General features: G+C 40.0%; 1 protein-coding gene across 1 annotated transcript; it reads left to right on the top strand.

Moving 5' to 3' along the window:
* Nucleotides 1-77,487: 77,487 nt before the first annotated feature.
* On the top strand, nt 77,488-136,950 carry GABRA2 (gamma-aminobutyric acid type A receptor subunit alpha2; the record flags this gene model as incomplete). Its single annotated transcript, XM_082482352.1, has 9 exons — nt 77,488-77,558; nt 80,111-80,226; nt 105,369-105,436; nt 117,240-117,460; nt 119,807-119,889; nt 122,907-123,050; nt 123,834-123,986; nt 132,111-132,313; nt 136,642-136,950. The coding sequence occupies 9 exons, from the start codon at nt 77,488-77,490 to the stop codon at nt 136,948-136,950; spliced, it is 1,368 nt and encodes a 455-aa protein (XP_082338478.1).
* Between the last annotated feature and the right edge of the window lie 7,229 nt (nt 136,951-144,179).

Genomic DNA, 144,179 nt, shown 5'->3' with positions numbered 1-144,179 from the left:
ACCTCCACCACCTCCGCTGCTTCTTTGCCAAGTGGGCGGCAGCACCCGTTCGCAGCCCAGAAGCCCAAGCTCTGAGCTACGCGTTTCCACACCGCTTTTAGTATCGACACTTTCCTCTCCCTTCCCAAAAGGTGGTGTAAATTTTCAGCCCACAGAACATTTTCAACCGGACATGACAGAAGGGTGGAGATCTCCAAGTTAGGAAATTGCTCCTGGTTTTATAGGTGGCTGGTGAGAAGGGAGAGATTCAGTGCTCCCTCCGACAGAAAGTCTGTAGCTTCTGAGCTCTAGACTTTTACCTCCTGTTTGGCTTACTGGTCGCCCAGTACAATATGAGATAGCTCAGACATCCCATAAGGGTGGGCTGCTTCTTTCTCCATATACACGAAACCAGGTTTCATGAGTTTTCCTGCTCAGTAATGATTTGTTCTCCACTTGCAGCTTTTAGGATCAGATGCCATTATACTAAAGCAAATACAAAGCCTATGTTTAAACTAGTAACTTCTCGGCCAGGTTTAACTCAGAGTGAATTTTCTGATAACTTGTTTTCTGAAGCCATGGAAACGTTCAGCTCAGATGAGCATAACAGTGAACAAGTATCAGCAGCAATGACGGCAGGGTCAGGGAAAGCCTTGGGAAACATGGATTTCACAGCATAAAATCAGAACATACAAGGGGAAGAAAAGAAAAAGCGTTCACCTCTGAAAAGAGGCTATAATGGGATAAAATCAAATTTAAATGGAAATTTTGATGATTGAGAACTGGGCATGAGCCTGTTTTGGAGGAGAAAGGAAAATGAAGATGTTTCACATGAGGCACTGTAAAGGTGGCAGAGCTTTATTAAAGATCAGTTTTAGAGAAAGCTGCTCTTGAATTTCAGCAGTGTAACTACTGAGGCTATGACAATGATGGAATACTTTAAAATATATGGGAACATTCACAGGTGCACAGTTCCTAACTGGGTAACAGTAAATGCTATACTATCCAAAGTAGAAGCATATGCACTGTTTACCTGCACAGGCATGGTTTTTTTTTTTTAATAATTATATACATATATGAAAATGTAATATGCATTTACGTATGCATATGATATGCATTTTTGACTAAGCCACTGACCTGCACAGGTGCACCAGGCACCCAAGCTAAGGAAAAAAAAGCGAGTTCAAATCCAAGATGGGAGGAATGCAGAATCTGCCGTTTCATTCTTTGCCTGAGGCCATTTGAACCACCCTGTGTAGGGTCCCCATTTGGGGGGCTCTGTGCTGGGACTGTACTCACAAAACCCCACTGAACATGTGTGTGCCATGAAGGTTAACTCTCCGTCTTCATCAAAGGGTGTGACTGGGAATTAAATGAGTACATAGAACCATAATGTTCTTACACAGCAAGAAAAGGAGTCATCATCCCCCAAGCACATGAAGATTTTATCATTTTGGTTCTACTTTAATGCTCTATTTGTCTGGAATCTGACTTGGCTTCAGGCACATGTTTCTGTGATACTTTCTGTATTAAAAGGTTTGCCTCATTTCACACATTAAAAAAATGGAAAATAATTTTAGGTCACATGTCCTTCCTTAGCTTTACTTACAGTTTATTTTTAGAGTTTATTTGGTACGATGTGATCTAAAACATACGCTGTTTTGCCCCATGATATAAAATGTTTAATTAGTTTTGTAACTATCTAATGAGATTTGAAGCAAGGAAAGATTTTCAGCAGTCTTCTCTTCTCCTTTACAGAAAGAAAATGAAAAAAGATTTGTAGAAAACATTCAAATCATCATGTATCTAGAAAGCATATCTTAGAGAGGTTCAGAAATGCTAAAATATGAAGAAACAGACAAAGCTGTGTAACATATGTAACATATATGTAACATATCACATCACAGGGTAAAATATAAAAAGAATAACTGCAAACTGGCAGGTAACAAGAGAAAAATGTTAAAGTATGAAAGGCAGTATTCCTACCAGTCCAGGGTGAACTTCATTAACACTAAAACTGTAAGAGATGTACGAATAGAAAATAATAATGATGTGAAGAAGACAGCCTATAAGCTATCTTTTTAGCAAATGTAAAATTATTAAGATTTTAGAAATAAGAATGAACAAACTATGTAACAGTTCAACATGAATTATGTAGCCTTTCTGATAGTAACGGATTAATAAAAATGCACATTAACATTACGCATTATGCATTAATATTAGCATTTATGTATTATGTTTAAGATGCTTATAAACTAGGTAATAAAGACGTTTGAGCATCAAGTATCCTAGGGTTTTAGTAAAGTCAAGCCCTGCTTTCCAAGATACTTCCAGATACCAGGTTTTCAGCTGGTGTTCCTGGTAATATCTGTGATATCAAATCAGCATAAGCTTTTTAAGGCAAGTAACAAGATGAACTCTGTTAACTGCAATGAGTCGTACAGGAAGTGTACATCACAAAACCAATATATATGTGCACGTAAACGAAATAATTTTACAGATTAAATAGTAAGAATAAAACCGTCTTGTTTAAGGATTTATATTGAGGGATGAGTCAACTTGTTCAGATAAACATTAAACTTGTTTAAATGTACGTTTATATAAATACCTAATTTGAATTATCTGATGCATTTAATGTTCAAATGTGTGTCTTAAAGTGAGCCAGGAGGCCCCCTGGACACCTGAGAGAGCTATAGTCTCCTACATTTGTATATACCATCATGATGCGTGATAAGAGGTATGAGGTGTATACACACTAAGTTTATTTCCTCCAGGTGCAGTCCCTTGTTTAAAACTGCCTCAGGAACCTCTTTTCTTTATGGTCGGAAATATAGGCATGCCCATCCTATTTTCTTCCCCCTGAACTGTACTAAAATGGTTATAATTTGACTTTATATAATTGCACCACAGTATCAAGTTAAACTTGTTTAACTAAACCTGTTACATTCCTAGTAATACCCTTTCAGAGTGATAACTGGAGGTAATAATACCTCCTGATCATAAACTCATAATCACAGTCATAACTTTGACTTTTAAAATAAACGCGATCGGCAATGCAGTGTTGAAGCACGGTGTTGTTTATCTTGCCGTATATAGCTGCAAATTTTACCTATGACCAATGTGCACAACTAGACTACAACTGTTACATCCACACCCGATCGAAACAGAGCTTCTCACAGTAGATTTGTCTTTCCACCGCCCTGAAACATTCACCCTACCATGTACTTGTGTGCTTCATTCGCATTCACCAGTGTAGCAAACTGCTTATTGTCTTTTCCAGTGGGATTCAAAGCATGGCACATATAGTGAGCCATGGCAGGGGTGAAGATTATTTCCAGCAGAGGAGAACTCAATGTATTAGTGGTTCAGACTTTCACTGTTATTTGCTCGTGGAAAGTAAAAGCCCTACTTCAACTCTAAATAACTGAAAGCCGAAAAACCAGTGGTTAAATGGTGCTTGCAGTTCTTGTTTTGACACGTTCTGCATCACATTCCCTTCCACAAGCAACAACGTTTAGATTGCCTTAAAAAGATAAACTAGAAAGCACCTCTAATTATTTCTTTTGCTCCTAGATCTTGCCTAGTACTGCAACAATCATAGAGACTGAGATGTGTATTTGTTAATTAACAGCTTAACGAGCTACTCTCTCAGAAAGTTAATTAGGTCAGTGTTCTGGGTTACAGCCGTGATTTTTAAAACAAAAAACCAAAACCCATTGACAAATCTCTTTCTTGGGATTTCTTTGGGTAGATGTTAGATGATGATGTCAGGTTCAGTGCTGTGCGCTTTTGTTAATGATGGCATTGGATCAATGGGGACACTAACAATTACAAACTTATCGGAGGCAAGAAATCAGCTGACCTGATGCTTGCAACTGTAATTAAACTGAGCCCTGTGGCTAACAAGAAAATTGTGATAAACACAGCAAGAAATTGTTCATTGTCTGTTGTGTCCTCTTCTTTTTGACATTAATATTTGCAGAAGAAAACAGTCATGAAAATCTTCTGTCACGTTCACAATTACAAAGCATTACAACCATTATCATAACGAGAAGGCTGAGGTTTGGGTTGGGCAAATTGACTGGGGGTGGGGGTGGGTGGGATAGTTGGTAATTAGCCTTATCTGCCTCTGATCAAAATAAAATTATCTTTCACTGCTAATCTGTTAATGACTTCTGCCTTTACCTGCTGCCCAGTAGCTTTTGACTTGTTCTGCTGCTGCAGTCTGACGGGTGAGTGATTATGCAGGTTAGTATTTTACATTGCTTTGAAACTTTACTTAATATCTTAAAACCAGATTTACCCAGGTGAGTGCTTAGGGAGAAGTGTTGTTCCCATTTTAATGAAGGAGGCTGTTAGATAACTGCAGACTACCCAGGCTGGGACCTTTGCTTAGGTTTATTTTTAGGATGTCTTGAAAGCTAGTCACGGCCTTGTAGTCTTAGTAATTCTTAGTTTGATTGTTAGGCGGTGTACTTGAATTATTCCATGGCTATCATGACGAAATTTGTCCCGGTAATACATTGAATAATCCAGGTCTGAGCATTAGGCTTGTTGGTATTACCAGCAGTGAGCTATTGAGAGGAGCGAACGTGTTCGTTCAGCCTTTGTGAAAGTGAAGATGCTTCGACAGTGAGCTCTGACTGAAAAAAAAAAACCAACCCGCTGGGGTGATTTTTAGGCTCGCGGTTTCAGCAGCTCGCTTGTGGTGCTGTGTCCTTTGTCCTTAGCTAACAATGACAACTGCTTAATGCCCTGTGCCTCCTGCTTTGCTCTCCGAGCCCCAGGACCTGTGCCTGAGCCTGCGGACCCCCGTGGGCACTGCCTCCCTCTCTCCTTCGCCTGTGCTGAGCGATGGTAGCTGCCTGCTCAGGTCAGGCCTTCAGAAAGCGTGCTCCCATGTCTCTCCAGGCTTGTCTCGGTATTTTTGGCTTGGTGTGCTGAGCTAGCCCTCTTATCTCGGAGGCGCTTTAAAGTAAATTGTATTCCTGTGCAAGGTAGCTGCAAAATCTCTGCAAGTCTCTCTTGTGCGTGCGTGTGTGTTGAGTATGCTGAAAACCTGCGTGAAATACAATTTTGCCTTATTAGGAGTGAGCCTTGATCTGTTCCTATTACCAGACACTGCAAATCCGTGTGGTCTTGATGTCACAGTTTTCTGACAAAAACAACAAAAGACATTTTCAGCTCCTTTGTTCTTTGCTGAAAAAATTTAAACACTTTATCTGAAAATATTCTAGTGTATGACTACTAAGAAAATCAACTGTGACAAGAAAGGTCTTAGATATGAGTGAACAATGACTAGAAGCACTGAAGTCTTTTAATTATTTATTTTGCAAGTAATAGGGTTTACTTGTAAAAGGGGTATGAGCAGCATAACATTTATCATAAACCTCATGGGACTATTAATAAGGCAGATTTCCTTACTGGATTTAGAGATAAATATGTTCTTTTTATCTGTTTGTTTTATACATGTGATACAATGAATGACGGTAAATGCAACAGACTCTTTATGTTTAGCTCAGATTGCTTGTATCATCATATTAACATAGTTTTCTAGTGATGGAGGATGCTTATAGTATAATGTTTTCCCTAACCACAATTTCTCCAGCACAATTCTCTGCACTTATCTTACTGAAAAGGACATTAAAAAAAAAAAAATTATTAAAGCTATTTACGAAGGCAGTCACTGCCATTGTCAACTGGCCTGGCAAGATGTCTTCATCACCAAATTGGCTATTAAGAAAGTTAAAGCTATTATTTCTTGCCAGACTTCCCTAATCTTCTAGAATTCCTCTGGAAAGTTTTAGGAGAGATTCCTGAGAGGCTTCAGTGACAATATCCTGCAGCCACAGGATGAATCCTGTTCTTTAATCTTGCTCTTTAATACACTTTAGAGTTTTATTAAAGTCACTGGTATGTGCTGTTACCAATTTAGTTCACCCCTTCTACCCTGGCCAACAGTTTGCTGTTTTTCCCCTCCCTTCCTTAGAGAATCTGCAATATCCTAGAAAAAAACATCTGCTGGGTCAAACCTATTTGAGGATGTGAAACAAAAACAAAACCCAAAACTGCCCGGCAATGAGAAAAAAGAGGCCATCATTTTTTAGTGTGGTTGAATGGTGATTTGATCATAGCTGATGCATACCTGTGTTGGGAAGAGTTTTCAGTCAGCAGAAAAACACATGAGGAAAAGGCAATAGTTTTAATCCGAAGCTGAGCAAAACTTAAATTTGAAACAATGTCAGTGGGCCCATTTGTGGCCCTATGGTTGTCGTTCAAAGGGATATGATAGGCCCCATAGCAATTACTAGGTGACATACAGTGGCCTATTTATGCTACTGTATGTCATTACAGAGGCTTATGACATCCTGAGTGTGAAATTCTATTGAAATTAAGAAATAACACCATAAGTTCCTGAATTGAATACAAACATTATTTTATGCTGGGCTTGCGCTGTTCCATGGATAAACAAATGTTGAAATTATGCTATATTTTAAGAGTTTAGCAATTGTTATATGGCAAAAGTAGAGCAGTCTGTAAAATAAAACCATTTCTGTCATAATTGTGCTTTGTTTTCCTTAAACATTTTGACAGTGTAATTTTTCTGCTAAGTGTCAATGTCCAGGAAAAAAAAAAAAATCTGTTTGCTGATCTTTTTAGTTCTAGGGTTTAATGTGATGTTAATAATCATGCCCACAACTTGCATAGATTTAGCAAAGGCATGAATCACAGCGCAATTATATCTTAGTGAATTGAAGAATTTGTAAGCGAGCCAAAGTACTTAGCAGTTCCTGCTGTAAAAGTAGTATAAGAATATAGTGTTTCCAGATGCAGTTCTATTACAAGCTGCACCAAGAGAAGTCAAGGGGAAATTTTCATATTTTTGTGTGAAACCGAAGAAGCTGTTAAAGCGAGAGTGGTCTTAGTAGCCACGACGTAGTTTACATGGAGGCGAGAACAATAGAAGTGGGATCATTAAACACAGAAGTCCAGGAAACGCTTCTCTAAAACTACCCTGTAGTGATGTCCATTCATACTTTGTGAGGCATAATAAAAAATTTTAAAAATTAACAGTTGAAGGCTGCTTTATCCAGATTGCGCAGTAATTAATGGTTGCCCCAGCTCGCTAGGGTCTGGCTCTTTACTGATGAAGGAAGATCTACTGCCTTCAAGGGCTGGCAGTGATCTGGGAGCTCGTGCAGGCTCCTGACCCGCTGGCGGGAGTGGGGAAAGGCCTGGCAGAGGAGGGGTGGGGAGATGCTGCAATATGCTTTACTTTTACTACAAAAAGTTTACTTGCAAGTATTGTGTGGTTGTTTGGTGTGGGGTGTGTTTGTGTGTGTGTGTTTTTTTTTTTTTTTTTTTTTTTAAGCTTTCTAACTGCTATGCCAGGTAGGATGCTTAAAGATTCCTTAAATCGGTTTAATCAAAATCAGCTTTCGCCTGATTCCTCAGAGTCACGTTTTTAGATTAGAATTTAAGTTTTAAACTGTACTCGCTTTGCCATATGCTAAAAAATTGAAATGCTCTGTTTCTCCCACTCTAACTTCCTTTTATCTGAAAATTGTGGGAAACAAGGTTGAAGAACCTGGGGAGGCTGTCCAGTCTGGCGCAGCTGAAATAATTTGGCCAGTGCTTTCCATCTAACTGATGAGTTCCACTCCGGCCTTCCAGGTTAAAGAGGGGAAGGGAGTTTGCCCTGTGCCTCTGTTGCTGGGTCCCGTGGCTCTGGCCTGGGGAGTGAAACAGGGAAACTCTGATCTAGCCAATTCCTCTGCCCCAAGCAGGACCAATTATGTACAAATATTTCCTGACAGATGTTTGTGTGATGTCCTCTCAAAAACTGCTAGTGATGGAGATTTCTCTGCTCCCATTAGGAAATCTCTATCGCAATGCTTAATGCTGGAAATACTTCTCCCTTGATCTCTAGCCCAAATCTCCCTACGTGCAATTTAAGTCTGTTATTCCTTGGCCTTCCTGCAATGGACACGGAAACCAGAATAATCTCTTCTCCTTACAAGGAGCTTTTGTGTATTAGAAGACTGCTCAGTCTCTCTCTAGCTTTCTCCTCTCCAAACCAAGTAGCTGCAATTCATTCAGACCTTCCCTATAGGACGTTTCGTAGCCCTCTGATTATTCTTATTGTCTTCTGCTGGGTTCTCTCCAACTGATCCATGGATTTCTTGAAGCTGGTACACCGTGGGATGCAGTGCTACTGATGCAGGACCAGTGCTGAGCAGAATAGGTTGGATGCTTTGCATACAATGCCCCCCCCCCCCCTTTTCTTTTTTTTTTTTTAATATATATATATATAGGAGCACAGGGACAGCTTTTCAAGATTGACAGGGTTGAGTGCTGTTAAATTGATCATCTTCCTTCCTCTGTTTGGGCACAAATACAAAATACTCCCCCCCCCCCCCCCCCCCCCGATCGCTTCACAAACTTGTTGAGATTATCTTGAATTCTCAAGTGTTAGTTAACCCCCCCCCCCCCCCCCCCCAAACTTCAATAGAATCAAGCTGAAAATGTCAACCTTTTATACCTGTTGAGTTAAAATAATATAGAACCTGCCTTCCCGTATGGTTACAGACCGAGTAGTCAAAAGGACTGATATCTGCATACCATAGTTATGTGTGGTGGAGGCAAAAACCTATACCACCGTTAACCACCTTTATCATAGAATCGTAGAATCATTTAGGTTAGAAAAGACTTTTAAGAGCGAGTCCAAGCATAAACCTAATACTGCCAAGTCCTGTACAATTGCTCCTGCACAGCTGTACTTTAGTAAAACCCCTCTAATATCAGAACATAATACAAAGGGCATCTTGCAACTCATCCCTCAGATGGTAAATGTTGAAATGTACAGGTACAGAGAAACCAGATGGGGTCAAAATATTTAAAATAGTTCTTAAGCAGATTTGAATAATCTGGACCAAACTGCCATCCTTTTTCATGCAAGTCTTCATTTGTATGTTTGTAAAGTAACTTCTTTTAACTGAGGCAGATGTGACCTTTTCCTGCCTCTTGGCTCTGGACTATTATTTTACTTTGAATGTTTGATAGAACTTTCAGCAGAGTCATATCTTACCTGTCACTTTCTCTTTATGAATGTTCTGTCATGACTTCCTTGAGTTTCCCGCTCTGTTTACTTCTGTCTCTATAATTCATTGCCGTCTTTCCGACATTCTTTCAAATTTCAGGAAGCATCAGCACACTTTCACTCTTTTGTTCAGTGACAGTTTGTCTGCAGCTGAAATCGGATGATGTCTCTTCATCGCTGGCAATATTTCCATTACATTAATCTCTATTGTCACTATTTCTTTTCAGGTAGGCCACTGACAGGAGCAGTGTGAGAAACTGCCACCACTAGGCATTAGCTAATGGCACTTAATATTGACATCGGAAACGATATTCGTTGCATGCCGAGCCAGAGAAATCTGGAGATTTTTCTAAGACTGTAAGTCGTATCCCATACGTCTTGCAGTTTGTTTTGCTGTACGTAACGACAAACAGAATAATCCTTTAATAATATTAGGCTGGCTGGGGATTCTTTCTTTCTGTGCTTAAACTAAGATGACATCAGTATTTTTCCTTCCTTTGTTGCCTAAGAGTTTTCTGGGAGTGGAGCTTCTGTGTTTAAGTTAGCAGAAAAACGTACTCTCTTCTCACCTATGTCATATGTACTACCTGCGAAAGAAGTAAATAAAAAATGTACAGGAGTGGAATGGCTGCAGCGGTGACTTGAAGCTGTCTAAGGACAAATAAATTTAATCAAGGTTTAGCACCTCAGGCCACTTTGTAACAAGGCTTTTTAAAATTTGCACCGCTGAATCCGTAGTTCAGCAGGGCATATGCACTGCTTAGCTGCATCTTACTGGTGTAGGTGGTACATACGGTGTAGATGGTACCTATGTGCTACTAAAGGTAGTCATAAAGGTGGCGTCTTCCAGAGTCCTCTCTGTCTGCTGTTGCCCTGAGCAGCATCGCTGCTGCTGTGGCTGAGCAGCAGTGTACCTTCCATACTCTGAAGGCTCTGTAGGAGCCTCAGGTCACCCCACAGTCTGTCGGAAGTGCCCTCACGGGCATGTACTCTAAGTGCCCAAACACTTCCATGGGCTCAATAAAAGCCTCGAATCCTATGGTAGTGCCTTTCATATTAGTTGTCTTGTCTGCAGATTCCTCCTCCCCCCAAGTCATCCAGTGCTTATTTTAATTGTGATAAACATTAAAAGGTAAGGGGATGGAAAGCAGGCAGAAGTACCTTCCTGGCTCTGCAGGGTTCCTGAAATAATGGCTCTGAGAGGCATGACTTGCCAGCGTTGAATATTTTCCTAGCTCTCAGTCTTAGTTGTTATGATGCAGCCAATGTCTCAATTCAATCTTCCAGGCAAAGTATGCAAAAAAAGGTATCGGATGACCTATATAATTTACAGCAAATGATACCTAAATTGGGTACCAGCGTGAATAGACCCTGGTTTGTAGGCAGGGTATCACTTTTTTTTTTTTTTTCCACAAATTTAATGTCTTGTTTGATAACACAACTCTGAAAGAAAAGCTGTAATTATAATGAAATAAAGTAGGCATGAATGGCATAAACCAGAAATGTAATAGGAATATGTAAAGCAGAAACAGTTGATATTGGTTTTGTTCTTTAAATTCTTCCCAAAGATGTCATAACCCATCAGACTGTGGCCATTTGTCTGATTTGAAAATCTTTCCTTTCAACAGAAAGTGAAATGTTTCCATGGAGATCAGCCAGAGATAGCCAAATGACGAACTTCTTGGCTGTACTTTCAGTTTGGTTTCTATGGTTTCCAGACAAGGAGGGGAGGAAAGTGAAGTTGCTGAGGTTCTCTTTCTTTCTTTTCTTTCCTTGTTTTCCTGCCTGTAAAAGGTTACTGTAAACCAAGTGATGGAATTGAAATCAGTGTTGGCCCACAACAAGCAAAGGCAATCGTTGTCATCTTGGTCCTTGAAAAACCTTGCATAGGTCATATCCTGCAGTTATACATCTGCCCTCGTCCTAGGGCAAAGAAATCACAACGAAGAGGTAAGACTTTCTTAGCATTATGAGCAACATTCTGCGTAGGGAAAATATGTTTATAATGACGAGACTTACCTTGACTGTGCACTACACAATAAGAAAATGGTGACAGGATTGACTGTGAACAGTTCTATTTAAAGGATACAAAAACTGACAATGAAACACTGCATCCTGGAAAGACCTGAAGGCCTTCAGAAAAAGCAATGCTGCAGCTCTTGCTAATAATACTAAACTGGATGGATAAATTTAGGTACTACCGTAGTGAGTGGAGCAGCTCATGGATTTCTGTACAGGGGCAATAGAACTTCATAATGCAAAAATAAAACTGTCATCTTGACATCTAAAGTCTCATCTTTCTTCTCACCCACGACCTCAAAGTTGTTTTTTCTCAAAAGGTGTCACGTGGTTGTTTGGAATTGGTATAAATACCTCCTTTTCATGCTACTTCACTGGATGTTGCACAGACCACATTCCTTCTTCATAGATTCCTCTTCATCCTGCTTCACTGCTTCTTCCTTCCTCAATAACAGTGGGGTCTAAATTTTTTTTTATTATTATTTTTTTTTTTGTAAATACATCAGATACAAACTTATTTCTACTTCTCCTCAGGTTTTTTCAGGGCTAATTCCAGTCTCTCCTATCATCTCTGTCATGTTTCTGGGAAGCTGACTTCTGTCTCTTGCCACTGATTGCATTCTTCTTTGGCTGCCGTCCTTGCAGAGACAAATTTATGATATTGTAGAAAGAGTCATAACTTAAAATAGAGTAAACAAGATGTGATTGTATTGCTACCTGAAACTAGCTCAAGTGAAGCTTGAAGACCTGTGAAGCCTCCTGTATCTGCCCTGTATACATGACTCTGCAAAGTTAATTGCTCACGCTGTCTCCTGGCAAGAAACTGATGAAAAAGGAAGCTGTGTGTATCACACAACTCGCTGTGATGCCTAAAACTTTTCTTAAAAATAATAAAAGTAATACCTAGTTTAACAATCTAAGTTACCCGCTTCCCATTGAAATGTATGGTTAAAGAATTGAAGAAGCTGGCAGTAGTCAAACTTGGTTCTAAAGTTAAAAAAAAATAACAAAAAAGCCTTTATATCAAACATAGGGCACAAGGAATTTAATATATAATGAAAATAAGACTGCAGAATATTAATTATTAATACAGTTAGAAGTAAAACCTCTTCTTTCCAAAAGTCTTTGAAAAGTATTTGAAATCTCTGCGGAAAACAGATGGTTGGTGCTAGCAGAGCAACAGAGAGAGTCCAGGAGGTGTCACCAGGCTGACCCACAGTAACTTGGGGAGGGAGGGCTGCACTACCCTAGACATGTGTAGGGCAATGGAAGGTGACAGGTACTGCTGCTTACAAGCCAATTGATTCCTGGGCACAGCACTCGCTCTTCTGCCGGTGAAATGACATGAAGAGATGGAAAAAAGCCTTGTATGAACTGCACAGGGAAGGGCCATCCCTTCCACATAAGGCAGTCTCTCCTTAAATTATCCTGTGTATCACGATGAGAGCGCAAACAGCAGCAGGAAGATAAAAGAAGCAGTGGGAATCCAGTGTAACGCTGCTCTCAAATACCCTCAGGTGAGATGCAGTCTGCAGAAGCATTACCGGGGAATTATATTGAAATCGGTCTGTGTGGGTATGAGATCTGATTAATACAAGCATTTAAAATATTAATTCATCCTTTACTTCAAGATCACTGTGTGAATGGAATCTTTTCAATAATGGAATTTAATATTGACCTTGTTTAAGTAATAATTAAAATTGTTCACTGATGCCCATTGTAAATTACAAAAAAACAGTTTTCACCTATGTAATTATTTTTAATTGTGTGCGGTACACTAGAACAGAAGTTGTTAGTAGCTTGCAGAATGGTGTCTTGTGTAGAGAAGACTCTCCACGATGGGAAATATTTTCCTGGAGGGTATAGACTCCATGCTGTTTACTGGCGTAGCTTTCTGAAAATACTTTGTGTTGTGTTCATCATTGTCATTACTCTGCTTTCCTTTAGTTATATTGCCTGATAAGAATGATAGGCCATTTTCCTAGTTTTTGTTCATCAAACCAGTATTAGTTGAGATATGGCCCATATGCCATATGGACTCCCTATGGACTGCTCTCCTCTGCAGCATGCTCCTGTTGCCATTGTCTGGCTGCATCTTGGGACTGTCTTCCACCCTTGCATCTCAGCAGGGGTCACAGAGCCAAAATGCTGTAGTGTCAGTCAGAAGCTGCCCTCATTTCATAGAATGATAGAATCATTTAGGTTGTAAAAGATTTTTAAGATCATTGAGTCCAACTGTTAACCTAACACTGTACTAACTAGTCCACCACTAAACTATGTCCCTAAGCCCCACGCTTACCTGTCTTTTAAATACCTCCAGGGAGGGCGATTCCGCTACTTCCCTGGGCAGCCTGTTCCAATGCTTGATAACTCTTTTGGTGAAGAAATTTTTCCTAATATCCAATCTAAACCTTCCCTTGTGCAACCTGAGGCCGTTTCCTCTTGTTCTGTCACTTGTTACCTGTGAGTGGAGACCAACCCCCATCTCTCTACAACCTCCTTTCAAGTAGTTGTAGAGAGTGATAAGGTCTCTCCTCAGCCTCCTTTTCTCCAGGCTGAACAACCCCAGTTGCCTCAGCTGCTCCTCGTAAGACTTGTCCTCCAGACCCCTCACCAGCTTTGTTGCCCTTCTCTGGACACGCTCCAACACCTCAATGTCTTTCTTGTAGTGCGAGGCCCAAAATGGAACGCAGTACTCGAGGTGGGGCCTCACCAGTGCTGAGTACAGGGGGGTGATCGCTGCCCCAGTCCTGATCACCACACCATCCCTGATACAGGCCAGGGTGCCGTTGGCCTTCTTGGCCACCTGGGCACACTGCTGGCTCATATTCAGCAGGCTGTCCACCAACACCCCCAGGTCCCCTTCCACCAGACAGCTTTCCAGTACTCTACAGCATTTCTTCGGCTGTGACCAGTCACATGCCCATCAAGTGGAAAGCCATGCCACTTTTTAACATGTGCCAGATGTGCATCCTGCGGCACCTGTGACCTGCAAGGAGGAACGCAGCCGCTAGCTGTTCTGCCTGCTCCCCCATGCTACAGTCCCATGACTGATGCTGCCACACAGCAAGGATGTGACTGTACTTTGGCGGGGTAGTGGATGTGCAAATAATCGTGACAGGAGAGAGGGATGCATCTTCCAGTGCGGCAGAAATAGATCTATGGCCACCCTCTGGCTGAAAGTGTAGGTGTCGCTTCCCTCCTCTGCACATTTTTGATAAGTTGAAATAAAATTGCACACCATAAATTAACTTCAAAAATCCGTACCTCCTCAGTCATACCTTTCTGCAGTGATCTCTGTTGCTTAGAAAAGGAGAACAAATTAACAAGCATGAGGTTTTTCGCCTCCGCTCGGAGCCCTGGGCTATCTCTCTGTTATCGGAACTTTGCAGGAAAAATATTGGTTTTCACCCTTCCGGGGAAATCTTTCCCACCTAAGCTCATGGCTTTACTTTGCCTCCTTCTAGCTTGGCAGAAAGTGCTCCCCAACCTGAAGCTTTGATAACATACTTCGAGACACCTGCAAAAATACTTATTGAGTTTGGTTTTGCCAATAGTGAAAGCAAGGAAAGAGTTCCGTGGTAAGTCTGAATATTTGGCTTTTATGTAAAAGAATGGAAACAAAAGGCTGCAAGTAAAACGAGACTGATGTCATCTAGCTTAAATTTAAAGACAAGGTGATGTAACTACGTGATTTTGCTTAAAATCCCCAAAGGGCTTCTGAGGGAGAGATTGTGGTCAGGGAAATCAGAAGAGCCCGTAAAGCTGGTGGATGAAAGAGGCCACCATCTGTGGTGAAGGTAGGTTTTCCCCAAAGATAGTTTGTCTTTCTGTATTTCCAGCAACAGAACTTTCTGAGGGGAAGGAAGAAAAAAAAAAAAAACCTACTGGAAGAGCTGTGTGGTGTAATGAGGCACTACTCACCTGTGCAGTACATGTGCTCCCCAACCTTCACCACAAAATGTTAGACCCCTTCACAAATCTAAGCCATCTGTCTCCAGCTCGACTTATCATACCACTTAATAAGGATAGTATGACACTATTGATAAGAAGCCAGAATTTAATGTAGTTTTACCTGCCATTGGCACTTATTGCCCTTTCTGCTTACACATGCAGGAGACTTGGAGAACTTTATTTGGTACAGATGCTCCCGGGTTCACGGCACTATTCATGTTGCTGCTGATATTAGGGCTGATTTTAGGCATTCAGGAGTGATGCTGTAGACTTTGCATTTGATGTCTTAGTCAATATCTGTGTAAGAAACTGCTAATTGCTCCAGAACTTGGCAGACCTTAAGCAGAAGTAATAGGTCTGCTACCGAAAAGCATTAACTTTTTTAAAGTTAATTAAAAGTATTAACTTTTTTCAAAATTACCTCTTTAAAGTATATAGCATGATGCAGGAAATGAAAGGTCTTGAGGCCAATGTTCTGAATCTTTTTAATATTGAAACTGAACAATAAAATTCAAGATTCTTAGAAGTTTTGTCTGAATGCTTCAAAGAAGGTATAGTTTCCTCTTTTACTGGATATCGTCTACTCAGGAAATTATGTAGAAACATCCTTTGTGTGGAAAAAAATTATTAATGGTCTGCTTAAATTGTTTTATAGCTTAAATATTTATATGTACATGCAGTTATATCTAAATATCATAGTAAAAACTGTGTCCTGTGCAATCCTAACACAGCGTCTCTTTTTGTGGGGCAGTAGCAGGGCTCGGGCATATTCATTCCCATTTCTCACATCCTTCAGAGGTCACCAGTTCACTTGCCCAGTTTTGATAACCTGTCCCACCCAGCAAATTTACAACATGTGGGCCTGGAAAGAGATGCTTTTATGTGAAGATTTTTCACTCTAAGGGCGTGAGAACGAAGAAAGGGAGAAATAGAAAGAAAAAAGGAATGGTGCACAAGGGGTGTGTGTGTGAGAGGAAAGGTTATTTTGGAGTAAAGAGATATTCTGAGAACAGAAAAAGTATTATTCTGAGTAGAGGAACTGGCAAAACAGGGAGTTGAAGGCTTGGTCCAGAAAAAAGAGTCAAATTGAGCACAAGAAGGAAGGATGCAGTAGTTTTGAGAGACTCCTGAAAGACTCCTCCTTGCCAGGAAAAAAAAAAGAAAGTTATTTTTAATACACATCCAAATTTTCATGTAATGTAAATTGCATCTTGCTTCTAAACACCCAAACTGGTCAAACTGTGTAGTGGGGCTGTTAGCGAAGTCTCGCCGCCCGTGAGTTACAACCTCCGCAGCCGTTGTTTCGGTGCAGATGACATTCTGACCCGGTTTATCTATTGCTTTCACTGGTTGTTATGCCTCATGTTAGGATTTTAACCCACACCAGTTAAGATACAAGTAAACACAAGTGGAAAACGTATTTTAATTCCTGTTGTTGGTGCGTTCTCAGTGTACTGCAAACATGTCGGGGCGCTTTACTAAAGGGTCATCTCCCTACTTCTGCGCTGCGGAAGAGTAGCCCGAGCTGCTCCTGCGTGAGCCACAGCACATGGCTGCCAACGTCTGATACCTGAACTCTGTTGGAAAGCGCGTCCTGTGTTCCTACCGGGATGGATCTTCCTTCTCCGACGCTCAGGAGAGAAGGAGCTTCTTGCTGCCATCTATCGATAAAGCGGTGGAAGAGACATCCCCTCAGTGTGGCTCACAGCCGCTGCGCCTGCGCCAACACCTTGGCCAGTCTTGTTAATGCTATTTTTTTTTTTTTTTAATGTCTGTTTATAGAGGTAATGAGGTGTTGTTATCCTTACTGACTGAATGAGCGACAAATGAATTTGATGCGGGGTGAGGGAGGCTTCTGCATAACCAAATCTCAGCCGCAGGCTGCTGGCTGTGGGTGTTCAGAAGCCCCGGAGATGTGGAAAGAAGGGAGAAAAAGGGCTCTGGAGCTTTTGCCAGAACGAAACTCATACTAAATTGCAGTAAGCGTTAAAAGAGCTGACAGAGAGATTGTAATGCTTGTAAAGCAATGATTATTAGACAGTTTGAGAGCATGGAAATCCTTTTCCAGGATTGCTGTATTATAAAGGCAGAGGACCACGAAGGCTCACCTGGAGCAAGTGGGCACTGTGTAGGAGTAGGGATACAGCCAGGCGTGAGGCAATGTAACAGGCACTTCTTTGTGACAGCACACCTCCCCGGGAGTTAAGAAGGGATGTGCGAGGATGTGCCGGTGTCTGTAGCTTCACTGACTGTGGATAGTGTGTGTGTGTGGTCTCTGGAAAGCGGGAGTGAACCGTGGGACCAGGGGTCTTTTAATATTGGATATTCACATCAATAGATGGGGAAACTGAGTGAAAAGACTCAGAATGCTTGAGTTGTGGGAGTGTGTGCTTCGGTTTTTGTGCAAACACCTCTGTGATTTATTGGTGTTTAATTCCCTGAATTGATGTCAAACTTATTTTTCTTTTCCATGTAGCTTTTGTTTCACACAATGACTTTCATACATGGGAAGATACTGCCTGCAGGAGGTTTACGACGCTTTTCCTTACATTTCAAGGAGTTGCTACAAGACGTCTCCTATGTGTAAAAGGAATCAACAGATATTTGATACTTAGTATTTTTGCTCACAAACAGCCACTAAGGGTTAAAGTGCCACCAAACTAAGTTCAAAGATGTTATAGAAACAGTATATGTGAATTTCTCGCTATTAAATGAATATTCACGTGAAAATGCTAAAATTAGAAAGAGAATATGGAGTTGCTGAAAGGAAAAATTCTAGCTTTAAAAAAATTAATCTAAAAGTGACACACTGAGTACTTGAGCCAAGTGCAGTTTTCTCTTAAAGAGCTTTTTAATTATTTTTTTAAATGTAATTAAAAGTAATTACAAGATCCTCAGCAACCGCAGTCCACATCTGGCAAGTAAAATATTAATGACATTTTAATTCTTGCACAGGTCATTGGGGTAAAGTAGTATGGATATTGTGCAGATTGTCTTCATTTTGTGTTTGTTATCAATAGATAACGCGCGTAGGAAAAACGCGCTCTCTCAAAAATAACCCAGGGCTCTGTTATTAATTATATCTTATTAGAAATGAAGAGTAAGAGCATTAGTGTCTGCTTATCAGGATCGTATGATTCCTCAAAGGCTGTGATCTTCCCTGCTCCATTGTACCAAGCTCGCTGGCCAAAATGTAGCTGCTGCCGCCCACGGTGAGTAGCCTCACCCATGTGTGTGTGTCTGATTGCACGAGCCCCAGCGTCAGAAATGCTGGCCACCAGGACAAGCACAGCCTTTGAATCGGCCGCGCTGCTCTCATCAACACAAGAGAGTGCTCTTTGGTGAGTTTGGAAGGACACAGTTTTGACAGGGTGACTAGACGTCCAGGCCTTGTGGGCGCTTCAGTGGGTGCCTCAGGTGGTCATTCGCTGGCTGTCCTCACACCTGCAAACTCATACTGCTGGTGGCTTGGCCTGCTCTCCTGCACCAAACATGTGTAGGCGTGACACGTCCTCCTTACCGGGGAACACCTAGGCTGCTTCTGACCAGGTAAAAGGAGCATCTCCTTTCTTGCTGGTGCTCTGAGGCTAGCAGTAGTAAATGGCTCTTGATGGTCTGCCTCTCGCTGTCCATTCACCATCTGCCTCCCCAATTTTCATAGCTCCTTGTTCAAGTGAGTCAGTCCGCAAAGCGTTTCACTTGGGTCCATTTGACTCAAATCAAGGAGAGCAAACAGCTGCTGTACAATAATTAAGAAAGATTAGGTTTTTAAGATTGTTTTTTTCATCAGTCTTTTCATTTAAAGTCTACTACTAAACTCCTTCCTGAAGATGAACTTTTCCTGGAAAGCAGGGAGAGAGAATGACAGAGGGGAAAAAAGAGCATGTGTGTTTTAAAATGTGTTCTAGGGGATGTCAGTGACAACTTGAAGGGTTGGAAACCACACCAGGGAGTACAACAGAATGGGAAGGTTGTGCTGAGAGACCTGAGACCTAGAGAGAGGTTTTGAAAAATAATCATCATAGGAAGAATGTAAAATTGTTTTTTCATGGTACATCTTCCACTGAGCTTGAGAAACATTGTCAAGACCATGACGTTTGATGCTGGCACTATACGTTCTTGCTAATATCTGTATTCCCTTTGTATTTGGTGTGGATGAGATTACTGCAAGAACGCTACGTTCAGTTCTGAAGTCCATAATCTACACACAAAAAAAAGTATTGGAAAAGGTTCAGAGAAGAAACAAAGAGTGAGAGAATGACTAGAAAATAGGCCTTTAATGAGTTCCTGAAGAATCTTAGTCTATTTAACTTATCAAAGGGAAATTTAAGAGCTGAAAAGTCTATTTATAACAGTGAGAAGAAACTTTGATAAGAGATGTTCAGCATCTGACTTGTGAAAGAAGAAATATTCAAACTTGAAATAAGTGAAGATTCTTATTAAAAAGTGACAGGCCATAGTCAGAGTGGAGCAGATTCCTCAGCTCTGGAAGGTCCTGAATGGTGCTTTGACACTTTTCTAATTAGTTTGTGAGTGTGTGTGTGTGTTTTGTGTTTGTTTGGTTTGGCTTTTTTTTTTTTTTCTTATTTTTTTTTACAATTAACATTACCTATCAGTTAGCATTTTCATGTCTGTCTTAAATGTTAAACAAATCTTAACAAGATGGATACTTGTTATTTCAAGATATCAGTGCTGGGAAACAAAATCTTTCTTTCTCAGCACACAGGATCAAAAAGCAAGGTCATACTGCCCTACTGCTGTGTGTTCTCTGCTGGATTTGCAGAAACTTCTGATGGCCTTCGGTGGTCTTCATTTAAAATTTTTTTAGACTAGGGATTATATTGCCTGACCATACAAGCATTATAGATTTACAATACTGGACTCTCTGAAAACTACAGTACTAGAAATTTTACTGATAAACCCACTGAAGGTGGTTTAGATCAGAGAAATACTATTTGACACCGGTGTGTTCATGTTTTTCATTCGGTCTTCATTTATCATTCCAGTTTCTAAGTAGCTCACACATATACGCTGATGATTTCACCTTCCATAAATCCGTGTGACAGGAAGGGGGTGATCAGTGTTGTGTACCAGACTATTCCAGATGAGAACAACTTTGTGCCATGTGAATTTTATCTGAAGTCAATGCAGAGAGCAGAGGACAGGTCATAAAAATGCATATTCAGTGTTGCTAATGCAGTGAAGGTGTAATTGCTTTCACCTCTGGAGTAGGAAAGCTCTTGGAACATCTTTTGAATGTTAACTCTATTCTTAAACCATCTTTTTCTTAGGGTCTTAGGGAACTCTTTTATGTGTTTATCAGAGTAAAGATGTTTCTTTTTTTCCTCTGCGGTGGCCACAACATGGAGCAAGTAAATATAATTCAATTTTGCTTGGAATGGATCTTTATAAAACGAGAGGAAAGACATTCGCTCCGAGAAAAATTCCTGAAACCTAACCAGAAATATTCCATTTTGGTTATTCAGCATTTTTATTTATTCTTCATCTTTCTCAGTTACACGAACTTGAAAATAATTTTTTTTTTTGAAAGTGTGAATTTTTCCCACATTTACAGATGAACTTTGTTCACTGTAACAAAACTCTGGTTTTACTTCTGGTTTACTTTTTAAAAATTATTTATTTGTCAGGCTGTCTATTTTTAAAAACATAGATGTTTCTTAAGCAGTCTTTAACTACAATTAAGAACAACCTGTCAATAATTTATGACTTATTACTCTAGTATATACAACATTTTACCATTTATGTAGCCAAGGCTTCATGCAATTATATGAAGGTATCTGCAGGTAAACCTGTAAAATAAGTGAGATCATTTGATGTTTCAGCAACGACAGAAATTTTCCTATTTCAGTTGAAACATGAGTTATAATGTTTTGAAATGTTTTTAAATGTATCACAAGTGTATTTCTACAGTTAATACTTGATTTTTTTTTGCTTCTTTTTTTTTTTTTTTTTTTTTTTTTTTAGCCAAAAGGATGGATATGAGAAAGCCAGATGACACAGCTTTCAGCGCATAAAATATACCGTAAGCATCACTTCTGTTTCTGTGGTTGCTATTTGTTCAGTATCCTTCTTTTATTCAGGCAGATCCCCTTTGAAAGCATAAGCAGGGGTGTATCTTTTTGACAAGTTATCTCTGTAACTTGCTGCTACCTTTACAAGAGTGATGTGTTCTGTACAGTGAGAAGACACTTTTGTTGGTTTGTACGTGTTTTGACCAAAAAGCGTTAGATTTATAACCGTTTCTAGAATGGTTATAATGGAACTCCATTGTTCCAAATGTTCCATACTTGGTATGATCCAGAGTACCACTTTGTGTACATCCTTATGTTTATTAAACCCCCCCTCCCCCCCCATCCTTGTTTAAAAAAGTACAGGATGAGAAGCAATACAAAATTTACAAAACTTCCTTCCAGAATCACTTGTATTCCTTTAGACTGAGTACATTTGGTCCAGAGCTAAGAGGGTGGGTTCCCTTTTGCTTCCGTTAGTAGAAAATAGATTACATATTAATTTCCTTGATTAGTTTAAATATTTCATGTCACTAAGAAAGCAATCAAAATGTAACCACATGAGCAACTGCTCTGCGAGTGTTATGGCCATGAAATTCGCTGCAAAGTTTCTCACAACAGAATGTGAAGGCAAAATCAGGATGAAAATAATGGGAATTATATGAACAAAATAATCACTTTTGGTATCAATATTGAAGTCTGCTGATTGTTTACTTCCAGAAAATAACATTTTGTATTTACTGTTGACTCCTTGATTACTGTTTATGACCTAAATAGAATATGAAAGACAGAATAAATATTGTCACTTATGACAAACTAAAGGTAAAAGTTTAGCTTAGGAAAACACAATGTCCCTATTTAAGGAGGAAAGTATGAATTATTTAGGTTTTTCCTCACAATTTTTTCCTACTCTGTGCGTATCTGTGTGTGTTTGTGTGACTTCTGGAGCAAATAAAAACACATAAGATTAAGAGAATGATATGTCTCAGACTATTTGAATTATTTTAAGGTTACTAACAGCTGGTAACAGTCCACAGGCACTGGTGAAGCTATTCATGTGCATGGTTATAAAATCAAGTGCATCACTATAAAAATGGATATACTCTTGGTTTTCCGGTTTCATTTCTTGTGGCTAGCTTAAAATTGATGTAAAGGCTCTGAAATATTTCCTGAATTATTATCATGTCACTTGAACGTAATTTAACAGAACTATTAAATGTGATATGAATCAAGCGACTTGCCGCTGGATTTCACTGTTCATAAAATTCATACTTTTTAACTTCTCTTTTTAAAAAAAAGAAAAAAAAAAAGTGTTTTTCAAGTCTTTCTATTCATCTTTTAGAATTTGAACGTTTTTTGCCTTCTCCAAATGCCAATGCTCAGTGTGAGGACTGATAACTTTACATGCCGTCTAAGTATCCCTTCCAAAGCAGATGCCTGTTATGGAAAGGCAATGTTAGGAAGACGCAGATGTACGGGGGCTCTGAGGGAGTTATAACCATTAGCCCCAGGCACGTCTGGCACATGCACTCGCTGTTACCTGATGCGATTTTAGCCACGCAGCAGCTCAAAACAACTTGCCTCCCTTTCACATGCTATGGCTTTGCAACACACTTATACCGCAAAATGAAGTACTTCCTTACATGCCTTAAACAGAGTTGTTTTTCTGCATGGTGGTCCTTCCTTTCATTGCTGCTTTACCCTAGAAAATAGGAGGTGACGCACAAAGATTGAATACGGCAATTTTAGGCAGCCTAATAATCCACTACGGAAGTCAATACAAAGGTTTTTTCTTCTGTTACAGCTATTTATGCTGATAGAGTTGCTTTGGTGGAATATCATCCTTTTATACGTGAATGTCAGATCTGTCTCAGTAATTTCAAAGTCAGCATGTCTGCCAGACAGCAGACATTAAGCACTCCAGAAGTCTGAGAGCAAACTAAGAGAAATGTTCTTTGTATCCTTTCTGATTATAAGGATTAACTGTATGCATCCTTCCCTTTATCTCCTACACTCATACTGCCTTGATGTGCGTTGTACGGATTAGCGAAACAGCGGAGACTCGGAGGAACTGTGCGTTGCTGGTAAGTTTTGGGTGAAACATGTACTGTGGTCTTTGCCGTTGGTATCCCTCCTCTCATTCGTATTGAGGGGAAATGAAGAAGGACTCTGATTGCCTGATGCCAGGTGACACATGTGCTTCGGGACATGTTTTGGTTTGTCTGCCTCTGGGAAAAATAGGGAAAACCCACGTTATGAAACGGCGTGCAGCTTCCATGTAAACACTAGTACAAAGCAGTCCAGAAAGCTGTGAGCACATCTGTGGTGAAACACGCTGCCCTGAGACACTCCTAAACTCTTAAAAAGAGTTGGGGAACGGGAAGTTAGACTGGGTAATGATCCAGTCTGCTTAAAGGAGATCTAGTTATTTATGTTGCATAAATAATGGAAAGCATACGATAAATGCAATAGTATATATAGTTAATGTTAATCATATAGATGGCTGATGAGATTGTTTAAAGGAATAATCAAATATCAGTGTTTACTTTGGTTAAAAACCCCACAAAGATTCTCTGATACATCTGAGGAAAAAAAGATCTTCAGTCAGAGACACAGCTATTATTAAATGTTGATTATAAATAATAAGGCAAGTGGTTCAAGAGCAAAGCCTATTCTGAAGCGGGGTGATAGTTCCATCATGTATGGTAAGTAGATTACCAGTTGTAGCAAAGGGCACAAAACTGGGAAGAGTGGCTGACACGCCAGAAGGCTGTGGCACCTTACAGCGTGACCTGGACAGGCTGGAGAGTTGAGCAGAGAGAAACCTTATGAAATGCAACAAGGGCAAGTGTAGGGTGCTGCACCTGGGGAGGAATAACCCCATGCATCAGTACAGGTTGGGGGCTGACCTCCTAGAGAGCAGCTCTGTGGAAAGGGACCTGGGAGTCCTGGTGGACAACAGAATGACCATGAGCCAGCAATGTGCCCTGGTGGCCAAGAAGGCCAATAGCATCCTGGGGTGCATCAAGAAGGTGGAAGGAGGTCATCCTCCCCCTCTACTCTGCCCTGGTGAGGCTGCATCTGGAGTACTGTGTCCAGTTCTGGGCTCCCTGGTTCAAGAAAGACAGGGATCTGCTGGAGAGGGTCCAGCAAAGGGCTACAAAGATGATTAGGGGATTAGAACATCTCTCCTATGAGGAAAGACTGAGGCACTTGGGTCTTTTTAGTCTAGAGAAAAGAAGATTGAGGGGGGATCTTATTAATGCTTACAAATCACTCCGATATTCAAAAAAAGCAAGAAGGAGGACCCAGGGAACTACAGACCGGTTAGTCTCACCTCTGTCCCTGGGAAGGTAATGGAGCGACTCATTCTGGATGTCATCTCCAAACACGTTGAGGAACAGGAAGTTATTAGAAGTGGTCAACATGGATTTACCAAGGGTAAATCATGCTTGACCAATCTGATAGCTTTCTATGATGTTATAACTGGTTGGCTGGATGAGGGGAAAGTCGTGGATGTCATCTACCTTGACTTTAGCAAGGCTTTTGACACTGTCTCCCATGACATCCTCATTAGGAAGCTGAGGAAGTGTGGGCTAGATGAGGTGACAGTGAGGTGGATTGAGAGTTGGCTGTGGGACAGAACTCAGAGGGTTGTGATCAGCGGCACAGAGTCTAGTTGGAGGCCTGTAACCAGTGGTGTCCCCCAGGGGTCAATACTCGGTCCAATTTTGTTCAATATATTCATTAATGACCTGGATGAGGGGGCAGAGTGTATCCTCAGCAAGTTCGCTGATGATACCAAACTGGGTGGGGTGGCTGACACCCCAGAGGGCCGTGCTGCCATCCAGCGTGACCTGGACAGGCTGGAGAGCTGGGCAGAGAAGAACCTAATGAGGTTCAACAAAAGCAAGTGCAAGGTCCTGCACCTAGGGAGGAAGAATGCAAAGCACTGGTATAGGTTAGGGGCGGACCTGCTGGGAAGTAGCTCTGAGGAGAAGGATCTGGGGGTTGTGGTAGACAGTAAATTGCCCATGAGCCAGCAATGTGCCCTTGTTGCCAAAAAGGCCAATGGAATCCTGGGCTGCATAGGGAAGAGTGTGGCCAGTAGGTCGAGGGAGGTCATTCTCCCCCTCTGCTCTGCACTGGTGAGGCCACAACTGGAATACTGTGTCCAGTTTTGGGCTCCCCAGTTCAAGAGGGACAGGGAACTGCTGGAGCGAGTCCAGCGAAGGGCAACTAAGATGATTAAGGGCTTGGAGCATCTCCCTTATGAGGAAAGGCTGAGGGAGCTGGGACTCTTTAGCCTGGAGAAGAGAAGGCTGAGGGGAGACCTTATTATGGCGTACAAGTATCTAAAGGGTGGGTTGAAGGAGGATGGAGCCAGGCTCTTTTCAATGGTTCCAAGTGACAGGACGAGGGGTAATGGGCACAAGTTAGAACACAGGAAGTTCTGTTCAAGTAGACGGAAAAACTTCTTTACGGTTCAGGTGACAGAGCACTGGCACAGGCTGCCCAGGGAGGTTGTGGAGTCCCCTTCTCTGGAGATTTTCAAGACCCGCCTGGATGCAGTCCTGAGTAATGTGCTCTGGGCAATCCTGCTTTGGCAGGGGAGTTGGACTAGATGGTCTCTAGAGGTCCCTTCCAACTCTGAAACTCCGTGATTCCGTGATTCTGTGAAATACTTAAAGGGAGGGTGCCAGGGGGATGGGAACAGTCTTTTTTCAGTGGTGCCCAGTAACAGGACAAGAGGTAACGGGCACAAACTTGAACAGCGGAAGTTCCACCTAAACATGAGGAGGAACGTCTTTACTTTGAGGGTGGCAGAGCACTGGCACAGGCTGCCCAGAGAGGTTGTGGAGTCTCCCACTCTGGAGACATTCCAAACCCGCTTGGACGCCGTCCTGTGCAACCTACTGTAGGTGACCCTGCTCTGGACTAGATGATTTCCAGAGGTCCCTTCCAACCCTGACCATTCTGTGATTCTGTGTGATTCTGTGAACTGTGAGGCATCATCTGCTAAAATTAAGCCTTTTCAAATCTACAGGTTTTCATAGCATATACGTAGACCTTTTAAAGGGACTTAGCAAGTGGATATTTTTTTATTTATTCCAAACAAGATATCTTTAGCCACAAACCCATAAGGATGCTAAAACAATACAGCTGGTTAATATTAAAAAAACCCCTCCACTAAACAAACAAACAATTCCCCCAAACCCAACATTCAATAATGCCTGTGACCTGACCAAGAAGGAAGGAAAACATACGATTGCTGAGACTATTATCCCAAACTCCAACAATGGGCCTCCAATCCAGAAAGCATTCCCTTCTTCTCCACTCCTATCTCCATCAAAATCCAGGAGATGTCAGCTGAAGTTGGAAACCTCCAGTTTCAAAGAGGCAGGGTCCTTCATATGAGGATAATTTAGTATTTCAAAAGAGTAGCACTGGCAGTATGATACTGCTCCACTTTCTGAAACCTTAAAAAGGAGGTAACATATTTCCTAAAAGTATATTTTTCGTACTGGCTTAGACCATTGCAGCATTTTTTTGACTTTAAAATCTGTGGGTTTATTAATTCTATTTCTTTTTTTTTTTTTTTTTTTGAAGATCCACAGGTAAAACGTGTTTTGCACTCAGCATGTTTTCAACATTTACAGCTACATAACAAAAGCAGTAAGTATACCTGAATCTCCTGCTTCAGTTGAATCTCCAGTGCCAGCTCATTGCCTAGAAGGGTCTGGAATTTAGCCATTTTATTGATTTGTTTATTTATCTGAACCTTCAAAATTTGTTCAGATGACAAATTGAGTAAGGAAGGTTGTATTCATGTTGTTAAATAATACTGAGAAACCTCTGCTTGGTGTCCTTATATGCTCAGGGTCCCAGAAACCATCACAGGCATCTGGGAAGCTGACTTCCTTAGCTTGGGCTGGTGGGGGCTTTGTCTTGAATCTGAAGGTAGTGTGGCTTTTGTAGGTGACTCTTGGAAGTCTTGTTATTTACTTGCCTTAGGCATCGGTCTGTCTTGTTTGTTGCCTGAAAAAGATCTGTTTATTTATTCATCTAAGAAGTGAAAAACTTCTGTGTATTCAAGTGACAGGGCTCAGTATAGGTGTGTCTGCAGGAGATTACCATGATCCATGACAGTGGTTGCCCAAGTTTTGAGCACACATGCATCACTGTAAAGTTTTAGATTTACTTGTACTCTACCACGGAAATCATAAAGAAATGAAGAATTTGTACATTTTGTTGTTTAGTAAGCTGTAGATCAGCAGTGATCTGAAGGCCAGGCTCTAGGCACAGATAATGTGATGGCTTCTTTTTTGTTTAAGCTCTGCAAACGTGGTATGAAATTGGAGTTTTCTTTCTGTCTTATGTTTAGTTGCTTCCATTTTTATTAGTTGGCTGCTTTCTACTCCTATTTCAGTCTTCTTTATTACCCTCCATGCCATTGCAAGGGATTTCTGCATAGATAACCAGACTAAAATTGCTCCTGGTAAGAAAATTTGCTGCTCAAGGACATTCTTTCAAATACTCCTGTTAATATTCTTAGAGAGCAAAGAGAAGTGACTTCCTGAATCAAATTCATTTAATTCCTTGACATTTTGTAGAAAAACAGTACTGAACCACCTTTGATTCTAAGGGCTCAGCTTTTAACTTAGCTGTAGCGTGGGTGGGGGAAGGCATTGAGAAATATTTATTGCCTGAGAGACAAGAAAATATACGAAAAGCTGTGATCTAGTGCAAGAGTAAAGAACATGAATCATGGTGGTTTGTTGTTTCCCCCCCCAGTCTAGTATGAAATAAGAGAAAACAGACAGTCTTATTATTAGAGTCTTTGGATAAACTTCTTCTCGGTGCCAGGCTTCCGCGTAGTTCTGTAAAAGTTACTACGGCTTGAAGAATGTGTGGAAACACTCCATGAGTATTTATGTATCTCATCTGACACAGAATAGAAAGCTACCCCAGAATTACTTCACATCAATTACTGTTTATTGAGACCTTCCCGTTAGAAAAGGTGCATACAAAAAATGGGCTTGTCATGATAACAAAATATTGCCATTTCTCATAACTTTCACTGCTCACTGAAGTAGGAGGTGGTGAGGAGGTTGCATAGCGTCGGGGAGGCTGAAAAGGAGTTACATAGCTGGTTCCAAGCGCAGTCTGCAGTGGACCCACAGCCAAACAATCAAAACCTCCCCGATTGGCACACAGAGAAGGGAGGGAGGAAGAATGGAATCTTGCAAGGACCAGCAGGAGGAAGAGACTTCCCCTGAGGCCTGAGGTGCCCTTGCAGAACTGCTTCAGAGCTCTGTGGAGTGAAGAGGAAAGATGAGTCACATCAGGAGAAATGCTGAAGCTGAGTAAGGCTACCCGATCTGCTCCCCGTGTAACAACCAGAGCAATTAAGAAAAGGCAATGGGTGATCGTAGTAGGTGACTCTTCTGAGAGGTACAGAGGCACCCATTTGCTGACTTGATGCACTCTCTAGAGAGGTGTGCTGCTTACCAGGGGCTTGCATCAGGGATGGCACCAAGAGACTACTAAGCCTTGTACAGTCCACTGACTATTATCCACTGCTGATGTTTCATGTGGGCACCGTTGTTACTGCCAGAAGCAGTCTGAGGATTATCAAGAAGGACTACAGAGCCCTGGAAGTTATAGCAAAGGACTCTGGGGAACAGGTAGTCTTTTCATCAATCCTCCCGGTCAAAGGGAAGGGGTTTGACAGGGCCAATTGAATCTGTTGAGTCAACAAATGGTTACAGGACTGGCGCCACAGCCAAGAGTTTGGATACTTAGACCATGGGACTCACTTTGGGGAATATGGTCTACTGGGGGCTGATGGGATCCATCTGCTAGAAAAGGGGAAGAGCACCTTCCATCTAAGGCTTGAGAATCTTGTGAAGAGGGCTTTAAACTAAAGTTGCTGGGGAAGAGGAACCCCAGTCCTATCAGTTTGATGTCTGTGCCAGCAACAGATGCTGAGAGCCTGCAGAAAGATCACAGGTCAGCAGGAGAGCACCTGGAGTGCAGCACAAAGGAACTGCAACCACTCCAGCCAGTAAGGTAGCTTCATCAGGGGCCCATCTTAAATGCCCCTATGCAAACGCACATTCCATGGGCAATAAACAAGAAGAGACGTGCGCACATGTGCAGGGCTATGATCTCATTGGCATCATGAAGACATGGTGGGATGGCTCCTATGACTTGACTGTTGGAATGGATGGATACAGGCTCTTCAGGAAGGAGAGGCAAGGGAGACAAGGTGGGGGTGTCACCCTCTATGTCAACAACCAGCTGGAGAGAATGGAGCTCTGCCTGGGGATGAATGAGGAGCCAACTAAGAGCTTTTGGGTCAGAATTAAAGGGAGGGCAGGGACAGATGATGTTACAGTGGGGGTCTGCTACAGGCCACCTGACCAGGAAGACCAAGCAGGTGAGGCCTTCTGTAGACAGATAGGAGCAGCCTCACATTCACAAGCACTGGTCTTCATGGGGGGCTTCAACAACCCTGACATCTACTGGAAGGACAACACAGCAGGGCATAAGCAATCCAGGAGGTTCCTGGAATGCATTGATGATAACTTCCTTCTCTAAGCAATAGAGGAGCCAATGAGGAGAGGTGCCATGCTGGATTGTGTTGTGACCAACAATGAGGGGCTGGTGGGGAATGTCACACTCAAGGGCAGCCTTGGCTGCAGTGACCTTGAGATGGTAGAGTTCAAGATCCTTAGGGCAGCGAGGAGGGTGCACAGCAAGCTCACTACCCTGGACTTTAGGAGAGCAGACTTTAATCTCTTCAGAGATCTGCTTGGCAGAGTGCCATGGGATAAAGCCCTGGAGGGAGGAGGAGCCCAAGAAAGTTGGCTAATATTCAAGGATCACCTCATCCTAGCTCAGGAGCGATGCATACCAACAAAGAGGAAGTCAGGCAAAAACACCAGGAGGCCTGCATGGGTGAGCAAGGAGCTCTTGGACAAACTCAAACACAAAAAGGAAGCCTACAGGTGGTGGAATCAAGGACATGTAGCCTGGGAGGAATATGGAGAAACTGTCTGAGCAGCCAGGGATCAGGTTAGGAAAGCTAATGCTGAGATAGAGTTAAATCTGGCCAGGGTTGTCAAGGGCAACAAGAAAAGATTCTACACGTATGTCAGTGATAAAAGGAAGACTAGGGAAAATGGATGGAAGGAAATGGGAGACCTGATTACTTGGGGTATGGACAAAGCTGAGGTACTTAATGACTTTTTTGCCTCAGTCTTCACTGGCAAGTGCTCTAGCCACACCACCCAAGTTGCAGAAGGCAAAGGCAGGGACTGGGAGAATGAGGAACGACCCATTGTAGGAGAAGACCAGGTTCAAGACCATCTGAGGAACCTGAAGGTGCACAAGTCCATGGGACCTGATGACATACATCCGCGGGTCCTGGGGGAACTGGCAGACGAAGTTGCTAAGCCTCTATCCATCATATTTGAGAAGTCATGGCAGTTCAGTGAACTTCCCACCAACTGGAGAAGGGGGAACGTAACCCCCATTTTTAAAAAGGGAAAAAAGGAAGACCTGGGGAACTACAGGCTGGTCAATCTCATCTCTGTGCCTGGCAAGATCATGGAGTGGATCCTACTGAAAACTATGCTAAGGCACATGGAAAATAAAGAGGTGATTGGTGACAGCCAACATGGCTTCACTAAGGGCAAATAATGTCCCCAAAATTTTGTGGTCTTCTATGACAGGGTTACAGCATTGGTGGATAAGGGAAGAGCAACCAACATCATCTACCTGGACTTATGCAAAGCATGTACACTGTCTCTCTGCACAACATCCCTGTGTCTAAATTGGAGAGACATGGATTGGATGGATGGACCACTCGGTGGATGAGGAATTGGCTGGATGGTTCCACTCAAAGAGTTGTGGTCAATGGCTTGATGTCCAAGTGGAAACCAGTGATGAGTGGCGTTCCTCAGGGGTTGGTATTGGGTATGACGCTGTTTAACATCTTTGGTGGTGATGTGGACAGTGGGATTGAGTACACCCTCAGCAAGTTTGCTCATGACAGAAAGCTGTGTGGAGCAGTCAACACGCAGGAGGGAAGGGGTACCATCCAGAGGGACCTGGACAGGCTGGAGAGGTGGGCACATGCAACCTCATGCAGTTCAAAAAGGCCATCTGCAAGGTCCTGCACCTGGGCAATCCCAAGCATAAATACAGGCTGGGCAGAGAATGGTTTGAAAGCAGCCCTAAGAAGGACTTGGGGGTGTTGGTTGATGAGAAGCTCAACATGAGCTGACAATGTGTGCATACAACCTCAGATGCTGTTGGCCTTGTGGGCTGCATGCACAAAAGAAGTGTGGCCAGCAGGTCAAGGGAGGTGATTCTGCCCCTCTACTTCACTCTCGTGAGATCCCACCTGTAGTACTGCATCCTGGATAACCAGGGAGGTCCCAGTTGACTGGAGGTCGGCAAATGTGACACCCATCCACAAGAAGGGCTGGAAGGAGGATACAGGGAACGACAGACAAGTCAGTCTGACCTCGGTGCCTGGGAAGGTCATGGAACAGATCATCCTCGGTGCCATTACATGGCATATGCAGGAGAATAGGGTGATCAGGCCCAGTCAGCATGGGTTTGTGAAAGGCAGGTCATGCCTAACAAACCTGATCTCCTTCTATGATAAGGTGACCCACTTAGTGGATGAGGGAAAAGCTGTGGATATTATCTACCTGGATTTTTGCAAAGCTTTTGACACCGTTTCCCACAGCATTCTCCTGGAGAAACTGGCTGCTCATGACCTGGACAGGTGTACTCTTCACTGGGTAAAAAACTGGCTGGATGGCCATGCCCAGAGAGTGGTGGTGAATGGAGTTAAATCCAGTTGGTGTCTGGTCACCAGTGGTGTCCCCCAGGGTTCAGTGCTGGGGCCTGTTCTCTTTAATATCTTTATCAATGATCTGGATGAGGGGATCGAATGCACCCTCAGTAAATTCGCAGATGACACTAAGCTAGGCGGGCGTGTTGATCTGCTTGAGGGTAGGTTGGCTCTGCAGAGGGATCTGGACAGGCTGGATCGATGGGCCGAGGCCAATGGTATGAAGTTCAACAAGGCCAAGTGCTGGGTCCTGCACTTGGGTCACAACAACCCCATGCAGTGCTACAGACTGGGGGCGGAGTGGCTCAAAAGCTGTCTGGTGGAAAAGGACCTGGGTGTGTTGGTGGACAGCCGGCTGAATATGAGCCAGCAGTGTGCCCAGGTGGCCAAGAAGGCCAATGGCATCCTGACCTGTATCAGGAATAGTGTGGTGAGCCGGACTAGGGAAGTAATCAACCCCCTGTACTCGGCACTGGTGAGGCCTCACCTCGAGTACTGCGTTCAGTTTTGGGCCCCTCACTACAAGAAGGATATTGAGGTGTTGGAGCGTGTCCAGAGAAGGGCTACAAAGCTGGTGGGGGATCTGGAGCTCAAGTCTTATGAGGAATGACTGAGGGAACTGGGGTTGTTCAGCCTGGAGAAGAGGAGGCTGAGGGGAGACCTTATCGCCCTCTACAACTACATGAAAGGAGGCTGTAGAGAGGTGGGGGCTGACCACTTCTCCCTGGTGACAAGTGATAGGACGAGAGGAAATGGGTTTAAGTTATGCCAGGGGAGGTTTAGATTGGATATTAGGAAACATTTTTTCACTGAAAGGGTTATTAAACATTGGAATAGGCTGCCCAGGGAGGTGGTGGATTCGCCATCCCTGGAGGTGCTTAAAAAAAGGGTAGATGTGGTACTTGGGGACATGGTTTAGAAGTGGTTTTTGTCAGGGTAGGTTAGTGGTTGGACTTGATAATCTTAAAGGTGCTTTCCAACCTCAGCAATTCTATGATTCTATGGACCAGTTACAGCAGGTCCAGAGGAGGGCCACAAAGATGATCAGAGGGCTGGAACACCTCTCCTATGAGGACAGACTGAGAGAGTTGGGGTTGTTCAGCCTGGAGAAGAGAAGGCTCTGGGGAGACCTTACAGCAACCTTCCAGTACCTAAAGGAGCCCTACAGGAAAGATGGGGAGGGACATTTTACAAGAACTTATAGTGATAGGATGAGGGGTAATGGTTTTAAACTGGAAGAGGGTAGATTTAGAATAGGTATTAGGAAGAAATTTTTCACTGTGAGGGTGGTGAGGCACTGGCACAGGCTGCCCAGAGAAGCTGTGGATGCCCCATCCCTGGAGGTGTTCAAGGCCAGGCTGGATGGGGCTTTGAGCAGCCTGGTCTGGTGGGAGGTGTCCCTGCAGGGGGGTTGGAACTGGATGATCTTTAAGGTCCGTTCGAACCCAAGCCATTTTATGATTCTAAGTATGTTAAAGTTATGATTTTTCTTTTCTCTTGAAGGTGGTATTTGACATACTAAATTATACAACTGGTCTCTAGATGGTGTGATTAAGTGTTTTGTAAAAATAAGTCTGTCAACTGTTACAAGCTACTTTACCTTGTGTGCTTGATTCAGATATATTTTAATTTAGGTACAGCTAAGTGTAACTGCTCGACTACAGGAACTCTAATTGACTGATGCATGTATTTATATTCCTGGATCACTGATCAAGGGCAGTTAATTACTAAAACCAAAGTCCTTCCTAATTTCAGTTTGAGAGTCTAAAACACGTTGTGACAGCAAGCCCTGGCCTTTGCTCTACCTCAGTGTGCGGCTGCAGCTGTCAGGTTTACAGCTGATGTGCAGGGGTTGGAGACCCCCAGTAAAGACCCACTAACTAGAAAAGAAACACTTTTCAATCATTTTGGAAGAAACCTAACATAGGAGGGTGGCTAGGACTTGTTTGAAACAATTTTTTGACTGTGAAATATACAGCATAATTGATGCTTCAGTGCATGGGCTGGGTTTTTTTTTTTTGGTAATAGTAGATAAAGACATCTTTTATGACATCAATACTACTGCCTGCGAGGCTGATGGGGAGGATACCATTGTGGTATCATATTACCAAAACAGTTATTGTACTGTTTAAATCAGGAGCCTGTATGGTTATAATTCTGATGCAATGATGTTAGTGGTATGAACTTGGTTTTGGGGCTCATAGATGAGTGGAGCCCATTATGCAAATTGGTCATCTTCATGAGGAGACCTCACCTTTGGCAAAATGGTTGCTTCTGTGAACCTCTGCTGAACTTGGGGGAAAATCAGAGTTTTGCTGTACTGAGCTCCTTCAGAAGTTTGCCTTCTACTCTTCACCAGCAGATTTTATTTTAAAGAAAATATCTGTTACAAATGTTTATTTATCTTCTCCATTTTTAAGCACTAAAAAAGGAATTCAGAGGAAAAATACGTTAAACTAAGATTAAGGGTCTGATTAACCTTGGGAAATGCAAGGGTAAGACTCAAACAAACCATTCTCATTTTTGTGCCGAAGTACCGTATCTCATTTAGTGTGCAAGATTTCCTTCCCTGATAGACCATAGCAGCTGCAATAGCAAACCTTTAATGAGGTAAGGACTGCTTTAGCCTTGGCTGGAAACGATTCTTACTTTATGCTCCCCTGCATCAGCTATATCCTTGACACGTATCCTTTCATGTAAGAGAGATTTAGAGAGTAGAATGAAAAAGAACAAACTACAAAATGTACATACTAACAGGACTTTAAATTTCAGCCTCAACTGTTTTGCTAGTATTGTGGTTGATGGAAAGTTACACTTGAGCACTCTCGTTGCAAAAATGGTTTTTGACTAAACAGAATTTTTGTATGAGAAGAGATGCTTTCCCCAGGTGAAGAGACTCACCTACAAAGAACAGCTAAAGAATAAGGCACACAAGTTTTCCTGGAAAAGCTACAGGAGTGTTTCCAACCTTTGACCTAAATATTTGGATTTTTACATTCTCTTCATCCAGCATTTTGGTTATGGCCATGACCTGCAAACTGGATTCATTGGAAAACTTAAGAATGAGATGTAAGAATACATATACAACATCAGAAACTAGGTAGCAATGAATTTCATCAGAAGTGACTGCTGTGCACAACACTTTGTGCGTGGCTCAGAGAGGCTGTTGGAGGGCAGATCAGATTTGATAGCGAAAGGCTGGTAATGCTCTGAGTGACGAAGCTATCCATCGGGAGGATAAAGTTCTAAGTACGTGTATTGGTCTGACTTAATAAATGGTGCCAGACTATGAAACATGCTCCCGCAGGGGCTGTGATTTGTTGCAGATTTCATATTGCTTCAGTACAAATATATGGGGAAATTGGCTCAAGCTTTCCTGATAACTCAGGGCTTGTTCGTCTTGTCAGATGAGTAAGAAAAGTTAGTACCTCCCTGATGTTAAATGGGCTTTGACCAGGCAAGTCAGCTTTGATCCAAAAGCCATTTGAACACCAGAATGGGGCTATGCATAAGCTCAGAGTCTGTTATTTCTGTCTTATCTTCTTTCTCATCTGATATTTTTCTGGGAAGTTTTTTTTACTCTTCTGGCGTTCTTTTGTAGAAAAGCCATCCAGGTGTCTCTGCAAATAACAGGAATTTGTCCCTTAGCAAGAGTTCTATTAAGGACTTTAAAGATACCAAAAGCAGGAGCTGAAATTATGCTTTTGACAGTCAGGAATCATGGAATGGCGCTGTTGATATTGTGAAGACAAATGAAAATGGCCCACTTTTTTGATAATAAGCTTAATATTATATAAGCAATATTCAATGATTACTCAATTAAAGACAAGATTTCAACTTTTTCAGGAAAAAGATTTTTCAGCGAGCGGTATTTGTCCACTATGTATAACTTAAAACTGAAAAGTCACAGAGTATGGAGTCATTCTAGTTGTAGATAAGTGGCATTTATGCTGCACAGACATCTGGAGGTAGACTAATCTAGATGATTTCATGGGACCTCTTTTACTCCTTCATGTTCACAGTGCTTAGATTCTGACAAGCAAAGGAACATTCAATCAGTTGAACGTGAAGCTGAATAAAAAAATATATACTTTTTTTTCAATGCACAGTTAACCTTTATCATGCATTGACCCAAGATATCATTGCAGACAGACGGTAAACAGGAGTCCAAAAAGTCTTAAACTTTTATACATCTCTTCACAATATTTACAGTTGCATTAGAAATGGAAATTATAGAAGGGTTATAATCATTCATGCTTCCACTTGTTTGCAAGATGGGAAGATGAAGTAAAATTTGTTAGTTTCAAATTTTCTTTTTTTAGAAAACCATACTTTGTTCTATGTGAGACAAACGCTCAAGGTCTGTGTGCCAAATTCTGTGCTCCTTAACTGAGCGATGGCTTTTGCCTGACAAAGGCCTGTGGAATTCAGCCCAGTTATGTTTTTTTTTTGTTGTTTTTGTTGTTTTTTTTTTCATGCAGTGCTGAGTGCTGTAAATTAGGATGCAGTAATTCAACTATGCAAGTCCTAAAAAATTCATCTATTTTCATGGGTAGGAAATGATATCTCTCGCCCATCATTAACCAGCAAACAGCCGCTCCCGTTCAGTATTCTAATCACTGCTGAATAGTTTGACACATCTTTAAACAGCCGTTTTAGCGTGTTGGGTTTAAAAGACTGTTGCTGACAGAGCAATTGCACAGCTGGCTGGCTGTACTTTGAGCCCTAATGAATTTGTGGAGTAAATCATGCAAAAATACTGACTTTTAAGGTTAGTCTGGTTTGTGATAGAATGAAGAACGTGTTCCCATAAGTTTAGGAAGACAGAGATTTATATGGCTGCAATAGTAAAACAGTATTAGAGTTCATGGAAAATCTACAAAAAATTTCTGTGATGAATGATTTCAAACAGTCTGTTCTGAATGTTGCTGATTTACACTACTGAAAAGAACAAATTTAGAAGTGTATGTACACTATCCGTAGCACATTCAAGTACTGCATGTGCTAAGTACCAAATTCCACCGAAGACATCAGTGCATTACTTCTTGGTGAGATGCTTCTCATTAAGGTTAACACGCACTGCTGAGAGGAGGATTATTGTTGTGAGAAAACTGTGGACAAGTTGGTTGAGGGAAGAACAGGTTTTTAGCCCACAGCTTATCGTAAAGGGGAAAAAAAAAAGTCAGCCATTTCTTAATGTACTATTTTGTAATAGAATATAAAATCCGCCTTAGGCTTAAATAACTTTATATTTTCCAAAGTATGTAATAGTTTTGATGATTTTAATGTGCTCCCAGCATTTTAGCTAACTAAATTGGTATAATCTTTTTAAATCCCTCAGGGCTATTCCATCAACTTAGTGACTATCCCATGAATCAGTCAGGGAATGTGTGAGAATATACCCAGATTTTGGAACAGAGAGAAGCTCCCACAGTAATTTCAGAAACATCCTGCATATCTTGGGAACTGTTCTTGAGTCTAAACAAAGCCTCACTGCTTTGGGTTGTTTTTTTTTTTTTTTGCAGTCTCATATCATATTTGGATTTGTTTTTTTTTTTTTATTGTGGTGTTGATGACCTAAAAGGAACAGAAATGCAAGGAAGTCTGTTATGGGGATGACATATGTCTCATCGTGCTGAGGGTGGAATGTTGCTGAAATCTGGTTATAAAAGCAGAAAATTGCCCTGGAGGGCTTTAAACAGGTAATACAATAAATATTTTTAAAGTGGAGAAAAAGCAAAAGTTTGTGTTGCACTTGTAAGCTTCTGTAGGAGTACTTTAGCTGTAAGAAAAAAATGTCTCAGCTTCCGTAGTTATTAGTCTGGAGAGAGCTGTCAGTCAACTTGACTCCCTTGAACTACTCACTACAGACCTAATTACAGCGGTTGCCAGTGGTGTTGCCTATACTTTGGGGACATGAAAGAGCTTTGGCTTAGAATTAATCTATAGAGTTTTGTATTTATTTTTTTTTTTCAGAAATATTCCCTCCTTCTGATTTGAGCTTGGTTGAGAGGAAAAAGGAAAACACTGTACGCATACAAATCTGGGGTCAAAGGCCTCCACAAAACTGTAGTCAGCAAACGCCTCTGGAGCTTTCTGTTTGGGGTGCTGTTTCTCCTAGATCTTCCAATATAAAATTAAATTATCTTCCACAAATAGAGCAACTGGCTACTGTGAGAGGTGTAATAAGAGGAGAGTAAGCCAGACAGCAAAGGAGAAATGGAAGTTTCAGGAGTGTCAGGAAAGAGGCTCAAAGTAAGGAGAAAACAAAGAGTACCTCCAGGGCTGGAATATATTTTAGCTATTCAGTTAAATGTTTGGCTTCCTGCTGCTTGAGTTCTCACCAATAACACAAAGTCCCACACTTCTGTTGAAGACTGGAGACTCACCAAGAACCTCTTTTCCTCAGCCTGTTCAGGCGCCCAACCTTCTGCCCGTGGTTCTGGAGCGCAGCAGGCTTGGAAATGCTCCTCTACCCATGGGGGTGCCAAACACATGGCTCTGGATCTCACTTTCGAAACCCGCTCAAAGAGAAAAACAAGCAAGAGACGGGACACTTGTTTTCCTAACTGGCAGTGCAGAGGGCATGAAGGAGTGGTCATTTATGATTAGCTGTCGTAATTATAAAGATTTACTGTAACGGTCACCAAAAGCCTGGTTTTCTTGCTAGAGCAGAAGTTCTCTTTTTTTTTTTTTTTTTTTTTTTTTGTAAGAGAACTCCTGTGTGAGATATTGATGAATTTGGTTAATTTGTCCATACTCTCATGTCCTAATAAATCACTCTGTTATGTTCAGTAGTGTTCATAAAGCAGTGGAATCCTGGGGTGAATGTAGCCAGAGAAATATTAAAGGCATTTCTGAAAGAGCCAAGTATTTCCATTTGAAATGGATGGTCTTCAGTGCCTTGAAGTCCTTTGAGAACACGACTGGGGTGAATATCAGCATCGTTAAGGTGTGAGGCACCTTTGACAAGTGTGGCAAGGAGCAGTCCTAAGATTTTCTAAGCTCACATGGCTAATTTATCAGAAGGTGGGATGACATTGAACAGTACAGCACCTCTCTGTCTGACTTTGCAGGAGAGAGAGTAACCAAAGTGTAGCCCAGGCCTGTATTTACATTCAAATACAAATATTTTCCCTTCATATGTCTTGCTAGTACTTACCAAAAAGACGTATATATTTAATGAACCTGGTCCATAAGTTGTTTGTGTTGATCATCTGTAGGCAAATAAGTCTTTTTGTAGACATATGCAGATTAAACAATAAAAATCACAGCATTGAAGAGTACCTGATGCCAGATAGTTTCATTGTTGGAGTTATATGGGTGTATTAGTACTGATAATTCAGCGTTATTAGCTCTACTTGCATAAAGAGTCATTAGTACTAAGAAGCAATAATTAAAGTACTCAAAGCCTGAATTAGTTTTATTAGGAGAGGAGTAGGAAAATGTATGTAGATGTTAGGAAAATTAATGTAGATGCTGAGAGCTTAATACTTGTAGTAGTGCAGCTCTGCACATCTTGCTGGAAAGAGAGGGCAAACTTGTCCCTAGAGATGGAAAACTCCCTAATAAATCCATTCTTTAAATTTGCCAATGACTATGTAAAGTGAGTGAAGTTAAATCAGTACGAATGTTCCTGCTATTCAGATGAGATAAAGCTCATAACAAAATAAGTTCTTGGCACATAGCTGGCTGAAAAATGTCCAAGAGATTTAGACACATCTTCCTGCATGTAGTAGGATTTAATATCGTGTTCCTAAGTATCTTTTTCTAGTTTATTATTTCATAAAAATACTCTTTTCAACAAGAAAATTAAAATGGTATTTGAGCTTAAAATTATAAGGAGTATTTGTTTTGCGTAAAGACATAATGTTAGAAGAACAATTTTTCTTAGAGAATTTAATAATTATTCCAGGAATATGAGAATCACTTTACAAACAAATGCTTAAGATCCTTAGTTAATTATATACGCCCGAATTTTATACTATAAACCCAACTAAAATACATATGCATTTTTCTAATTTGAAGTTCATCCATGTATCTAAATGGGCATCTATTTTAAACTAAGACAACTCGTGCTTTAATACTTTCAGAAACCTTATTAGTTGACTATGTCAAACTATTGAAAGAATTGGGAGCATAAGTGGAGGTAATGATCCTTGTAAATGACCTTGAATAGTGAAGCCATAAATAGAACGTAAATGCCATTTTCAAAATATGACGTGAAGTTTTATTCTCATTATACAGCATGCGCGTAACTCCCAGAAGAAATGGTTCAAGCAGAGATGATACATTCCCAGCCTATACCAGCCTTACCAGGAAAACAGGATGGGAAATGAATTGTAGTTTCTTCAGCTATAATGTCTTAATTAGATATACGTGACAAACTCGTTTATATGTGGAAAACTTAGAATGCTGACTTGTTCCGCTTATCACTTGAACTGCCAATGCTTCATATTTTCACATTTAATATTTTCACGTAAACTAGTAACATTTTCAATAATCCCTACTGAATCTCTTTAATTGCTATATGGAAGAAAAATAAAAATATTAATTCAGAAAGAACTGATAAAGCACTACTCTTCCATTTGGGTTTGAAATTTACCATCTAGGAACAATGAAATTTGTTTAATGACCATGTAATTGGACTTTGTTCTGGTAACAAACAGTACTTGGCAGGAAAATGCTGCCATTACCCTAGCAATGTGTGGTAGACAAAGGCTGTCCCTTCTTGGCTGCTTTTTGAAGCCCTCAGAAGAGCCATTAAGCAGTAGCTCTTGTTTTTGGTTTTGCTACTAGGTCTATACAAACTCGGGCCGGTGGATATTTCCATGCCCTTTTCTTGGCTGTCTGAAAACCGAAGATGAAATAGAGGCACAGAATTCATTGCAGCAACTGCACAAAACTCGAGGGAACTCAACAGAAGGCTACAAGGGAGGTTGCATGTGAGTATAACATGAATTAGAATAGGAGGATGGGGAACTTTAGTTGTTTTTTTTCTGGAAAGCAAACATGGGAAGGCAGCCTGCTCATGAAATAACTGATGTATAGTCTATAGCAGTAATTTCATGGAAATCAGCAAAAAATGCTGGGTTTTGGTGTCTCGGGTCTTCAAAAATTACTAAAACTTGTGGGAAACAGGGTATTACAATTTTATGTGCTTGTTTCCTTACCAATACTCCACTCTGAACATAGTGGCAGCAGTGTGCTCTTATGCAGCAGGCTTTGATTAGAACTCTGATTCCATCTTCACATAGTCTCCCTCCTATTAATGTGTCAATTCAAGTACTCTTTACTCTTGTCCTACATTTGATTAAAAAAGAAAAAAAAAAAAAGAAACATCTGGGCTACATAATTTTAGAATAGGCTCTATTAGTAATGGTGACCTTGGTTGACCTTATTTTTTGTTTTAGAAACGTGCATGCCATGTAGTTGAGTGAGCTAAAGACCTATTTTCTACGAGAACGCAGAAATGAGAACGTAACATTAGCGAAAGGAGAGTGAGTGTAATCTGAAATCAGTGTGTAACATGCAGTCACAGAAGAAGGCAGGGAGAGCGGGAGGCATGTGTAATCCCACAGTTGTGCCTAGGGACATAGAACCGTAGAATTGCTGAGGTTGGAAGAGACCTTTAAGATCACCAAGTCCAACCATTAACCTACCCTGACAAAAACCACTTCTAAACCATGTCCCTAAGTACCACATCTACCCTTTTTTTAAATACCTCCAGGGATGGCGAATCCACCACCTCCCTGGGCAGCCTATTCCAATGTTTGATAGCCCTTTCAGTGCAAAAATTTTTCCTCATAATGCTATATTCAAAAACTTCTCTGCAAGTAGTTTGGACAGATTATCCTCACTTCCCCACACTTCCCCTCACCTTGCAATACATTGCCCATAGGAAGCGACGTGTAGCTCGGTGTAATGATGAGACTGTAGAGGGGAGAATTCAGATATGTAAAGCGATGTGAGTGTGTGATGATAAGCAAGGTCCTCATGCTTGTGCACAACGAAAACAAGGAACCCCGTGCCTCCAAGCAGAGAGCTCTTGAAAGGATGCTCTATGACAGGGGGAAAGGATGAGCCAAACCTGCACAACTCTGCTGCTCCCACATGGGAAAAGGAGCACTGGAACAAAGAGTCTGCTCTGTCTTTTTATAATTCCTGAATTAGATCCCTGAAATACTGAGCTTCCTATTCCAGGATGCTAAAGATCATAAAAGGTATTTTGTATTCGAATGCAAAGGATTGTTTCCTGATCCCCAGAAAATAAATACTACCCCCAGATATGAAGGTGGGAGGCACATCCTCAGAAGCTGTGAAAAAGATTTTCTCTGAGGATGATTAGAGAGGAACGGTTGAGGGTTTTGGTTTTGTTCTCCTCTTCTAAAGTGTCGAATCAGACTTACAGGGCTTAGAAATAACAGGCAAACATAAAATCCAACACTAATGCCAGGTTCCAACTTTCCTAAATATGCAGCATCTGTTACTGATTGCTATGGTTTGTGGACTTTTCTAGGCAGCAGGCCACCAAAACTTGCTGCTTTACTGACGTGCGGGAGACCTTCAGGCTCTGAAAGAGTTCTGCCTTTTTCCTTTTTGAGTAACTTTACCCTTAGCAAGAAATTAGTTCATTAATAAATGAAGAGGAGGAGTGAATTAATTATGAATTGAAAATGGCAAAGATTGAGATGCCCTGCAAAATTTCTTCGTCATATGTGCACACGCAAATTAGGAAGAAGGTAAGGTCATACAGAAATAACTTCAGGGGAGGAAGAGAGAGCAAGTGAGGAAACACTTGAAGCAGCAGAACCTAGGGGAGCTGCTGCTCCGGAGAATTTATGACGTGCAGTTTTGAGCGGAATACAACCAAATATATGTATTGTGAGGTATTTTTGAGAAGCCCCCAGGGGCAACTTAAGGTGTGCCCTGAGCATGAACTGTTCACTCTCATCGATCTCTCTCTCTCTCTCTCTCTCTCTCTTCCTCTGCCTCTGTACCTGCGCCTCTTGCCTGCTGCTGTAGGATCGTGCACACCAGGCGTTGCCTGCTCGTGACACTGAGGTCCCAAAGCAAGGGAGTGGAAGTGGCACTGGGATCCCAGAGGAAGGGAATGGAAGTGGCTCTGCAGCCAGGAGAAGGAGCAGCAGCCCCTGTCGCTCACTTACAAATGGGAGAAAATACATCTAGCTGTACTGATTTGTGAGTTGGGAGTAGAGGGGAAAGGTGGGAGTGGGGAAGAGAGTCATGGCACTGCCTTACATTTAACTTCTGCTTCTAGAAGCGTAATAGAACAGTAGGGGGAAAAGGTCTCTCTAAACATATACAAAAACTTTGAACAGGAAGTATCGTGATTCTTATAAAAGTTATTTTTTACCAGGCACGTTTTTAATTCTTCTTTTATGTTGAAAGTACAATAGGAAATCAGTGGCTGTTACAGACTGCAGCAGATGAGATGTCTTTGGATTTCATTTCAGAGTTTTATCTCATCCTGTAAAATCAGCTGATAAAAATTAATTCACATTTACTTGAACGAAAGTAGTACTGCTTGTTCCAAAAAAGGGGCTGAAAGACTACCAGATGTAGTAAAAATAACAATATGTCAAACAAGGTAGGAGGTGTTTAATGAGCTACTTTAGGGACTAATAATTTAGCAGCTAAAGTAACATATTTCTTATGGAAAAGGTAAAGCGTATCCATGAGTTTGAAACAGGCAAAGTAAATGGTAGAGAAAACATTGATTTAGAGTCAAAAGACTGGATATACAGGCAAAAACCCCCAAGCATGTCAATGTGGAAAGGTGTCTGTTAAAATGGGTGAAATAATTATGTAGTTACTGTAGACACAGTAAAATATAATTTACCCCTCTGAAGAGTGCCTTTAAAAAGGAATAAAGTGCACAGAGGGGATATTGCATGCAAGAAAACCTGTCCAGAGACAGGCTTCTCTATATATGCAATTTTGGCCTTAGGGATTGTATTATTTATTATGTTAATTCCACAACACTTAGAGAGCTTTTTCCTAGAAGTGGACTGATTTGGAAAAATATCTTTAGGGGAAACTGTGAAGTTCTCCTCCTCTGAACCGTCTCGCCTAAAGATTTCATCATGGAATCTGTCCTTACGCAGTCACAGATGAATCAGACTTTACTGGAGAGCAAATTACCAGATATATAATTGGCTTACAGGTGAAGAAGAGCAACAGAAATAGAAGGAGTGACATATGGAAAAAGATAAAATGGCGTTAAAAAATGCATAGCTTGGCTTCAGAAATTACTTCAGCTGTGATGGGCTTTGACGATAGTTTGCAGCTATTGAAAAAGTGTGAAATAAAAAGGAGGAAAAGAAATTGTGTGATACTTAGAGTATTTTTGTTTACACCAAGATTGAATACAGCCATATGTTTTCTGTAGAGGTGGCTGTACTTTCCTTTCAGCCTATATCCACTAGATTTTTAACCAGACAGCTTGCGCTCTGTGAATAAAGAGGATATACAGACCTAATATTTCACTAGCTCTTTGCCATCCATATCTCTCTCCGGGAAGATCGTCATCTTCATTTCACAGACAGAAAGGCTTCCGGTGTGACCGTAGGAGCATGTACGTACCCCAGTGCAGGCTTGTGTGTCACCTGCGGAGCCCAGCGGAAAGCCATGCCAAGGCTCTCTGAACCATGCTCTACTGGAAGGAGCAGTCTTGCCTAAAGCAGCTTATGGAAGTTTACTCCAGGAGTGTGTGTCAGGGCAGGGAATTGAACCAGATTGGCTTCTCGCGTCTCATGCCAATGATATTGTGTCATCCTTCCATCCTCCTCCTCTTCAGTTTGACGTGCGGTTGTATGTGGGGCTTGGCATGACGGGAAACACTGCTGTGGTGTGAAAGGAATCCTACCCTACGAACAGCAACATCTCTCAATTAAGCATTCGTAAAACAGGAATGGGTAAACAGTTAGTCAGAGGTGGTAAGCGATCCTGTTCCTATGATGATACCTCACTTTCTCTAGTAGGAACACAGATTTTTCAGCACCTGAAAACTGGCCCATTTCCTCGTGAAAGCTGCATTGCAACTATGTGAGGCTGTAGTCAAAATTGAATTAGTTTCAAACAATGTCTTCAGTATGGCCAAGACCTTTCTGCAGCTTTACCTTCAGGCTTCCTCTCTTGCTGCTTTTTCAACTCAATAATTCTGGTAATTTTGCTGGTATGAGCAACTGGCTGTTGTTGCCTTTTCAGTGATGCCAGGTGACCATCTTGCCTTTGTGGTAGTTTTATTCCAAGCAGTTGTCTTCCTGAGAGCTGGTCGTCTTTTCCCATTAGCTGGCTGTTGCTTCTTAATGATTGAGCTGCTGCTTCTTGTTTACCATTTTCTTTTCACAGCCCTCAGCTTGTTGCTTCAGTTGACATGTCAGTAGACTCCCTGACGCCGTCAAGTATCTCCTTCTGTTACATCTCTTCCTCCTGCTGCTTCTGCTCCTTGCTATGCCCGGCATTCTGGTTCTTGTTCATCGAGACTATTATTTGGAATAAGAATTAGCATTTCCTTGCGATTTTATTTCTGATTTCTTACTGATCTATTACTTTATTTCCCATTGTATTGTTGGCCTCGAGCTCTAGAATTTTATTCAAGACAATTGGTCTATTTTGAATTCTTGTACTGCATATTTATTGTACATACTAAGGCAACAGATAATTCTGGATAGGCCACAGTGATTAACTTCTGCGTGTTTTATTTGTGCAAATGCTTTGGACATTTTTAGAGTTTCTGTTCCTAACCAGCTCTCTGCGAATCATAATGGTGAGCGGTGTTAACCAAGACTTAAATTTGAGACTGGACTTTATCACCTATTTCAGAAATGCAATATAGGTAACATAATTAAGATTCTTGTTAAGGAATCAAGATCTGTTTTTAATTGAAAGATATAGGTTAATTAGTGTGGAATGTGGATCAGAGACACTGAACAGCAAGACTTTTGTTTTTCAAAATCTGATCTTCAGAAGTCAATGTGTGATTTTCTCTTGACTATGCCAATGAATGGATGGGGTGTTTTTCAAAAACAGACTTTAAAGTAGCCTTCTAGCAGTGTTGGAGCATTTAGAAAAAGATTGAACCCAGAGTATTTACTTTGGTATAGGAATATGCATTAATAGACTTCTCTAAAGTTTTGTATCTGTGTCACGTGGTTCCATTTTTGTCAAAAAGGGCTCAGACTGAGAATTCTGCCTACCCTCTGTTTGTAAGAAATGTGTCACAAAACTATGACTGCTTCATATTTGCTTGTAACTATTTCTGTTTAAAGAGGCACATAACGAACTTTTTTCAGGAACTAAATGGTTTTTGCCTTTATGCGCTTTGACCACGTTTGTGAGAAGAAATAATTTACAAACAGTAACACAAAAGAAAATGCTCTGGGATATAGTGATCTTTTATTTATTTATTTGAATTTCATTAATATTTTATGTGTACTTCATTGTATTGCCACTATTTATAGTAATGATACGCCAGCAATGCCTTATGCTAAACGATTACAAAGCCCAGGTTTGCAAGATGATCTGCAGTAGTAGGCTGATGTGGAAGACAGTGCAGTCTCCATTGCCCACTGCTTTCCCGATCACCGTGTACGTGACTAAAAGGTTTAAGAGCATAAATCATGGGACGCACAACACCCGTAAGCGGCGCAGCTGGTGGCATCTGGGTGACAAAGCCATATTTGAATGGCTGCGCTTCAGTTCTGAATTAGCCACTAAGCCAGAAAGAGTCTTGCGATTTACGCTGGAAGCCGGAGTGGTTTTTTTTTATCTTGAGTTGGTGGGTACCAGCCCACCACTTGGGCGTTGGATGGTTGTGTCCCTCTCACCTTTTTGCGTGCCTTCTCGTGCTTCAAGCTGCTTGGCTCTTCCCATCCTATGAAAAGTAAAACCTCAGCTACTCTTTTGTGCTGCTTTACCAGGATGCAGGAGCTGTCGGAGCTGTCAGAGCTGTCTGCAGTCACTTGTGTGGGAGGTGTGTGAGGGGACTTATGCATTAACTGCGCTGAAATAATTACTGTATTTGACTTGACTAATAATCAAGTGGTATTTGCTGCCAAAAAAAAAAAAACTTCTGGACAAGGGATAGGGGAGTGTTTTACTCATTAAACTCTGTACTCAATAATTCCACAAAGATGAAAATATAAAATGCTTTGATGAAAAGAAGCAATTACTTCTAAAAGGTGTAGGAAGCATTATTTATGAAATAGGCACCATTTGTTATGATTTTTCGCTCAAAGTTTAAGCTCAGAATACTGAAGTCTTTGGGGAATAAAATGTTAAGTAATTCTGCGGTCTTAATTTTTTTTTAGATGCTGCAGTTTCCCTGTGTTGCCATGGTAACATACTTTCTGTATAATTGCCAGGCTGCCTTACAGTGATGCAAATAAGTAAAGAAGTTGTCATATGGCATGACCCAGGCTTATATTTGAGTGGGTATTTATTGCCCACAGAGCAGCAATAACACCAAAGATATCTGTCACCTGCAGGATAAGGAATTAAATGTGGCTGAAGTGCTGCAGAAACAAATGGCAGCAAACGTGAAGTGCCGGGCCTGGATGTTATGCAGGAGGACGAGAAGCCCTCCCCTAAGCCTGCTCCCGCTGAGTTTATTTTTACTCATGCTTTACACGAGCGGAGGATCAGAACTTCTACAGCTAACACCAGCCCTAAGCACGTTATTTAGGATTGTCATTTGTCTTGGAGGTACAAGAAGTCTGGAGGAAAGAGATTTGCAAAGAGAGAGTGCCACAACTCTGACACTCACCAGCACAATTGAGTCCCTTCCCCAAGAAGAATGAGTGCTGGGATACAAAGAACCTCTCTCAAAAAAGGCAAAAAAAAAAAAAAAAAAAAGGGAGGGGTGGGGGGGAATGGAGGGGGGGAAAAATAAAGAGAGGCATTGAAGTTTTCCTTAGTTTCTCTTTGACAAAGGCAGCTCTTACATCTTGCATGTTTCTTCAAGATATTTTTGATGTGAACCACAAACTCCAGTGGTTCCTGGGAATACCCACTTGCAGTAATCCGTCTCTTGGCCATGCTTTCTCCCCTCAGTCCTCACTGTATTTTGATGTGTTGCTCCATAAGGAAGAAAGCACCTAGGGTAATTTCTTAGTGATGAGCCCTGGGTGTTTCTGATGAGCAATCCGAGAGTGCTCATCGCCATGTTCAGTTCAGGCTGAAAATGAGATAAGTTTCTTGAATACAAATTTTAAAATATAAAAGTCATAAAAGGAAAAAAAAATACAAACCACAACACCAAAACCAAAAACCGTAATTCTGCATCGGTCTTGGCACTGCAAGGATTTCATAGTTGCTCGAAATTACCCAGTGTGGGGATACAGTAACTAGCTCAGCTGCTGCGTATACCACTTGCTCTGAACTCTTCCTCACTTATAGGTCATCTTTGTTCCTTTGTTAAGGATGGATTCTGTGAAAGCTCCCTCTTTCTCTTCCTCAGCATCTCAGCTAGCATGGGAGCTGGGAGATCACTCTTCCCCATAAGATTGTTTTTCATTCGTAGTGGAGTTTTTTGTTGTTTTTTTTGTTTGTTTGTTTGGTTTGGTTTGGTTTTTTCGCAGGTCTTTCTAGAAGGCCTTTTTTGGTCTTTATTAAAACTATGGTGTCCCTAGAGTGAGTTTCCCTCTTTGCTCTCAGTAGACTTTCCTTTTCGGTTTTCTTAAATATGGCTTTCTCCCTTCTGAGGCTACTTGGGCACCCGTAGTAAGCATCTCATCCTTTGCTCTCAGGGGTTAGGTTTCTTTTCCCTTTCCCTTCAAATTTGCCTCTAATTATACTTGAAGCAACCTCACACAGATATTTCCACTGTGTTCCTTAACTAGTCTTTCTGGTTTCTGGCTCTTTCTGCAGATTATTTTAACGCTATAACAGAACTTTATCTTCCTAGATTAGGAGGAGGATTCGTTGCTTGTGCACAACAGAGGGCTTATGACTTCCAGCTTACCATTAGCTTCTTACTCAGAGACCACGTGTGACAAAACAGTAGAAATTAAAATTCTGACATTCAGAGTCTTGTTTTTCCAAAGTTACTCTCTCCTGCGTTTGTCATTCTGGGAAAGGTTTTGCCGCTGCAATATTGTGAGTTAGTATGTACAAAACATGACCGTTTTTTCCTATGAGAAGCATTGTAGAATAAAATAACATAAGCAAAAACTAGGGGAGCTGTTATCCATAAAACTACAGAATAGATCCAAATTACATATAGCTCGTAGCCTCACAGGAACCATAATATTTTTTTTTCTTTGCAGAAAAGTGTAGTGAGTGGCCATATTTCAAATAATGATCGGATTTCAAGAGTCATTTTTTGCCTCCACAGTATGGTTTGCCTTTGTTCTGCCCTTCTTGCAGGAATGGACTATCAACAAAAAACGATGTCTGAGCATATCTGATAGAGAATGTTACCCAAAAAACCTGTTATCCATCACTCCTGCAAGAACAGTGAAAGCATCACTGTAAACACCCTGAGCATACAAGCTGAAGTCCATAGACTTATACCACTGACATTCACGGCAAGATAATTTAATTTTTAATATTCAGGACACTCAGCTGTATCAAAATCAGATTCTTCCTTTTTACTTGTCCTAGAACTCTCATTTTACAGAAATGTTACTATGTGTCACTGGATAAAAATGACTAGGTCCATATTAATCTCTACTGAACTTTCTTGAAAATTCCAGCTACTTTAGATGTAGGAATTAGAAGAAAAAAAATTGTCTTTGAAGGTTCTGTATGTGCCACCATTCAATCAGGAAAATCACTGCAATTCAGAGTGGTTCTTATTATAACATTTTACACATCCCATTAAAAAGAACATGTAAGTTGTTTGAAGGAGGAGTGATTTTATTGTTGTCTTTATAATGGCATGTTGGTCTATTACTCCTACCTAATGCTAGTTATAAAAATAATAGTCTATAATTGGGATGTCCAATAAAATGCTTTTAAATGGGAGCACATAAAATTATTGTGTGAAGGCAGTAACCTTGGTAAGATAGAGGAACGCTTGCTTATATGAGTCTGTTGGGAAAAGGAGAGCATTTTGAATATATGTGATAGAGAAACTTTAGATTACAAGGTAAGTTCCTTTTCTCCTCTTTCTGATTATCTTCCGTTTTGTCCTTTTGCACATTCTCTGTGTTTCATTTTCCATCCTCTGTTGCTCAAATGAACCACAGATACTTAAAATCTCCAGGGAAAACAGGAGACATTTTCAGCTCATGCCAACTCTTGTCTCATCCTGAAAACATAAGTAAACAAATACTGTTCTCTCCTACTATTTCTGAAAATAAAATAATTTGATACTTTTTTTTTTTTTTTTTACTTTGTGAAATCAATCTAAATTTCCGTTGGTTGTAGCATTGAAAATCATGAAGGAAAACTATGGTTTTCCAGCCCGACAGTTACACCAATATTTTTTTAGGTATTTTTCCATGGGACTTCAGTGCATGAGATTGACTCTGTTAGGCAACGGAATGCTCAGACACACACAGAGTGTAAGTGCGTGTGCTTATCTCCCACATCACTCTGGTTCTGCCACTTTTTGATGATGTGAATGCAGAACAGAAATCCAGAACCTCGGGAGTTCTCGCCCTGCTGTTCCTATCAAAGTCCTATTTAGTCTCGGGCGTATTACAATGACAGCTTGTTTCCATGCTTGTAACCCCTTTGTAAACTGAGTAGGAGACTATTTCTTACCAAGTCGACTCCCTGAGGTGTCCTAAGGATTAATTGCTGTAAGTGCTGTTCCTGGAACACATAAAGTTCCCTATAAGTATCCATTATTAAATGTTATATCCCCTCAAGTACTTACATTAGTTTTTCTTACTTAAGTAGCCCCAGTGACATCTGTTTCTATTAATTATTTTTACTATTTGCCACTCTTCTTAAACACAAGCTAAATGGTTTTGGCTGTGGGAAAGCAAATTCACCAGACAGCTGCTGTATTCTGTATTTAAAGTATACATAGCACTTTCTTTTTCCATTACTTTATTCATTTACGTTTGTCTTTGTCAATGAATTTTTTACTCCGGTGGTTTTCTGACTCTTATTTTCCTTATTAGGGGAAGTACTTAAGAATATTGGAAGTGAAAAAATGCTCAACCCAAGAGCAGAGAAATAAAGTAGAAGAGAATCAAGAAGCATCATACATCCTTGCAACTTTCAGAGGTCTCACAATTTCCATAAGCGTCTGAAGCATGGGAAAGGAGGCAGCAGCAATGAAGATTTCCGAAAGCTATGGCTTGAGCTGGCATGCAACAATAGGTATGTTTTTGATTCCATTAACTTCTAATTAGGTTGGCATCCAGTTAAAAAATTGCTCAGCTGGCTGTTCTTAAAACTCACGTTCCTTATCTGCCATTTTTCTGCTCCGTCCATTCACTGAAGCTGCCTCATCTCTCCGTGTGTAGTCTTATATGGGCAGACATAGAAGTTCTTGGTCCTGGAGTCCACTCCATTTCCTGCGTTTTCCTGATTTCCAGTTAGCATCCCAGGTGTATTTACAAAGGTGTCTAAACATAATTAATAAAGTTGACAAAAGCAAGTTGACTCACCCTCTTCTCTCCACCACCTCTCCACTAAACAAATGTAATGACTCCCTCCATTAAGTAAATAGAATTTAAACTCCTCATTCAGTTTAATCTGCAAGAACAAATAGGTAGAGATGTGATGACCTAAATGAATTCTTCACCAACAGGGAAGTTGCTTCATTCTTTCTGCTGATGTAGTTGCATTCCTATCGTGGGGGTTTTCTTTGTTTCATTTTCCTTAACAATTTATTTTGTAGCATTAGCAATGTCAGGGTAACTCCAAATTTAGAAGTTTTGCGCCTCTCCTTATTTAAAATAAATAAATACATAAATAAGTGCCACCATGGAGCTGGTTAATTACTTAGGACATTCATGGCTAGGCCAAGATAACCCTGGTTCCTGCTGAGTTCAAAACTTTCCAATCAAAGTGCACTCAATATCTTCCTTGTCTTAAGAAGTGCTTAGCAATATTAGAAACTAATTAAGGCTTAATTCACCATTACGCTTAGGCATGTTCCTTAGCTGGGGGACACAAGCAGTTCTACTGACTCCATGTTCTTATTTGGAGGCTTAAATTTGAACACCTTGCTGAATCAGAACAAATTATGAAGATTGTAAATGGGAAAAAAAGTTCATTTGCTCTAAATGAAGGAATATACAACACACATTTTGATTTCAGAAAATAGATGCAGTGCTCTCCCACTCCACTGAAAAAACCCAACATATTATACTTGCCAAGTACCAAAGCAATATTAAGGACTTATTACTTTCAAATTTAAAATCTACCTTTATCTTAGTTCAAAGCCTTGGAGCTGTAATAAATTGTTGAATGCTCTTATCTGGCTTCTGATGTGTCCTTGGCAAGGACACGTATAAGAGGGAAATTAAAATCTTGGACTTTTTGTAGGAGAAACCTTATCCTGGGATTCTGTAAATAAGAATCTTGTCTAGGAATTTAAACTAGCCTATACTCGTGTATCAACCCATTCACGTGCCAGATCTGACAAAATGTTGAGCATATGAAGCTTTCCAGAAACTAATGGAAATTACAGGTGTTTGGTACACCAGGGATCACAACCCACATTTTTCTGTACAAGCAGTGACACATAACTACGCAGCCAATAGCCAAGGTTCAATATTATAAAGCAGAAGCAGAACCTCCTCACCTAAAGAAATCACACAAAAAAAATCAGATGATTTAATCAGTTTCCCCCACAGTCCCTCTGCTGTGCAACACTGTGTTTTACCTGCTTTCCCTCCTTTTTTTCCATTCAAGAGTATCCCATATTATAGCAAGGGCAGTCATCGTCTGCCTCCCAGCAGTGAGGAACACAAAGCAGATGGAAGCCAGCAAGTTACCACAGCCAGCAAGCATTGGCCTGGGTGAAAATCGTCACAGTGTCTCGTTTACTACACACTTAGATGGCTGTGCCAGGAAAGTGCTAGTTACAGATGTGCAAGATGGAAAGATCTGTGTTCTTCACACTTTTTGGAAATCTTATGCTTTGCCTCAATCTGACCATTCTCCTCCCAGATCCACAGTCTTAATGACTCACACAAGACCAGGAAGTTAATCTTTCAAATTCATCTGTAATTCTTCCATGACAGCTTTAAAATTGCCCTCTACGTACAATTTGACTGCTCTCAGATCACCTTATTTGAGTGTGGATGTTGTTTTGTGTCAGGCAGGTGAATCAGAAGAGCATGCAATTCACAGTTCTTCAACAAAATTTTAAGCTAAAGTTTTAGTGGCAACTCTGAGGTCTCTGCCTAAATTAGTTTTCCAGTAGGAACCTCTATGGATTCCAGACATGATCATATATATTAGCATAGGTGCAAGATGTTGGATAAAGATTTTTAGCATCATGAATTAGAATTGCTACATTGTTTTTGAGTTTACAGTTTAAGCCTGTGCCCTTATGCAAATCAGTTGAAGAGTATTCCATTGATTTTGAAAAGCACTGTAATGGAGTGGTCTGTTCTCTGTACATATAGTGGCATCTGGGACCAGCCAAAGTTGTTCAAGACTTGCCATTTCTAAGAAAACAAGTTCTGGGAAGGATCACCAGTTTAGGCTGGGATGGTGGAAGGAAGGGATACAGGTTTCTTAATGCTGTGTTTATCTGGCCATGAAAAGACATGTTGTTACAACAGAAGGTAGTTTAATACAAGGAGAAAACTTGTGATGACTTTCCCTTTAAAGTACTTCATGCATAAGCCACAGCAAAGTTGGGGTAACGGATGATGAACTATCCAGATTCTGCCTAATGTACCTTTTTTTTTTTTTTAAGTCTTATAAGTTTTGGTATTAGAGACTTCTTTTCCTCTCAGTCTTTATGACTTACTCATCACAGTGGTTCACTAACTGATGACCATGATCATATGTCACCCCTCGGGCACCGAGCCATTCTGGAAATGTGGATTTCCTGGCTTCTTCTCAAGAGAACAATATATTGAAAAAAAGAGAGAAGATGGGGTAACAGTATATTTCTTAGGATATCAGTAGGAGAGAAATTATGGTTTGAACTCAGTGTTGGCAACCCAAATATCTTTGTCCTTTCAAAGTATTATCGCAGTCTGTGAACACCTCCCTCTGGGAGGAGTCTTAGATGCATCCATCAACTGTCTGATAGCCATAACAAGCCCAGCGAACTAAATTGTTGGCATTAACAAGGAAGTGTAGACAGCTTACATGTGACTGCCTTTTAGGCTAAAAATTCCTAAAAGCAAGCAAAAAAAATCTCAGGTGGCTGATGCTTTTGAATAAATAATAAAGAAAGACTGTGGACTGTGGTGGTCAGGCTACTGTCCAAGTATTTACTAAGTCTACAAAAAGTGGATGTCATGGTACACTTGGGGTACACAATCCCTTCTGAAAAATGGATGGTTTTGCTCTTGGGTACACTGGAAGGATTCTATCCTGTGGCTTTTCTTGTGGCAATAGGAAAAATAAGCCCTTACTATTCATGTTTTTTTTTTTTTTTTTTTCCTGGCTGTTGTGTAAGAATGGGTTTGCTGCCTGTATCTTGATATACAGCTTTCCTCGGTCTTGGACTCCATTCACAAATGCGTTCCCGGGGCCCAATAAATTAAACATAGGGTAAACAAAGCCAGCAATGCACACATTCAGATTATGAATGAATCCTGTTTCGGCAAAGTACGGAGTCCTTTCCTCAAGCTGCCAGAGGTACGTGAGTCAGTGGAAATGTATGATCTTGCTAGGTGAGATTCTGTCCCAATACCAGGCTCTTATTTATCATTCTCAAGAGAAAGATCACTGTGGCTAGCGATTGGTTAATGAGAAACAAATTCTCCAGATGAAAAATTAAAAATACGACTCGGTAGGTATGTTCCTTTTTACGCAACAGTTTGTGAACATGTAATTAAAGACTTATTCAACTGCGGGCTTGATTTATGGCAGACCAACTCAGGGATATATAATCAAGTTTCAGTCTTGCCTGTTTAATTGATTGATGGGAAAATAACTTGCTGTAATTTAATAAAACTGAAAGCATCAAAGGCTTTCAGAGTGTTGTTATGTCTCTTGGGAGACTGATCATAACATAGGCAAGACGACCCTCAGTACTTGCTGGATCCAAAGGTCCAAGCCGCCTTTTATGCTCAGCACTTTTTTTTTTCCCCATACCATGTCTAAAAGCTTTGTCTTTCTCTCTTTTTCAGCATAGAGGCTTAATATTTTCAGGCCTGAAGTCTTATACATTGTGAGCACTGAAACGGCTTTATTGTTTGGTTGGTTGTTTTTTTCCTATTCCCATCATTTTATCACTTTCCCCAGAAAAAAATGTGGCTGCTAATGTTATGTCCCTGCTCTGTCTCTGTGGATTTATTGCTATTACTCTTTCTTGGAATCCCCATATTCACTGATCTCCGTATCACAATCCATAGCATTTTTTATTGGAAAAAGTAGCAAGGAGAAAAATCATTACTATATTTCATTTCTTGAGATATTTGTAAACATTAACTTAAATCCTTTGTGCAAGCATTTTATTATTTGTGTATGTAAGTAAGGCTATGACTAATGAAGAAGTCATTCAGTCACAAGAAGTCTTAGAGCAGAAACCGTATATCCTCTGGTGACACAAAACTCATTGTGTTTTTTTTAAGTGAACGTTGCACAATATCATTAGGGCTTTATCGCAAGATGTTGCTGTATATTATTCAGTTACAAAGAAGGAATATAAATACTATATCTAGAGAGAAGTAGCCAAAGGACACGCTCTACTTATTCTTGCTCTTAGAGAAATATGTTTGCCACTGTCATTGCCTTTTGAAAGGGATTTGCTGCTGAGGTATTATTTTTACTTTGCAAATTTCCTCGTTAGAACAAATTTCATTGCTAAAAAACATGGTGACAGAGGACAGCCCTCGTGCTGAGAGCTTTCTCAAATCAGAATGGCTGAGTGTGCCTCATATATCTTGGTGGTGAGGATATCCTGCAATATATGCCGGCGCTCAATGGAAAATCAGCAGCAGCCGCGTCTACGGTGGGAGGTGGTAGAAGTGGGAAGGCATGACTAGGGAAATGCAACAACCCAATTTCCAGATGAACTTAAAAGCCTTTTTAGGGAAAGATCCAAACAAGGGTGACAATAAAATCTCCACCGTGACAGTAGCAAGGATTAGCATTGCCTAGCAGCTATTTGTTTTGGTATTATAGAGATATAGGAATTATAGCTGTGTGGCAAACCATGCACAGAGAACAATTAGTGCTGAAGGATAAAAATAACATAAATCCAAGGAAGGTGGTTGGAATCCAATTTTACTTCAGAAAGAGTTCTTTCCCTAACTAGCTAAATTGAATCAGCTATTAATAATGCAGTGACCTTCTGAGCGATTCAGCCCATAGATGTGATTTACTCTTGATGTGCCTGGAAAGCAATGTTCTAAAAGAATAAGCAAAAGTGTCAGACGACAAGGTTTTTCGCTACTTATGTACTTACAGATCCTTTATCGGAAGGCAGGAGCAGGTATATGCTGGGATCCTACTTTGATACGAGATTCAAGGTAAGCCTGGATATACGCCAGATCCTGGGAAGCAGAAAGCGCTCCAGTTTCAAATGGACCCATATGTCTGACTCTATTGATTAATTGTATTTTCAGTTCTTAAGGAATTAATACTGCTTCCCCCTACAGCATAAAAAAACCCTACGTATCTGTTCCCGCTTGTATCACGGTGTATGTAATAGTAGACATTGTTACGACCAACAAAACTAAGAAAACCCTCTTTGCTGGGAGTACAGCTGAGCCTGTCAAATAGCTATCTATACAAAGGTCAGTCCTGCTTCTTTTTCTGCCTTCCAGTTAAGCTCTTTCAGTTTTGGGTTCCAGCACAGACTCACCATGATGTGGTCCTGTTCAACGGTGAATTTGTTCAGGGAGCTGAGCCCACAGATGTTAGGGTACAGTCGTGTTAGTTTAGTGTTTGCGACTGGTTCACTGCAAAGGAGATGAATGATAAGGGCATAGCCTAAGGAAAATGGTGGGAGCACTTGGCTGCTGCTGAGGGTTAGTTTTCCTTAGCTACACTGTGAAACTGCATCTTGATTGCATATAAACATATATGGATAAACATAAACACAAAACTAACAGACTTTAAGGAGACAGCTGTATCAGTAGAACTGGACATTAGACGGACATCACTTCTCTGCCTTTATATTTGCTGACATCCGCTGCCATTTATCTTTTGGTCTTTTCTTCCTTTTCTCCCCTGCGACTGGCACATTTCCCAGCAGTATGGCCCAAACCTTAGATCAATGTTCTAAGCCAAGTGATGTCTCAACAGTCTTGGGAAAAAGCAGGAGTCCTGTGCCACCCCCAGCAGAGGTGGTGGTTGCAGAAAGGCAGGCATTTGAAGGCTGTGAGTTTATCCGTGGTCCTGTACAGTGTGTGTACCAGAGTAGCCCTATCATTCCTCTCTTTTGCTAAAAAAGAGGTCCGGAGACCTTTACATTGATCTCCTGACTGCGTTACTTAACAGTGAGCTTGCTAGCTGGCTCTAGTTTGGACCATCCCATCTCACTTTGTAAGGCTATGTCAAAGTGCCGTTAGTTGCGTGGACACGTGCCTGGCTGGCTTCTATTTAGCAATATAGATGCGGGTTGTGTAATTCAGAGAAAAATCTCCAGGAATAACCGCTCGACATATCCCACATCAGTAATTTAATCCCAGTTCTTTTAAGCAATAATCACTCTTCGTATTCCCTCTGATGAGTCAACTACTTAGCTCAGCGTGCAGGACCAGGGTGAAGTAGATCCTGCCCCTGTGGGCACAAGGTCTCATGTGTCCATCCATGAAGAGGCTGGGTTCTGGGGTGAGGACCCAAGTCACAGCCAAGCCCAACTTATGTATGCAGAGAAAGAGAATGTTGCTCAGCGATTAGTTAATACTCCTGATCTTGGCATTCAAATTACATTCACTATCCGGTTTGCGAATCTGGCAGAAGTTTGGGATCAGACCATGGAGTGTGTTTCCAGGCTTATTTGTCTTCAGTCAAACCAGCTACTGAAAGAAAAAGGAATTTTATCTGGGTCATTGCTGAATAAACCCTCAGGTCATGTTCTGGCAGCCCTGCGTAGCCGGCACCTCTGTGCTGGTCCAGCAATCTACTGCAGTTAGATTAGTGATGAGGACATGACCCCAGGAAAACTAAAAACACCTGGGTCCTCATGATTCTTTGGAAATGCAGTTCCCCGAGAGAAAGGCAGCACCAGTAAATAGGGAAAGTGCTAAAAACTTTGAAACAGTATTAAAATTAGTATATTGCCGCTTGTTCTTTCTGTAAACCTCCTGGATAAGATTACATGAAGAAGCTGACTTCTGTTTAATTCAGACATAGCAGAAGGCAGTGTTCTTCTGATGTTACTTTAATTACAGCAGAAGGAAAAATGGCAATAGCAGAAAGTACTTGAGTAGTAATTTCAGCAGGTGCATCGGCAGTAATAAGAAATCTCATTCTTGCTTATCATTGTCAAATGGGGGGAAATTGTTCCTTCAGCCCTTTGCAGTGAATCACCAGATTATCACAAATCAGTTCCTAAGTGCTATTTCAATAGCATGAATTTAGGAGACCAGCAATTTTCTGATGTACCCTCCATCTTTTCATTTTAAAATGGCTTTTTTTTCCAGTGGATAATATGGGAAATTAACTTCCTACATCCTCCTGGTGCCACCATAGACACATTATTTGTGGGGAGCAATATCTCCCTGACAGAAACAGTGCAGTGATGCTCAACCACTACATGTCACCATGAAGAGTGTAATGCTAACCATACTAACTCCTGGGGGAACAAGTAACTTGGGATGGATCTAGAGGTCAGAAATGTTTATGAATAGTCCTGTTAAAAGGATGTTCATGTAGAATGGCTAATAATTGTAGCTGATTGTTATATGATAGGACAATATTTCTCTAAAAGTCATTTGTTTATCCATTTTCTTTAAGATGCCAAAGCACATATTCATGATGAGAGGGAGCTCAGATGGGTCAGCAGAGCTGAGTATTAAATAACGAGGGCGCGTTGCAGGCTGATACAGGCTTTAACAGCAACTAAGCACAACAAAGACACAGGCTCGAAATATCTTAGGTAGCTCTTCTGATTCTTTCAAGAGCTGAAATTAAAATTTCAAAGGACTGAAGTAATTTTCTTTTTTAAGATTTAAAAAAATGATAAATATTCTTGTGTGAGGAAAAGAAAAGCTTTGCTGTCCTTAAGAGTATCCTCACAAAACATATAGGGCGGAAACTACTTCAGCCATACATTTTACATTTCTGCATAGCATTCCCTATGTCAGAGCTGTCTAAAATATATTTGAAGAAACGATGTTACCAGTTAGACAGCCTTTATTTTTTTTTAAATTTTTTTTAACAACTACAGTGTCTAGTAGGATCTCTAAGCATTGGGATCCACTTAAATGAAATGTTCTATCAGAAGTTTCTTTCTTTTTGAGATAAAGCAGTGTTAAGGTAAAAAAAAAAAAAAAACAAACAAAAAACAAAACCCAAACCAACCCAAACAAAAAAGATAGCTAATGTCAATAGTTCAACATTCCTATGTTCCCATCTCTTTTCTGGTGTTGAAGCTAAACCCATATTTTAGAGAAAAGGTAGTGTCTTTTGAGTAGGACAAGGACAGTGAAGAAGCTACTGATGTATTTCACAGAGCAGCTGATATTGCTGAAAAAGACAAACTGTTGCTCATTCAGATGAATTCCCCTTCCTCCCCTGTCCTGGTACCCAAACACTTAATTGACTCAGCTGTAGCTATTGTGAAGGGTCAATCAAAAATGTTAAAATGAGATTATTGGAAATGTTCTTTTAAATCTCTTGAACAACAGTGGGCAAAACAACCCAGGCTACGCTTTTATAACATAGCATAGTGCTAAAATTGGTTTACATGTAACTCAGATTCCTCTAACCTGTACAACTAGTGTGATCTCTGCACAAATGCCAGTGATTTATTCAGTGGTTCAGTGTTGCCTGTGGGATGGAAGTAAATGTTACATACCAGGGCTGAAATGTGCAGTCTGTATCACAAGAGTTCACTGGCAAAGATCCCACGGGATAGAATAGCTGTCATTTCTCTTGAAATCAGAGATAAGATTACTGTTGGGATGGCTGAGTTTACTAAATGACTTTCCGGTCTACTTAAAAGAATTAATACTAAAGTTACCTTTTAATACTGAGAAAGGCCCCAAATGAACATAATTTACTAATGTAGATGGTTTCAGATAAAATCTGACATATTATTGTCCCTGGCTTGATGAAATTTAAGAGTTGTTTAAACTCGAGCTGTCTGTTTAAGCCTTTATGCGGATTGGAATACTTATTTTAAAAAGTTCTTATTTCTTTTTCCCTGCCTTAAAATTCTGTATCACAAATGCACCGTGAAAACCTTAGAGGTTAGTAGCAGAACTATACATAGAGAGAGTCAGAGCAAGAGAAACACAGTAATTGCTTAGTTTGTCTCTTCCCACGTTTATTTTAAAGACTGATTATTTAACACACTCGTTCAACCTTATTAGGCATATTAAAGCTTTATATAAAAACATGTGCACGGCATCTTAATGTATTAAAGTAACAAGGGATTAAATCTCTTTGAAATGGCTGGGGAGACATTTGCTTTATATTCTAAAATGAGCTTTTATGAAACTCCTACATGGGAATGAGAAGTTGGGTTAACGGCTCTTTTAAGTACTCTAGTGAACTAGTTTTAAAAACTAGTGCTTACTTTGCAATCACCTCTGCGTAGCACAGCTTGCATTCTCATGCAACGCTTTCCTGTGTCATGTCGCGTGAGGCACTGGCTTTTGCACTTTTTCTCCAAAAAATGTTTCGTGTGCCTTGGGTATTTAGACACCTTTGGCAACAGGAAGAGAATTGTATTTCCCTACAGCACGAGAAATTCAAACACAAACACCGTTATTTTATAGAGCATATTAATTTGAGGCAATGCGTTGATGAAAAGGATTTGCATCAATGGGGACTGGAGTCCGTCGCCTACAGGCAGAAGCTTGGAAGTGAAGTTTAAGTAAGCATTTACAGATTTTGATGTTTCTACTTTGCTAGCTACTTACACACTTTCTGCTCTGCCAAAACTGAAACAGATGCTGAACTTTTATGTACAATTAAAGCAACTGTCCTTGAAAATCCACAAAAAACACCCACCGCTTTTCATCCAAATTAGACAATTCTGAAGCATATGGGGAAAAATAACAGTAACTTAACTTTTCTCTTTCCCCCACCCCCCCCCAAGCAATTTCTTCAGGAATGTGGGTGAGAACTACAGAGAATAAAAACCTTTTTTTTTTTTTTTTTTTCTTCTTCTTCTTCTCCAGAACACAGAGCTTCTGGAAATAGACTGTACAAAGTTTCTGCAAGGCTGACTTCCAAACCTATCTTGTTCGCAATACTTGGAGATGTTCTCATGATCTCCATCCCTGTTTGGTCATTCCTTTTGTTTCTACATAACAGCGTGGGGTCCTATAGTTGAGAAGGCGTTGGTTCTGTTGTATGGTGACAGACAAGTTTCCTTAGTGTCACACAGAAATAGGACAGTGACTGGGGTGCCATCATGGGAGAGGTTGGTCAGAATGTCTTTGGCAGATAAATATCTGCCTAGAGTGTGAGAACCAAGTACCTTGTTATTGTCTAAAAATAGATCCCAGCTTGATTTTTAAAGTAGTTGTAAGCTCAGGAGAAGATGTAAGTGTGTGTCGCGGTTAAGTACCAGGTGGCTGTTCTGGACCTTGTTTGAGCTCTCTCTCTCTCTCTCTGCATGCCCGATGTACTGAGGTATCTAACATGGGGTCTAGACTCTGCTTAAGTCCTAGTTTGGCTGAATCCTCAGCTGCCTGTCTCGACACAGTGCACCTGTGACTGTGCACACACCAACAACAGCTACAATGAGGGATAGGCTGGACCATGACGGGTCTGTTTTCCTCCTGGCTGCCGTATCTGAGATGGTAACTGCACGTGCAGAGGGGGAGTTTGCTCTCCAGGATACTACTCTGGCCCTGAAGAACGTGCATGGAGTTAAATTGACTGCTTGAGTTTGTCGATATGTTTTCCCATTCCTGATAGGAATAAAGAGACTCTACCTGACTGAAGAAAACGTTTCTAATAGGTATACCCCTTTAAAATGAATCACCTTTGGCAAAGGTCTGATGATGAAATACACAATTCTGCTCAATATATGTCAGCCAATTCTCATGAATTTAACATTGTTTAAATGGGAATTATATCCTTCTGCCTCCAGGCAGACCTGTAAAATCAAATGTCGCAATTAGAGCTATAGGACACACTCACTTGTTGGGTGCAATCAAGATAAGGCTAGGACACTATGGAGGTTTTTAATTTGTAAAGTCTATGGATTCCTCCCCTAAGGGTCTGAGAAACGGAACCATGAAAGTATTTTGTTAGTAGGCTTAATTTCACTATATGTCTCCACTGGGAGGATTTAGAGGTCTGCAAATTGAAAAAAGGTTGAAACCAAACTGCATTAGGTCATTATATAAAAGGAGGGACAGAAGGTTGATAAAATTATGTATTTTGAAGCTTTAGTTAGTAATTTGGACCCTTTATTGGAAACATAAAACCGTACTATTTAGAAAGATAACAACTGTGTTTTCACAGGTATCAGAACTAGTGGTCTGGTCCGCACTTGCTAAATGAAACAGAGAATGTCTAGAGAGGGCCAAAGGTTTGCCTGGGGGGTAAGGAAGGGAGAGGAAGGGAGAGGAAGGCTGGCCACTGGCTGACTACTGGTGTCAGCCTACCTAAGAACAACCTGAATACTGTTGAGATTTACTTGTATTGTAATTGCTGTATAATTAATTCATTTGAGCCTTGGAGAAGTACCTTTGTCATTTTAAATCTAAATAAATCCCTGCATCCATGAGGGGAAGATGCAGTATTTTGGGGGGGGGGTGTGTGTGTGCATTTTTTTTGGAAAGCTTGGGCACTTAACCGAATCTCCAGGTGGACAGCTTTCATGCTGCAGTTTAGCATCAAAAGCAAAGGTCTTTAACGGGCAGCAGCGCTGCCCTGGAGGTGCCTTTTCTGCATAACTAAGGCAGCTTCTGCTGGGCAGAGCATGACTCAGCCTTCAGCAGTCCCTCTCCTGGCCGAGTGTGTGAACAACTATTCCTTGAGCTCCAGGAGACACCTTTTTTTTTTTCTTTTTTAATCCCGGTAATTGCTTTTCGCTGCAGAAAGGCATATATTCTAGCTCCAAGCTTTCTGAACGCCCTACTACATTTATCACTGAATTTTCTGCTTTAAAATAAGAGTATTGTGCTTTATAAAATCAGAGAATAACGTTTTTGCACAAACTTTTCTGTATTTCCGGTACTTAATTCCGGATAAGGAACTGGAAGTAAGTACTATTGAATCACTTGCAAGCTGCTCTGTTAACTGCATCCCATATAAATAACAGCCCATAGTAACTGAAAACTTTTTTTTTCTCTGTCTTTACTCTTACCTATTTATCCTGTTTTAACTAATCAAGGTTGAAAAGGCATCTCTAGATTTAATATTGGGGAACATATCCCCTTGTAAGACAGGAAGAGAAGGGGGATTCCTGACCATTGAGAAGTGCTTTGTCAGATGATGACACTGGAGGAAACCTGTTAATGTTAAATTCAGCCTTAATATAGCAAAACAACAGTATCCAGTCTAGCTAGTAAAGAAGCTTTTTCAATGGAGTAAATACTTCTGTCCCTCTTGCGCCTCTGTAAAACTGATTTCTGCTAAAAAGTATGTGTTCTACATTTTCATGTTTCAATGACATACAATTCCATGTCCAGATATCTCTGAACCTCCCGTTTCTACTTTTAGCCTTAGATATCGAAGTTCCTAATTGAATTCATGAGATAATTTTCTTTCCCTATTATGGTCTTCCATTAACCTTTCTCATTTCTCTGAGATTTATTATCTATTCTTTGCTTGCCAGTGGCTGGAATACATTTGCCATTTGCTCTTGAAAGAACTGGGTATGGTAAGAGGGGTATGGATTCTAATCACATTAATACTTAGATGACTTTGCTAACCTTTTTCATTCATTTTTTACTTTCTTGATGCCTTTTGGGATGGAGATGAACAATGCATACCTGCTTAATCAAAATCAGGCTTAATCAATCACAGTTTTGTAGTGTGTATATATATAAATATAAATATATAAACATGGATCACTGATGGAAAAAGAATAAATTTGAAAGAGCAGCATTTAAAACAAATTACAGTGATGTTGTAGGACCAGTAATTCTTACTATACAGTAAAATTACAGTAAGATGCTATATTATTAAAAATATTATTTTAAAAATACTTTGGCACTTTCACAAAAATACTCTCCTATTCGGCAGAAAATCCCTACACTTGATCTTCATCCGTGCATACATTTTCATGCAACTTGAGAAACCTCAGTTATTCTGATTTACGTAAGCACTTTTTTACCCTTCTGAGGCATTCAGAATATGTATTTTTAGAAAATACACGACTCTGATGTCACTGAATCCATATTGAGCATTAAGGAGAAAATCATAAACTTATAAAACAAGGGAATAAGCTGTGGTCTGTTCCCTATGTCTTTTGGAAGAAGGTAGCATTTGTCTTAACCAGCTAAGAAATCTTAAAAAGAAACCCGGGTCACTACATTTCAACTCTAGAGTAAATGTGGTAAACAATTCGCATAATAAAAATGATTACACAACATATATTAATATTAGATCTTTTTCTTAACCATAACCAGCTGACAGAGTGAGGTTGCTTGGAAAAGGGCTGGTTTCATGTGTATGTGTGAGATGGAATCAATATACATTATTTGTTCTACTGAAGTACAACTGTCTGCAAAGACAGCTCTGTCCAAAATTTGGACACAGTTGGTATTTAAATACCTATGCAATAGAAGTGATTATTGTTGGCAGACTGACATTCATCAAAAGTGTCTGTAGGCTCTTATGATAAAGTGTGATCCTCAGTTTTGTACCATGTTTATTATAATGTTATTGATATCATTAATTAGGTTTTATTTTTCTTCTACCACCAAACAATAGTGCTGAAACATTCAAGATGTACAGAGGCAAAGCACTTTACTCTGCTCCTGCCTAAAGCTTTCCCAGTCAACGCTCTCTTTCAGTAGACCGTACCATTCAAGATGATGAAAGAGGGTTTTCCAGTCAGTACTTTCAAAGTTTCAACAAAGAATGAGAAACATGTCCCAGAATAGCAAACACCCAGGAAAGGGAGATCTCTATTCAAACTGCTGCTTTCCTCCCTTTTGCTTATGAACTGCTGTGTTTATCCCTCCCTCAGTCTCCAGTTGCAACTGTTCCACTTTGTTAGAAGCCCTCTAATTTCTTGAGTTACATCTGTTCAGAACCTGTGGATGAACCTATTCGGAGCCAGTGGAGATGATACCCACTCCTTTTGTCCTTCAGTGGCAATATCTCTTTTACTTTGGTGTTTCCTAGAGACACCTCATCAGAGTTTCCTTTCTCTCTTTGCCCCTCCTCCTTCAGCCTTCACTATAGTAGGCACAAGATGACAAGTCTTGACTTTCTTCTGCCATACGGGTAGCCCTGTCATTTCAGTGGCCCTTTTGGACACATGTTTCAAGTTTCAATTCCTCCTCCCAAAACACGAATTTAAAAGCTGATCCTTCTTATTCCTGACAAGGTCACACATGCATCTTGTACAGAGGTACTAAAACTTTATTTCTCCTGCAAAAAACTTCCCATTGTGTCCATTTGCTTTGTGGTGCCACTTTACATCATTGATTCAGGACCATCTTTCTTCTCTGTTACTGATTAACGAACACTGAATTTAGCAATGCTATAAAAGAGCTTCCTACGGACGTGGGACATGCCATACACCGAAGACCCAGCCACAGTGGAGCAGCCACCAGCTAAGGGGAACTGGGCATGTCTGGACCTCTACACGTGTTCCTTCGACAATCGCACTGCATCCATGGCCCTACTCATACTGCAGTAGTAGTGGTTGCCATCTCCTGAGTAGACTTTGAGGATCTTAAGGAATCTTGTCCTTCTGTGAACACAATGAGAGCTCTTCCTTTCTCTTTCCTATCACTTTGTACACGCAGATTTATTATTATTCCTCTTGCCTTTGATGTCTCATGCCTTCTGAAAGGAATGTAGTCATTCACAAGGTCCTAACTACTGAAGGCCATAAATGCTGCATTTTAAACTGTTACCCTTGAAGTCTTTGAACTACCTCCAATTCAACATTAATTTTCCTGGGTTACTTGCTTTGAGTTAATTAGTTCTCTGTACTGTCTGCCCACATCTTTGATTTGTTTTAGAGGTTTCCTTACTTGCACAGAAAAAGATTTCTTCTTTCTGCATGTGAGTGAAGTGAAATAATGGTCTTCAGTATTCTGCAAGATTATTAATTCAGGAAGTTGAAAATCATATTGTCATTCTCTGTGGGGAAACCTATTATTATATCACCATTAAGTACTGATTAAATATACATTGTCCTTGTATAAATATATTATGCTAATAGTCCTTCCATGATCTTATAATATTTCAGGATTATTCCAAAACCAATACATGTAGAAAATCCCCTTTTTTTTCTTTTCAATTGGTAATGTATTAATTTTCTTCTACATTGTCCATCAGCTAACAGGTATAGGAGAGAGACTGTGGAGCATAGGCAACACTTTGGATTTGCAATATGTTTCATAAAAATTGTATAAGCACCGTAAAATTTTTAGGGGGACTCACCTTAATACAGCCTGCATAGAGCAATCTGCAGACAAACCTGAATCAACAGCACTAAAGCCATGGTTAGCTGAAGCTACCTCCTATCATGTGTTCAACCCGCCATCTCAAAAGTGCCAATTTTATTGAGCAACTTTTGTAACTCACACTGCCAAATTCTACACTGTTCACAGAATCTGAGCTACTTCAAGGCTTCCTCTCATTTCTCTCCCAAATAACTGCAGTATAGGGATCCTCTCTCTCAAGCATAACTTCATTCAAATATGGCACAAGTATTTGGGTGGAATAATGTGCTAGTCCCTGCCATTGTTCTGTGAAAGATATCCAAAGGACTCACCTTCAAATCAGGCACTGAAGTGGAAAGTCTTGGAAAGAATTATGGCCCCTGTGAAAGTCAAGAGCACTGATTTCAATGGGATACGCTACAGCTTGGTTTGCCAAATGACTGGAGCGCAGAGATGCATAAGAACTTGAGGAGATGTAGTAACAATGTGCAATTAGATGCACGTGATTAACATTTTACAAAGTGCATTTATGAGAGAGTTGAAGTGCAAAACATATAAAGTCATGAAAACTGCAAACAAGCAGAGTTTGTTTAATTAATGTGTTGGAACAGTATCCAGGACCAGCTTACATTTACTCTTTCGTTTTCAGCCAAATAAATCACATTGTATCATTTCAGGGGAGTTATATGGCTTTACAAGTACCGCTTATGCCTTTTGAGACATAACGTTTTCAGCACCGTTAGTGTATTAGTGAAATACAAAATTCTTCATTGCAAGAATATTTTTTCAGTTTCTTTTAAGTGATGGAACACCAAAGACCCATTTTCCATTTAAAATAACATACACAAAATTAAATGGAAACTGTGGAATAACATTTAATTTTGAAATATTCATTTTTCCAAAGTATTTATGATGTAACAGAGGAGAAGCTTGCAGCCTGCGGTTTCTTTCTTAAGATGGAACAGTCTGGTAGAAAAAGAAAGAAGCTGAGAAGAAAATCCCCCTGAAGAAAGACGGCAGTCGGGTGAGAGAGATGTATTTAAAGAAAAAACTCTTTACGGTCTCTTTGGATAGCTCGATCTATTTGATTTTTGTTTTGGGGTTGGGGTTTTGGGTTTGTTTTTGGTTATGCTTTGTTTCGTTTTGGTTTTAATACATGATAAGAATGAATTTGAGGAAACACTGTGTTTATACCTGAATTAAAGAGAGACCTGCTGCTGTGCAGAAAAAATGAATTTAGTATCCCCCATTTCCGGAATGTGCTCATGAGGGCCTGGATTAAGTGACACAAAACCAGGGAAGCAAGCTGTTCTCGGCAATCCAAACTACTCCAGTGCAAATGTATGAAAGCTACAAGTGTGCCAAATTGGGCTGCAGGTACATCTCTAACAGAGTCTAACTCTGTCAGACTAAACACTGCACAAAGACTACTTTGCATATTTTCTGCAATTTTTTCCATGTAAGCTGTTGGTGTTTTTTGGTAGACTGATCTCTTAGTTGGATACTTATTATAATGTAGTCTTTAGGCTCAGAGCAATAGAAAGGTCCTTATGCAAACACAGCCCCCTGCTAGTCCTTTAAAATTTCAAAAATTAAATAAGATTCCATTCAGCTACAATTTTTTCCTTGAAGAGGAACTGTGATTGGGAATCATACCAGCCATCTAACACTTCTCTGTGGAAGTAATCCTGCTGGGCAAATACATAATTCAAAAAACCCACAAATAGTCAAGGATATGAAGATATGAGGTTCCTGTTAAACCATTGTCTGTAATAAATGGGAAGCGAAAGAGAGGAGCGGGAATTCTGTGAAGAGTGCGGAGTTGGAAGTCGAAGATACGTGACTTAGCAAATTAAATTAAAAAAGACTTCTTTTCTCCAGCTGTGCTCATGCCGGCTTTTTGATACAGTGGCAAATTGGGCTTAGCTAAAAGCTTTCTTCATCAGATGTGGTACCCCATTCCCCAGGCAGGCAGAGGGAAGAGCTGCCCCTGTGCCCCCCCAGCATCCCTCGGAGCTTCCCAGGACAAACAGGGGACTTGCGATGCACCAGATCAAGCTGCTGAAGCCCGATGGGGCGGTGAGAAAACTGCAGAGAGCCCCCAGGGAAGAGGGGAGAGCCCGTCGCCATGTTCCCTAAATGTGTCAGGCAGCTTTGTCCACCCATGCCAGGGACTGGCCAAGCCGAGGTGAGGACCTGTCCACGTTCTTACACAGTAGGGACCATCAGCGAGAGCTCAGAGAGCAAAGCCGGGTACCACAGAATCAATTAGAGAGGATACAACAAGTTCTCTCTTCTGAAATAATTTTGGTGATGTTTAATAGACTTTTCCCCCGGGCACCCCTTTTTGTGATTTGAATAGCACCATCCAGAGCTTTTGCGTAACACAGTGCTTACTTTGTAGACAACAGCGTAATATTTTGCTAGCAGCCGCGCAGTTGCTCTCTCGTGTCAAGCAGTTGCTACCCAGATGCTCGCAAGTTCAACACCGTGTTGACTCAAACTATCTGCCACGTGCAACTATTTGTACGTTATCACTATGTCAGTGAGAGATGAGGGCAGCTCTGTTTTTCCTTAAAATCCCCCTTTGCGCTCACAGGCAGTTTTGACTCGGTGTCGTGGGAATTGATATCAAAATGCAGCCTAGTTTTCTCCCCCTTCAGAGCACGGGCAGCCACAGCGGACTCACATGTGAAAGAGAAAGCATCCTTTGGATTCCCTTAGTGAGTCACCTCTATTTCACTGGTGATTCATTGCTTGAAAGGCGCGGAAGGCAAACCAGGCCTGTTTACACCAAGTATCATCCATTTATCTGTTTATTTATTTATTTTATCCCAGGGCATTCTCAAAGCAACGGAATGCGGCCGGACTGACGGCCGCCGAACTCTGATGCTTTTTCTTGGGCCCTGGGCTGTGCTTGGCCCCTGCGGGTATGGAGGTGAGTAGAGATGAAATGGAGAACCTTCATTCACATAAAGATATCTCGCACTGAAGCACGGAGGATTGGGGGAAGGAGTTGTGCCGCCAGCTTAGGTGGGTGCTAGGAGTGGTTTGGATTCGTGCATCCTTGGGTACTTCAGCCTCCTCCAGCAGGGCTGGCTAAGTCCATCCAACCTGCTCCTTGGGAGGTGGGGTGGTTCTCATCCACTCGACTAGGGACCATCCTGACCTCTCTACCTATTGGTGCAGCACGGGGCAATTTAGGAAACAGCAGTACACAGAGCGAATGCTGAAATCTGGCCGTTTGTTTATGCAAATGTCTCTACTATGATTTAATTTTCCTCCTGCGTAACATATCATCTGCATTGTGCAGAAAAGCGAAATTCTTCTTTTAAATGTTTAAAAATGCTATAATGGCAATTACTTAACCCAGATATGTTTATAAATAGCTCAATGTTTTTGCAAAATGTGAGCAAACTGTCACGGGCTACAGCTACACCCATAAGCAATTACGTGGTTTACGTTGTTTTTTTTTTTTTCTAACAAACAGGGGACGTAGCACAACACTCTTCCTCCTAAATCTTACTGTCTAAACTCCATAGACAAAGAAGCTACATTTGTGTTGACTCCGTAGGGAGCAGTGTGATATTTTTGTTGTTCTTGTTGAATCTAGGCAAGACGTTTCACGTTAGAACTGTCTTTGGATTATTTGTTGTTAGTGATAGGAGAACACCTTCGCATGTGTTTTAGCGAACATTAGTCACAGACAGGAGGAACCTCTTTGAAGTCCCGGGAGGCAGAATCATTTTTAAAATGCAGATTTTTTTGCCACCCAAGGTAAGGTAATCTTGGATCAGCAACAAAAGCTTTCCTGACTAGGAGCAGTTATTGGACAGATTGCTACGTGAATTGTGGCCATTCTTTTAAGCGGCACTGAAATTAGGGCAAGGGCTGACATTTTTTATAAGGACTTCAGAAAAACATCCTTTTAAAAAAAGATGAAAATTTCAATGCCATCTTAGTAGGAATTAAAAAAAATAACAAAACCAAACAATTTTTTTTTTCTGCTCAAAATCTGTCACTGCCAGAACTGCCAATTCCAGGAGTTTTCGGGCAATCTGAAGGTCTGTATTGTACAAGGCACTCTAGAACAAAAAACACGTGTTCACCAAAGACAGTATCTTTTAAACCAGTTTGTCAGGAAAACTCGTCCCTTGGTAATCCCTTTGTTTGTCCATTTAACTTTCTGCTTGTTTTTACTAATCTTTCGTGCTACTGACTCTCTAAAAGCAGAATTTAACTAGTTAATTAAATATTTTAGGCATAGAAGTATCACTGCTTAGATGTGTTGTCTGTCTACAGACTGCATTATGGTGAGGGAAAAAGACATGCAGAGGTACATCCTCTCGGGAACCGTCTGAGGCCTTGAGGCTTAGGCAAGTCCCTTGGTCACCGATACATTTCTGTGCACTGAACATCATTTAGGATGGCCAGTATTAGCCACTGAGGAGGGAGGAATAGGCCTTTGCAAAAGCAAAGACAGCTATTAACGAATAATTCCTGGCGTTTCCACATTGCAAACTCACCGCATGGCAATTTCGTGGGCAACACAAGGGGGCAGAAGTCTAGTGTCTCTCCTTTCTTTGCATTTCTGGAAAAAAAATGTTGATCGTGACCGGCCCCAAGTCTGTAAAATTTTCTCTGAATATCAATCTCACTGTAGCAATAGAAGAGCGTTTGTCTTTGAACTTCAAAATACATTCAAACAAAATGAAAGTAGTTCCATGTTGTTGTGCTGATATTTAGGAATGCTGAATATTTCTATCCCTCTAATAAACAAGCTCTACTTGCCCCAAGCTGGACGCCTGGAACATGAAACATCACAAATCTATGTTGCTATAAATGAAAAACATCTTCAAAGTCCAAGGAATACTTGAGTGAAGGGCTGAAAGATAAAACAGACTGAATTTGTACAAGTACCACAAATGTAAAGACATTGGTGAAATTATTTAACATAGATTCATAGATAGAATCATAGAATGGTTTAGGTTGGAAAGGACCTTGAAGATCATCGAGTTCCAACCCCCATGATGGGCAGGGACATATATTTGTGTTTCCTGCGTTCTGTCTTGTCTACCCAGAGCAAAGGTCTTGTGTTGCTCTAAACTTACTTTCAGCCTACTGCGATACCTGAGCTCGCTGTAGATGTGAAAACAGGAATTTGTAGCTGAAGAAAACTGCTGCTCTTCATAAAAGCAGACCTTCCCTTCTACTCGCTCAAAATAAGAGTTATGAGCGAATTCAATTTATCTGAGCTTTCCCATCCCAGCCAGTGCGTGAGTTGGGTTGCCCTCTGCTGCTTGCCTTATGCTTGTCCCATCAAGGAAGACCTACTCTAAAAGGACGATGCGAGTCTCACTACTCCTGACAGATAGCAAAGACTCTCCGCTCACTCTTTCTGTAGTTCTCGGAGTATTTGGAGAAGACTAAAAATCCTCATGTGGGTTTTAAGGTTCACATTTGGGGGAAGAATGACGCTGGGAATCTCATCAATACGTAAGATGGGAAAGCTCGTTTCAATTTCCTGTTCTGCTGAACTTCCTGGGCCGCGTCGGGAAGTGCCTTAAAGCTGATTACACACAGTTGAAATTAAGCTAGCGCTGGCCAGTTACTTCTGCTGTTCAATCAGGCAGTCTGTATCATAGTTAAGAGCTTTTGAACAAGCACAGTAACTCTTCCCAATCCTGCAGTGCCACAGTTAGATGGAATATCCTAAAGATTAAAAGTTGCTCGGGTACTTACAACAGTGGGCACCACGTAAGGCCATGAGATTTTTCTTGCCTCCTTGTTTATTATTCTAGCATCTATTGTCGAATGGTGCATTTCAAAATAATTTCACCTCTCTGAGGGACTTGGGGTGCAATCTTGCAGAAAGTCAGTGACTGCAGGGGTTTTGAAGACCTAAGTCTTATTTTCTTACAGAAATCTTTTTTCCATCACCAGTTCAATGGGACATAACGTGGAGCTGCTCCTGAAAGGAGCCAGCTCGTCCTTTCTTTTCGCTCAGATTAGCATTCGTGTAGCTGCATGATGAACCAGTCTAGGAACTGACTTGGTCAAAAACTTCAAATTTTTATTTTGTCATTATTCACATAAATAAAATGAAATAAAATACATTTAAAATGACATAGGCATTTTATCTTGGTTATGTATCTCATACACTTGCATTTACACAGGAATGGTTAACTATTTAATTCTTATAAACTTTAAAAGAATAAATAAAATAGTTTTTCCAATAATGAATACCACATTGATTGAGATGTGGTTTATGCCTTTTTAGAGAATAAAGCATTTATAAAAAGCACACTTCATAGTAAAAAAAAAAAAAATCCACTGCTATATCACATATAAATGTATTCCAAAATATCACTTAAATTTGCACATATACTTGTCACTTTACTGAACCCAAATGACTATTGTTTTTATTCTTACAGCTAAGAGTGTTGCTGGCCTAGATATAAGGGCGAGGATTATTCTCAAGCAGCACAAAGTATATACTGATTACCTCAATCTGCCAAAATTTTTGTCTGGAACAAGTACACCGCAGAACGTACCCCAGATCAGCACACTGTGTTAAGTTCTGTTTGGCATTGCTTGATTATGTCCATGACAGAAAAATGTTTACTGCCACCTCCCTAATGGCTACAAAATGGAGGTATCATTTTTGAGTGATTTCTTCTGCCTGAAGGAGGGAGTAAGTTTTGTCATCTCAACGATTCTTTTAAGCAAGACGGGAAGGGAACCATTCGATCCAGTATTTTGCAGTACGGAGAACGACTTGCCTGGGCTTAACCTCTCGGGTGATTCTGTTACCTCTAAACTGGAAGAAGTGTTTAAGAAATGTCACACACCTGCCCTGCTATTCAATTTGTCCTCACAGAGGAAGTCTTTCCAATCTCACAGAGGTATCGTGAAACACCATTTATCAGCGTGTGCGGAGCTTTGAGATCCTTGGCAAGAGGGGAACAACAGGATTGTAAGGTCCTTCTGTTAAAGATATTTTTAAATATCAAAACAGGGATTGAATTCACAGAATCATAGAATGGTTTAGGTTGGAAAGGACCTTGAAGATCATCGAGTTCCAACCCTAGTTATGTACGTCAGCAAATACAGCAGAAAAGAAACTAAACTTTTGAAGTAAAATAATTTGTTCATACTCTGAAAATAACGATTTGTAGACCTGCTTCCAGTGGACTGTTTCAAGTCCCGGCCACACCTGACTGCCCACCTTCTACAGCACCTGCAGCAGGACTCGGGAGAGTCTCGCAAACGCAGGGGATGCGTTGGACGCCGCACGTGACTCCGAGCTAACTGAAATTCAATAATGAATGACAGCAGTCAATGCCACTCCACAAATAACGCAGAAGGGAAGAGAGAGCTCTTTGTTGACCGCGCACCCGAGGGGGCTCAGGTGCCCTATTTCTAACCAAAAAGAGCTAACGCATCTAGCGTTTGGGAGCCGTGCGTGCACCTAACCCAACAAAACAGTAAAACCCCCAGCTATACCACACTTTTCTCCTCAAATGTCTTCCAGTTCATTGGCAGAGTGGGTTATAAAGGTGTGATATTCCCACATCACAAAGAACCTCCTCTCTGGTGGTAGTTATATTGCCTCTGATCTCTCACGCACCGCCTCAGTAGTCTGTCCCTGTACTCAGCTTCCCTGAGATTTGGGCTGCCGAGGGCTGTCCAACTTGTCTTAGAATGGGAATGAGGAGTTATTTGCAGGTTTCTGATACTTTTAAGGTGTGTGGTTTATCTGAAGTGTGACTTCAATGCAGGAAGCTATGGTAAATCTCAAAGAACATCACAGGTAATAATTGTGATTAGAGCCTAAAACCCAGCACGTTTTTCTGGGGGAAGGCTTTGAGCAAAAGCTCATTATAAATACATACCTACCCCATGTGGCTTTTGAAGAATGACAATATGCTATCACAGCAACAAGGAGCCACTGTGACTGCTTTCCTTAACCACTGTGTTTTTCTATTTTTTGATGCAACTCACATATGAAGATTAGATTCTAGTTTCGGTATTAAGGCTACTTGAAGTGTCTTTTGGGAAAGAATGCTGCAAATACCTGTGGAAAAAAAAAAACAACAGTTCTGCTTCTATTATGTAATGCATTTCATGTAAGAATAAATCGCAAAGGCTCTTCACTTTTAATGATTTTTTTTTGCTGCATATTGATATTTGTGAAGTCACCCTTTCCTAGGACAAGTAGTTAAAACTAGTTTTCTTTACTGTGAGGGCTGATTCTGCCAGAGGTTAATTCCTAATATATGGGGACTTACAGGCAGATCTCAAGAAGACTTTAGATTGACCATAGATGCTTAACTGGTCAGACCACGAAGAACTGTGAGCAGAGCACATTTTCACATCTGGACAGGGAAAGATGAGGGCCTCATGCCTTAGACATGGCCAGGGTTACATGGCTGCTGAAGGAGCGTTCGTTGGATTTCAGTTTGTGCACTCGTGTCCTTATCTTTGTCATTTCCCACAGTCTGGGCTGTCATTTTACTGGCTGTTTAAGAACGAGGAAACCCAGCTTGTTCCCTCTCTCTTCCCAGTCTTACTGCAAGTTATGAAATATCTCAAAGTTGGAAGTAACAGACTGTCTCGACAGCTCAAGCACTTTTCTTCCTTCTTTTGTCTCTTGTGCTCTGCTGTGGAGTCATTAAGAGACTACAGGAGAAGGAAAACAAGGGGACCTCCAGTTGCAAGCAGCAACACTTAGGAAGCAGGAAACGGGAAAAACAGAAGAAAGGAAAATAGGAAAAAGAGTCTCCCCATTTTTGTAGTTGATTCTACAGTTAACTGAGTATTTTTTCTCCCCCCGCCCCCCTTTTTTTTTTTTACTCGTATCTATCCATATAACTTCACATGTTTTGGAACCGCTAATGATTCAGCAGCAAAACAGTGAAACAACTTCAGCCAAAACACAATAAGCAGGTAGGCCGGTGATGTTAAGAGGATAATTGAGAGCTGTGTTTTTGGCAATTAACAGATTGAAAGGAAAGGAGATGGATGGAGCTTGGTTTTTAAAAAAAAAAAAAAAACAAAAAAAACACCCCAACCCTGTGATGTTACGGCTGGTGTTATTTAATTACCACCATGTAACAAGGCAAAATGAGGGTACACTAAATATAAGCCCTTATCTTTAATCTTCAAGCCTGTCCTGATCTACTTGCGCTGGAAAACCTAGAATCGATGGGAATGAATCCCAGCAGCGGTCCAGTTACTCCCACAGAAGAACCGGCTGTAAGAAAGGAGGGCAACGTGCTTTGGAAGGCAGTGCAACACAAAGTAACGCAATCTGAGCAAAAAAAAAAAAAAAAAAAAAGAAAAAAAAAAAAGGCAAGGTTTGTTTTCTTGGCTGCCTGCATCCCGAGCTCACTTTAAATGACAGACTTTTCTTCTCTCTGCATTTCAATTAGACTGTGCCAATGGGCAAGCGGGGAAAGGCATATTAATGAGGCAGCCAGGGTGGGCGCCGGCGGCTATTCGTTCCCGAGGCGGCCCCGGGAGGGCGCGGAGGGCTTGTTTGGGTGATGCCCTATCAAGCACCTACTTAACAACCGCTGATTGAAGAGAAGGGCCACGGAAAATGTGGTTTATCCTTCGGGGGGGGGGTGTGTGTGCTCTTTTATCTCTGTTTCTCCTCCGCGCACCGGCGGAGTTACCGCGCCCGCGGTAGCCACCCCCCCCCCCAGTAGGGTGACTCGCATCCTTCCCACCCGCCCGGGGGGGGAGGGCGTGGGAACGTGGGAACGTCGCCCTGACACCACCCCCGCGGAGCAGCACCGCGCTCCGCGGAATCCCCGCCGCCCCCCCTCCATCCTCCCTGCGCGCCCGGGCACGCGCGCGCGCGCCCGCGCTCGCCACCGCCGCCGCCCCCCCCCGCCCCCCCCCTCGCCGCCGGTGCCCTCCCTCCCTTCACTCCCTCCCTCCCTCCCTCCTTCCTCCCCCCCCCCCCCCTCCCCCTTCCCCGGTCCCTCCCGCCGCTCCCAGGTAGGGTCCCCGGGGCTCTGCTGCGGTCCGCAACTTGTCGCCCTGCTGGGGGGGGGGGGGGGGGGTGTCGGGGGCGGCTACCACCCACCCCCCACCTCCTCGCCCCGCGGCGGCGGCGGCGGCGGCGACGACTGTCGCCGGTGTTGTGCCGAGCCGCTGTCAAACGTGTTGGGCGCTCGGCGGCGGCGGCGGCGGCTGGGGGCGGCTCGCCCGCGGTCCCCGCACCGAGCCCCTGCGAATGGCATGACACCCGCCCGCCCTCCCGACACCCCCCCCCGCCCGGCTGCGGTGTGCCGTAGTGAGGCGAGGAATGGTTAAAGCCCGGTCTTTTTATGCACAGGGTTTGGGTTTTTTTTCCTAATTTTATTTTATTATTATTATTATTATGTTGTTGTTGTTCCTTTTCGTCTTGGGGCTTTGAGCTTACGGCAAAGGGAAGCATCTGATGCGTCTGCTCACATGCCACTTTTGATCATGCGTTGCCTCTTTGCACAGAGCAGGATCGTTGGGAAAGATGGAGATACAATAAGTTGCTAGGAGTGAAAAGTGCTGCAGAAATCCAGTGGTTTCCTCTCTCCACTGAAGTGACATATTTCTCCTCGGGTTAAGTTGAAAGCGCTGCTCGGCCGAGACCGACTGACTGTAGCTGAGAGGGGGTTTGTGTTTTTCTTGCACGGTTAGGTTTTGCGAAGAGCAGCGATGAAGAGGAAGCTGGCACTCTCCGAGATGCAGTTGGTTCTTCTCGTTTTATCGGTGTGGCTACCAACAAGGTGAGAGGATGCTTAATTTCGTTGTTCGGTACAAACATGTATGTTACGATGTGCTAAGGGTAAGCTCGTGTGAGAGGTTATCAAAGTATAGTATGTAGTAATGTAATTGAAAAAATATCTTTCTTAGCTGTCTGAATGCAGTAGTACATAGTTGCCAGAGCAAATGCAGTAGAAGGTGGTCTGGGGAACACAGAAGCCTAATCTCTTGCCCTTAAACATTTTGTGATTTGATGCTTTATTTCACCATTAAAAAAATAATCCCTTTAAATGCCTTATTGGATCGTAAAGATTTGTTGGAGTTACTGTATCACTGTGATTCTGTACTATACAGAACGGTTAAGATGGAGAAATAGATTATCGTGCAAATCACAGTCTCAAAAATAATGCTCGCATATTTTTTAATATAGACATGCCTTTTTTTTTTTTTGGTCTTTTTTCTTGGTCAACATAACAGAATTCAAAATGATACTTAGGCTTTAAACCTCTAGGTGGAGATAGCATACAACTTCACAATCACATATAATAAAACAATAGCCTCATTTATTAATCAACTTTTCTTATGTTGTTTGAAGTTCGCCATTTCTGAAGTGGCAACATAAAAGAGAGTGATTTTTATCACCTAATAGTTTTGTGGTGCTCACAGTCCCTAAACGTGCAATTAATTGCAGTTTGTAACTTCGGTTTACTTGCTTTGCTTCTGACTGCAGTAGGTCTTGTCCTAATATGGTAAGGATCGTAAGCTAAATAACGCAAGTTTCCTATGATTTTCAAAGTCTGCATTTATTTTTGTCTCTATTTCCCAGCGAAGAAAATATTTCCTGAAACTATGTTTCCTATCCCACTTTATGCCTGACTATGGTGCAGTATTAGTTGAGTCACAGTGGGCCAGATCCTGCAAACCCTACTCAAGTGAGTAATCTCGCTGACGTCAAAGAGACTACATGCGTAATTAAGGAGTTCATGCCTGAGTAAAGTTTGCAGGATTCGACCCTGATTTGATATAATCGTATAATCTAATTTTTCAGTGGTATCTTGAGTTGAAAAAAAGCTGTTGTGTCTCAGAAAGAAGCTTAAAAAATGGCAGAGACTGACAGTACAGAAATACATTTTAAAAATAAAAAACGAGCCATCTGGTAATTAAAATTAAGAAAAAACTCACACGTCGGTAAAATCGCATACGACGTTTTGGTATGTTCTTTATAAGTTATCTGATTTTGCTCGATTCTATGGTTTATGTGATGGAAAGCACAGACTGCAATGATTTACATTTAAATACTTCCTCCATGCTGTTGAACTGGGGAGCAACGTAAAGCCCTGTCTTTAATCATTTTATCGCTTGCTTTAGACAAAATGTCACCCAAACCTACTTTTTGATTTGGAGGAGGAAGAAAACATGCGTGTTTTTATGGCATTCAGAATCCCTTGATCAGTAGTCCATGTAGAGGTGATGAATGCTCAAACATTTCGGGCTAAAAACTCAGATGGCTGAAGAAGGTATAAAGGATAATGCGTGTAGCACACGATGCTTTGCTTCCTTGATACTAATATTCCGCTATTAAGTAGGTGAGAGTGATGAGCTCATGCATTTCACAGGCATGGTGCTTAAAATCGGTGGGACAGTAACATTTGCCTGTGCGAGGCTTTCTGCACGGGAGGGTTTCCCCGGTACACAACCCCCTTGGTCGGGGTGTCCAGGTCCCGGAGGACTCTTCAGCCCCACAGCGGATTGACGTCGCAGCCCCTGGGGTTTGCCACAGAGATACGACCCATAAAGGCTGTAACATCTCTTTCTTTATCGGGGAAGTTTGAAACTATCGATGATCTACAGATTCTTCTTGACACTTCATTTATGTTTTTTTTTTTTTTTTCTATCCAACTTTTATAAGGTCTAGTGGAACATGCGATAGTGTGGGGTTTTTTTTTTTGCAACAGAATAGCGTTTTAGAAACATGAAGGCGATGCACAGCTAGCCTGCAGCTTGCTAGGCAGCATCGCTGTGCCCACCCACCAAACACTGACATCAGAGGACTCCCTGAGCATGATCGCTGGAGTTTTCCCTCCTGTTAGTTCTTCTGGTCATGTACGTTACATGACCATTGGGTGGAAGCACATCCACAGGATTTATCCGGAGACAGAGTATACTTAGGTGAGGACAGATAGGATAGAGCTGGAAGGAGACAGTTCCGCGTGCGGGAACCGGGGTCATCAGTGCGGGAGCGACATGCCACCCAGACCTGGGAAGCTCTTTCCGGCTCTCGCACCTGCACAGCCAAATGTGTTAGTGGAGCTTGAAGGAGCGCTCACGGGGCTGCAATGTTGACTAGAAGTAGAGGCTGCTGGAAGACGGATTCCTGGGAATTTTAAATAGTGTCTGGTCCACTCTTATGTTTCTGAACATGTCATATATACATTGTGTATTCATACGCTCTTAGCTACGCCCTTCCTGTCAGAGGGCAGCAAGTTCAATGTTCAAGGCCAGCCTGCAAAAACTGCATGTTGAATGTACACGAAAGCATATCTAGCACTTTCTAAAATGTAAAATGTCCGTTTAGATCAGTGCTGGCTGACTCCCTGGAAGACGAAGCTAAGAATAACATCACCATCTTTACAAGAATTCTAGACAGACTTCTGGATGGTTATGATAATCGTCTCAGACCTGGATTAGGAGGTAATAAAAACAATTAAAGATTGATTTTAAAAAGTCAGTTTTAATGTTCAGATTTTATGCAGTGATATTCTTCCTTCAGGCTTTTTTGGTTGTTTTTTTTTTTTTTTTTCCTAACAACTGGTATGTATCTTGATAAATTATGTATAACTCTATATTCACCCAGCTGAATCATTTGAAGTTTGAGGAAGATAACATCTATGAATGGAAAGGAGGCACTTTCACACATTTATCTTAAGCAAAAAGAAAAAAAAAATAATCTGGTGATTTAACATAGTAAACCAGAATGAGAACAAAAATAACATCTAAAGCTGTTATTCCAGCCAGGGAATTTTGGTTGAGCAAGGAATGCAGGCTTGATTCCCTGCAGTGCGATGAGTATATGTTTTCAGAAATCTGCACAAATGTTTTGTGTGGTGTGTCTAAAATCCACATTTTAGATTCATTCCTCGTCCCAGGAAATTCAATTGGAACGTCGTCATTTTCACTTCCTTGGAATTAGGGTTTCCCTGGCATTTTGTTTCTGGGTACCTTGCATGTATTTGGGCAGTAAATAAAATAAAAAAAAAAAAAAAAAAAGAAAAAAGAGAATATTGGAAGACAGAGGTGACTGCACTCTTGCGCCATGACTGTCAGATAGTTTTCAAAATGTCAGTTCACATTTTTGTTTTAAAGCTGTATGCCAGCTCATGTAAGTATGCAATCAAGAAATTAAAATAATTTGTTTGGTGTTGGAAGTATTACTGTGCAAAAAGATCTCTGTGGTTTGGGGAGGGGCAGAATACCCTGGTGGTGATAAAATGTTATCTACTATTACTGTTTATCTGCTATTTATTCTATCTAACATAAATATTTATGCATTGAGCATAACACTATTATTATTATTATTATTTATTATTATTATTATTCGTAGCAGTTTGGGTAATTGTAATTTTCAACCCGGAGACTCTTTCAGCTTGCTGAAACTAATTCTAATGCAAAATCCCCGGGAGCCATTCCCGTTCCTCTTGATTTCGGTAAGATGAGGCCCAAAGCCAGAGACCTGCTCTAACTTCCATGGCAATTAATCTAACAACTCCGTTTGATCAAATTAAGAGTTAGTTAAGGCTCGCGGATTTTAGCCAACGCTCTTCCATCCTGACCTGTGGCTCTGCTGCTGTTCTGGCTCTGGAGAATCTTTGGATGTGTCTGACACAGCATAAAGTGGGAGCTGGCGCTGGCTGGAAGCAGCTTCCTCGTTATACGTTAATCTTGACCTGGGATATCTCTGCATTTCCATTTCTGGCCTCTGTAGAGTCCTTTATATTTAAGAGTCCTTTATATTTAAGGACTTTTTAATTTTGATGATCCATAAAATGAGACATAGAGCACTGTTGATGTGAGAATTTTTATAGTGATGTTTTACGTGGAGATTCGATTTCTTTGCAAAATACCCAAATTTAGGAATTTAGACATAGTATAAACATACAATGCCTTGCAGGTGACTTGCAGAAACATTTCATACGGCAACGCTCGTGTTTAATTGGCAGGGCTTTTGCAATCATGGCTTTTATTAGAAAAATAATGAAAAATTCTTGTCTTCTTCACAAAAAGGAATGTGCTAGCTAATGAGAGCAGTCTGCAGTCTGCATATCATGTATTCTTTTTAAAGTTCATATTGCTGAAAACATGAATTTTAAAAATTATTTTTCTAACGGATTTTAGGTTTAGATTTGCTATTAAATCTACTTCAAAATACCTCCCTGATTTTCTTTGCCAAGCCTCCTAGGTAATTAAAATATACTTTGGGAGCATAAAAATTAAAGAATTAACATCTGTTTGATATTGGCATACATGGCAATCAACCCATGCAGAACATGTGTGAAATGAAACTGTGTCACGCATATTAAACCGTGATGATTCATCATACATTAATCTTAATCTGCAAGAATACTTCAGTTGTGGATGGATGGATTCTTATAGTTTAAAAGAACGCTTGTAAAAGCCAGTGGTGATAATCCATGATATGGAATATACCAAAAAATGGTTTTGTATATAATGCTTAGTAATTATGGAGTTTTATATTTCGGGATTTTTGTAGCACTTTATTCCTTTTTCTCTGTTAACCTGTACTTTGGAAAAAAAAAAAAAGAAAAAAAGGAAAAATAATTAATCCTTTTTTTTAAACACTATGTGCCCAGTGAGTCCTGACAGTTTCTAAGAGTGTTTTTGCATAGACTACCGCATTTTGACCACGCCACATATCGTTAATTTAATATAGTTAGTCTCAGGTCTCTTCCACTTGCATTTATGTGAATCTGAAATAATTCGATTGTAACCAGTAGAGCATTTACTTTGGCAGAGCAGCTTGCATTATCCCGCCACACTGCTATGACGGAGATCACAATCTGGCCTAACATGTGCTAACGACAGAAATAGTGCAGGGTCTGAGATGGATTCTTGTAAAGTCTTCTGAAAGCAAGAGTTGTTCACCAGCCTGCTCTCACCTGTTGTGAAAGACATTTTCAGAGATGTCTTACAGCAAAAACGCAGCTCACTGTAAAGCATTATTCATCTCAAAAGTGTTCTTAGTAATGAAAACTCTTAGCTTAACACCGGCATTTTAGGTAGTCATTGACCAACAAAGTGGCAATGTATAGGCTCCTTCAAAGGCCCTGTATGAATTCAGCTAAGTAATTGTCTGTTTGGGAATTCATTCTTGAATTTAGGGATAGATTTAGAAACTCGGTGTGAGTACTTACAGCATTTAACTCGATGCTTTACTGAGACATCGATAATCTTCAGAACGGAGTACTATTTTCTATCGAGTGTTGAGGCGGCTCTGACTTTCGCTGGTGACACAGCTCTGTCATACAAACAGGTTTTGGCTGTTGGCTGTTGGCTGTGCTACCAGCTGGGATCCCTGAAGGATGTACGCACACTGTGGTGACGAAACAGCCTGCAAAATGGGTGTGGGCAGGGAAAACAAGACACTGCACTGTCCCCTGAAGCCAGAGACGTCTCGTCTGGCTTAGATGATACCCTGACCTACTGCGTTGGTAGGGATAGGCGTGAGGGTGTTCAAGGGGAGATACATTTTTCGCTGTACTCATTTTATGCTAAGCACAGGGTTGCAGCAGGAACGCTCTTGACTGCACTTTCAGTTCTGACATGAACTATTTTACCCAAACATTCCACCCCATTTCTGTTTAGACATCAAACTAGATTACAAGTTTGGTTTCAATGCAAATTCGCAATGTCATTAGCACTAATTTGTATGAAATACAGCCATGCAAATGACGAGTCATAAAGAGTTTTATTGTTTATGATTTTCTTCAAAATCATGAAGGTATTTTCTTCTATTTATTTGCTCTAATGTTTGCAAGACACTTAGGGTAGCGCTTTTCCATAAATCCTTTGATTTTTATTAGCAAATAGAAAAAGAAATCCACAAAACAACGGACACTAAAAACTAAGCAAGGGGCCAAAAAAGAATCAAGATCTTCAAATAATAAGACAACAGAATGTTGAAGCTGAGATACAGCTGCATTCGAATCTGGAAGTGATTGAATTATCTGTCTGCTCTGTCTGCTTTCCTCTGCCCCATGGACAGACATGATTAAAGGAAAAAGGGACATAGATTAAGGTAACCTCTTTTAATACGTTGATGATCTTGTGTGTTAGGTCTGTCAGCAAAAACATACGTATTTTTTTTAAATGGTAGCTTCTTTTTAAAGATGAAAAAGAGGAAGGAAGGGAGGAGGAGTGGAGGTGGTGCTAGGATTTTGGTATCATGTTGGATACTTCAGTAGTCTTACCATCTCCTCTCCAGCTGTTCAGCCTGCTTGGCTTTCTCACGTTTGAAATTGGTCATTTCCAGCAGCTGTAGAACTTCTCTCTGTTTTACTCTCCCAAATTTATAAAATATAACTGAATGCAAGACTTAGAAAATATAAAATTTAAATCTTCAAGAAAGAAAAAACCCACGGAGGGAAGTTAAAAGGCCAGAGGACTGGACTTCGCAGCCTGAAGCCCAGATTTTCAACCGCCATATTGACGGCGAAAAGAGCTTTGCAGATTTATACAATTTGAGGATCTTTCCACAAACTGTGGTCAGTCTCACGGGCTTCAGGAGTGGCATTCTCATTGTAACCAAAGAGGTAAATGTTGGTTATTAAAAAAACTGAGGACCAGATAGTAGGTAGGTGAAAACTATATGCCGCTGTGGTTCCATTCTGAAAGATCCACCTCTGCTGCAAGGTGACTTTAAGATGTTCTGCTTGCTTTAAACGAGCATTGCGTTTCAGTTACAGACATACCCAAACCTTTTTTCCCCCCAAGAGTTTGTAAATGAATTGAGCAGGAAGACCGAAGAGAACAGGGAAGGATTATTGCTGTTTATTGCTATCAGAGAGTTGGTGAGCAGTGAGCACTTGGGGGGACGAACGTTCACCTTTGCAGCACTGGATATATCATTGCGTAGAATCGGTGTAGTAGCACAGAGTACCAGACTGATTAAAAGTTGTATGATGTGCTCAGCGATATGAGCTAAAAGGGAAAAAACATTTTTTCACAGGAAACTTCCCCCCCCCCCCCCCAGATCAGGCGAGCTCTATATATGTGTGTATGTGTTTATCAGAGAGTTGTACGTCTTCAGTTGCCAGGAAACAAGGCCGTGACCATACGCTGATAATCTGGAATATGTTAAATTTAGGGCAGTATATTTGTATATCTCTGTAATTCTGAGTTTTTAATCAGCTTTAGAAGAGTTTGTAGCTGTAGCAGTGCCCTAGCTGGGCACTCAAAACTTCGCAGTGTTCGTCAGCCTCATCGTGCTTGATACGCATTCGGAGTATCCTAAAAGAAGATCCTTCGACTATTTTTGCTGCAAAACACTACAGGAAAGCTTTCACTACTGTTTTTAAAGGAAAAAGGGCAGTTCCCCCGCTCAGTTCTGGTTGCTTCCTTAGGCCTTCTTTGCTCCCGCTTCATCTTTTGGAAATGGCAAAGTCTCTCTGCCAGCGCTGGTGCAGAGCAATTCAGAGCATCACTTGCATTTGCTGACCGCCCACCATCTCTGTCGTTATGCCGGGACACGAAGGAGTAAACTACTGCGTGATCTTTCCTGGGCGTGCCTGGAAGGGTCACACGGAATCTGGCCGTAAGAGTGCTTTCAGAGGAGTCAGCAAGAAACTCCGATGAATTGATGTTAGAGTTGTGGGTAATGGATAACGCATACTGGCAAAAAGCATTCCTTGTGAAAAATGGAAAGGCAATGGAGAGGAGGATATGAAAACCTCATTTAATTAGTAATCCAGGGCATGCAGATGGTACTAGAATCCAAAAACAGAAGTAACTCAGTAGCTATAAGCATTCTAGGGAACGAATCGTTAGGAAAGTGGAAGGATAAAAAACCCTCAGAAATTGTTGTGATACTGAAGAACAAATCAGCAAAAAGGATGTAGGATAGGAGAGTGGCTGAGGAGCTAAACAAAGCTTATTTATTTATTGATAGCCTGTGAATAAAGCAACAGTGAAGATACCGAAGTAAAATTAATGTTGCAGCTGTGCAGAGTATTGCAATCGGGGAAAGCGTTGCTCCGTGCAAAGTGGCAAAATGCTGTGCTTCACAACAGTTAACGAAAATCTAGGTACTTTACAGTAAAGTTTATATGCCCATAAAGGAGCTTGGCTGGGCTGATCTTCCAGTTCACCGAACGTGTATATTCAGTACTTTCTTTTTCTTTTTTTTTTTTTTTTTTTTTTTCCTGGCAAAGCGTCAGCATTTGCTTCTAATGCTAGAAATACTGCTGATGACACCAAGGCTGAATTAAGGCTTTGGCTTACTTTTATCTCGGCTACAAGGAAGACATGAAAGCAGATACTGCAGGTTTCCGTGGGGCTCATTGGAGCTTGTTGTAAATCAGACTGATGGGATGGTTTAATTTTTCAGCCGTATTTGATGAGCTAAGACAAACATCACCTTTTTCAGCATTGTAGTTATTCTGGGTTATTTAGAAACTGGTTGAAAAGCAGTGGCCTTGCTGATATCCAAGGTGTTCTACTGTTGACTGCTTCCCACTGAGGCCTCTTATCACGTTACATAAATCTTGCAGTGAGTTTGCTATCCAAAATAGAGAGATGCTTCTCACTCAGGCTGACTAGTTTTAATAGCCAGCTACCAAAGGATTGAAATATCATAGTTCCAAAATTTTTATTACCCTTGTGAAATGATACAATTTGTGTAATGCCACCTGAATTGGAAATATAATTATTATTTAAATAATCTGACTCTGAAACGTTTTCAGAAATATTTAAGTGCATTAGAAATTCATCCACGATATCTTTGGGGGATTTTAATGGATTTCATGGATTTTTAGTAGTGGATTTTAACCAAGCAAAAAGTGAATTTAAAATGTAGAAATCGATGTATATGTTGCTTACAATGAAATAAAATGTTAGTCATTCTGTAGCAACAAAGACACATTTTTTTAAGACAAAATACATGGTATTCTGGGTTACGCTAAAAGGTGTACTTATAAACAGTGCCAGGGAAATCCTTTAGTGTTTACCTCTACGATGTAGCCATGGAGTACTCAGTTTCATATATCCTTTGTATAGGAAACGCACAGAAAATTGTTTCAAATCTTTTCTTTGATGAGGTATACCAAAAAACAGCGCTAGCTGAAGAATGTAAGAAGGAAGGTATAGAGATCTCTAATTCACTTGTATAGTCACTTAAAGGTATTAAGAAAGTTTTGGTGAAGAAGTATTAAATCAGCGCTAATAAAAGCATTGACGCTCTTTGAATTTTTTTAGATTTTAGGTTTTAGATCTGTAGGACACAGACAATATTTGGAATACTCTGTCCTTCACAGAGCTGGAAAAGCAGACCTTAGGACTATGTTTGATTTAAGGAAATATGGTAGTTACATCATACTGTGATGTGAGTAGGCATCACTGTTTTAGTGATGGTGATTTCTGCTTATGTGACAGCAACCAGTGTTTAAGCAAACAGTCACGCGTAACTTGCTTTCAAGACAATTAATTCGCAAGTTTTGACATTTTATTTTCAACAGAAATAAAAAACTTGGGATCAAATGGACATGCAGAACTCCTTCAGCATCTTTGTGTAGAAAGGGTTTTTTAACCTTAGTTCTTGCAACTTCTAATGGCAAAAATATATTTAAGTATATTTCCTATATTTTAGCACCCCATAAATAAAAACTGCCATGAGACACACCTCTTACTATGTATTTATATTCTGCATAGCACAACAGGCTTCTACTCCATTCAAGGCCTGCTTGTGGTGAAAACAATGGAACAACGCTATCTTTATTTTTGAGACATAATTTAAATGATTTAAAAAATGAAGAAATATGACTTTTTTTTTTTTTTTTCACCTCCTTAGCTTTACTGGGCAAGCTCATAACTCTTAGGCCAATGACGGGGATTTTCAACAGAGTCACAGAGGTAATGGTTGCTCAGAGGAGTGGTGGAGTCTCAGTTTTTGTGACGATGCTCAAAATTTGACAGACTGTGACCTGGGCAACCTGATCCGTTTTCAGAGCTTGCTCTGCTTTGGACTTTCCAAAGGTGATTTTTAAACGGAATTATTCTAAGTTTCTGTGACTTACAGCCTGCAAGACACTGAAATAATGGCTGCAGTCTTCCATCTTAATTGGCAACTGTGAAAAAATTACCTTTAGAATGTCAGTTCTGGAAGATATAGCTAATAAAAATATGTCTGTAGATTAAAGGTTTAGACTGCCTATGTACAGCAGAATGCACAGTGTTGTACAACTCTTGAGCTTATTATTCATAAATAATCCACTGTGATGAATAGAAGATTTGGAGTAAATGGGAAGGGTCTGGAAATACGCAGAGTACGTACCCTTTTTTATGGGCTTTGCCTTGGATTTTCTAACATTCTGCAGGAGCTGGGACTTGACTAATAGACTGAAAGTGACTCTAGCCACGTTTTTCCCACTGTCACCATAACCTGGAGTCCTGAAAAGGGTTGAATATGGGAAAGGACAGTGTTTTAAAGCAGAAGCACTGTGTTTGATTGAATCATTCCGTTTACTTTGTCATCATTAGATAGGCAACGTACAGGGAACTGGAAAGCTGTACAACACTGTGTATCCTAGAGCTCAACATAGAATCATAGGTTTAGGTTGGAAGGGACCTTAAAGATCATCCAGACCTTAAAGATCATACAGTTCCACCCCCCCTGCCACGGGCAGGGACAACTCCCACTAGACCAGGTTGCTCATAGCCCCATCCAGCCTGGCCTTGAACACCTCCAGGGATGGGGCATCCACAGCTTCTCTGGGCAACCTGTGCCAGTGCCTCACCACCCTCACAGTGAAAAACTTCTTCCTAATACTTATTCTAAATGTACTGTCTTCCAGTTTGAAGCCATTAGTCCTCATCCTATCACTAAATGCCCTTGTAGAAAGTCCCTCTCCAGCTTTCCTGTAGGGCTCCTTTAGGTACCGGAAGGCTGCTGTAAGGTCTCCCCAGAGCCTTCTCTTCTCCAGGCTGAACAACCCCAACTCTCTCAGCCTGTCTTCATAGGAGAAGTGCTCCAGCCCTCTGATCATCTTGGTGGCCCTCCTCTGGAGCCTCTCCAACTGGTCTATATCCTTATGTTGAGGGGTCCAGAGCTGGGTGCTGTATTCCAGGTGGGGTCTCACGAGAGTGGAGAGGAACCTCTAAATCCTGCACTTCTGTAGTGTCATGATGGAGGTCTTCCATTTTACTTCTGTTGTCATAGTTGCCTTTTCCCTTTGACCTTCTCCTCTTTGACCAAAATTCCGTGAGCTTATTTCACTCCACCTAAATGTAGCTTTTCTGAAATCCAGGCCAGACATACTGTGTAGATGCAGCTGTCTAATTTTGCATTTTTTTATTTTTGTGGTATGAAACCCAGACCCGCCGTACCCTCCTCCCAGGTACAGCTGCTTACATCCAGCTGCCTGCAAGATTTCATATGTAGTGAAACCGGATTGGGGAGGTTGAAATTATGGGAAGGCAGATTCCCAAGGTAGAAAGCAAAGATCCTTCTCCACCCACAGATTGTATGGCCTTCCTTTTGTGCCAGTACAATTTTGTTGGTGTTGTTGAGTGGTCTGAGCTAGATCTGTTGCTTCTGGCAGTGCTCCTGACTACATATTCCTGCTTCGGTTTTCTTGGATTGCCACCATTTCTGACCATTTTTAACAGTAACCTTTTCAATGCACAATTCAGTGCATCCAATTTTTAGAATTAGTAGTGTGTAGAGAGAGAGGTATTTCGTCAACAAGGATCATGCAGGAGGGCGTTGTAATTGCCTGTACATTAAAACTGAATTCGGTTTAGTTTGTTTTTTTACAGTATTTTGGTCTGTATTAATTGTTGGTATTGGTAGCTCTTAGTGGCTATCTAACAATAACTTCTAAAGCCTCCAAGAAACAGATACCAGGTAGAACATCACACTGTTTTTCAATTAACCTAGCATTAGGGTAATAAAAGCCAAGGTGAAAAACCGCTATGAGCAGGGAACAGGGGAAAGGGCAGGAGGGCAGGACAAAAGAGATGGAGGGTGAAAGAGGGAGATAAAATGGTGACACTAAACACTGGCCACTTTTAAACAACTGGCAGATTAAGACAGCTGAATGATAAAGTTTTCAAATACCCTTTGGAAACTTGAAAGTAGAATAATGTATAACATAAGCAGTTTTATCATTATGGTATATGCATGTATTTAGATTTCTGGCATTAATGTTTCTCAGGAATGAGTCATCTGTCTCAAAAAGCAGCTATGGAGGATATATCGGATAATGTTTTGTGTTGCTGTACCAGCCTGCTAAATTAAAGCATCGGCAGAAGATTTTGAATTAATACTGTCAAAAGTCTAATAAATTTTAATGATAAGAATCAAAGCACTTTAATATGCCAAGATTAATCTTTAAACACATTTTTATGTCTGTTTTTGCAGGTTAATGCTCAAATTAAATTAATCGCGAGCTAGAGGAAGTTTTGTTTACCACTGTCATCCTAATAATAGTTTGCTTTATAATGCAGAGTGTGTCAGCGCTAGTTTTCTGAAATTGTCTGTACATCAGGAAGGTATGATTCTGCCAACCTACTGGAAGTGGTGTTGCTATTTGGGAACCATTTGCGTGATTACTCTGTAGCACATGGCTCTTGATTTACATTCCGTAATTCCTTGCCATATGTTGAGGGCTATTTAATAATTAGAGCAGTTAACTCTGTGAAAGCAGTGTAAATCAATTTCCCTCTTACCTGGGATTAGTGTGCACATCAGAGGACACGAAACGTTTTAGTAAAGTTGTGTAGCTGAAGTCAGAGATTGTATTTAGTTGCATCTGATGAAATTACATTTATTTTTTATGTGCATGCATACATATTTTTTCCTGCACATGCATGTTTTGTTGAATCAGTAGAGATCATGCATCCTAATCCGCAATTTTTGGGGGGGGAAACCATTGATTCCCCATGTTCCATCTGCTTAATTTGTGTTTTTTACAAACTGTAAATTAAATATCTTGTAATGTTGTAGCGTTATGACTAATAGAGTTGATTGCAGTCCAAATTCAGTGCCATGGACCACTGACCTTCGCTACCTTCTGACACATGTAGTTCAAGAAGAATCAATTAAAAACTGATGTATGCTGTAAAACCTACATGCCCATCATAGGTCCGTCATGGCTTTTCTCACAGCAGTGACACTGAAAATGTATCAGAGAACTCAGAGTACTTTGCAAAAGGAGTGACTTTTATATCTGAGTAAATACAGAAGGTACATGAGGGTGAAGTTCCATTGGTAACGGAACAGAACTGTGTCTCCAAGCCCCAGTACAGTGCTCCGGTTTACAGGTCACATAATTTCTAAAACAGATTTGACCTGAGTGGAGAGGTTTGTACAGAAGATATATTCCACCTGGACTTCTAAAAGAGCTGGTTTTTGAAGGTCCAATTTTTTTTCTCGAAGTGTTTATAGACTGCTTGCATTTGTGTTCTTTCATGCGAATGTAGTTTCCTGGAGTTACCTACCTGCGTTTAATGCATTCCTCTGTTTCACTTCAAAAACTTTCATCCTCTTGATCCCTTAAATACCTTAATGTCAGAAAAGCAATGTACCTTCTGACTGAAAGATTGCCCTGTCATTAGTTCTTTTTCTCTTTGTTGGTCTCCATTCCTTGATGCTGATTCTGTCATTCAAGAGAGGTAATTGTCTTCCCAACACATTTCTTGCTTTTTCTTTCTTGTATCCGTTCTCAGTTGTCCTAAGATAATGGGTTCTTCAGACCATTTCTATCAGGAGATTGGGAGTTATTAGAGCCATCCTTTTCCATTCCCTCAAGTGTGAGAGCCTTTCAGCACACCACCAGAGAGCAGAAAGGGAACGGAGGGGGAAGGAGAGTCTGCAGTTCTCTCTAAGAATTTAGAGGTGATTTGAAGGGACAAGCCTAACGTTCTAGATATTTCCTTCTGACTGACAACCTAAAGGCTACTGTAGATGCCTTTTTATTCTCATTATTTGAAGGAATTTATATTTTTCAAAATTTATAGGCTCACTGAATGAGGAATGAAGTCCCTCCGGAGGAGAAGAGGCTGAGGAGCAGTTGTAGTGTGGAGTATATAAATGAGGAAAAACAAAAGTTTGAGCCTTAGATTCAGTGCCCTGGTGTTAAAGCACCTCTGCCATCCTGAGGACATGCCGTGGCATTTCACGAACTGTACTCATCAGTGTCCACAGCGTTAACTGAGTACCAGACAGTGAACTACTAGATCTTTAAATGTGAACTGGGTACTGCATTGCCTCATGCGGTTTCTGAACACAAGGGAAGAGATTTCCTCCTGGAAAAATAAATAAATAAATGAAGATGAGAAGGGAGAAATATAAATGCCTGTTGTCTGAGATAAGGGAATGGTCACATCCTTAATAATCCCTTTCCATCTGCTGGGTGCTAAAAGCTGTCAGAGAATTCTTTATTTTTTCACCAGGCATTTTGTCTTTAGTTGACCATAAAAAAAACCCAACCCAAAACAGATAATCTTGTTTACTACTGCGTAATATGCTATTTTTAAAATAACCAATTGTTCTAGAATAATATTCTGTGGTAGATGCTGTCTGCATTTTCACAAAGGCATAGTATCTGCTTAGAAGAACATGCATTTTAATCTAATTAAACTCATATTAGGCATTGTTTCAAAGAAGAAAATACTGGTTTGTATTTTCTGCCTGTAAAAAAAAAGAAAACAACTGTTAATTTAATATTAAAAGCGGGTACTTGTCACAAATATATAACCTTTCCACATGTAGAAGCCTGATGGGTTCTGAAAGTGCCATGGACAGCCAGAGGGGAATTCTCTTGTCACAGGCAACCATAAAAGACAAATTTGAGGCTGCTTAATCCAAGCTCTGGGAGTATCCTGGGAATACGTTTCAGAGGAGATTGTGGGAAACACTGCTATCTGTAAAGTAGCTTGAAGACATCCAAATGACTCAGCCGTGGGACTTTTGAGTGCTACAGTACACTTCTTGTAGGCACATTACACAGCCTTAATCAAAGACCTTTTTTTTTTTATTACTAACTGGATAACAAAAGTGTAACTGTCAACTATCTAACATGTTAAAATAGGATTTAAAAAAATGTTGCCCCATTACTGTCCATGTTATTATTTTTTGCTCTTTTCGGGGGGTACTGGTTTAACCTGAGTATTAATATGATTCTCTGTTGGGTCAAGCCATGAACTTATTTGTCAGGATTTCTGTTGAGCAAGAAGCTTATTATCCATGACCATCCCACAGGTTGTCCTGCCGAGCAAAAAAAAATGTTAAGAACAAAAAAAAAAAGGCAGCTTGGCAGCCAGTCTGATTTCTGCCGTGTCTCAAAACCCGTACCTCCCTTCCTCCTTTCCCTGCATTTCAGCAACCGTGGGGATCAGTGAAGTATAAAAAAACCCAAATGTGTGCCTACCTGTTCTTATGCACCCTGGGTATTTAGGGTGTTAGAACACACACACTACCTCCAGCTGATCTTAGGAAGTCCGTGCTAGCTTTTTTGAGAATATTAGAGTAGTCTGGATCAACATTAATTTCCTGTACTCCATAGTTATTTCACCTGGCTTGAAATAGGAACTGCTGGCTGGTCGATAGAAGGATTAGAATGCTGTCTAGTTTTTTTGACAGTGTGTCACAATCTTCTGAAATGCTATTACAGAGTTTCATACAGCATTACCTATTAAAAATATATTCGAGGCTCCTGCTGCAAAAAATGCATTAAGAGTGCCCACTAATACACAGCTCTATTAGATAAAGGCACTACCTTTTTCTGCCATTGGTTATTGTCATGCTTGAATGCAAAGTACAAGGCTAGCAAAAGATAAAAGAACTGTAGCTCCATTTTTAATGAGTGCACACTCCAGGACTATAATAACAAGGCACTCACTATACACAGACAGTAAAATTGGTCTATCTGAAAGGATCATCATTTTCAATGCTTTCTTAAATCTGTTAATCTCTAGAGGAGCTCCATCAGCCTTTGGGACTTCAGAACATGTGAATTGCATACTTTGCTCTGATAGCAACAAGTCTTGGGAAGATGCCGACCTCTGGCCACAATGAGCGTTTGCCACAGAACAAGCTAAGAATATTCTTTCCAGAGCTTCATCCTGGTTTCTGTCAGCTCCAGGATGCCAACTCTTTTCGCCATGGCTGACCACAGAGACAGCCATTCTCCAAAGTCTCCCTCTGAAGTTGGCCAGCACCAGGAGAGGCCTTTTTCTCTGACTTCACTGGGCTCTGGATTGCTACCCAAATCTTCATTAAATAATTAAAAAGGGTAATAAGCACTGTGACGGTGTCTGTTTTGGCTTAGAAAAAGCAGTGTGTAGCCAAAAAGGGTGAAATCCTGTATGTATTGGGTATGTCACAGTTCTTTGGTCACGCCAGTGTGACTTCCGCAGCCATTTCATGTCCTTGATGCTGAAGGACTTTGACCTCTGATGTTCTTCCAGGGAATTATAAGATCGTGTAGTTTTTTTTAAATGTTTGGAACGTGGGAAGGTACTGAAGGAGAGCTGCCTCTCATAACTTGTACTTTTACTGGCAAGTTGACATGTTTACCAGCATAAGCCAAAGGGGCTTCTGAAATCTAACCAGGAGAAAATCCAGACTGGGTGATCTTGGTTAGAAAAGCACCGGGGCCTGTGTAAGAGGAGATGAACAAGCAAATAAGTTAGCAACTAAAATCAAGTGAGTCAGGAGCCACTGTGCAATAAAGGCATATGTTAATAAGCCTGGACTTGGCCACTTCATGACTATAAAGAGAAACTTGAAGCTGCTGCTTTTTTAAAATGATACTGCAGTTATGGGGAGATGTGTTTTGGAGTACAGGAGGGGCTGGCAGAGCGAGTGTATCAAACGGGATGATTTATACATACTGTGACTTGGAATACAGCACAGAGGTTAGAGCTGAAATTAGCCGAGAAGGGTAATGCAGCAGAATTTGACAGGGTGTTACATGACTCTAAGTACCGAGGTCATAAAATTCAAACATTAAAAAAAGAGAAAGACTTCTGAATATAAGTTTCTAAAATCTGAAATAATTTTAAGAATCGTTCTGCCATACCTGCATGTTATGGTTTCCTTCCTAATAGCACAAGCCTCTAAGCAGATTAGATGGAAATGCGGCTGCGTGGGAATAATAACTTTGCCGTCCCTATTTGCGTGATGACACAGATTCAGGTCGGTCCAAATAATTACTGCTCCACTTTATCAAAGTCTGCTCCCTTCCATTTGCAGACTTGTTTGAGTGCTCTTGTTCTCTTTGTCTTCCTCTGTCTCCTTCTTTAGCCAGTGTTGGGGCAGGCTGGTTCATTTGAGCTTTATCATGCTCATCCAGTTGATCTAAACAATGCAGTCGTCCCATTTGTTACTCAGCCTGGTTGTTATATGCAATCTCTTTGCATCCTGATGGAAGCTGTAGTGTCTAAAGGGATAAGGTTTAGTGCTGATGTTTTATTTTTCATTTGAATGCCATGTAGTTTTGGTTTGCTGCCAAATGTGTTGTGTGTCAGCTAAGTTCATTTTACTTCAACCTTTTAAGTAACCCATCTCAGTAAGATCACATTTCTTCCAGCCAAACCGAACTGTGTTTTCACTTTCATGTTTCTATTGAACATTTTGTGCAACTCCAACTAAAAATGACTCACATTTGTTGTTTATTTTAGAGCTGAATGCATTTTAATTCTTCCTTTTTCTTGGTATGTGAGGATGTGATGAAAGGGGAACAAATTGAGATTTGAAGGATTTCATGGTAGTCTGGCTTTATGGGAACAGATTTCATACCACCCGTGTGTTTAGATTTCTCTTCCCAATGATTTCATTCACTCCTCCTTGTTCCTGTTTTCAACATTTTGTTTCTCCCTTTGTTAATCGTACTATAGTCAAGACTCCTGTTTACAATTACTCAGTTGTCTCAAATGTTTGTACAACCAAAGCATCCATGTTGTACAAATACCTTTGCAATTAACCTGTAAATTTGAGGAATACTCTGTTTAAAAGATGGGGAAAAAAACCCAGAAAGATGTCTAGGTAGTTAATTGCTGTCTTAATCACTTGGTATCAGTTGATGATTAAGGGAGTGGAGCATCTCCCTTATGAGGAAAGACTGAGGGAGCTGGGTCTCTTTAGTCTGGAGAAGAGGAGACTGAGGGGTGATCTTATTAGCATTTATAAATATATAAAGGGGGAATGTCATGAGGATGGAGCCAGGCTCTTCTCAGTAGCAACCAATGATAGGACAAGGGGTAATGGATTCAAGCTGGAACACAAGAGGTTCCACTTAAATTTGAGAAGAAACTTCTCAGTGAGGGTGACAGAGCACTGGAACAGGCTGCCCAGGGAGGTTGTGGAGTCTCCTTCTCTGGAGGCATTCAAAACTCGCCTGGACGCCTTCCTGTGCAACCTCATCTAGGTGTTCCTGCTCCGACAGGGGGATTGGACTAGATGATCTTTTGAGGTCCCTTCCAATCCCTAGCATACTGTGATACTGTGATACCTCTGAGATTGGCTTGAAGTGCCAAAAGTCTATGAAGTCCAACAGTAATGACTGCGAGTATCTACACCTTGTCTTTTCCCCAATGCAAAGAATCAATTAAGTTATGCACTTCTGGGTTGCTTTGAACTCTCTCTCATGTTTAAGTACTGGCAGGATTCAAGCTAGACACTGGTTGCTTGATTGGTCCGATGTGATATGGGCTGCACCAGTCAGTACAGCAGCCTCCTCATCAGGGATGAAGTTATTCTCTGCCTGATTTGGAAAAGGGACCTGAGTCTGTGCCTCCTACTTTCCAACTCTGTTAACTAGGCACAAGGTTTTTGATTGTTCTGGGAGAGTGGTTTCTTCCACTGGAGATGTTTTACTTTGTATAAAATACCTACATATGTGTCAGAACATAGACTGAGACCTATGTTTTGTACTGCTGGACTGTAGAGCCGTTCTCAGTCTTTGGCTAATCAGCCCCGTACAGACTGAGGGCTTAGGTTTGGCAGTGCCTACATCTCCTGGACCCTACATATAGTGGAATTCATTGCTTCAAACACCCAGGTCTCCTTTGTGGAACATGGGGAAAGCAAGGCATGTTGGTGCCTGGAAATGGTGTGGGCATAATCTTAACTGTCTGCAAAAGCGGTTCATAAAGTCAATAAACCGGGTGGGAATCCATCAGGCTAACTTACTAACAAATGCTGAAGAGAGGCACACAGCTGAAGCCTTTTCTTACCAACACAGGTGAAACGTCCAAGTTTGGGTAGGAAAACGTTAATGGTCTCCACTTCAACTGTTCACCATGGTGTGCCCCCTCCAGAGCTCGTGCCTTTCCTGAAAAGAGCTGTGAGAATAGCCGATAGCCTGGGATGATGGAGACTTGTGAGAGAGAGCAAGCACCTCTTGTCAAGCGCATGCTCTGATTTAAAGCAGAGACATGAACTCCAGTTACTGTGCGTCAGGGTCTGTCTTGACCACAAAGGTGAATTTTCTAAGACAGGGCGTGCTTCCTCAGTCTTTGGAAGGAATAGTTCTGCTTCGTGTAAATAATTAGATATTGAGCAGAGACTTCAATTTATGTCTGCTACATCCCATGAGTACTGCTAGGCTGTGGAATCACTCTCTTGCTTGTTTTCTTGCTTTCTCTCTCAAAGCCTTTCTAGCCCAGTAAATTTGTAATTATTTATAGTTTGAGGAACTCATTGGGACTTGGTTGAGAGCCAGTTCTTTAAGCTGCTTGGCAGCAGCAGGATATTTTTGCCTTAAGGTGGAAACATAAGCAGCCAGGGAATTTTAGGTACTGACAATGTTAGACAGGAATTTGGGACTAAAGGGGATTCAGACAAATATAAGTGCAAAATTTAGTCATTATGATCTGGACCACAGAGACATTCAGATTAACTTTTATTGATTTAAGTGGAAACTTGGAGCTTGAATAACTTTGCGGAGCTTGTCCAATATACTAAAAGAGATAATTGGGCACTAAAATCAGTCTTTAGCCCTACCCTTGAGTGACTTTCTCAAACTTGTGGAGGAAGCCTGTAATAAAGTTAAAACTGCACCTCAAATGTCGTTTGTATCCAAGGCTCTTCATTCATAGGACCCTTTGGAAGTATGTTTAATTTTGTAACCTGAAGTAGTAACGTTTGCAAATTAGAGGTCTCTCGGTAGAAAGAGAAGAAGTAGCAAAGATGTCTGTGTATGTGGTCTGCACTCTTTTCTTCTTTTGGAGTGAGAGTTAAACCCCAAATATGTCATATGCATGTGAAAATTATCTTAGTGACATGTAAATGTCTCACTCATCACAGGGAGAACTTTATATTCTGTTTGCTAGCTGGGAACAGTGCTCTTACAGTTTGCACCCGTGTCTTTTACATACAGGACAAATCTGAGGAATTAAATGACTGTGGAAATATATCACATTATTTGAGTTGCAGGTATGCCTGCATTTCGTTCTGTGCACATTTTGTGGGTAACCTACACCTAAAAAAGATGTTAGCTTGGCTAAAAACACATCTGAAAATGTTTTCCCAAGTCATATTTTTTGCTACAGAAGAAAAGGATGTTGACAGTTAAGCTAAACATTTTTTTCCAGGTTAACGTGTGGGTTTTTAATGGTCAAAACGTCTGACTCATCTCTAAAGATACAGCTACTTTTAATTGAAGTTTTGTATTACAGTAAATTGTCCCTCAAGTTTATATTTTCCTGCTATTTCAGACTAGCTATATTCAATTTCAGAATAATAAATACTACTTCTAAAATAAAAATTCCAATTCAAGAACGGGCTTATACACAGGACCAGGGATTCAGTTAGCCCGAATAACATAATGATATTTATTTCAAGAGTACAGTATTGCTTTCCAGGGTTGCCCAACTTCATGAATCGGCCTTTGGAGGATCTCCGATGGTCTTTACATGGAGCTGTCTATTTAGAATATGATATAAGGTCTGTTAATAGATACAAGCTCTTCAGAGGGAAATCAGTTGGGGTCTGTTAGCCTACCAGCTTTCAATGCCTGTATCTGTCCCCAGAATATTTTCTCCTGAATATATTCTTGTATCCGTAAACACCATGAGAAATCAAGTACAGTGCCCGATTCAGGTCTCATTTACACCATAGTGAATCAAGAGAGCAACTTTTAACAGTAACACTTAGAGGTATTACTGGGTCTTACTGGTAAGCTTACTCTACCTATGCTTCGTTAAAGACGGAGATTTGAAAGAGAAGTTTGCTTATGGCCCGTATTAAGAAATTGTCTTGCTGATGGATGGAGGACAGAGCGAGGCTGTTGGAAGTGACACGCTGATGTCAAGGAGGGAAGTGAATTTGTTTCTTCTCACAGTTGGCTTCAATTTATAAATTGGGAGTGTATTTATATAGGCACATGTGGCTTTGAAACGGTTGTAATTTAACAGTGGATAATGAATGAAGATGCTGAGTAGCTAGGTTGATAAAACTGTCACATAAAGCACCAAAACCAAATGAAGAACTGGCGGAACTGTGTTGTGGAATATCTGCATTCCTATGGAGTTTGCTGCTCTTACGGCTCCACGTTGCAGGACCTCCTCTGACCCCCATTCCCTGCCAGCCAGAGAGTGTCTAGAGCTGTCAACAGACACACTAAGGAGCGTGTCAGATAAGGGCAGCATGTTGAGTTGGAACAGTGTTTGATGGATTAAGACCCTGGCTGTTTCACCTGTGCGATTCTTGACTTGTATTATGAATGACAATTTCAAAGCCTTTGGGCAACATTGCCAAGCGTGCCCTTGGAGACCGTATTACAATGTCAGAACAATGTCAATTCCAGTTAAATAATTTTTATAGCAAAATAATTAAAGTAACATCAAACTTTTGACAGCATTTGCACAAAATCTCAGAAATCCTCAGTTAAGTCTCCCACAGCACTGCAACTTGACCTCCTTTTTTATTTTTTGTTGACATAATTACAGTATTTTATTTTCACTTTTTTTTTTTTTTTTGCATGCTGTAGCAGCCCTTCAGTTACAGCCTTGCAGTCTTCTCCTGTGTACTATTTACTCTACATTTGAAATAATGTTTGTAAGAAATTGTTTCACGTTGTGCGTTAGAACTGCATACATATATTTTAAAAGCTCTGTCCCACCAAGAATACTTTTGATGAGAATACTCGGAACAGATTTGCTTTTATTTTAGCTGCCCAAACCCTGGATTTACAGTTCTATTGACTGAGAATTCAAATAATAATAGTTAAAAAAAAGTCCAGCCCAATCTACTAGTCTGTTTTCTTGGTAAGATAGCCTTAACACATTAATGGGTAATATAGCTAGCTTCATGTAAATGAACATCTGGAACCTTGCTGATGGTCCACTCTGAAGACTTCACAACGATCACGCTCCTTTCTTCTCTTCTTTTAAAAATACCTGGAACGAGCCATGCATGTTTTGTCCCTACTCTCTGCGAAAAAAAGATTGTAGATTCTTTTGGTGAGAGGGGAGAAGGAATGAGCAAAACACAGATGGTTCCCAAATTTGAGAAATATTCGGAAAATTTATTTCAAGAAAGATAATCCTGCCTCAGAGTTACCCAGGAAGGGGAGGGCTCTCAGGTGTGCCCAGCCCTGCATGTCTAGCTACCCCACATCGCAGGCACCGGAACCGTGTGGACCCCTTCAGAGATACAGGCAGCTGAGAAGGGACATTTGAAAAAAAAGCAGAGAAGTTTTGAAAACTGCCTGGCAGGCAGCAGTCCAAAGGAACTCATTCAAAATTGTATTGCCTCTTTGGAAATTTCCAATTTTGACAAATTGGTAAATGCTGATGAGGAACTTTTTCATCCAACTTTTCTGACCATCTCCATTACTCAACCTGTGATCGATTTAGACTTCAGCCACTGCTAATTCTCTGCCAAGCAGCCTGCTTCAGCTGAGCTGGCTCTTCTACCGAGGAACAAGTCAGCAGGACTTAGACCATCAGAAAGGGTATCCCAGCAGCAGGAGGCCTGGCATAGTGGAATGCACAAAGGCACTGATACCAACTCTAACTAAGCTCTGAACTTTTATTTTTTGACGAGTCAGTGATGTTGACATTTTCTAGTGTGGATACTTAATGTTGGACAGCTGAAGCCAGATTTGGCAAACACCTGTACTTCACATTACTTACACTTCATTTAATCCTCCTGCCTCAGCTTCCTAAGTACGGAAAAATTAAGATAATGAAATTATTATCTTCAGAGAGAGGTTATTATAAATAATGTTTGTAAAATCCTAAATGAAATTAAAGCACACAGTAAACCTTCCAGCTAAGGATAGATGAGGATCTATAAATCTTCTGCAATTTGGTATGTTTATGGCTTAATTTTATTTTTTTATTTTTTTCAGTGTTGATATCATCACAGTTCAAGTAAGGAAAGGGAATCAGAAGAAACCGGTGCTTGAGAACCACGTGAAACATCATTTTAATAGTTATTGCTTTTACTAGTTCTATAGGATGTGTTTTTCTTCCTCTCTTTATTCGTAGCTTTCTTGACTCTTTTTTTGTCAGTTTACCTTTGGCTTCCATCTTTGGAGAAACTGGCCTAAGCTAAGCCAGATAAGGCTTCTCTTTTAACATTTATGACCAAGGCAAGTTAGAAATGCTGCTACAATAGCATTTGCTGAATTTCTGAGCACTTCATGTGATGATGGCATCTGCACATCATATTCTTTGCCTGAGATTTTTTTCCCCAAAAAGAAGCATCAGAAATAGAAACTATATCCTTACCTTTTCCTGTTGCTGTTTCTTTGTTTAACCTTCAAAGTCAGTGATTCAGAATAACTTAAGAGCTCACAAGTGTAAATGAGTCAACCACCCCTCCTCCCAACAGAGGGTTCTTTAAAAAATGGACTTGTTCAGAAGCGCGAGGCCTCCATTGATTTAAGCACTCTTGAAAATCAGACCTTTTAGTTATGTGTTTACATGTCAGTTGAAGAAAAAGATTTTATAATTCCAGAGGAAAAAACCTTGTCCTTAATTTCTGTCAAAAAAACCCTCCCTCTTGATTTGTACACGAAAACATGTTGCACTGAACGTTTTTTAGCTGCGTACATTCCTTTGGCTTTTCCACAAGCACTGATGATCCAGAACTGTTTGAATCTCCAGTGGGCTTGTGCTGTTCTTGACAGAATGTGAGTTATAAAAAGCCTGTGACTGTGGTGCCTGCTGGGTGAATTCTGATTAGAGGGTCCATCTGAAGCCGTGCGTTATGCCTCCGAATTGTTTTCAGTAAGTTACTAGCGGGACAAAGTGTTATGTTTTCATACAGACTTTATTTGGCGAGCACGCATTCTTGCAAAGCAATAACTGTAATATTTGTTGTAAAAAAGGAAGATTCATTTTTTTTCTTTTTGTAGACACTGATTCTCAAACCTCGAGTTCAAATTTGTAATTCAGAGGAATCTTTATTGTAACACTGTGTAAAGTAACAAAGAAGAAACAGACACAAGGCTCAGGCTGCTAACACTAACAGATGGTAACTGCAATAATTCAAGAATTATCGCATTTCAGCTTTTGTCTTTAAGGACCAGTTTCCTTGTACGTAGGGTATGAATAGAAACTTATAAAATATGCAGAATTTTGTGAGAATATAGGAGGCAGAAATAAAAATCTGCCGGTCCCTCTTTAGTGTACTTTGCTCTTTCTTTTTTTCCTGCCTTCCTTTGTTCTGTTTTCTCATCCTTCCTTTTCCCACGGTTTTCTCGTCTCATATACCTTTTCAGCTTCCCTTGTCCCTTTCACACCCTGTTTCAAGATGTTCTACCTACTCCTTTCACCCTCTGCCCTGGCGTGGCTCTCTCCCGAGGAGAAGCAGCCTGCTGGAGTGCCTGCCTGCAGGGCGAACCCTCACCTCGGGGGAGAGCAACTGGTTGCCTTGAAACTCACTGCTGTTGCCATTGCCTGGAGCTACGCTGGTTTAAGGCAGTTTTGGCAAAACCAAAGAAACAAAACAAAACAAAACAGAAATAAAGGCGCATGATTAATTCGCAGCCATTCCCATTCCTGAGGCTATCAGGGATGAATATGCCCCAGGACTTTTTATATACATTGAAATGCTCATCTTAATTCTGACAACCTGAAACAAAGGTCTTGCAGCTGAGGGTCTGTGGGTAGCGAGCCTCTTTTTCTTCCCATCCATCCCCCCTCCGCTTCCCACGTCTTGATCCTTCACCCCAAGGATTTGCAGGGATTTGAAGTGAGCAATGCACACCAACAAGGGGAATCTACAGACTGTTGTAATAGCATTCAGTGATACGTTGGGGTCAGTTTGTTTGTTCTCAGCTCTGTCTTCTCTGCTCATTTCTGACGGGAGGATGGATCCGGAAGTATGTAGAAATAATATGATAGAATCTGGGACTTTTTTTTTTTTTTTTAATTAAAACTTAAAATGCAAGGCAAGCCTGAAGAGTCCATGTCATGTAGTTTACTATATCCAAATTTTAAACTCATTCTCACGTGTCAAATAATACATCACATGCAAACAACCGATGGCACTAGGGTGAGGTTACAAGAGGACCATACGTCCAGTCATTTCGGGGGCATGTGTGTGTGCAGGTTAAAATTTGCCAAGTGACTTTGTTGTCTATAGTAGGGTTCCTTCAGATTATAGCAGTATAAATTAAATTAGCCGTGCTTCTCTGCTGTCAGGATACTTGATTGTCAGTCATATTTTTGTAACACCAGTGTTTTTCATGGAATTGTAATTAAGATTTTGTGTTGTCATTATAGCACAGGCCAAATCTCACAGCACAGGCCAAATTTCACAGTTAGTCCCTGCAGCACTGTTTTACCCCCCGAAGAGTAGCTCTCTTGTCACTTTTCCATTTCATCTCAGCCTGTGCCAGGTAACCATTTGGAGAGAATAATCTTTTTTTCTGGAGAGTCTCCCACAGGCAACATGCAGTCACTGTCCTCCTGAACTGTACCTGTGATTTCTGTATGATGTTTCAGCCACACCGATACTTTATCCTTGTTGAATAATAAGAACAGGGCAGACTCAGCACCTCTTGTTGTCCACTGACTTAAAATTAGTTTGTAAGACATTTGGAGTAGAAATCAGCTCAGCATATGGATGCTGCAGATGGGAAGTCTTGATCACGCAAATAAACATTTCTCAGGACGTGCAGGGGAAGTGTGCTCTTGAACTTTCAGAGCGACGCATAGTAGGAGTCAGCCTTTATTTATTTGCTGGCAAAGCAGAGGCGACCCTGGAAAGAAGATTCTTTTGGGCAGGAAAGGCTTTACGAAGTCCTGTATTCTAATAAGCACGTCTAGCGTTCGGCTGGAGAAGGAAATTCAAGTTTCCTTAAAGATGAGGGCATAGGAATGGGCCTCCCCCATGCTCCAGAAGTTTTCTGAAGGTGCTGTATGACGCCGCCTCTTCTTCGGGTGCAGCTGCATCCCTTTGAAAACGCAGCGCTCCCCGTGCTCACGGAGCAGCCTCCCCTTTGCCCGGTGGCTGCTAAAGCATCTCTTGTCATGGGTGAGCACTGCTGGTTTCTCCCAACAGAGGGCAGCGATTATACTGTTGGCCTCAATGCAGTTAAAAATAAACTGCACGTATTTGTCAAAAGGTAGCTTTTAGGAATATAGAAGCTATTAATTATCCATGTTAAATGATGATTAAATATGGAAATCATACTACAACAGCAGGATCACTCATATAACAGGCAGCTGTATTATTTTTAGGACTAGGAAATTCTGAGGTGAGTCAAACTGCAGCTCGTTGCATTCAAATATTTCTTTTCCAGCCAGCAACTGGCTTTAAGGCAGAGAATTCCTCGTGTTGACTGTCTGGAATGCAGACGGTAGTTGGCAACTGCTGTAAGAAATTTCCTGCGAGTGTGTGCTATCCCTCTTGCTGAATATCGTTCCATTTTGAGCCTAATTGAAAACTGAAGATAGAAAACTCAGCAATTATTTTTCCCTGCAGTACAATATTTAATATTCTGATTTCATGGCTGTCTGACTACAATGATTAGGAAGAACATTTTCTTATAGTATTTACAGCACCACAATAATATATCAGGAGCATCGTGTATCAAGGGAAGGAACTGTTATGTTAAAATACGTTCCACTTAGCAACATACCCAATTAAAAAGTAGGATGCCGCTGCGCGTTACATTTGGTGTCGTCAGTAATTGCTTCATAAGCTTTTTCTTGTCTGTGGCTTTGAAAAAGCTACTCAGGATGAAGAAAACAGCCTTGAACTAGAAAGGCTTTAATAGGAATGATCTGCAAAAATAGAGATAGCACCCCTGCAACAGAGGCATTTTCTGTTTAGAACTGTACTACCGTGTTAAGTCCAAGACAGCAGGGTTATTTTTGCTGGTGGAGAAATGGGAAACAGCGTGTGTAGTTGCTGATGGCTGTATAGTCCTTTAACTGAAACGAACTACTCAGTGGGACAAATGCTCGTCCAGTAACCTCTGTGTTAAGTGGGGTAGAGACCCCCAGTATTTACACAGGAATACTGGTTGGGAGAAGTAAATAAGGGCAAAAACTTGTTCAAAACGTCCCATAGTTTTGCTTAGAGAGTTAAGAAGTACTATACATTTTAAATGTTTGCTTGTTTTTTCTTTTTATATCAGATAGTATTACTGAAGTCTTCACTAACATCTACGTGACAAGTTTTGGACCTGTTTCAGATACTGATATGGTGAGTTTCTGAATCTTTTGCATATATAGTAAATGCTGTAAGATATATACTAACAACTTCCTTTAAACTTGTATTCTGCTTTTACTTATTGTGGAAAAATTGGGAATAATTTCACTGAAGTCAGGAAGTGCCAAATCCCAGTAGTTCTAAAGATGGAAATTGCTTTATAGACCTTACATGATAAGTATGCTTGTATGACCTGTTTAGTTTGGACCAGTGAATCTTCTGATTGTCCCCACTGACTGTACTTTGGTTCGTATTCTGGAGCGGTCTTGAGATGGGTGAACTGGACTCCTCTTGGCTGAAATTAGAGTGAAAGGCGCGCTGTAGGAGCACACTTAATGTTGGCAACAGCTTGAGGGACCTGACCGGAGTCAGTCTAAACTTAACTTCTTGGAAGATGTAGCTTGGACGTTAGGTCGTCAGCATGATTGTGTCATTCTACAAATCTGTCCGTCATAACGTGCACTATTTAGTAACAATTTAATGGAAGTCAGTGACATTAAAAGGAAAGACACTGTCAGAATATTGCTCTGGATTACAGTTTTTCATGACAACAGCAATGGAAAAAACTCTGAGGCAAGGGGTGCTTTGCAGGCTCACTCCAAATCATACGTAGATGAGGGAGAACGTTTCACACTGGAGAGAAAGATCTTCATGGATATAACACCTCTAAAAGGAAAGAAGAGAAGGACATTCTAAAAGTTACTTTAGCTGCCCTTGGCATTCCTGCACGGAATTATTTCCTGCATGAAATTTTTTTTTTAAGTGTTTTGAACATTCATGATTGTATATGAGGCATATAAAATACTACCTATGTGTATCGATAGGTATTAAAAAATGAATATTTTTAAAAACAGGCAATACTTACTTTTTCTATGAAAACTTCCAGGTTATACATCATACAAAATAGGAAACATCTTGATGTCACAAGCTAGGTTGCAACAAAACTAAATATTTCACGGTATGGTATCCATTTTAAAAGTTATTTGCTCACTGACTAACGGGTAGTCATAGCTTTGGAGAATATATTCAGGTTCTTTGTGTTTATTTTTGTGCGTGGTAGTTTCAGTTTTCAAGCTTGGTTTTGATTGTGATGAATAAATTGCTGGGGCTTCACATGAAAATTTGTTTCATAGGAAAAATAGACGTTTATTTTCTTTTTGTCTCTGTATGTTACTGATCGTCTCAGGGTTTTTTTTCCTAATGATGTTAAGTTTCTGAAATTGTTCTTATTTTATTACTAATTATAAAAACCAAGTATCCACAGCTATATACAAAGGTGATGTGACCACCTTAACCTTGTTAGTCTAGGATCTCATGACTTCACAGTGTTTGCACTTACAGTGTTCCTGTCAAATGGGGAGATGATATTAACCCGATTTTAGAGATGCGGTACTGAGGCACAAGGAGACTTACCCAAGGCTGTGCAAGTCACCCCTGCTTAAACGGGAATGTAATGAAAAGCTCCCTGAGCCTAATCCCTAGCTCCCGAAACGCTTTTGGCATGGGTGTGCAAATGTGTGGAGGACACATTTGGGTGTCCATTTGCACAGACAGATGTGACAGCACAGGAAGGGGTCAGGTCCTTTGGTGCTACAGCTGTAGCAGCTCTGTGCAGAGGTGTTGATCAAAACAGAGTGCAGTGCATCAGAAGGGCAACTGGTCTGTAATGGGCAGCTCTGTTTGCGGATAAGTAGATAGGTAAGTAACAGCAGTTTAATACTTACTGCTGCAAGTTGCAGGGTTAATTTAGCCTGTTCAGTTGATAATTATAAAACCATTTTGAAACGTATGAGCAGTCAATTAGAAAATTTCAACATGTGAGTTTTGAAATAATAGCTTCCAAACTATCACGTATTCTGTCAAACATGAAGGTGACATTAGAGTTTTTACCACAAGTACTCTTTCATTTGGGTATTGCATTACTGAATTGATAATGTAAACCACTATGCAGAGGGTTTACTGATATTTTCTTCTGTAAATGGTGGAAGCTCTGGAATATTCTCATTTTATAAGCTTCCTCCTTAAATGGCTTCATTGGAAGAATAAGTTTGACTCTTGCCCATGTCCTCCTAAATCTCCAGAGGATCCTAAACTGAATCTCAGATCTTCTTAGGAAAGTTGGATCTCAGATCTTCTCAGGAAGGTTGGATCCCAGCCCCAGAGGTCCTCTGCTTTCACAATGTGAGTGGCGAGGCCCTCAGTCACATCAGGTTTTTAGGCTGGACACTGCTGCTGCCCAGAACTCTCATAGTCATTGCTGCCAGTAGGATTCCTTCCCCTGGGATTTTTCATAGCAATGAAACTCAGCAGATGCACCTCAGACTGCACCTCTTTGCACTATCTATTTGGCAGTTTGGGTTTTTTTTCCCCTTCGTTAGCATCTTGTGAAGAACAACAGTGCCTAGGAGAAAAGCCTGTTGAAAATGGGAAGGGGACTCACTGCCGTGGGAGAGGATTAATATGTGCTTATAGCATGGAAGAGGAAGGTGGCACACTGAAAATGATGGGTGGATTGGAGCTAAGGACACAGTTGTGTCATAGCAGTGTTGGTTCGCAAAGTTGATAAAATGTCATTCTAACCTCTGCTGTTGTTGAATTGATAGCAATTTGTGAGGTTTCTGTTTTCCTCACTAAGTGTAGTAGTTCCCATTAGTGATAATATAGTATCGTGTGCAATCTGTGACTCAGTATGATTGCTAGAATGTAGGTTGTAATTCATATTCCCTGTATTTTTCCAATTTTGCCAAAAAATAATTAAATCCAGGGGAATTTGATCTTTGACCGATTTTAGGCTTGCTGAAGTTGTCATTGATAAATTTAGGAGGTAAAAGCTGAGGCTGAGATTTTTCTCCAAATGTGTTAAGAGTCAAAAAGTTTTGACCCTTGTTGTGATTTAACGTTTTGACTAAGTTAAAAAGACTTTAAAAAGAGTTAAAAAACTCTCTGTTCAGCCCACAACAGTCAATCCCCCAAATCTGTTGACTCTTGGCCAGAACTCTGTTGCAAACTGCGTTTCAAATGAACTACTGTGACTCAAATATTGGTGTATCTATATTAGCTGTGTCGTAAAAATGTGTGTCATTATATGTCAACCACAGTACTTAACGTCAAAGGAAATTCCAATATACAACAGGAATTTTCAACTTCATTTCGCACACTAATGAGAATCAAGGAAGGCAAACCAAAAGATGGGATTAAACAGATTTTACTTTCGTTGTTCTGTCTTTTTGAGGGGTTATTTCTCTGAAATGTTTAAGTTCAGTATTATGATGCTATGCCTTATAGGCTTCCAACCAGATCAGTGATACAAATTTATTTTGACATTAGCCTGAGAGAAGAAAAGCTGCATTGTTTAGAAAAACAAACAAAAACTGAACAGAGCAATTGAAAAACAAATCATATCTGAATTTTCTAAAGAGTTATAAGGCTAAATTATGATTAAAGAAGCTAATTAAAACATTTTATATTTGAAAATTCTGAGGTGAAGGATATTTTTGGTTGGATTATGATTTGTAGAATAACAAAATAGAAATCATTTAATTTAAACATTAAAACTGATTATTTTTGGAAATAATTTAATTTAAACATTAAAAGTGATTTTTTTTTCAAATTAATTATTTGAAATCTGGTGGATTGATATATCTTTATAAATATATATGCTGCTAACTCTGATTTTAGCACTGCAAGCAAGGTACTTTTTGCAGCTTTTTCTCATCCTTACTTTCTTTCCAGGCTCTCCTGACACTCTGGCTTCTAAAATTTCCCAGATAGCCATAAGTGCTGATGTCCTTGATAGAAAAAAAAAAAAAAAAAAGAAAAAAAAGGAAAGGTATTTACTCCTCAAACAATAGTTGTTTTATGTAAGACAGCATATAGGCACTGAGAGCCTTTATATGAGGTCTGCTGTAAAGAAAACTTTGCCAAGATTTTGCCAAATTTTGCCTCAGAGCATTCTGTCTAATTGTCACTGCAAACAGTCTCTCCTGTTTTCCTACTACACGGAGTTAGTAGGTGGCAGGACCTGAGTCAGATTTGCTTGAAAATTGAAGCTAACAAGCTTTCCAAAAGTTTTGTGTTTCAACTTTCAGCTTTAGCTTTTCATTGACTTTGGGGAGTTGTCCTGGTTTGAGGACAACTTTATTTTTCCTTATTTGTTTGTAAACAACAATTTTTCCACGTTTCTTGATAATAGACCTGTATTTTTTCGCTCTAGAGTCAAGACCATGAATGTTTCTCTGCAGAGATAGTCATGCCGAACTAGTTCATTGCTACACACTCTTCCATCTTGTCCATTTTCAATTAAACTTTCAGTAAGCATTTATGATTTTTCAAATATACCCAGAACAGAAATTTTCAATGAAGGCTGAAGGTCAAATCCAGAAATGACCGAAAGGATGGTTACAGCAACTCTCACTACAACTGAGGATGGTTCTTTAGAGAGAGTGGCTGAACTGGGAACTGCATTTCTTTTTTTGTGTCTCTTTTTCAAATTTCCTCATTCCATTTTTTATTTCAGATTTTGGTTTTGTTTTTTTTTTTTTCCATGAAACTTAATTTTTAGCTCTTTCAAAGTCTAATTATTAGCTACGGTTCTTTAAATGGAGAGAAGCTTTACAGGCGTTGTATGATATGTAAGTCAGGACAGAATAAGGGAATGCACCAAGATGATTTTTTTCACAAAGACTGAAAAAAGCCCTGCAATTATTTTACTGGAGATTTTATTTTAACTCAGCAACAGAAGACTGAAGAGTAAAAGGCAAACAGAAATGATAAATACACTTGACTTTCTTGGGTGTTGGGGACCATCTAGGTTGTCTTTTTATGAATGATATGTTTCTGAAAAGTCAATGAATTGGTTGCTGTATTCCCTCTACGTCTCAGGTCATTGCCTTTGCAAGTTGAATCTATAGGCTGAAATTTTGAGGAGGATATCTCGCATGGTCTCTTGCAGATTTTCTGTCCTTTTATTCTGTTGGGAAGGCTTGTTCCGCTGTGCAGCATCCTGCCAAGTGAATCAATATTGGAGATTGATTTGTCAGAGGCTGTGTCCAAGCCCTCCACTGACATTAGCTCTCAGCGTACCTCTTGTTTGGATTCCTCTCCCTGGCACCAGGCATCCGTTGTGTTTCAGGGTTGCGCTTTCTCCATGTCTGAATCAGAAAGGGCAATGAGAAGTGTTTGTATTTTCAGTGACAGCAGTGTGGATAATATCCTGTAGTCGCTTTTCTAAGTAATCCCTATTCGTATCTTTCACATTCCTCTCTTATCCCTCCTCAGTGCTTATTTTAGACTCAGAGTTCATTCTACATCAGGTCTATGGAAAGAAAGAGTGAGAAAATAATTCAGAGAAGGTCCTTTTCATAAATGGATATGAATGGGAAGACATTCTCTTCCCTAGACATTATCATTCAAACTGATTAAACACATTTTTTCCAGATTTTTTTTTTCAAATACTTCATGTTTATATTAAATGCTTAGACAAAAATGACTGAAGTTGGCAGATGAAGCAGAAATAAAAGGCCTGAAATGAGCTCTTCAAATAGAGGAAAATCATGCTACGGTTCCCTACAAATATACTGCGTATTCTTTATCGTATTAAAGGTCGTATATATCTGGCAGACATTACTTATGTATTTAAAAATGAATAAATGCTCCTTTGAAATGCAGTGATGGGATAGTGTTTGAATTTTTAACAGGCAGGGCTGTTAAGGGTTTTGATAAAAAAATAACCAACAGTGCAGTTTCGTACCACAACCCTCCTTCATAAGGGAGTTTATTCAGAATATTTTCAAGAATTCTATTTGCTGGTTTATAATATCCGCACCTCCCAAAGACCTGAACGGAATTTCTGGCTGTCTGCTATTTCCTTCTGTGTTCTGTGTTTTGTACACATCAGAAGGTAAGTTTTGGAAAAGAACAAATGGACTCAGTTTATACATCTGTGCAGTGAGATTTGATGTTAGATACACAGCCAATGAAGTACTTTTACAGAGCCTGAGTAGTCAGGATTGGAGCGTTAAGGGGTTTTTGGGGAGAGGAGGATTGCATCCTGAACTCTTTCAGTCCTGATATTGTTAGACTTTTTTTTTTTTTTTTTTTTTTTAAGAGAAGAGAAAGGGAGATGGAGATGGTAGAAACATAGTTTGTCCAATCTGGTAGATGGGCCTAGGTAGAGCCAAGCCATACAGCGGTGTAGTTCAAGAACGATGGGGTTCTGCCGACTGTTGTAGTGTGTTAGCCGTGTTAGCCCCTGTGTATGCCATTTGCACCATGCATAAATCTATCCCACAGAGCACGAAATGACCCAGACAACAAACTAACGATTTGATCCTCCCGCTGTAAAGCTAATTTCAGCATTCACTCAAAACCTAGATCCAAATGCTTATTGAGGAATTTTGGTAAATTAATTTGCAGAAGTTCCATCGCAAACTTGCACTCATCAAACCCAGAAACATCAGATTATAGCAAGAATGCGTATGCTGCACAGATTATTTTGCTTTGACTAATCGCATTTTTTTGAGTCTCCTGTTTAAAACTCCTTTTTTGGTTTTCTTGGAGGTAGTTTTGATACTTAGTTGCATACCAGCCATGCTAGTATTCAACAATACTAGTTACATACTAATATTGTTAATGGTTTTAAGCTAAACTGAAAGAAAAATTATGCATTGTCTTAAGGTAGATATGAAACCAAGAATTTGCTTTTTAAGAACTAAAATTAAGCAATTATACTAATGTAAAAAATAAATATTAATATGAAGCCCCTATATTAGCTAGGTGAGATTTAGGTCCATGAATCTTATATGTTTATCATGTCAGTGTATCAACCACAGTATTTCTCACTGTCTTTAAGGAGTCATTAAAAAGATACGTGTGCCATTTTGCCTTTCCTTATTTTTAATTTTTTGTATTTGCCTTTTTAAAGTTTTATGTTTTATGGTATTTAAAATTTGCTTTCATGGTTATATATGTGTGTCAGTTAATGGCTTTAACAGTGGTCAAGAAAAAGCCAAACTATTTTTAGAGAACTGACTGAGAAAAATCTTTACAAGTAGGGAATGAGGAACTCTGGCCTGAACTATTCACTAAACAAAATCCTGTGTTCCAGAGAGCGATTAATAAAATGTTCAGTCTGCTCCATGACAATACTGCTTGCTAATGGACACTCGCAATTTTTGAGATGTTTGGAACACTTCCATCTTTAATCCAGATGCAGAGACTGCCAAAATCTGCTAACCATTAGCTGAGAGGATGAGAGTACATTTTTTGTTGTTTGAACGTTTCCCATACAAATCTGGCCTTAGCAAGGAAGACGACTGCCATGTAGTGAGGAGAGATTGCAGTATCTCCCAGAGATACTAATTTCATTTCTTTTGTTGTGCATACTGTTATGCACAACAACTGCATGTTAAAAGAAGAATGAAATTCCTTCCCCATTTTATTCTTCTGACCATTGAACTGGCAGAGGCTCAAGTGCTTCTTAACACTGTAGTAAGATTCTCATCATCTGTACCTAAAATTTCATGTGAGCTGGTAAAATACGTATTTGAAAGATTAAGTTTAATTTTACCATGTTAGAGTCCAGCTGTGAAAGCCCCGTTTCAGACACAAATCAGTAGGAATCATTTGCTTGCGTAGAAGTGATCACAGGAGTCCTTTGTAGTCCTGGAAGTATGCTCTTGTGATTTTGTGGAGATACTGCACTATGCACTGGAGAGTGGTTTGGTCCAGAAACAGCAACATTTTTTTCATATAGGAGAATATCTGCAGAATGTATGAAGAGTGTCAGGTATTAATTTGAGTCATTTTTCCTAGAGTCCAGATTTGCGCTTCTAACAGAATGTTGGTCTTGCTTGGAAAGTAAACCTTATACAGCATTTACCAGAAAGCGGTACATATATGGAATAGGAAAAAAGTTACAAAATCTTTACGTAGCATCTTTTGATAAATGCTGGCTTTTTATCACATTGATTATATTCAAAATACTTTAATACTTTCCTGGTTTTTAATTTGTTTTGTATGGTAATCATCATAGGGATATTCATGATCACAAGTAGAATAGATTTGTCTCGGGGGGAACGTGGGACCGGTGAATATAGCACTGGAATGCAAAAGGCATGGATTGTATTTTGCTTTTCATAATCACTCTGTAAATGGGTCGGGAAGGGTTAATTTAAACTCTGTGCCTTGGTTTCCCTTCATACAAAACTGAGATCCCAACACTTCCTTTGAAAAATGCATGAGGTCTATAGAAAGATAAGTTATTTAAGAATTATGTGAGATTGTATTACTACTGTGGTAAATGGAAGGAGAAGGTGTTCACGATTGTTCACACCAAACATTGGTTTATTCCCTGTTTCCGTCTTCTAAATGGGTTGTTCTGCAAATAGAGATTTCCAGCATGGATTGGATAGAGAGATTAGAATTACCTGTGGATCAGTCAGAGATTTATCAGTGGCATCTTTCAAGGCTGCAGCTCTGATTCTCTGCTGCTTATTCTGCTTCCTAAGCAGTTGCCATGTATCAGATGTGGTTTTTGAAATGTTGCTGTTTTGATTTAGTGGCATTTCATGTCTGCTTTTTTTCCTATTTTATATCTCTTGTAATTCTTTTTATATGTTGGAAGACGGTGAAGAAGCAGGACCTTTGAAATTCTTTATTGATGGAAACATTACAAAACCTTAAGATTTATATTCTAATCATTTATGTGCAGGGATATTTGTCAAAGGAACCTGCAGGACATAGCACTCACTACTGTTGAACTTCAGTGGGATTTCAAAGTCTTACTGCCTCAGGCTCTTTCCATTTTTTTTATCATAGAATCATCAAATGGTTTAGGTTGGAAGGGACCTTAAAGATCATGTAGTTCCAACCCCCCTGCCATGGGCAGGGACAACTCCCACTACACCAGGTTGCTCAAAGCTCCATCCAGCCTGGCCTTGAACACCTCCAGGGATGGGGCAGCCACAGCTTCTCTGGGCAGCCCGTGCCAGTGCCTCACCACCCTCACAGTAAAGAATTTCTTCCTAATATCTAATCTAAATCTCCCCTTTTTCTGTTTAAAACTGTTACCCCTCATCCTATCACTACACTCCCTGGTAAAGTATCCCTCCCCAGCTTTCCTGTAGGGCCTCTTTCCGTACTGGAAGGCCACTATAAGGTCTCCCCAGAGCTTTATCTTCTTCAGGCTGAACAACCCCAACTCTCTTATCCTGTCTTCGTAGGAGAGGTGCTCCAGCCCTCTGATCATCTTTGTGGCCCTCCTCTGGACCTGCTGTAACAGGTCCATGTCCTTCTTATGTTGGGGGCCCCAGAGCTGGACCCAGTACTGCAGGTGGGGTCTCATGAGAGTGGAGTAGAGGGGCAGAATCCCCTCCCTCGCCCTGCTGGCCATGCTGCTTTTGATGCAGCCCAGGATGTGGCTGGCTTTCTGGGCTGTAAGTGCACATTGCTGGGTCATGTTGAGCTTCTCGTGAACCAACACCCCCATGTCCTTCTCTTCAGGATTGCTCTCAATCCATTCTCTGCCCAGCCTGTATTTGTGCCTGGGATTGCCCCGGCCCACGTGCAGGACCTTGCACTTGGCCTTGTTGAACTTCATGAGGTTGGCATGGGCCCGGTTCTCAAGCGTGTCAAGTTCCCTCAAAGGTTTATTCCTCAAACATCGATCTTATCATACATAGCAATGATTTATTGGCAAAACCCCTCAGACAGAAACCACAAGAAGGCTTTTAAGGCAATTGTTTTCCTTGAATTATCTGGTATTTCTAGTTAGATTCCATATATTCTCCCTGCTTCAAACACACTGTTCCTGCTGCTCCTGCTCCTCCATGATTTTACACATTTTGTGAGTTTCCCAGCTCTGCAACTGAACTGGTAGAATGTTTGGAATTTGTAAATGGGATTTTAAGGCACATGATATTTAGCAAATAAAACAACATATAAATCAGCAAACAAAACAGGACAATTGAATGTGATCTGTCATAGAGAAATGGGCATATTACTTGTCATGAGGCAGTGACTCTGGTAGGGATGAGAGACAGTGAAAGATCAGGTGTAATGTCAAAGAGCTACAGGTTTTAGAAGTGCATAATTTTGTGTTTCACAGATATATTTACTAAAATATTATTAGATATTATAGCAACTGGCATTAAAGAAACCCAAGCAAATTTATTTTCGATGGGCTATCGTATTAGTTTTATTTAATATTTGTTTGAGTAACTATAATTTTAATTAGAAAAATTAACAAAAGTGTATTGTAGCAATGTAAGACCTCTTGATATAGCTAAAAATTGTGCTTGTGGTTCTTGTCAGGTTAGTTTATAAGTACCCCATTCCAAAAAGATCTCCCCAAGCTCCTGTCACAGTTCCTAATGACAACTGCTTCCTCTCCTGCCCCTGCCGTGCTCCTTCCGGTAACAGAATTCTCTTTTCTTCATTCCGCATGCTCATCTTAGCCTCTGGCCCTGACCTGGAAAAGGTCCTCACAGGTCCTTGGCTCACAGACTGAAGGAGCTGAGAAGAGCCCGTCGCTTCTCGCTGTCTACTCAGCATTCCTTTTTGACCACCATATGATTGACTGAGAAAAAACTTAGGCCTTGTTAATCAGCACACAAGGAAGCCAGCATAAAGTGACGGGGGCTGATAAGTTCCTTGAAATCACTGTTACGTTGAAATCCCTTGAATATTTTATATTGGTTGAATTTTATCAGGACTTGTCCCTTCAGAGAGAATTTACTCGAAAATGGTTTACATAAACTGTAGCAGTTGCAGAATAATTACAATAGTGCAGACTGTTGTAACATACTAATATTTTGAAATCATGGGTCCATTTTGCACCTGTCCAACAAAACTGAAATGGCACCAAGGCACCATTTACCCATACTCAGAATACAGTTTGCTTCCAACAAAGTTTTTAAGCTCTCCCATTTCCAATCTATGTGCTGTGCTGACAGCAGCAAACCACTAAATCCATTTACAGATCCATTTTGAAGTTAGTTGATTAATTTACATTATCAATGTTTAATCAGTATGCTTGTTGTTGTTGTTGTTGTTGTTGTTGTTTGTTTAGAACAGCAACAAAACCCAGCAGATGGGATACCCAGCCCTGGGTGGCACAGGCATCTGGTCTAGGTCATCAGTCTGTTTTCGCCCGCATCCTTCTCCCAGACCGTAGTTCCTTCCCAAGATTAGGCACAAGTAAAGTTCAGCAGACAGTGTGTGTCACCTGTTAATCATCAGCTATCGTTCCCTACCTATGTACTTTTGTTAATAAAATCCATACCGCTACAGGGCCTTACTTTACCCTTTGGAAAAATCTTCCTTCTGTCGGTCTGCCTGGATGCATTGTACCCTTTTTGGGTGGCCTTGTTGCCTTCTTTCCGGTCTCAGCCATTCTCTGTGCTCTTGAAATGCTGGATTACCCTCCTTCGGGTGCATCTGCTGCAGAAACTATTTAATATCTGTCTGTGTATTTTTTTCTTACTTCTTAATGCAAAATCCCTGTGTTTCTTGAAATTACCCTTGTCACAGATGCTGTATGTGTCAGGTACAGAAATATAAATTTTGGAAGGGTTCGATATACAAACAACAGCTAGCAGTCATGAAGGAGAATGTCATACCCTTAATTAATTGACTTCCTGTTTATTATTCTCAGTATTATACAATTCTGTGTGATGGTTGTTCTCCCTTGACGATTTTACCAACGGAATTTTTGCAACCAGAGCTTTTCTGCTTTGGCCCTCAAAAGCAGATTAATGTTTCATTGTATTAAAAAAAGCATATCTTTCTTCCATTACAGGAATACACAATAGATGTTTTCTTCCGTCAGAGATGGAAGGATGAGAGATTGAAGTTTAAGGGCCCAATGAACATTCTTCGATTGAACAACTTAATGGCCAGCAAAATCTGGACCCCAGATACATTTTTTCACAATGGGAAGAAGTCAGTGGCTCATAACATGACAATGCCAAACAAGCTTCTACGAATCCAGGATGATGGGACTCTCTTGTACACCATGAGGTAAGTCTTTTCATCTGTTCCCTACTCAAGCTATTTCTCAAGGTGATTTTTCCAGATAACAATTAAATAAGGTTTTCCAGGAGGACTCTCCTTTGTTTCATTCCTATCCCAGCAGAAAGCTAGGAAAATGTACGTTTTGTTTGCAGTTCTGTCACAAGTCTGTTGGCTAATTAGGACTTAGATCTTTTTCCTACATTTTCCTCAGGTTTCATACCTCTATAATGTATTAAAAGATTCTGACCACCTGCATAAAGTGCTTTGAGATGGGAATCACTGTGGAAGAGTTGTTAAAAGTACTTGAAGTTTACCAACTCCCTCTTAGAACAATTAAGAGAGTATATGACTTTTTCCTGGTACTGCACCCATTGTACCAACCGTGTGAGCCCTTAAGCAAATTTACTATAGAGATCAGTAGCAATGCAAAATAAAGAGGAGGAAGAAAGGGTTAATAAGGGCTCAAATTCTTTCCAGCAAGAACTACAGGGAATATGTCTTACTCTGTAATAACTGTTCCTTCATATCTAATTACACTATTTTAGAATTTTAATTTTTGCATCCTGTGCATGAGTAGCAGATAAGATAAACATTTAGCTGATAAAATATATTAAATTTGCTTGGAAAATAATTTATGAAAAATTATAAATATCATGTATAGCATTTTATAAGACCGTTTTCTTCTTTGATTACTCTTTTTGCAATAATGTTACCTGTATGATTTACGAAAATTTATCCAAATTTCCAGACACCGCTGACCTAGTTTCTTACTTTTTCTTTGAGAATTTTTAATAAATTATATTTGTTGTGAAAGTAAACTTAAAATTCCCGGCCCACATAAGATATAAAATATGAGCTGTAAAGCAAACACGTACTGCGCAAATTTTTCCATGCAGCCCTACCAGCATCCCTTAAACCTGAATTACTGTACAACACCCAAACCCTTTTAGTACTGAGTGTTGATGGGTAGACTACTAATGACGTTGAATAATGTGGGGTTAAGACAGGTTCAGAAAAGTTTGCTGGAAATAGAGACCCCTTTAAAGTATTTTTGCTTGGGCTGAAATCAATATTTGAACTTGTATGTGTGTAAACGGGCTGACATTCTCTCCTTCCAGAAGGTGTTATAATCATATGCTATAAATAATAAGAAATACTGTTTGAAACCATTATGAAGATTTTTTTTTTAAAAAACATAAGATGGGTCATGTCATCTAGAATTAACTAAGCATTTTCTTGACTAGCTCAGAAGTTCATGACTTGTAAGTTTGTTGCTTCTGAGGGCCTGAGATTAATGTGTAAACTGTTTTCATTGTCTACATTTAAAAAAAAAACCAAACAATATTTTTTATCTGTGTCTATTTAAAATGACAGTGTGATTTCTACTGGGGCTCATGCAGTTCTTTCCTTTGCCTTCAGCAGTTTGCTGACTCTTCTCTTTCTCTGCCCCTTGACTTCAGAAAAACTTTCCTGGGGAGAAGGGGAATATAAATGTGGCATATTTTTGGGTGGAAGGGTGGGAGAACATAGCGGGGAATACAATGACTATGAACCACTGAGAGTACACGAGGATGTGGCTGATGTTTGGGGCTGGATGAAGAGGAATGGAGACATCCAGAAAAAAAATCTCCATCCAGAGGCGACTTACAGGGTAGGAAGGAGAAACAAATTAAAAATAATGGGAAAGAAAAGTCTGTGGAAAACTTTCTTCAAATTGTTTTAAATTCTTTTTAATTGTATTAATCCCCATATTTGGTACTGAGATATGGCTGGGTTTTTTTCACAAAATGAGCAAAGGTGAGTGCATTGTTAACATACTGTCATGCTTACACATAAATAAAAATAATAATCAGAAGTAACATGGAGAATGAGTAGCAGCAATCTTTTGAAAGAACACAAATACTTATTTTTTCTACATCTTCCATTCAAACTGAAAAAAAAAAAAATAAATTCAGAAAACTATGGAGCACAGTCCTTTGGCAAATTAACTGTATTTTATGTGCTTTTGTAATGATCCTTTGAGAGCCATATAATCACACATGTACCTCAGAATATTATGAGAAGAAAATGAGTGTTCTTAACAACCTGCAGTTACATAATTTATGTTTTCATTTAAATGGCCTTTCCTCACAGTTTTGAGGTCAGCTCTTTCAGGTTTTTGATGTGGTAAGTCAATGCCTTCCAAAGGAACACATAAAAGGGAAGAAGCAAGAGCTGATTTAAATTTTAATTAGTTTAATATAACATTTCAGTTTCATCTCCCAAATCAGCATGAACTCTGTTCATTTCTGTGGAATTGATTTTCTTGTCCTGCTAACTGATTTAAATGCATAACGGTCTTTTGCCTTTTAGGCTTACAGTCCAAGCTGAATGTCCTATGCACTTGGAGGACTTCCCTATGGATGCTCACTCATGCCCACTGAAATTTGGCAGCTGTAAGTATATGACAGGAAGTATAGCCTTTGGTTAGTAAATATCTAACAGCGCTCAGCATCACTTTGTTTCAACCAGTTGTTATATGAGAAGTTTAAAACACGAGATGGTATTTTTAAAAATTTAAAATTTGTAACCTGACACACTGACATCTCGTTTCTTCTATTCAGTCTTGCTTTTTCGAACATATTTTAAAGCTTTCTTGACTTCAGTTAACAGTAATCACTATGCATCTAATTCAGCTCTGCCTCAATCTACTTTTATTCCAGCACGCAAACCATAGCGATGAAGGCAGACCTGGCTCCACGTAGCCTGAGTAGAATGTGTGTGGTGTATTAATGAAGAGCAGGTTAAAGACTTCAAAGAATGTTTATTTTCATTTATTGAAACATTTATTTTCTCTTTATTGTTAATGATATTTGCTGTACATTCCTAGTCAATGAAGGCAGCAACAAATGGCTTCTTGTGATAAATTTCAGTCATTAGTGCATCTCCACGGTAGACAGGTGGACTTTGATCTCACTAGCATTATTTTAATAGCAGCGTAACTTCATTTACCTATATTACAGCCTTTCTTCTTCTTCTTCTTGAATTAGGATCACATTATGTGTATTTCCTGGATTTTGTACACTAAAAAGTTTTCTTTTGGTCTTTGGCTACAGCTTACATTCTCTGCTGGAAGTGGATTTTTTTTTTTTTTTTTTTTTTTGAGGAATTTGGTTAATACCTTTAAATTTTGGCTGATTTTACATTAATTGCAGCCACCACAGGTTACAAAACAGGTGATATGCTGCCACTAAGGACATCATTAACCACCTCAGAGCACTGCGCATACTCTCTCCATATCCCTGACACATCCCCTTTCCTTGGAGTTTGGAGCAAATTAAACCAATCCTGTGTTTCCGATAATGTTTCCACGCTAGAGGGAAATCTTAGCTATGGAGACAAAAGATCATTAGAATTAATAATATTTGTATCATAGAGCCTTTTTTGCCCCTTAAATGTTATATTAAAAATACATAATACAGCTAAACTAATTAACACCAGAGATGTTAGCTGAAATCAGCTACTGACTAATAATATTTACGTATATGTGCACAGTAAGGTATGTTTGATCTATAAGGTGTCTGGGGGGAAAAAAGACTCATATGTAGGCTCCAAACAACTGAAAAAAACCATGTAATAATGAAACTGCTACTCAGGCCAAGAGGCTACTTTATAATATGGCTTCATTTGCATTCCTAAATTGGAAACCCTTCTGACTAGGTCTATTATACATTGTGTGAACAATTTTTTTTTGTTTTTTTTTTTTTTTTGTTTTTTTTTTCTTTTATTTGTTTACTTCGTTGTTGGCTTGGGTTTTTTTAGGTTTCTTTTTGTGTTGTTTTTTTTTTTTTCCCCTTCTAATTTGTTCTTTTTTCTTTCTAGTAAACATGAGAATTCAAACTGTGAGCAATGCAATTTTAGGAAAGCTGTCTTTCATTTCCCCCGTAGTCATCTGTGCTCCAGCCTGTTGGCACATCCAGGGGAATCTTATTTCTGTTCATTTTGAACGGCTCGGCACTCATTTTATTTCTTTACCTAGAACTCATTTCTAGACTACTGTGCATTATTCGGCTTTTATTCTGGGATAGAATTTGAGTGATGAATAGTGGTGAAAATAAGCGGGAATCCTGAGGATTTTGGTTTAGCGGAGGCAGGTCTCCCGGTGGTACGTATGTGTCACAGCTCTTCATACGCTGCTAATCTTACATTACTAGGAGGATCATTGGCCTGTACGAATGTCTCAGTTTTTTGTTATACGCAAGAGAAAAGCCAAACTGAACGGATTGGAGAAGCCATAGCTTAGTAGATTGCCTTTCTTTATCCTCATCAGAAAATCTGGGCGACAGTGGGGATGATGGGGACAAATCAGCAGTTGGCAGTACTGCTGGTTTGCATTACAGCAGAGGTCTTCTCGAGGGAAGCCGGAAAGATAGAAGGGAAGAGTTAAAAGCCTCTGCGTGCTACCCACCTGCTACATTTTGCTGGTCGTACAATTTATGGCTAGGTGCACGAAGAAGCTTTTTTCTGGGCCTCCAGAGATTACCCAAGTGAATATGTTTGCAGCCCAACAAAAATGTTGCTTTTCTTTTTCACTCGGCTACAGTTATGGTATAAGACTTAAAATGTGCTTGTCTCAATCAATCAAAATGAAGACACAATTTCTTCCATCAGTGGTTTACCCTGTTCCTTTCATACTCCGTTTGGTTAGAAGAGTATTAGACTGGAAAAACTTGCAGGACATACTCAATTTTATTTTTTTTTTCTTACTTACTGGAGAGACATTAATGCTATTTAAAATACAATGTTGATTGGCTTTTGTTCTAGTTTATTTTGACAGACCCGAGGCTAAATGTGTGTTTGGTCATGAACGCACTGAGGGAGCAGCCCGCTTAATGTCAGCCTGTCCCGCCAAAAGATGCCATGATAAGGAGTGAAGTTTAAGAGGGTACACAGGGTGAGGTACAGAGCCTCTACACGTATGTAAGGGCATTGTCACTGAACCTGGCTTCCCATATTTCAGCTAATAACAAAATGCTTGTGATACGCTGCCAAAGTGGAGAGTGGGGACAATGGAAAGTCAGGACAATATAGGAATGACTTTTCAAAAATGTTGTGTGTCCTAAATGTTGCAAATTGTTGTTCTCTTCAGCTGGCTTACTGTGAGTTTTAGGATACATATAATAATTAATCTCTGACCAGTTTTTTAACAGTAGAGAAGAGATGGCTGTAATTTAATAGCAATAAATTGTGCTTAATAAGATCCCAAATGAGTGCCTTGTTCCCATGCTGCAATAGGCATTTACCCTACAGTAAAGCCAAACATATTTTTTTACCATCTCACTTTAGGTTTTTGGGGTGGTTTTTTTTTTTGTTTTGTTTAAAAACAAGTAAGTAGCTGTCCTAATTCTACGAGTTTCGAGGGAAGCTGTTTAATTTGAATTGCTGACAAAATGTTTTATCTTATTTCCCACAGATGCATACACAACTTCAGAAGTGACGTACATTTGGACTTACAATGCTTCAGATTCAGTGCAGGTGGCACCGGATGGTTCCAGACTGAATCAGTACGATCTTTTAGGCCAAACAATCGGAAAAGAGACAGTTAAATCAAGTACAGGTTAGTTAAAGATATTTTGAAAAAAAAAAGGCACTCACTCGGCTATGAATAACATAGGCATTGCTGATGGTGTTAGAAAGCTACTGACAAAAAATTGCAAAATGTGAGCTATAAGGCAGAGATCATTCATGTACAGGTAACACATAGCAGCACTTTGCTGAGTCTTTCAAGTTAATAAGTAACTGGTGATAGCATAGGTGAACTTCTCTCCAGTGACTGGTTTTTTTTTTTTTAATGTTGTCTGGAGCTCAGTCTTTAATTTTAATGTTTGTAACTCAAGGCTCAGATGATTCATATGATAAATCACACTTTTTGCCTACTAAATGGTGAAGTATGCTGGTTTCAACCATTTTTTTCCTTCAATCATGTTATTTGCCTATCCATAAATACTGGATTATTCTACCTGACTGTAGACTGTGTTCCTATAGACCTCAATGATTCTGACTGTAGACTAAGTTCATAGGATACTTTTGGGTGAAGGCAGGGAGCTGCTTATGCGCAGAAGCCTTCAGGACTGGAGTTCTTGTCAGGGCATACAACAGTTCCTGTAAGTTCCTGAACCCTAATCTTTCCTGGAGCTCAGTGGGAATAAGATGTGGTTGTACTCAAAAACTTTCTTATATTCTGTAGGATGCTTTCAATTACAAAATGTATTCTGTGCGGTTTAACCCTGGCACGTTTGGTTCTCATAAATATACCAAACTTTCTTTTACCAAAGAAATGGGCTTCCTTAAGATCATAACCTCTCGTTTCATTGTGTTTTGTTTCTTTGTGACACCTTAGGTGAATATACGGTAATGACGGCTCATTTTCACTTGAAGAGAAAAATTGGTTATTTTGTCATTCAGACTTACCTCCCCTGTATCATGACGGTCATTCTCTCTCAAGTGTCATTCTGGCTGAACAGAGAATCTGTACCTGCCAGGACAGTCTTTGGTGAGTATACTGAGTGGCATTAGCTTCGTTTGCAGAAACACTTCGTTGGAAGTATTTCTGAAGTCTGCTTAGTAAAGACCTTTTTCATTCAAGTTGGTGTGTTTGTAGAATGTGATACTATTTCTAGTCCAAACAGCTTTCAACTGCAGCTTACGGATCTCCTGAGAATCCCAAAGTTTCTGGAAATTAGCACATATGAAAGAACTGTCCCTGTATCCTTGACTCTTTTAAAAGGAAAAAGTTTTCACAGAATGGAAAAAGATGATAATGTTTCAATTTAAAAAGTACGTTTAGATTATTTTCTGAAATGTCTTACTTTCCTTGGTATTATCAAAATAACTTGGTACTTGGTAGAGAAGAGCGTTTCTAAAGATACGTGTAAATCAAGCAAATTAAATTTGAATGTATTGAATTATTTGAATGCATTAAACTTTGCAAACTGCAGTCCTGTAAAAGAAACCCTGTTCTGGGGGTCTGGGCAAATCTTTCTCACTAATTCTAATTGCAGTGCACTATAAGGCAGCAAACGGCTTCAGCAGCGCAAAATAATGGTGTTTTTCTTACATTAAGATTGTGCTGTCTTCTTTATTAAGGCAAAGCAACAAATGTCTTTCTTATTTGCATACCTTAACGTTCTTTTAATTTGTTTGCTTCTAAAGAAAAAGAGACTAGCACAACAAAAAGAAAGTAATGTCTGTGTGGAATCAGCCATCAGAAATGCTGCATAAAAGTGTATGATTAGTCATCAGCAAACACCACGCTCTCTTCAAAAAATAGGGCAAACTCAAATGCATATTAAGTATGATGCACAACAAAGCACTTACTGTCTCTCCCGGTAGAGGAAATACCACACAAAGCATTGTGAAAATTGCAGGTTTGAATGTGAGCCTTATTGAAGGCGGATGAAACGGGTCAGTTGTTTTAGTGGGACCAGAATTCTATGATATTTTCCCAGGAAGATTTGTGGTTTTTTCTTCAAAATCTTCCGTGAATTCTTCCGGTTCTGCTTATCAAAATGCACCTTCCTGTTTGCCAGCTTTGCAAGTACACTGTCAGATCCTTCTGTATCCCTGTCTTTGGCCTTCTCTGTACTTTGCTCCTATACATTTAGGACACAGTAACTCATTTGTCAAAAGTCTCTCATCTTCTCTTCCTAAAAGGCACTTTTTGTTACTGCCATCAGTAACAAGGCACTAGGATAATTATCCTGGAACGGTGTGTCCCTTCCTTCTTTCTTGTTCTTGATTTATTTTTTATTTAAATTGTTTTTTTTTTCAAAGAAGTGCTATCTGCGCGGCAGCCCGCTGCTTTACTGTGCTGCAGCTTTAGCATAATATGGATAATGAACAGTGTCCCGTTTCGGGATGTCTTGAGGGATCTGGGTAGGGTGGGCGCAAGAACAGAACCACGCCATCCAGTGACATAAGTTCTAAAATCTGTTTACTAAGCACACATGGGTATACCGAGGAGATCGCAATTTCTATGCTAGTCTTTTATTTCTGCCACACAGACGTGCACCTCACGCACCAGTCAGGGCTCCGTCCTCTCCAGTCCAGCTTTGACTGGCAGCAGGAACCCAGGGGAACAAGATGTGTCCGGGCTCTGCCTGGTGGAGCAGCCGTAGCCCCTGCATGCAGCATTTGCACCTCAGCCTTAGCCTTCTGCGTGGGGTTGGATGTCCCCTGAGGAGCTATTTCTTAACGTTCTTTTACACTCCAGATGAAATTGTCAGCACAAGCTGCCAACGGCCTCTTTAATCACGCCGCCCCAGGCGAATCGCCCAGTCTTTCTCCATACCAACTGGCAGCCTTTGTCACTGGGATTTCTGATACCGTCTGGTCTCCTGCCTAAATGCGTTACAAAAATGTGAAGCTAGCCACAGTTTCATGACAAAGTTCATCTGTTGCTTCTTAGAGTTTTTTGGCTCGTACTGAATTAATCTTGACAGTTAGAGCTGGGCAGGTACACTCAGTGTCTCACTTGGGTGGTAATTTCAGGTAGACTCCACCCAGGGACACATGAAGCCCATACTACAGCTAAGGTAATAAAACAAATGACTTCCAGCAGGGAATATAAAATTTGCAGGAAATTTTACTTTACACTTTTATTGATCGTAGTTAATTTTTAATTTTTATATGGAGTAGTCATTTGCTAGATACCCATCTTTGCATTGTGTAATAAATATATCAATATTAAAATATGATTAGGTGGAAAGTATTAGTTTTGATAAGGTGTTTTTCAGAATCAATGAGAAATTTATTTCAAGTACCTTCTTGAGAGCTACCAAGTCCTGGAAAGGACTAGCTGCTGGAGTACTTTCCTTTCAAAGAAACATAACTCCTGGTTATTCAAAGTACCACTTAGCATTTATTATTTCATATTTGAAAGACGTTAGTTTTCTTTCCCCTTTCTGTTCTCTCGCAACGTAGTCTCAAGTTCTAGGTTAACATTAAGGGCTTGGTATAATGAGGCTTCCTTTATAGTTGAGCTCTTTAATCCCTTTCCTTTATGGCATCTATTTAATATTGTTGACCTAAGCTATCCCAAATGAATTGTGGCCTAATGCTGTATTGTTTCAACTTTGCTTTAAATTACTGGAAGAAGAAAGTTTCATCATTGTTAATTAAATAAGTCTTGAATGTGTTTTCTCTAGCAGATAAATTTGAAAAGCATTTGATTGCATTTTTAACGAAAGGGAATAAGCCTGGTTCATAATGCCTTCATTTAGTGCAAGATTACAATCTGTTTCATTTAGTAATGTGTTTATTGTTACGCATTTAGCGTCAACAATATTAGCAAAACTAATCTTGTGCAGCTTATTGAATTCTTGCTTCATTTTAATGGGTCATAACGTTTAGAAACATCACTTCTTTGAATGGCAGCATTAGATGCAGGTGACAGAAAAATCAGAAATTAGTTTTCTTAGTGCTGCAATTAACAACGTGTTTTAACTGACATGGAGTAGGAATGAGAACGTTAAAATGAATGTAGGTGGATATATATATTCTTTGATACCCGAAGAAGACAAGAACAAAAATTAATAGTCATATTACTTTTTTGTATATTGATCGAGATGCAGAATTTTAAATTCATATAGCGATGTTCTTTTGTCAGGACTCTGTTCTCTGCGGTCATTTTATTCTCATGCTGCATTCCTGTCCCTGTGTTTTGCTTGTTCTTGGTTTATCTTTTCTGAACCTATGTTAGTTAATGTACATTTTGAAGCAAAAAGCCATTTAGACCTGACATAGACTTTTTAATTGTGCAACTCCAAAAAGGGCAACCTAAGAGAAGCTCAGGTTTGTTCTCTGGTTATTTTTACATGGGAGCTGAATAAAGTAGACCCTTCCTTTTGAACAATCCTGTACGTACAAAGTACCTTTTCCCATTTTGTTGAAAAAAATCTTAACTGTCTCTATTTACCGCTCATTTCACATGCTGCTGATTATGTTTTGTGCCTGTAGAGGTATCCCACGACTCACAACTTTCAGGCTCTAACTTCTTAATTGGGAATTTCTGCTAACTGTAGACCTAACACTCTAGTGGTAGGTGGTGGGAAAGCACACCTGGAAAATTGTAGCCCTTTGTTAGAGACTGAGCTGGCTGCAAAGAAACTAATATGTCTTCTCAGCTCGGTGGTGTGCCAAGACAGTAGTTTGTGTTCCAACAGTGGCGTAATGACACGCGACTTTTACTGGAGTTGGGGTAAATAGCACTTGCTGTTCAGCTTTGGGAATTAGCTCGGCTGTTGATCGCTGGGGAACTCTGCTCTGTCGCTCGGTAGCACCGACTTCACGATATATATATGTAGCTTAACCGACTGACTGAATGCAATTTTTCTGGAAATAGATTGTATTATGGTCCTTGGCCTCCCATGCTATTTAAAAAAGCTTCTTGCCTCTTGTGTTGTTCTTTTGGTAAGGAGGGTAGACAGAGCACTTGAGCTATTCTCTACAATCTTTCTCTCAATGGTTGTTCAGACTGACCTCCCTGTGTCTAAGCAGAATCAATGGACACTCCTTTTATATTGTATTCCCAAGTAATACATACACATGGCATAAGTAAAAAAGAAACAGAATGGTGTGTAGCAAAATTTTATGGTATGACACTTTAAAATTACAGTATCTCCAGAATTTTTAAACTTTTGTTTAGACCTCCAACCGTTTAGTCTTGGAGTGATAAAATGAAGTGGTAATGTGTATCTCTGTAAAAGGGACAACAGTCTTTTCTTTCTGCTATATTATTTGTATTTATAAATCAATTCAGGTTTTGGACCAGGTTGAGTGATCTAATTACCTTACAACATTTGCAATTACTGTTAAGAAAAAAGAAAGAGTGAAATAATAGAGCAATGGAATTAGCTTCATAATTAAAAAAAAAAAGTAATTTATCAGTCCTTTCGTGATATGTTCTTCAACCATTATATGTATCTTTGCAAAGTGCTGTGATGAAAAGTTAAAATTTTGTGAGGAGTAGCATGACATTATAAGGAACGGAACACATTTTAAGCGTTTTGTCCAAACTATTTGCAAAGCTGAAGTACCTCTTTTGGTACAGAAATGTCCTTTGGTAAATCATTATTTAGGCCTTTTACTTTCATTTTCAAAGGAGATGCCCACATTCTAACCCGAGATGACTAGGACATGATTTAGTTAACTAAAATCCGTTCAAATTAGAAAAATCAGTTGATACACAAGAGGTAAAATTAGGGTCCAAAAGAACTCGTCCCTGTCAAGGAGTAGCCTGACTTTTGCAAACAAATGTGGGCATAAACTAGTCGTCACGACAGATTTTAATATTTCTGTGCTAGCTCCTCCAGTTTCCACTGTATATTAGGTAGGCATTTCTAGTTTTTCAGTTTGCCTCTTCCGTAGCTGCGTGTCAGTGCCCTGTACCGTTGAGTAACAAAAATTGTTTGCCCAAAGGGGTCTGTCTAAACACATCTTGAATGGTATCCGTCTGTCCTTGAATCCAAAATATGACAGAGCTGGTATTTACCGCCTATATATGTTTAGTGCCAGTGAAAACTGTTGAATTTACAGGTCTGGAGATGGATATCCTCACTCCAGTGAGCAGATGCCGTATCAAAAGCGGCACCATAAAAAAAAAAAAAAAAATCTTAGGCAATCAAATAGCTCCAGTCTTGGTCTGAATGGATAAACCTGTAGTGATGGGGATATTTCTCTTTTATAGGCATACACTGCTGACAACAAAAGTTGTTATGATGTTTGGGTGTATTTACTGTCAAGTATAAAATGCTTGGTTTTCTTCAGGGAAGGGAAATGTCAACGGTTTATTTTTTGGATCACTTTCAAAGACAAACTGATGACTGCTCGTGGTGTCTTACAAGATGATACCTGTCCATGTCTTCCTGGCACCCGTTCAGTGCCACAGTTGCTGGGTGCTGGGCTACAGAAGGTAGTTCTTGACCTGTATATAAATTGTGATCTTCCTACATCATAGTGAGGTGTTAGGCAGTCTTTACATAGGCTGTTAAAATATTTAGGCTGTTCAAAGTAGTATAGGATTTAGGGGAGAATATTGTTTTCCTCTAATATTTTGACTACCTCATTGTAGGGGGACAATCTATTCACTGGTTTTTATACCGATTTTAGTTCACTAGTGTTATGAATTAGATAATGCAATGAGGAATGTATTTGATCTGGTCAGTATACGGGTTTTCTGTGATTTTAAGTTAATCTTTGTGAAATAAATGGGGTTTGTTTTACAAGTTGACCGTATTCCTCAACATCAGTAATTTTTCAGTCCTCTCGGGTTTAGCGGTCACGAGGAGGCAGGTTATTTCCATTTGGTCCTTTTTATAAAGGAGACTTGGTAATACTGATTTCGTAAATGAATTGTAATGTCCAAAATCATCTGTCTTTTGACTGAACAAGAATAGCAAGTATAAAAATACTCGAGATTCCTAAACTGACAGGTATAACAGATTAAATTTTCGGTCCAATTTTTTCCCACTCAGTTCAGGTTAAATGACTCCGGTAGCTTGAACGTTACTGAATTTGTAGAGTGAAGGAATAAATGAAAGTGCATTGGCAATTGTCTGACAGTGTGCTGTTTGATTAGCATTTGGTTCACAAAGTGGTATGGCTTGCTGAACTTTCTAGAGAAACTGTCAACTGGTAGCAAGATACAAGATGTAAATTCATGATGCTTTAATTGAGACTAGAAAAGGTCAGCAGTTAATCTTAAATTAGATTTCTGAAGAAGCCAATGGGGCTTCCAGAAAATTAGTTTATTCTAAAAGGTAGGACTTTTAAACGGAAGAGTACCTTAGCAACTGTATATATTTACATGTGGATAAGGTCACCTTATCTCTGAGAAACAATCACTTTACTGATACTTCTGTGTAATTAAAATGATTTATCTGCAGCTCAGGACTGGCGTTAAAATTTGCATGTGGTAATTTTAAATGTAAGATTGACTGCCTTTTCCCCGAGGTGCTGAAAATAATTAAGCCATATGTTGTGTGAGTATTAGGAGAGAATAAGTTCTTTACAAAATATATTTGTCTACACATTTGCATGCAATATAGTATGGTAGCTGCTTCCTTTTCGCCGTATAGGCTAATGGATCCCATCAGTGTCACGACCAAATCCACTTCTTTAATTTACGGAGGCTGAAAAATAGCAATTGGAGAATTATGTTTGCTAAGGTGTTTGGATAGCGTGTGGCTCAGCAGGGTGTTTCTCCGCCTTGCTTTCCCTGCTGCCCAGGCCTTTGGAAGCCCATCAGGGGAGAGTAGCGCTGGGGCTGAGTCCACTTAGCTTTGCTCTGACATCCTTTGCAGCACCCTCAGAGGTGGAGATTCTTTACAGGAGGGATGGAATTTGCAAAGCCTGAAGAGGTGTGAGTAGGTGTAACTGCTGCCTCTCTTCCCTCCTGCGCAGTGGTTAAAAATGCTGCTCTTGCAGCAGAAGGAAAATTTGAGCTAGGTCGATCCTGCAGAACCCAGGTGACAGATTGCTGACAGCGGAGGGTCTGGCTTAGGGAGAGTGACTTCGCTTTCCCTTGGGAATCCTCTTACAACAATTGTGTGAGTGTGTGGTTGTTGAAGCTGTGATGTGCCGTTACTAATATTTCTGCCGTGGCATCTCCTTTGCCTGTCATAAAGGAGTGTAGGTTTGCTGGTCTGTGTTAACTGTATCATCACTTTGCGTTGCTTTTCATCCTGGAGACGTATTTATTGGCGTGCCACAAAGGGAATAGTTTAGTTTGTCTAAGTGTGATTCAGCCTGAGGTGGGAGAACTGATTTACTTAAGGAATGGAGACTGCATTTGTGGCTGTGGGTTTCTGCTCGCTAAAACCGATTGAGGAAAACGTTCTTCTCTTTCTTTTCTCCCATGTATCTTTTTTTTTTTTTTGTGCTTTTTTTGAGTATAATTCCTGGCTTCCTACTGGGCCTTCATTATGTACAAAGTACTGTAAAGTGCTTTTAATAATTGCCACAGTGAAAGAACAGTCTTCCTGGATCATTAAATCTTGTTTTCTGATGTATAATACACAGTTTTAATAATCTGGCATTTCAAATCAATATGCTGTTCTAGAAAAAATCCATGTTACCTGAATGAAAACTTAACCTGTTTATGTCTTCAACTCTGTCACTGGATAGTTAGTGAGACTGGGGAAAAAGATTTAATTATTTCTAATAACAAAGGTCAATTTATACGATACTGTCAGTAAAGATGGGTGCCAGACCTGCGGCCATTGCAGGGAAGCCAGCCACCAAACACTAACATATTAATCATTATTACTGTAATGCTGCGAAATATTATGATTCCATTAAGGGATTGCTAATTTTGTCGCTTATCTGTCCTGATAGCCACAAAAAGAAATAAAATATTATCTATCTCCTGTAAGTAAAATTTTCAGCTGATTAAAAAAGGGAAGTTTAGACAACAAAATTGAACTAAAATACTTCAAAGGAAACTCCAGATGAAACCTTTAATATGGTTCCGGCAGTTTGTCACCAACTTAGATACGCGAATTTTCCATTGTGTTTCACAAACATACCAGAATAATTTTTGGTTTGTGTTTTTGTTAGCATTCAAAATCCAAGTGAAATTGTTGACGTTCTGGGTTTGGTTTTTTTTGTCCCTTTGCAGGAGTAACAACTGTGTTAACAATGACAACACTGAGCATCAGTGCTCGAAATTCACTCCCCAAAGTAGCATATGCAACAGCTATGGATTGGTTTATTGCTGTGTGCTATGCGTTTGTATTCTCTGCATTAATTGAATTTGCAACTGTAAATTATTTCACAAAACGAGGATGGGCCTGGGATGGAAAAAGCGTAGTGAATGATAAGGTAAGTCCTAAGGAAATAGCCCCATTTCCAGTCAATTACATTGAAAAGGCTGTAATATATTATTTTGATATAATTGGCTATATTTTAAAAAAATAATACACGATGCTTTAAATCAAAAGAATGTAGATGTATTTTCTTTCCTGAACAAAAATGTATCTGCCCTGATGTAACTAATCTCACTTGGTCTCTATAATGCAGATTGACTTTTCAAACACATTGTTTTTTCATGTTGGGAACCGTCTGACTTGTTCTTGACTCCTCAGATGCAACTGTTTATCTGGTTATTCAGAAAATTTAATCCAGGTTATATTGGTTGATCACTTTATTATTATTTCATCCAATTGGGTTGGAAATAAGAAAAAGATTAGAGAAAGATATAATGTATATTAATTTTCCCAGTAACTAAGATCAAAAAAACAACTGAATGCCCATATATGTAAAATCTATTAGTAACAAAATCTGGAAGTTTTGAAAATTTTCAGTGTCCTGAGACTTATCCTTAAGGATATGTAGACATTAATTTTAAAGTTAATTTAAATAGCAGTTTTACAAAATTCTGAGTACTTCTTCACCTATGATGTATTGATGCTCTGAATGCACAGAAATACAGTCATGCCTTAATTTTCTGGCATTGATAGTAGTGTAGGTGTGATAGCATGAAGACATTTTAACCTGATAGAATTTCTTATTTCGTGAACAAAGTGCACTGGTGATACGCCTAAATTTGTGTCAAACTTTACAGTTTATAATTTTAATAACACAGAACGAATGTTAAAGCTGACTTGTTTTGACTGAGTTACTATATTATATAATTTTGTCCTATCCCAGTCCCTGATTCTACCAATGGAAAAGGATTTCTTCTGACAAAGAATACTCTGATTTCTGTGGTTGTCCTTAAAATGGGATAGAATATTATTTCCTTCCTAGATAATAGTGGACATGGAGCAGTTTAATTAACTGGTGGTTTCTCAGCACTTTGAATGCATAAATCGCTATGCATAAAGAAGCAAAACGTTCAGTTAACGGTAAAGGAAAATGAAAGGAAGTTAGTACGCTGTTTATAATACCCTGTCGTGTCCAGGAGGGCACAACTATCCATAGCTACAGGATCTGTTCCCTCATCCTAGAAGTAGATACCGAACTAAAAGTTCATCAGCATGTCATGAGTGAAGCTTTTCAGACTGGCACATTGCCCTGGCATTGTAATAACGTAGGGAACCCTTATAAACTCTCTGATTGTCCTTTGGCTGTTCCTTTAAATTAATATGACAATGTTGTCGCATGATCTTAGAAGTGGCAGCTGTTTAACAGCTAGGTAGTGTCCTTTCCCAAGGAATGACAAAATTAGCTGTTCCATTTTAAGATTTATGCATTTTAATATTTATATATCATTGACATGGCCGGTTCTCTATTTTCTTCAAACTGGCTTAACAAAAAACTAAGCTTTTGACATATTCATCGTTTATCTTACAAAAATACATCTTTATTATGCAGGTCTCATCGATGGTATTACATGTACCTTTTAAAAACACACTAAGTGTGTCTGAAAGGAAGGAATTATAGATCAGAGTGTTCCTCTTGTAATTTGGATTGGTAATTTGCTCTTATTTGTGTGAAATGCATCTGTGGACCTAAATCCAGGCTTACTCTTCACCAAATAAAATGAAATATGTGTCCTCAGTGACAGTCATCTGTGTTCATGTTATATGGAAATTCCCATCTAAGTGGTGTCAACACGGAATTTGTCTCAGGAAAGAAGGTGCAGGGACAAGCTACGTATTTGATCAGCCCTTTTTCACGCTCCAGTCAATAAGGAACAATGCTGAATTCTCACCCGTTCCCAGATTTTCTTTCTATGTGACACCATCTCCTGGGACAAGGTATTTGGGGCACAACATCTAACCATGAAGATCTTATCAAGATTTGTAGATGGCCCGGATAAATGTCAAATTGGAGCTAATTTAAATCCAAAATTGGAAATTGGGTAGATGCCTCCCAGTAGAAGTAAAAAATTGGAATGCGCCTGTATGGGAAGTGTCACAAGAATTTCCTCACTTGTGCCACTTCCATTAGATTAAAAATCAAACCAAACCAATACAACAGCTGATGATTCCTTATATGAGACAGAAGTTAACCGTTTCTTCATCTGTTTAATTCTGTATTTTGTGGAAGACATGGACTGAATCTAATATTTGTTTGCCTGTTTCTAAATTATATATGGAGAGCCTTACTTCCTGAGAAACTGAAATCCTTTCATTCTTTCCTGTAGGTTATTACAAGTTCCTTAGTTTGGGATTGCTGCAAAGCAGCGAATCAATTTATAGCATTACAGTCTTATTGCAGAGCTAGTCTGTGTACCTATATATGTCTAAAAACTCAAGCCTATACTCATTACTTATACATAGAATCGTAGAATCGTCTTGATTGGAAGGGACCTTTGAGATCAACGAGTCCAACCATCAACCGAACACTGCCAAAACCACCACTAAACCATGTCCCTCAGCACCACATCTACCCTTCTTTTAAATACCTCCAGGGATGGAGGTTCCACCACTTCCCTGGGCAGCCTGTTCCAATGCTTGATAACCTTTTCAGTGAAGAAATTTTTCCTAATATCCAATCTATGGCATAACTGGCATAACTCCCCTGGCATAACTTGAGGCCACTTCCTCTTGTCCTATAGATAGATACATACCTGTGTCTATCTATAGACATAGACTCCATTGGACTGCCTTTGGCTGAACTTTAGCCATTTGAAAGCATACATGATCCCATAAAAACACAGAATTGCTGAGGTTGGAAGCGACCTCTGGAGATCCTCTGTTGCAACTCCCTTACTCCAAGCAGGGTCAGCTAGGGACGATTGCTCAGGGTCATGTTCAGATGATTTTTTAATATCTCCAAGGATGGAGACTCCACAACCTCTCTGGGTAACCTGTTCCAGTGCTCAGTCATGCTCACAGTAAGACAGGGGGTTTTGTATGTTTGAGTGGAATATTCTGCATTTCAGTTTGTGCCCATTGCCTCTCGTCCTTTCACTAGATATCACTGAGAAGAGTGGTCTGGTCCTCTACTCTATCCCACCAGATATTTGTATACATAGATAAGATCCTCCCTGACCCTTCTCTTCTGCAGGGTGAACAGTCCCAGCTCTCTCAGCCTTTCATATTTCAGATACTTCAGGCCTTGAATCATCTTTGTGCTCCTTCACTGGACTCACTCCATTATGCCCATGTCTCTCTTGAACTGGGAAGCCCAGTAGTGGACCCAGCACTCCAGATGTGTCTCACCAGAGCTGAGTCGAGGGGAACGATCACGTCCCTTGTCCTGGTGGCAATGATCCTTGTAATGCAACCCAAGAAGCTGTTGGCCAACTGTGAGGGCACACTGCTGTCTTGTGTTCAACTTGGTGTCCACCAGGACCCCCTGGGCTTTTTCTGCAAAGCTGCTTTCCAGACCATTAGCCCCGACCTGTACTGTTGCATGGGGTTATTCCTCCCCAGGTACAGGACTTAAATTTGCTTTTGCTGAACTTCATTAAGTTCTTGTCATTCCACCCCACTTTTCTTGTGTTTATTTTTTTAGGTTCTAATCCCCATTTTCATCACTGTTATGCATTTTTTAAACAATAATTTCTGAAAACCTGAAATAGTTCTTGGGCCAGTTCTCAGCTCACTTCTGCGACTGCCATGCTGGAGTCCTTTTTTCTCTTAATTGCAATCTCTTTCTGACTTCTGTGTGTGTGTCTATGTATATATACACGTAAACACAGGCGTATTTCTTTAGAATCTCTTAAAAATGTAGACCATTACTGAAATTCTTTTATTTGTTGGTGGTATGTTATGAGATGTTCAAATAATAGGGATAACATGGGAAAGATGGCCTAATTTTCATTTTATTACAATGCCAGGTAATCTTTTTTTTCCAGTCCACCCATTCACTCCTTCAGTTCTCTTAACTGAGAACATTTTAAAGATCTTGCAATTCTGTTGTAAGGAGCCAGCTACAAAGCAGCTAGAGAAAGACCAATCTTTTCCAGTTCTCCTTACAATCGCCATAACAGACCCTTCCTTATGTGACTTCAGTAGGGTATTTGATGGTGCAAGAGCGCATGTTTTTAGAGCATTCTTATATTACCTGTACCTTCTCTTTGGATAGACCGGAAGTGTCTTTCTTTATGTTTGAATCTATCAGTATGGTATTCCTGGTATTTATTTTAACATACTCACATGTACTCATTTGTGTATTTTGCATTTGAAATGATGTGTTATTAAGTCTATTCTGGCACATACACATTAAATATTTAACTTCATGCTGTCTTCCAATAGAAAAAAGAAAAAGCGTCTGTCATTAAGAAAAACAATGCCTATGCAGTGGCTGTTGCCAACTATGCTCCAAATATTACCAAGGACTCAGTGCTACCAACCATCTCCAAGAGCGCTACAACCGCAGAACCCAACAAGGCAAAACCAGAAGCGAAGCCACAGGAAGCAAAGAAGACATTCAACAGCGTTAGCAAAATTGACAGAATGTCTAGAATAGTGTTTCCAGTCTTATTTGGTACTTTCAATTTAGTGTATTGGGCTACATATTTAAACAGGGAGCCTGTCTTACTGGGCTTTGCGCCATCAACCTAAAAGCTGAACTGCACTGAGGACTTAAAGCATCATTCTAATCAGATAGGTTGTTCGCTATGTACAGTACGACTAATAACTGCTAATCTGTGAACCATTATGTACAGCGTGTATATAGATGTCTTATCTGTGTATCTCCAAAGGAGGGACACAGTGTTAATTCATGGGTCTGTAAACAGATAGCACCCATGGCAAACACAGCCAGCTCTTTAAAAGTTATACCCAGGGGAGTTCTGTTAAACTAGGATTCAAATATACAGAATTATATTCTCTCCGTACAATGAAATGAAGATATGATCCTACATAATTATTTAGGAACAGTATTTTTTTAATTTAAAGTTAAAATATTTTTCTATAAAGCAACTAAATCTACTTTAATGAAATAAACTGTCAGTTAAAAAAGCGATTTTTTTAAAAAGGTGTAATTGTTTCATACAATAGCAGTACCCATGTACATAACAGAGAACGGAGGTCGTGCAGTTCTACTGTTCGCAAACATTCTGGATACTAGTTAGGCTGAAGAGGTAGTAAAGACTGCTATATGGCAAAAGCCATGAGTTTCTTACTTCTGTCCTGTTTGAAGTTGTTAATACACTCTTCTAATTGATTTCAGGGAAAAGCAAGCGTTAATCAGATTTCCAATATCAACCAACTTCCACTAGTGAAACTCTTATTCTTTTCACTGGTTTATTTAGTTGATGTTGCTAAGCCAGGCTGTCTGGTTCAGCAAAGTTGGAATTTTTTGCTTTTTGCTTTTGTTCTTAATCGGATTCTTGTCAGGTTCATAAGAGCACTCAGAAAATTTTCAGGGTTAAGTATATTCGTAATATAATACACTCTTCTTCCTTGCATAATGTTATCCTAAAACTCGCCATCAAAATATTTACCTGTATTTGTCCCAGAAAGCATTGTTTTCAAAAGAAGCGAGAACCATGATTTAAGTTCAGGAAATTGTCCGTATAATAAAATTTACTGCTGCTTTTGTAAATCGCAACTTTACATTTCGCTGACATAACTTTACAACAACTTTGTATACTAGAAATGGTTTTGCTAAGATTTGAATGTTATTTTTTTAATAAAAGGTCATGCATCATCAGTAGGTATCAACTGTATTTCATATACACAAATATAATGAAATTGGAGCTGCCATTTGGAATTTTATATGAACATTTAATACTGATCAGTAAAATTGTTTTGCATCTGAGCCTTTGCAAAGATTCTTTATGACCCTAAAGGCCTGGTAAATCATGACATAAGTAATAATTGTGTACTGTATTTAGAATTTAGTATACTTGGCCAATCAAAACTATTTTGATTCACACATACATTAGCAGTTATTAGTTGACCTTTAAAAAAAGATACACCTTTATGATGATGTCTTCTAGTAGAGACATATGTAGTCGTATAGTGTCATTTATTGCAGTTTTGTACAGTACTTGAGTATAGTGCATAAAATAGGTATGTTCAGAGTTTAACAAAGTTGTACAAATATTTCTAAACTCAAATAAAAGAGTATCTAAAGACATGGAAATGTGCTAAAAACAACAAAGAGAAACACTGCTTTCATTTGCTGTTTTATTTTCTTGCTTTTTCTTTGCTTTTAATGTGATTCTGTTTTGTATTTTGTGTGACAGTATAGATGCCAAGGTCACAAATACATATTATGAATAGAATTAATAGTTAAGACAGAGTTGACATCAGCAAAAAAGATATTTTGTAAGTTATAAATGAAAGGGAGAAGCATGGACAAGGCGTGTATCCCTTGAAGTCCCTCTAATTAAACCGTCAGATTAAACCTTTCTCATCAACAGTAGTTAAACAATGAGCACTTTACTCGGAACGTTAAAATAAAAATATCCTTATTTTCATATATATTTATATATAAATGTAGATCTTCCATGTAACATGGAGATGTGTGCAATAGTGTGATTATGAGCATAAGGCTGGAAGGCAAGCAATAAAAAAAAAAGTTTCTTTCACGGTATAATTATACATTTTTAAAATGTTTCATTTGTAAATTATAAATTATCCCTTTAACGTCACATTGTCCAGGTATGAATAAATATATAAATATGTACATATGTACCAATAATTGTAAATATTAGAACTGTAGAAAAATCCCTTCACTTTTAACTCTGTTTTTGGCAAAGGGCTCTGACTGTATAGTTTAATGGAGGCCCATGCTAAATTGCTCTTGAACTTGAGTGGCTCGATTATGTTTTCCGTAGCCGAGGTCTCCTTCCTGTGACCTAGTGGGAGTTCTTACCTTCCTTTCACGTCAGCAAGATCTAGGGACTCTCCGAACCTCACTGGGCTGGGGTGAGAGAAACGGAGGTCTGTGCTTCGCCCTTGGCCGCATCCCAGGAACCCCAAACCCTTCTCAATGTTTAAACGATGATGCGGTGCGTTGCTCCATGCATGACACCGTACAGGCAGAACTCTCCCCACTGCGAACACTGGTGCGCTCGGAGGCGCGTCGGGTTACCTGATTAAGGAAGGATTTTTCATCCTTATCCGAGAACGGGACTCCTCAAATGTTTTTAACAGTACAAGTCTTCTCCAACAAGACCTTTCCTCTGGAAGATAGCATCTATGTAACGGAGAGCTGCATGCGAAAAGCATATCTTCGGTTTGCACAAGAAGCCTGATGCTGTCTCATGTTGGTCAGCTCTGCTGCTACTGCTTTTATGGGCTGCAATTATTTTTTCATTCACCGGCCATTTTCTCTGTGCTTGTGTTATGCTTAGAGTCAGTCAGACAAAAGAACAGGTGTTTATCATCACGTGCTCAAGATACATTTCTGACACTAGGGTAGAAAAATAGGCATACTATATAAATTCACTCAGTGAAAAAGAATACGTTTCAAATATCCACGTGCAGTTACTGTGGGCGTCAGCGAGGCTTCGGGGTGCGTATGCTGTAGAAAAGTTTCACTTTTACATTTCGTTCACTTGGTCCGTGTTAAAGCAAACTCCTTCTGAGAGAGGAAGGAGTCTGCTTCATCGCTTCACGGCTGAAACATTTGGAGTGAGTAAACTGACTACACATAGTTGCAAATTGTAAGACTGACAACTGGATAAGTGAATTTGAATGTAAACCTTTAAATGCACACAAGCATCGTGCAAGGAACACCCAAATACCAGAGTTAGGCCTTCTCTCCATTAACGCCATAGAATCTGCGCCTGGGGTTTTAAAGCTGGTCTCACAAATTTATGTGCCAAAAGCCTCGAAGTTTCCTTCAACTTGAGTAAAACTTGCTGGTCTTAAATATTGAAAGCACGGAGAGAGAGCATGAGTGAGCAAATGCAAGTCACTCTGCTGTCAAAGACTTGCACGTGGAATCTAGCAATGACATTTTTTGTTGACTTGCTAATCTAATTCTGTTCCCCCCCGTTATTCTTGGGTCAGGGTGTCCTATTTTATGTGACTTAAGAAACGAATACAATAAATGCAATATGATACTGTGGTAAATTTGGATCGGAATTACCACAATTCTGAGTGAGGTTTGTGAAATAGGTTTCCAGTGTAGTACCGGGGCACGTACTTCTGGATGCATGTGGTCAGTAATTTAACAATAATTTGTAAATCAGCGTGAAGACTATAGAGATCAGCAGGGTTTATCAGCCAGCGTTGTCTGCTGGAGACTTCTTAACAGATTGCTTTTAAAAGAGTGGCTTCCAAACTCCTCAATTATGTTGTAACCAATGAAATTAACTTCACCTTCCATTTCTGGTTTAATTCAAGTTGTAACTGGTGCGTTCTTGAGCATCTTTAAAAAAAAAAAAAAATTGTTATGGTAGATGTTCTGAGATAGGAACTTTTGCCTGGGAGACTACTCATAACACTGAACGTTATGCTAAATCAAGGAGTTAGTCTGCCTTTACAGTCACGGGAGAGAGCACGAAAGAGCTTCTCTAGACACCAGACAGGAACCTTACTGAATCACCTTCCCTTCCCAGGGCTTATAGGTAACATATGTCGTGATAAGACTTTAAAAGTGGGATGACCATAAACTGTGTGAAAGCGACCGGAGCAGCTGGGAGGAGGTAGGGACGTATGGGGGAGGAAAGGGGAAAGAGAAGAAGAAAATGGCTCTGTTACTGTCTCAGTGGATTGGGAGATGATTGAGGAAGAAGCCATTGAAGAAGGTAATGTGCGTTTCTGTTTCAGCTTCAGTTCAAAGCATTCAGTACCATACGGGCATTGCAGGAAAGTAACTTTTAGAGCACGTAAATTGAAATGTTTCCTGTATAATTCTGCTGTACTTGAGGAACATGAATTGTGCCTTTGAAACAGAGAAGCTTCTGCTGACTGCTTTGTGAAAACCTTGCAGTGTTGTGTGCTTCCTGCTGCACGGGCCATCTAGGGCAGAGCGGGGAAAGAAGCTTCAAGAATTAAGTAGAATTTTGTTAATTCCAGACTTTGTTTTCTCAAAAGGTGTGACTTTCACTTAAGCACAGGTAGTCAGCATCCATCCTCCATATTTCTCATTCCTATTCTGAAAGCTTAGTGGCGCACAGGTTTTTGCCTTGGTCTTTCACAAAATGGATGAAGCGTGTGCTTCTGAACGTTTCCATTCCTCACAAATTTGCACGATAGATGATTTCAGTATGGATATGAAGCTTTCATCAGTCTGTGCCCCATTATGTGTAGACACATAATGCTAAAATTTAGAAAGCAATGCGGTGGGTTTTAAAGCAGAGGAAGAAAACATTTTAAAATGAGCCAAGAAAGTAAAATAGCTTCATTTAAAAAAGCCAGCATGACAAATGTACAAGTGTCTAAACACACCTAAATAGAATCTCGGAGTGTGGTATAATTTGGTGTCATATATAAAGTTTTTGTCTTAAAGACTTTGAAACGTTGAAGTAATTAAGTGAATTTATATGAAAGTCAGCTCACGCTTCAGCCTCCAGTAAAGGGAGTGGTTCTTTAGAAAGCAGAGCTTTAGGATTCCTTCCGCCTCTTCCCAATGACAGTGTACCTTCTGCTAGAATGTTGTCAGTTTGCAGTATAACTTATAACTTTAAGTACCTCTTTAACATTACCTTCTCATATTATTTTTTTTTTTTTTCAGTAAAGGAGACTTCCCCTGCCTCATTTCTGTAGATAACGCAAACTCCCTAACAACCAGAACTGAATTCTATTCTGAATCCAACTGTGAATTCCAACCATCTGAGAATCACTGAGGGATTCATGACTTTAGACCTTTAGTAGTAGAAGCTAAAGGCTCATAAGTTTGTTTCAATGAATGGCAGTTGTTAATCACGTAAAAAAGTTTGTTTTCCTCTACTTTAAACCGTTTAATTTTCTAGATTTAGACCTCTCTAGCTGAGTCCTCGAACTCATGTTTTGCAGTCTGTGATTACATGTTACCGGAAGAAGCTAAACATTGAGGGCTTGACCTCTCTGACTGAGATCAGGGCAAAATTTGAACCGAACTTAAAATAAAAATAACATCCTCAGGATATTCCTCTACGTCACTGAAGTCAGTAAGGATTTTTTTACAGAAGGGCAATACACCTGAGAGTACACCTGGACTCTCCTTTGGCTGGAGGTGCTTAGTTCTTTAACCCACAAAAATGAGCCCTTAAAAGAAGAGCCAACCATACTGAAATATGGGAATTGATGTCTGTTTCATTCCTGGTATATATTAATGCCTTTTAAGAATATTGTGAAAGAGATACGAGTTCAGAGTAGGTGATAACACTTACAAAAAGGAATTTGGAGGATGTTTTAAAATATGCAAGATGATGTATACTCTTCCTCTAGTGTTGGTGTCTACATAAATATATATGAATATATTTTTATTGTTGGATGATTTAGAAATTATATTTTGCTTTCAAATTTCAATTCCTTATATAATGCTGTGAATACTTCACTTGATCAAGTGGCCTGGAGCATGTTTTTACGCATTCAAGGTTTTTAATGATTGCACTGAGGGCTTTCATTCATTTGATAGTCAAAGAGGTGAGCTTCAACAGGTTGAAGTGTTATATTTGTTTTCCAGTACTTCATCCATCTATCTATGCTGTTGAGGATGGATGGATGGATGGATGGATGGATGGAAATAGAGAATGGAAGAAGATATTACTTTGATCAACTGCTTTTGATATTCTTTATTAGATGTTCATTTTGGCTGAATTTATCAGTTTATAGGCTACTGTAGCTTAGCATTAGCACGGAATGCAATGTAGTACTTTACATCTATTAGAATACTTATGTACAATATGCACCGTATCTATAAACTGTTAAAAAATCAGTTCCTAAACAGCACCCCTTCACCCTCTCCCCTCCAAATAGTCACTTTATTAGGAGACATTTGAAGGCACTTTAATTTCAACGGAAGTGATTACACTAAATCTTGTTATACTTGATTAAAAAAAAATAATCATAAAAATAACGTGGAGTCTGATTCAGGCATTGTTAGCAATTTCTCAGCTGGGCTGGAGTCAGAGATCATTTGTGCGTTGGATGACAAATCTACTTTAGTGAGTCACTTAGGTGTGAAAATGTATAGGAGTTTGAAAATAGATGCTTCCAGTATATTGACAAGAAATAAGGAAAACAGGAAAAACGAAACCAATAATTTCAAAGAAAATTAAACACCAATCAAATATGCACAGTAAGAAACTGCATGATAAATGTAAGTATACTTAACCTTGAACATCGACGTCATATAAAATCTTCTGGGTGACAGTTCACTTATTTAGTAGGTTTCATAGTTATAAATAATTAAAGAGGATGATAATATTCTGTAATTTGTGACCTTGTTTTAACTGGAAAAAGTTGTTACTTTTCTAAAATGTAAAAGAAATAACTGGATTTATGTTTGAATGTGTCACTGCTTGCTGTTGAAGAATATTTATTAACCACATGCAAAATATTGCTTAACATTATCTTTTTGTACTTCTTATTAAAGTTAATTTAAATATAGCACACATTGTATTTTTGTTTTTAATGCTTTGCCAGCACAATTGTTTAATTCCCCTCATGGCTCTCGTCTCAAGATTTGCGTGGGGGTTTTTTCTTTGGTTGGTTTTGTTTGCTTGTTTTTAAGCAAGCCATTACAGCCTCTACGAAGGCGCTTTTTTATTAAGGATAGAATTTCCCAAAGAAAGCAAACAATATGTTGGAAAGAAAATATTCCTAACTTGGTGAGAGTTTAACAGGGTTTTCTATTAATATAATGAGAATGTCCTCATGTATTCATGTTACACATGGCAATGTTT

Source organism: Vanellus vanellus (genome assembly GCF_965231255.1).
Source record: "Vanellus vanellus genome assembly, chromosome: 4".
Taxonomy (NCBI): domain Eukaryota; kingdom Metazoa; phylum Chordata; class Aves; order Charadriiformes; family Charadriidae; genus Vanellus; species Vanellus vanellus.
This window is presented reverse-complemented; position numbering and strand designations above follow the sequence as displayed.